At 39.0% G+C, this 128,781-nt stretch overlaps 6 protein-coding genes across 8 annotated transcripts; 4 read left to right on the top strand and 2 right to left on the bottom strand.

Annotated features, from left to right (window-relative positions):
* The first annotated feature begins 7,559 nt into the window (after positions 1-7,559).
* LOC127633116 (zinc finger protein 510-like) lies at positions 7,560-16,030 on the top strand. The gene is made up of 3 exons (XM_052111993.1): positions 7,560-7,758; positions 8,022-8,213; positions 14,280-16,030. The coding sequence occupies exons 2-3, from the start codon at positions 8,024-8,026 to the stop codon at positions 15,200-15,202; spliced, it is 1,113 nt and encodes a 370-aa protein (XP_051967953.1). The 5' UTR covers positions 7,560-7,758; positions 8,022-8,023; the 3' UTR covers positions 15,203-16,030.
* Positions 16,031-19,846: 3,816 nt separating this feature from the next.
* Positions 19,847-27,964, top strand: LOC127633117 (sesquipedalian-1-like). The gene is made up of 4 exons (XM_052111995.1): positions 19,847-20,046; positions 20,834-20,918; positions 24,168-24,471; positions 26,056-27,964. Exons 2-4 carry the CDS (start codon positions 20,838-20,840, stop codon positions 26,439-26,441), a joined length of 771 nt encoding a protein of 256 aa, XP_051967955.1. The 5' UTR covers positions 19,847-20,046; positions 20,834-20,837; the 3' UTR covers positions 26,442-27,964.
* A 1,868-nt stretch (positions 27,965-29,832) lies between these two features.
* LOC127633119 (myosin regulatory light chain 2, skeletal muscle) lies at positions 29,833-34,508 on the top strand. The gene is made up of 6 exons (XM_052111997.1): positions 29,833-29,903; positions 30,463-30,558; positions 32,518-32,698; positions 32,818-32,896; positions 33,633-33,681; positions 33,772-34,508. The coding sequence occupies exons 1-6, from the start codon at positions 29,901-29,903 to the stop codon at positions 33,874-33,876; spliced, it is 513 nt and encodes a 170-aa protein (XP_051967957.1). The 5' UTR covers positions 29,833-29,900; the 3' UTR covers positions 33,877-34,508.
* Positions 34,509-46,740: 12,232 nt separating this feature from the next.
* LOC127633114 (transforming growth factor beta-1-induced transcript 1 protein-like) lies at positions 46,741-74,519 on the bottom strand. Of its 2 annotated transcripts, XM_052111989.1 has the most exons (12): positions 74,246-74,519; positions 69,271-69,321; positions 65,503-65,657; positions 65,324-65,385; positions 63,381-63,517; positions 61,185-61,257; positions 60,893-60,977; positions 60,339-60,521; positions 54,611-54,784; positions 54,164-54,245; positions 52,941-53,089; positions 46,741-48,991 (listed from the first exon to the last, which is right to left on the bottom strand). In XM_052111989.1, the coding sequence occupies exons 1-12, from the start codon at positions 74,256-74,258 to the stop codon at positions 48,725-48,727; spliced, it is 1,431 nt and encodes a 476-aa protein (XP_051967949.1). In that variant the 5' UTR covers positions 74,259-74,519; the 3' UTR covers positions 46,741-48,724. The 2 variants fall into 2 exon arrangements, with proteins under 2 accessions (XP_051967949.1, XP_051967950.1); XM_052111990.1 differs by lacking the exon at positions 69,271-69,321 and having other exon boundaries at positions 46,742-48,991; positions 74,246-74,515.
* A 2,641-nt stretch (positions 74,520-77,160) lies between these two features.
* Positions 77,161-90,108, bottom strand: LOC127633120 (elongin-B-like). The gene is made up of 4 exons (XM_052111998.1): positions 90,033-90,108; positions 80,730-80,864; positions 80,454-80,562; positions 77,161-78,185 (listed from the first exon to the last, which is right to left on the bottom strand). Exons 1-4 carry the CDS (start codon positions 90,060-90,062, stop codon positions 78,073-78,075), a joined length of 387 nt encoding a protein of 128 aa, XP_051967958.1. The 5' UTR covers positions 90,063-90,108; the 3' UTR covers positions 77,161-78,072.
* Positions 85,324-124,781, top strand: LOC127633113 (membrane-associated tyrosine- and threonine-specific cdc2-inhibitory kinase-like). Of its 2 annotated transcripts, none has more exons than XM_052111987.1 (8): positions 85,324-85,550; positions 93,662-94,156; positions 95,570-95,807; positions 97,832-98,129; positions 98,218-98,324; positions 104,762-104,934; positions 123,697-123,905; positions 123,984-124,781. In XM_052111987.1, the coding sequence occupies exons 2-8, from the start codon at positions 93,785-93,787 to the stop codon at positions 124,234-124,236; spliced, it is 1,650 nt and encodes a 549-aa protein (XP_051967947.1). In that variant the 5' UTR covers positions 85,324-85,550; positions 93,662-93,784; the 3' UTR covers positions 124,237-124,781. The 2 variants fall into 2 exon arrangements, with proteins under 2 accessions (XP_051967947.1, XP_051967948.1); XM_052111988.1 differs by lacking the exon at positions 85,324-85,550 and adding an exon at positions 90,119-90,234.
* Positions 124,782-128,781: the final 4,000 nt, after the last annotated feature.

Raw genomic sequence — 128,781 nt, 5'->3', positions numbered from 1 at the left:
CCATCCACTATATAGTGCTCTATTTTGAGTTTTTGCTTTTTTGTAGGAGTGTCTGAATTCTGAGTGAGCCACTTGTTTACTACTTTTGTTCACTCTACTTGCTGGTACGCCTGAGTTAAGTCTAGTTTGGTAAAATATTTACCACCTGCCAACAGCGCAAACAGGTCCTGGGTTTTCGGCAAGGGATATTTGTCAACAGCTAACCACAAGTTGTTTGTGATCTGGTAATCGCCACAAATGCGCACGTCACCACTTGTTTTTGGTATACACACATGCTGCCCATTCACTGTACTCAACAGGCATAATTACACCCTGCTTTTCCAACAGTTGTAACTGTTTGTCAACTGCGTTTCTCATGGCATAAGGTACCGTTCTGCTCTTGCAAAGCTTTGGAATAGCATTTTCGACAACCTGCAATTTGGCACGTACCCCTAAAATTACTCCTTGGTCAGCGTTAAACCAACAAGATAAATAAAGATATTTGAAACATTGTAACTGCGAAAAACATTTACATTTACATAGAAACATTCTCAGGGACAGTCGAGGCTACAGGCGCTGGCTCAGGGACGGTCGAGGCTACAGGCGCTGGCTCAGGGACGGTCGAGGCTACAGGCGCTGGCTCTCTGACGTTTGAGGCTTCTGGCACTGGCTCACTGACGTGTGAGGCTTCTGGCACTGGCTCACTGATGTGTGAGGCTTCTGGCCGGTTAGCCGTGGTATGCATGAGCTTGGGTCCGCTGGACACTGAGGGCCGAGCCACGGGGGGTTCTGGGGACGGAGCTGCGGGAGGCGGAGGTCGGAGAGCAGAGGACTTTCCCCTTCTCCTCTTCCTCCGGGCGGGTGAGACTGGCGACGCTGGAACGCCGTGCGTGGTTGGCGTGGCGTCAGGCTCGCTGACCATGGCTGATGTGGGCTCAGGCTCGCTGACCATGGCTGACGTGGGCTCAGGCTCGCTGACCGTGGCTGACGTGGGCTCTGGCTCGCTGACCGTGGCTGGCGTGGGCTCTGGCTCACAGACCGGGGCAGGCGTGGGCTCTGGCTCGCAGACCGGGGCAGGCGTTGGCCGGGAGGCGGAAGCCCGTATTCTCTTTCTCCTCCGGGCCGACGAAGTTGGCCGCGCTGGCTCATGGAAAGCAACTGCCGTGGGAGTGAGCTTGCTGACAGGTGGAGCTGGCATGACAGGAAGCGCCATGGACGACTGGAGAGTCACCACCGAGGGAGGAGAGGGTCCTCCTCAGCAACGGCCACGGTTAACGGCGAGCCGCAGACCAGCAAAGTCACCTCCATGAAGCCACAGAGAGTCCATTCACGCGTTGCCGGTGGCATCCGCTCCCTCAGTGCGGCGTTCAGATTGCCCCGGAAGAAGGATACCAGGGCTGAGTCCGGGAAGTCAGAGACATTCACCAGCTCGAGGAAGTCGCTGATATGTTCCTCCACCGGTCGGTCCTCTTGTAGCAGGCAGAGCAGGCGATAGTTGGCTTGTTGCACCGCTGGATCCATTGTGGTTGTTCGTTCTGTTATGAATGGGAAGTCAGGAGAAGGCAGATGGGAGGTACGGATCCAAACATGGCTTTATTCACAAACAAATAATAATAATACAAACACAGGAACAAATGAAAGGTCCACGATGGGAAAAGAAACTAAAACACAGAAGAACATTGAGGGGCAACACATGTTGGGAAAACATCCACAAAGGGCAAGGAAACCTCGAACGAACACGAAGATGTCAGGAACATGAACAGCGAACATGAAACGATAACGAACGACAAAGGAAAGGGAAAACAACAGGGTTTAAATAGACAGACACGGTAATAACAAAATCACGAACAGGTGCGGACAATAACGCTATGTGTGGTGAGAAACAGAGAAACAGATCACTTTCACATTCTTCTTGTGTTTTTGGTGATTCACATTCTTCTCTGCATATCGCTCCCTGCTGTCTAGCAAAAAATGACAAATAATCATCTGTTTCTCACCCACACCTATCATATCACTTCTGAAGACATGGATTTAACCACTGGAGTCTTATAGATTACTTTTATACTGCCTTTATGTGCTTTTTGGAGCATCAAATATTTGGCCTACAGAGCTAAAATAATATTTTAAAAATCTGAATTTGAGTTCTGCAGATGAAAGGAAGTCACACACATCTGGGATGGCATGAGGGTGAGTAAATGTGAATTTTAATTTTTGGGTAAACTATCTCTTTAAAGTGATAGCTTAGCCATAATTTAATATTCTGTCATAATATCTCTACCCTCATGTTGTTCCAAACCAGTGTGAGGCTTTGTATTATATGGAACACAAAATATGTGACTCAGGCAAACATTCTGTCTAATATCTCTATTGTGTTGCATGGAAGAAAGAAAGTCATACGTGTTTGGAACAACATGATGAATGACGAATGATGACAGAATTTCCATTCATAATTCTGTAGCTCATGTTCAATGTGTATTATGTAATGGAATATGAGTTATTGTCTATTATGTCATTTGTGAAAGTAACGAGTTACTCACTACTTGAGTACTCTTTTAATTGGATACTTTCTTACTCTTACTCAAGTGATTATTTATGTTAGTACTTTTACTTCTACTTGAGTAATTATGTTTTTGAAGTAATTGTACTTTTTACTTGAGTACAGTTTTTGGCTACTCTACCCACCTCTGGTGTTGTGATATCATCAATACCGTTACTGATACGGTTAGTGCTTACAAGAATCAAAATAATCTTCTCTAAAATCATATATTATTTCATCTTTGGATGGGTGCTGAACATTAAACGTTTACCAGTGGGAAAGAACAATCGAGAAGACCACATTATTGACACCACTGTAATGAAGACTCAGGCTGGTTGGGATCCATATGCGGTTTATTAGGTAAGTGCAAACTCAGGTCGTACAGGCAGGGTCAGGATACAGTCAGAGAGAGAAGAGGACAGGCAGGCTCGTACTGTAACTAGAACAGGCAGTGGGTCAGGGCAGGCGGCAAACTATCATGGTCGAGGAAAACAGACTAGGTTGGTACACAGGATAACAAGACTTCGGAATAAACACGCTCAATAATGTGGCCGGTCTAACAAGACTTCGCAAGGGAGACATTCACGAGCACGGTTAAATAGACAGGGGTAATGAGTACCAGCTGGGGAACAATCAGACCTGGGTGTGCGAGCTAATGGGAAATGTAGTCAGGGCGGTTAGTACTCGGGCGAGTGCGATCTCCGAAGGCCGGGGGAGGTGCCCTCGCCGGTGTTCGTGACAACCACAAAGGTATGTTACCAACAAAACACTTTATAGCACACGCTAAATTAATTAGCTAAATATTTCTTCTTAAAGTTGTAGGTAAGCTTTATATGCAAATGCTACTCTGTTCAAATTAAGACATAAAAGATGTTACTGAGTCTCTGGCCTATGTGTTTGTTAAATTGAAGTCATTGAGCTCAAAGTAGGTTGAATATTAATATTGAAATATAATTTTTATCTGTTTCTCAGATTCATTACCTGTGGTGGGATACCCTCCATTTTAAATGTGCTGTAAATGGTTTTATTTTGTAAATATTTAACTCTGCTGTATGCTGTTAGTTCACTTTATTAACAATGTTCTGAGAATATGAGAAAAAAAAATATGTTTATTGTCATTTTTGTCATTTCACATTCATAAATGAAGAAAGGTCTCTTTAACCCTTCTGTCACAGTCTCATAGCCCTGTCTTCGCTGCTGTATTTCTGACTGAGAGTGTTTACTCCAGACTTTAGATACCAGACCCAGTCAAGTTTTGTATTACCTTGAATGTGATTGTCTACTTGAAAATAAATGTAATAAATGAGATACGGTCAAACACTAAATAATATTGGAGTATCCATTGAATAAGAGCCTACACACAAGATATGAATGCAAGCTTGCATGCTAGTGCTAACAATATTGAGTCCAGACTGCTTTATGTAAACAAAGTATAGAATGCTTGTGCAGTAAGTTCAAGATTAAAAAAAGAATGAAAAAAGTTCAAGATTCACTTTATTGTCATTCAGCATTTACACAGGAGTAAAGGGCCAAGACATCAACAGAAAGAACACTTACAAACTGGAGAAAAAGCCTGGTAAACATAAGTGTGCAGAGACTGTAAACTGTAAACATTAGACTGTACCGTAGCCTTGGCCATCACTTGTTTGTATTACTCCTGTAACACCAGAAGATATATCCTTACAGTTCCTAGATTTACCCTAAAAAGACTTAATCATGCACCCAGCTTAAGATTTTTTCTCTATTCATCCTGGTTAACTACGTATCCCTTCTTAGCTTTCTAAGCGCTATGGTGTCCACTCCTTTGTGTTTCTTTGCCCGTTGGCCAGATTATAGCACTATACAACTCGTTACCATTTCAAAATCAGTTTGAAGAGTATATCAATTTGATAGTTTATACCAAGCATTAAATAGGCACATTTAATTCCTCTGTTAATGTTACTGTGATAGGTGGCTCCCTTTTAGACTTTATAGAATCTTGGAAAAATGAGAAATAATGGAATATATATAGTAGTGGAAATATGGATAAGGGGCCAATAAGGGGCCACTAAGAGGATCTGCTCCTTGTCCTCCCTGACCTTGCACAACGTCTGCAAGTAGGCTCACTGGGGGGAACGTATACTTGCGCAGCCCCAGGGGCCAGCTGTGTGCCAGGGCACCTGTGCTGAGGGGAGCCTTGGTCAGAGAGTACCAAAGTGGGCAGTGGGAGGATTCTGGGGAAGCGAACAGGTCTACCTGTGCTTGCCGAATCGACTCCAGATCAGCTAGACCACCTGAGGGTGTAGTCTCCACTCTCTCCTAAGTGTAACCTGTTGCGACAGCGCGTCCGCTGTGCTGTTGAGGTGGCCCAGGATGTGGGTGGCTCGCAGAGACTTGAGCCACTGCGGACTCCAAAGGAGGAGATGACGGGCGAGTTGTGACATTCGACGAGTGTAGGTAGCCTTGGCAGCTGATGTACGCAATCATCGCTCTGTTGTCCATCCGGATCAACACATGCTTGCCCTAGATCAACGGCAATATCCTCCTCTGGGCAAGTAGTTCTCCCAGCAACTCGAGGCAGTTGACATGCTAACACAGTCACGGGCCGGTCCAAGGGCTGACGACTGAGTGCCTGTTGCACTTGGCGCCCCAGCCACGCTGCCTGGGGACCTGGCCTAGGGGAGCTCCTGCCTGTAGGAAAGCTAGGTCTGACCAGGGACTGAATAGACGGCGACAAGCCTGCGTGACGAGGACACGGTGTGTGCCGTGGCGCCATGCTCGTCTCTCGACTCGGGCCTGCAGCCAGTGCTGAAGTGGACCTTCTCTAAGGATGCCATATTCCCAGGAGCCTCTGAAGTGGGACCAACGTGTTTTGTCTGAACACATGCAGACAGTCCAGCACTGACTGCACATGCTTGTTAGTGAGGCGCACCGTCATTGAGACCGAGCCTACTCCACACCGAGAAAAGAGATCCTCTGAACCGGGGTGAGCTTGCTCTTTTCCCAGCTGACCCGAAGCCCCAAGCGGCTGAGGTGCCTGAGCACCAGGTCCCTGTGCGCACGCAACATGTCCCACGAGTGAGCTAGGATTAGCCAGTTGTCAAGATAGTTGAGTTGATACTTAGCGGGGCATGGACTGCCTCTGCGACTTCCGTAAAGGCGTGAGGGGAACTTTGTACTGATATGCCTGACCCTCGAAGGCAAACCAGAGAAAGGGTCTGTGTCGAAGTAACAGTACATGAGTATGACTTTTCAGTTCTCTTTCCACCCCTATATATATATATATATATATATATATATATATATATATATATATATATATATATATATATATATATATATATATATAAAATAAAGTGTTTATATTTATTTGCTATTTATTTTCTTCAAGAAGTGTTTATTTTCATTGCATTATTATTTCTTTCTTTTTTTATTATGTATTATTGTGCATTTTGTAGCTTCAAATTTCAGGTCACCATTCACTTGCATTGTATGACCAACAGAGCTGAAATATTCTTCTAAAAATCTTAATTTGTGTTCTGCAAAAGAAAGAAAGTCATACACATCTGAGATGGCATGAGGGTGAATAAATGATGAGAGAGTTAAATTTTTGTGTGAATTATTCCTTTAACCCATGTTAAAATCAATGTAATGCAAGACAACTAGTGGCTTTAATAAAACGGTAGCAACAGTAATATGATAAAAGACACTAATGTTCAAAACATAGTTACAGTTATTAATTATAATCACAAAAAGCAATTCCTTTTGCCATTTCTTAGTAGGCTGCATCGATTGCGAAGCAGCGGATTTGAACGTTACTTGACAGCCATAAACAGCCTATTGGGTTATTGTATATCAACCTAATCAACCTGATACATTTTTGAAGGAAGATATACAATCTAAATATACACAATATACCTATGACTGAGCTAAAGTAGAGATCAAAACAAAAATAATTGGCATTTATTTTTACACCGATAGGTAGGTTTATTACTAAATTTGGTTGACTTCATGACCCCTTGTTGCATTATATGCCAATGGTGTGTTCAAAAATTGGAAAGTTGAAGTGTCTGTAACTCAAGTATTAAAGATATATTAAAATTCTTTTAGATTCTGGTTCAGAACAAATTTTTTGTAAATTAATTTTTAAGGCTTATTTGTTTATATCCCAGAGATATTGGGCTCTCAGTGTGGGTTTATCCATAATTTGTTAAATGTTACACATTGTCAGTGGTCGAAAACCAATGTTGAAATTATTTCATGCCTGATTGTACTTAAACTTGTATATAATTTTTTTTCTCAATGTAAACATATTTTACCCCTAAGTAAAGAAATAGTAATACAATAGACAAATGTTTAAAGTAATTTCCCCAAAATTCACTCCCAAACAAAATGCACGCGCGCGCACACACACACACACACACACACACACACACACACATTTTGGTGCGGCTATCCTTATGAGGACTCTTCATAGACATAATTATTTTTATACTGTACGAACTTTAGATTATATCCCCTAAACCTCACAGAAAACTTTCTGCAGTTTTACATTTGCAAAAACCATCGTTTAGTATGTGATTTGAATTATAAAGACCCTTGTAATTACCAGTTTGTAACCTAAAACTATCCTCATAAACCTTCATTGTTAAATATGGCACCTGTGTTTTTTGTTGTTGTTTGTAATTGACCATAAATGTGTGTATTTATTTTGCAAGCTGTTAATAGATGGTCAGTAACCAACTATAAATAGTTAGCTTTATCTGTTGTTTAAATGCTTATAACTTTTTAAATAATTGTAACAGCGCTTGAAAATTATTATGCATTTGGTAATAACATTAAACAGTTTAAATTAAAATAAAACTTTTAAATTTTTATTTAACAAAAAAAAAAGGCATAGGCATTCTATGGAGATGTCATTAAAATGTGCTTTGTTTTATATATTTGTTAAATTGATTGTTGACCGACTGAGAAAGTAGATTGACAAGGATGCTGTGATAAGTATAAGGACTTTTATTTTGAAACCCGATGTAACCGGAAGTGAAGGTGTCCGCAACACATTGTTTTGTAGACTGAAGAGAAGAAATATCAGTACATAAACAAATATCACGTGAATACAGCAATGAAGGGATAATAGTGTTTACATTGTCAATGAATAAAATTAGTTTAATGTGTCATTACATAATTTTTCTGACGTTTGATCAGGCCGATCAGATATTAAACAGTGAGTTTGTGTTGTTAAGATCAAAGCTGATAAACTAACGGTAAGAGAAAATCTTCATGTCTGTATTCCGTTGTAGTACTATTCTGTTATATACGTTCTATTTTTCAGTGATTTAATTATGTATTCTATATGCTATAGTTCTATTCTACATATAATTTCGTTGTACTTTTCTGTTGGTGCCAATGCAGAAAAACAAACTATATGAAGCTGAAGAGCAAATCTGCCGTGTGTGTTTACTGCTTAAAACGGATGATTTTGTTAGACTGGTGGTGAATTTGTGTCTTTGATTGGTGTTCAAAACAGCCATGTCCAAACTCGAGCACCTGAACGCCAAGGTCGCCAAACTACTGACGGTTGCAGTTCACGAAGTTCTTGAGATTGTGAAAGAGACCTTCACACAACATCAGGAGAAAACCGCGAGAACGCAGCGAGAAAATGAGCGACTGCGCGAGAAACTACGAGAAGCGTTGGATAAGTTGGCAAAAGAGAGAGACGGTAAGAGTTCTGTCCTGACACATGCTCCTGTATACAAGAACTTGTAAATGTGTGTCTCCTGGATGCATGTACTGTATGTATATTATTGATTACTTTGGTAATCCCATCAGCAGTGTTCCCCCACCCCAGTCTGATTAAACTGATAATCACGCTGTAAATACTGTAATAACAGTGCTTATTTGCTTCCATTGTGTACTTGTTTTTCTGTGCCAAGATTACAAAAGTAGGGTACCACCTTGGTAAAGGGAATTTCATTTCCTGCCAAAATACTAAACACCTGTTTGTCACTAGTTTACGTCACAACATTTTCCTGATCCATGAAGTCGTTGCTGGTCTAAAACATTTTAGTCTAAAAACTAAATGTTTATAATTTTGGTTCGTTCTAAGCAAAAACTGTATTTTTTCGTTCCGGTTCAGAAGTTCCCCTTTTTTAAATATTAACCAGTTTGAACAAAATAAAAGAACGGTTCATAACGTTCTTTTTAAAATGACAGTCCTCTGCGCTAAGGGGTGAGTGAAATACCAATTGCGCTTTTGCGAGATCTCACAAGAGAAACAAGCAGCCTGGTCTGGTAAAACAAGCCCAAAACATGCCACATGCCTCACCAAAATAAACAAAATTAAGCCATTTTTATTTATTGTGTGGTGTTTTATCAGCATAGAAATCATAACAAGCATACAGTTAATTAATAGTTTTATAATTTAATATTATTTTAATTACAGGTCTGCTCCTCATTCAATCTCTGCAGCATCAAATCTGTATTAATGCATCATATCTAATAATAATTCAGTGAAGACTTTAAAACAGCGGATAAATGTACTTTTTAACTATAATGTTTTCCTTTTATCTGGATTAGCTGTTCATGTATATGTATAGTTGTTGAAAAGGTCTTCATTCACAGGGCCCTAGTTTAAGAGCGCTAGTGTTAAACGTAGTGCTATGCCATAAGTCATATGCGCAAAGTCAATGGGCATGGCCATGAAATTTTGGTATTTTCATGCAAGCATGCTCTAAACCTATGCACAAGTGGGTTTGGCGAAATCGCACGTGCAATGCGCAAATGGGCTGGATTAAGTGCAATTTAATTCTGAGGTTTTCTCCGGTTATTATTCCACAGTCTGCATCCAGTTATATAGTTAATTCCCTCAAGCACCAGCAATATAAACCAAGACAGCACATTCATAACAAGTTGGTAGTGTAAATGGACTGTATGCAATGAATTAGAAGAATCGAAAATTACATTCTTTTGTGCATTAAATGCATCCTTGATGATTGTCAGGCATATTTCTAAGACAGTGACATGCTGCTTTTATGTGCATGGAAAATGTGATTCTCGTCAGAATTTGGATGTGTGCTCCATTAAATTAAAGAGAATGAATTCAAGTATTCAACTTCGCTACAGTTATTTTTAACCACAATTAAAAAGTAAAAAAAATACAAGATTTTTGAATTTTTGGGAAGAAGAAATCAGCAATTTATAAGTGCTAAATACGTTTATAAATTAAATCACGTTGTGCGCGGCACGACAGAAGTCCGCAGGGCACAGCATCATGTGCACAGCAGCTTGCTTAAACTGCCGCTGGTGTCCTCTCTTCTCTAGCTTCTTCAAGACTTTCTGCCCTGTCACTATACAACTACAATACTGTGATTCTCTGTATATTTAATTTCATTCTTGAATGGAGCCGTTCATTCAGGTACGAGAGAACCGTCTGAACATGTTTAACCACTGATCAAATTTCACTTATTTTTAAGGTAGGCACTTTTTTAACCGTGTCAAACATGAACGCAATGTAGTTTGACTTATATGTGGGGATATCTTGTTTACTTGCTACTGTATGTCTAAAACAAACTTTTAAATACCTTAGAAAGATACAATGCTAATAGTGTCAGAAATTAAAGGGGACTCGGGGCAAAAATGCCAAAGAAATTGACAAAAATATCTCTGAAATTCAAAATATGGGTGCAAAAAATGTCCACATAACGAGTTCCCGTGTTTTATTAATAATATCTGATATAGTTACAATTACATACATTGCAATCTTTTTTTGACTTTTTTACTGAACATTATTTGTTTTTTCCGCCGTCCGGTTCCTCGCACCATCGCACAGACAGGCTCTACGCTTCTATCAATGCGCATCGGTTCGGTATTGCACTTACGTGTTACACTCCTTAACCATTCACCCCTCTTGTTTAAAATATACTGTCCTAGCAGGGAACACTATCGCTCACAGTTTACTTAATAATTATACCTCAATTTATTCTTAATATTAATATTAATTAAGAATGTATTATTACTACTGTAATACAACAATACAGTTGAAGTCAGAAGTTTAAATACACTTCAAGTTTAAGTCATTAAAACACATTTTTTAACCACTCCACATTAATGTTAGCAAACTATAGTTTTGGCAAGTCGTTAAGGACATATACTTTGTGCATGACAGGAGTACATTTTCCAACAATTGTTTACAGACAGATTGTTTCACTTTTAATTGATTTTATTACAGTTCCAGTGGGTTAGAAGTTTACATACACTAAGTGCCTTTAAGCACCTTGGAAAATTCCAGAAAATGATCAATTAGCTTCTGATAGGAGGTGTACTGAATTGGAGGTGTACCTGTGGATTTGTTTTAAGCCCTACCGTCAAACTCAGTTCCTCTTTTCTTGACATAATTGGAAAATCAAAAGAAATCGGCCAATACCTCAAAATTGTGCCTCTACAAGTCTGGTTCATCAAGAGGAGCAATTTACAAACACCTGAAGGTACCACATTCATCTGTACAAACAATAGTATGCAAGTATAAACACCATGGGACCACACAGCCATCCGCTCAGGAAGGAGACACATTCTGTCTCCTAGAGATGAATGTAGTTTGGTGCGAAAAGTGCAAATCAATCCCATATCAACAGCAAAGGACCATGTGAAAATGCTGGAGGAAACAGGTAGACAAGTATCTATATCCACAGTAAAAATTAGTCCTATATCAACATTACCTGAAAGGTTGCTCAGCAAGGAAGAAGCCACTGCTCCAAAACTGCCATAAAAAAGCCAGATTACAGTTTGCAAGTGCACATGGGGACAAAGATCTTACTTTTTGGAGAAATTTCCTCTGGTCTAATGAAACAAAAATTGAACTGTTTGGCCATAATGACCATCGTTGTGTTTGGAGGAAAAAGGGTGAGGCTTGCAAGCCAAAGAACACCGTCCCAACAGTGAATCATGGGGGTGGTAGCATCATGCTTTGGAGGTACTTTGCGCAGGAGGGACTGGTGCATTTACAAAATAAATGGCATTATGATGAAGGAAAAGTATGTGGATATACTGAAGCAACATCTCAAGGCATCTGCCAGAAATGTAAAGCTTGGTCGCAAATGGGCCTTCCAAATGGACACTGACCCCAAGCATACCTCTAAATTTGTGGCAAAGTGGCTTAAAGGATAGTATTTGGGCTAAAGGCCCCAATAGAACAAACTGTTTTCCTGAAGTGTGGGTAATAGATTTGTTATAAAGAATTTTAACCCTCTGGGGTCTGAGGGTGTTTTGGGCCCTGGAGAAGTTTTGACATGCCTTGACATTTGTGCTTTTTTCAGTTGCTTAAAAACATATTAATGGCTAAAGTCTGATAACACTGTATTCAGCACAAACTGGGCTAAATAATATGTGAGCAACATGTGTAGGTTTGTATTTTTGAGAAAATAACGTTTATGCGTGGTTTTTGAAAAAACTAATTTTTTATGTCATTGAAATAAGCTCATATAACACATACTAAACATTTGTCCACAAAACTTTTGAGAACTGGATCTTGTAGCCTAGAAGTTTTGCTACAAAATGATGTGATGACATCCTGATCACTCATTCATACAAAACAATATAGTAATTTAACTTTTGTAAGACAGTTTTAGTGTTAGAAAGGTCATATGCGAGGAGGCGTGAACTATCATGAATATTGATTGTAATTCACACATGAGGAGACAAAAGACCCCTCCCCTGGGCCTATCAATGAGGAATGTGACAGAAAGAGAATGAATGTGAGGAGACTTAATGATCAAAATCAAGTTTTAAGTTAAAATAAGTAATCTGACTATACATTTTCTTTAGATAAAGATTTACTTAATTTTAGACCTACAGTCCATTTAAAAGAAGTCTCTTCTGCTCACCAAGGCTGCATTTTTTTTATCCAAAATACAGTAAAAACAGTGATATTTTGAACTCATTTTAGAACTTAAAAGAACAGTTTTCTATTTAAATATATTGTAAAATGCAATTTATGATCAAAGCTGAATTTTCAGCAACATTACTGCAGTCTTCAGTGTCACATGATCCTTCAGAAATCATTATAAGATGCTGATTTTCTAATATGGGTATATTTAAAGTGCATTTTACTCATTTAACCTGAACAGATATTTGCAAGCACAAGCTTTGTCGATGATAATGAGGCAGCATAAATACTAGATAAAATATATTCTAAACATTCATATAATTTTATATCATATTACATATCATATTTATATAATACTGCATACAATTTAAATACCTGCTTTAGCCGAAACAGCATTTAAATGTAACTAAAACTTGCTTATTAGGACATATTTAAAATTTCTGGAAAATTTGTCCCACTAGTAAAATATGTACATGTTTATATAAAATAGCATGTCAACTAATAAAAACTAAATGACTTGTCCGAAATTGTATCTTCTGCTGTATCAAGTCTCTCTTCAAAATACAAACGTTCATCGGAGTCCCGCTCTTCTTCTGAGGAAAATGTTAACTCTTCCTTAATATCCTGGAGTTTTCTCACTTGTGTATCGTGCTGTCTTTCAAACGTGCAGGAAAATGAATGAGCATGTTGTTTTTAAGGCACAGTCAGGGGCGTTCGCCATTTGCATTGATCGTCTCAGCACATTAGCGTATGAATGGCGCACTCTGCTGGTGGGTGTGATCACATTACAGATAATGAGATGGACCGGTAAAAACTGTACATCTCTTTGTTTCATACAGATTACATTTCAGGAGAATATTTGTTTTAAATTTGAATTGTTTTATTTAAAAGTAGACATTTTAAGCTTTCTTTTGACATATGTTTCATGTTTGTGTGATAAGTATTCGCGGAGTTTCAGTTAATTTTTGTGACGTGTTTCAGAAATATGCTCGTAAACAAATACTGCTAACAGCTCACCCTTTTTATTTTCTTTATTTTACAAAAGCACAAGGTTTTGTTGTTATTGTGAGTGTACACAAATAAAAGTAGACCCTTTATTGTCTCTAATGATGTCTTGCACTTATCTGTATACCCAAAAATGACGGAGTATTTTAAGTTGTTTCAGCTGTAATGACGAAAATATCCAGCAGGATGCGCCGGCGTGTCCGTCGACCCCAGAGGGTTAAAAGTGGGTCATCACAATGGAGTTTATTTGTTTATAGAATACTTGAGATGTTATGAATTGCACAATGTTATTTAAATTAACTGGAGATGGTGCACCAAGTGTCGTGGTAAAATACCCATTTGCCACCTCTTATTAACAATTAATTTGAATCAATGCAACCTTATGTTATTTTTTTTTTCCTCACAAATTTGGATGCTTTATCAATATTCAATAAAAAGAAATGTAACCTATAAAAAGATCACATTTTCCTTAAGGGGGTCCTTTAGCCCCGTTGCACTTAATGGTTATTCACCTTTATGTCAGCACATTGAAATTATTTCATGCCTGGTTGAACTTAATGGTGCACTATAATTTTTCTCCAATGTAAAAATGTTTTACCCCTAAGGAAAGAAATAGTAATACAATAGATAAATCTGTTTAAAACTATACTTTTACATTAGATAAATACTACTGTCATATTAGCATTCTAGGAAAAGCTGTTTGACTCTACATAAGGATGCAACCCATGGCCACCATGTTGAGATCACATGACTGGTTTAATGTGACTCTTTTTATTTCTGAATCCCCATTATTATCAAAGACATTTGGTCTTTATCTGCCATAACATAAACATTATTTCAGCAATATACAATACCATAGATGCACCAATTTTTTATGTAATAATTTTCCTCTCTTTATAGTTTCCAGACATGCTGCTGTGTCCAGATCATTTAACTGCGCTGATCAGCATCAGATGAACAAGCTCTCACACTTGAGGTCAAACTCCACTCAGACTGAAACACAGAGCGACTGCAGTCACATGACTGATCCAGAGACAGTGTGTGACCTCAGTGTCGCTCTGACGTTAGCCGAATGTCAGAAGACGGTTTCTGAGAGCAGACCAGTTTCAAACGACTGCACACCTGCAAAAGTTAAATGCAACAAAGGCACTGATTCACTCAGCACTGTGAAAAGGAAACGACACGCTTCACATGGATCAAACACATCATGTGCAGTCAGCAAACCTGACGTTACCATTAAGCACATTAAGAGAGAATGTGATGCTACCGAGAACATTTCTACACAAACGCAGCTTCCTCAAAGTGACTATGACTTGGCGGAAGACCCGAGTGTCTCCACGGCTAAACAGGAGCCTGTCGCTTCAGGTCCAAAATCAACCAATGAATCAAGTGATTATGGACTGGTGTTCATCCACTCAGGCCACAATATGCAGGGAAGGCAGGAAGATGGTAGGGGTGTCCGCTCGACTCCTCAAGGGGAAGAGCATCACGTTTGCTTGGTTTGTGGCAAGACATTCAGCCGCGAGGGGAACCTGCGGATACATCTGAGGTGCCACACCGGAGAGAAACCGTACCGCTGCCTGACATGTGGCCGCTGCTTTAGTCAAGCCGGAGACCTGAAGAAACACAAGCGCATTCACACCGGAGAGAAACCGTACCGCTGCCTGACATGTGGCCGCTGCTTTAGTCAAGCCGGAGACCTGAAGAAACACAAGCGCGTTCACACGGGAGAGAAACCATACTGCTGTACTCAGTGTGGGAAAAGCTTTAGCAGAGGAGAGAACCTCAAACGCCATCAGAAGATTCACATCGGAGAAACATAACATCTCCAGCAATCAGGGAGAGATCTGCAGAAAAACTAGTGTTGACAGCAATATAAATTAAAGTCAGTTTTGTGTACGCTAGTGTGCTGCTGAACACTTTTAGCATGTGATTAAAAATGTGGATTATTTAATATAATGTATACACATTTTTGTCAAAATAAAATTATGTTGTAGATTGACCTTCAGCCTCTGGCTTGCAAAGTAGCAAGTCGTGATCTTGCTGAGCTGCGACCTAAAACTAAAAATATTAGCATTTACAAAAAAGGGACAAGCCCTGTGATATTTATCACCCCCAACTTCCTGTTTCATTAGGAAATATGACAATATTGGTAAGAAATGTATGTTTGTCAGATCTTTTTATGGGGTCTTTAAGTAAAGGCATTGGATAAATATGAATAAAACAGTACTGTATCATTGAAATAGACTGACTGCAGGATTTTTTAATGAAGTGCTTATCATGATTAATTTCTTCTTATTATTATTCGTATTAATTCCATAGCAATAAGGTCAATTGAATGTGATTGCTAATTTTACTTCGACTAATAATGCAGAAGTTAGAAGTTCCCTGTTCTGCTGGATGTTATTTCAGTAATGCATTTTATGTTTTACACCAGTAATTTACTTTTAGCTTGTAATACAGTAAATCATTATTTTTCTATTTCAAATGAATTGGTTTGGTTGTTTGTAATCGTGCATATCATGAAGTGATATACACACTTAGTTATGTCTACATGTACGGTATTTCACTTGGGTGAATGCAGAACCTTAATGTAACCTTTAACCGAAGTGGGCCTATTACTCATCCACTGTAATTCAAGAATAAATCATTCTGGGTCACACATTACAATGAAAGGGTTGTCTATCATTAGGCATAGAACGGTATAAAATGCGACAATACACTCAAAAATATATTTACTTAGCCTATTTTTATGATGTACACATTTTAATTTCATGACAAAATTCCATCGAGTTGAATTGTGTAGTTTAAATGAATACAAATTAACATATTTTGTTTTTAAATGTATTTAATTAAAGAATACTAAAGAATGAAATTGAGATGCGTAACTCTTAAAAAACAATTGAGTGTGATCAAAGACACCAATATTTAATGAATAAGTACATTTATTATCAAAAATAATCATATTTCTTCCACCAAGTTGAAAACTGAACTGGTGTGAAAAAAAGTGATGTGGTCACTGTGCAACTAACAAACACAGAACGTTTCCCTGCGTGAATCCTGTTTGGTGCAATTCCTTATGTTCCAAGAATGATATTTATTAGGTTTATTTTTATAATGTAACCATCAGGTTTCCCAACATTTTTGTCAATAAAAAAATCTGCACAGTTTTTCTATGTAAACATAGCGCTAGACTGATGTCTTTAACCGTTGCACCATGTTTTTTTATTTGCTGTCAAGTTAAAAAGATTGGCAACTTATAAAAATGCATCACTTTGTTGCGCTGCATCTAGAAATTTTGGAGCACTTTTTAAAATTATTATTATTATTATTATTTGGACTATTTTAAGCACGTGCACAGTGAACAGCCCCTTGAATCTAAGCGCAATATCTAAATTTGGCTAATTCTTATGATATCGTTTGAATTCCTACGACTTTCACTACAGCCAATGACGTCGCTGGACATCGTTTCCATCTACTACATGACAATTACTTGCTTCTGTCACACACAACAGCTTCTTATCACGTTACACACTCTACTGATTGGTTCAGTTTAGATAAGGGGTTTGGAAAAGGGCATAATATTAATAAATATATCCTTAACGCCTTGTGCGCTTCCGCATGACACGTGAATTTGATAAAATGATAAAGTCGTACGAGTTTATGCAAACAACATTGTGCGAGACTATACAAAATAACCAACTCATAAATGATGTATGAATTTACATTCACTAATGACATTTTCGTGACTTTTAAGATTTGACCAATTTCCATGACTTCCTTAAATTGGAAATCACAATTTAAAAATTCCCGGATGTTTCCAGGTTTTCCATCGTGCATGGGAATTCTGAACCATAAATTAACATTCCTGTTATATGATAACCAAAAACGTTCAAAGTGTTCATTGAAACCGAAAGTGTTGCTGGGTGGAATACGGATCATTCAGACATTCGAAAACGCTTTACGTGGCTGTACTAAAACAGTGATATTTGAAGGCCAAATTCAGTATGCACCTTATTGGTGATGAATGTATATAGTATGCGTCATCAATAAGGTTCATGTTTTGAATTTGGTCTTTGGTCAGTGTTTTAGTGCTACTTTTAAGCATTTTTTTACATTAAGCGTTTTGGAATGCCATGGATAATTTAATACGATTTTAGTGCAGGATTCTGTTTCATAAAATATGTACAGTTGAAGTCAGAAGTTTACATACACCTTAGCCAAATACATTTAAACAATTCCTGACATTTAATTGTAGAAAACATTCACTGTCTTAGGTCAGTTAGGATCACTATTTTATTTTAAGAATGTGAAATGTCAGAATAATAGAAGAGATAATTATTTATTTCAGCTTTTATTTCTTTCAACACATTCACAGTGGGTCAGAAGTTTACATACAATTTGTTAGTATTTTGTAGCATTGCCTTTAAAATTCTTTAACTTGAGACATATGTTTTGGGTATCCTTCCACAAGCTTCTCACAATAAGTTGATGGAATTTTGGCCATTTCCTCCAGACAGAACTGGAGTAATGTGTCAGGTTTGTAGGCCTCTTTGCTCGCTCATGCTTTTCCAGTTCTGACCAAAAATGTACTATCTGATTGATGTCAGGGCTTTGTGATGGCCACTCCAATACTGATAAGAATGTGAAATGTCAGAATAACTGTGGCAGGGCTCTCCTCCGCCCCTGGCAGCGGCTCCATCGCTCCAGGCAGTCGGGGAGTCCAGTCCCCACTCGCCTTGCGGACGGCGGTCGTTCACCGCATCCGGGCGGTCGGTCTACTTCCTCCCCCAGTGGATGGCAGCGGCGCTCCCCTGGGTGGACGGCAGTGTCGAGGACTCCGCGACGGGCATCTCTCCTCCTTCCCGGGCTTCGGCACTAGTGTAAAGGGATCAATGGAAAGGAGGAGGCGAGAACTGGCTTGACGATATAAATAATATTTTAATTATAAACTTAAACAGACACAAACACGCACATGATGGACATGTCTGTAAACTATCTCTCTCTCGTCGCACCACCGTCTGTCATCGGCCTTTATCCCTCTCGGAGGCTTGATTAGCCTGATACGGGACCGGGTGTGTATAATCACAACCCGGCCCCGCCCTCCGCCCTGCCACAATAACATTGTTAACACTGATAACACTGATGTCTTGAGATGTCCAATACATTGACTTTGCTGTCCTTAAGCCATTTTGCCACAACTTTGTAGTTATGCTTGGAGTCATTGTCCATATTAAGAACCATTTGCGACCAAGCTTTAAATTCCTGACTGATGTCTTGAGATGTTGCTTCAATATATCCACATAATTTTCCTTCCTCATGATGCCATCTATGTTGTGAAGTGCACCAGTCCCTCCTGCAGTACCCCCCTGATGCTACCACCCCATGCTTCATGGTTGGGGTGGTGTTCTTCGGCTTGCAAGTCTCACCCTTTTTCCTCTAAACATAGCGATGGTCATTATGGCCAAACAGTTAAATTTTTGTTTCATTAGACCAGAGGACATTTCTCCAAAAAGTAAGATTTTGTCCCCATGTGCACTTTTTTATGGTGGTTTTGGAGCATTGGCTTCTGTCTTGCTTAGCATCTTTTCAGGTTATGTTGATATAGAAATTGTTTACTGTGGATATAGATACTTGTCCACCTGTTTCCTCCAGCATTTTCACAAAGTCCTTTGCTGTTGTTCTGTGATTTGGACTTTTCACACCAATCTACGTTCATCTCTAGGAGACAGAATGTGCCTCCTTCCTGAGCGGTTTGATGGTTGAGTGGTCCCATGGTGTTTATACTTCTGTACTATTGTTTGTACAGATTAACATCGTACCTTCAGGCATTTGGAAATTGCTCCCAAGTAAGAACCAGATTTGTGGAGGTCCACAATTTGTTTCTGAGGTCTTGGCTGATTTCTTTTGATTTTCCCATAATGTCAAACAAAGAGGCACTGAGTTTGAAGGTAGGTCTTAAAATACATCCATGGGTACACCTCCAATTCAGTACACATCCTATCAGAAGCTAATTGTCTAAAGGCTTGACATAATTTTCTGGAATTTTCCAAGCTGCTTAAAGGCACAGTTAACTTAATGTATAAACTTCTGAGACAATGTAATTGTGATATAGTCAATTAAAAGTTAAACAATCTGTCTGTAAACAACTGTTGGAAAAATTACTCTTGTCACGCACAAAGTAGACGTCCTAAAAGACTTGCCAAAATTATAGTTTGCTAATATGAAATCTGTGGTGTGGTGTTTTAATGAACCTAAGTGTATGTAAACTTCTGACTTCAACTGCGTTTTCCGCCTGCAAAAGTAAGAATATGTTGCAAAATCATATACGTTTCCCCCCATGTTATCTTCGCAGTAATTCCATTTGAATACCCAACATACAGGCAGGTAATTTTGAGACGAGCTGGGAGGAGTTTTTGCAACTACAGAATAGATGAGAATGTTTCACCTTGAAACTGTATCAGGAAGTGTGTTCAGCAGGCAGCGACATCATAGCATCAAGTTTCCCTCGCTTTCAGCGTTTCGATTTGGGTTTGTTTAAAAGTTCATGCTGCAAATATCTAATATATCTGTCCTGGAAACCCGATGTGTTTTCGCTGCCGATGCCTGATGTGACATTAAACTTGTTGCGGAAGCAGTGTGGATGCTTTGCTTAAAAGCAGCACTGGTAAGTCCGTTTCAAAATGAAAACTACATTCGGCAGATCTATGTGCAATCTTACATGTCATTGTGTTTATACATGTTTGTTTTATACGGAATTTTGTATCATAGAGGGCAAATGTGCGCGTTCATAACCGGTTATTAATGATTAATGAACATATAAAGCATGACAAAGCGTGTTAAAGATTAACCAACCAATATGGTCAATCCTGACCAGTGTTATTGTGATATATGCTCTTTATGATGTTTGTCTACGGATCAATTATGGACCAAATAAATTATTTTAATATACAGTTTCCCCATACAAATATTTGCACACTTTAAAATGTCCAAATGCCATTACATTGCTATAACAAAAAAATCTAACTAGTGTGGCATTTATTGTAAAAATAAAGAAAAATATCACAAGCACACTTTTCAAGCAAAACGGTAAACAATAAGAAATTCGTTTGGTTTCAAATTGTACCAAAAAAAAAAAAAAAGGGATAGACTATTGCTCAAAATGTAAGCAAAACGTTCTTGGGACACTTTTGTTGCTGGTTACTGCTGGGACACTTGTGTGGATTTGAAGGAAACTGAATTCATTCAAAGTGAATTTAGTTCTGAGAACAGCTCTAGCATAATTTGTTTGAAGATGTCACTAATGTAATGAATAATATTCATATTTTTAAGTGGGACTTTTATGTCATCCTTTGCTCACCCTCATGCCTTTCCAAGCCTGCATGACTTTCTTTCATGGAATACAAAATAAATACAAATGGTGTATTCATTACTGTCATCATGTTGTCCTGTAGAGTGATGAAGGTCCATGGGAAAATTCTGCATCAGTATCTGTTGAGCAGTTCACCTGTGGATAAAGAGGGATTCATCTACAAGAAGGTCATACGTCATATTTTCTTGACTTTCATAAAATGTGTAAAGAAAGTTCACCCCTAAAACAACTCATAGAAATGAATTATATTTTCCATAAGGAAAATTAAGTCTATTTTTAGGAGCATTAAGGGTTTTTTGTTGTTGTTGTATGTTTGTTTTTTGCATTGTGGCATTATTTTCATGACAAATAAGCATAATTCTCATTATTTTAATGCAGAAAAATCACATTCTCATTATTGTAAAGCAGAAAAGGAATAATGATATGTTCATTCTTTTTTGAATGTAAACAGTATTATGTTTATAATGGTAGTTTTTGATGTACTTCCTTTAACCATTTAATGCATGGGTGTTTCGCCAAACATTACACACCTCGTTTCTTAAGCAGCCTGGCACATAAATCTATCACTAATGGATCTACAAAATGCCCAGATAGTGTCTTTTCAAGACAATTAGAAAATATTAGAACCGATTATAATCTGTTTTATTTTGATAATGCATAGATGTATTTCCTCAGGCACTTATTGAGTCTAAATACAAGTAAAACTTACAGAATTTCACACCACCTAAATGTCAATAGCCAGATCATCCTGTTCATGTGTTGTACTTGCTATAGTTTACTTCCACGTTGCTTCTTTGTTCAATACTGTAGCTATGTCAAATGCAAATTAAGTCAATGATTGAAACAACAGAGCCACCTTAAGTAACCCAATAGCATGTTCAGTTTACAGCTTGTGTACACGCATATGGGACACTGATATTTCACTATTGCTGCACAAACAATTCACATGATACAGTAGTAATTTGTATGAATATAGAACTCATTTGTCTTATATTAAACAAAGAAAAATATGTCCTGTGTTAGTAAACTTATATGGATATGAAATAGTCATAGAAACATGATTTTTGGAAGTGCAAAGATATACAGTCAGGGCCATAAATATTGGGACATCGACACAATTCTAATCTTTTTGGCTCTATACACCACCACAATGGATTTGAAATGAAACGAACAAGATGTGATTTAACTGCAGACTTTCAGCTTTAATTTGAGGGTATTTACATCCAAATCAGGTAAACGGTGTAGGAATTACAACAGTTTGTATATGTGCCTCCCACTTTTTAAGGGACCAAAGTAATGGGACAATTGGCTGCTCAGCTGTTCCATGGCCAGGTGTGTGTTATTCCCTCATTATCCCATTTACAAGGAGCAGATAAAAGGTCCAGAGTTCATTTCAAGTGTACTATTTGCATTTGGAATCTGTTGCTGTCAACTCTCAATATGAGATCCAAAGAGCTGTCACTATCAGTGAAGCAAGCCATAATTAGGCTGAAAAATCCAAACAAACCCATCAGAGAGATAGCAAAAAGATTAGGTGTGGCCAAATCAACTGTTTGGAACATTCTTAAAAAGAAAGAACGCACCGGTGAGCTCAGCAACACCAAAAGACCCGGAAGACCACGGAAAACAACTGTGGTGGATGACCAAAGAATTCTTTCCCTGGTGAAGAAAACACCCTTCACAACAGTTGGCCAGATCAAGAACACTCTCCAGGAGGTAGGTGTATGTGTGTCAAAGTCAACAATCAAGAGAAGACTTCACCAGAGTGAATACAGAGGGTTCACCACAAGATGTAAACCATTGGTGAGCCTCAAAAACAGGAAGGTCAGATTAGAGTTTGCCAAACAACATCTAAAAAAGCCTTCACAGTTCTGGAACAACATCCTATGGACAGATGAGACAAAGATCAACTTGTACCAGAGTGATGGGAAGAGAAGAGTATGGAGAAGGAAAGGAACTGCTCATGATCCAAAGCATACCACCTCATCAGTGAAGCATGGTGGTGGTAGTGTCTTGGCGTGGGCATGTATGGCTGCCAATGGAACTGGTTCTCTTGTATTTATTGATGATGTGACTGCTGACAAAAGCAGCAGGATGAATTCTGAAGTGTTTCGGGCAATATTATCTGCTCATGTTCAGCCAAATGCTTCAGAATTGGACGGCGCTTCACAATACAGATGGACAATGACCCGAAGCATACTGCGAAAGCAACCAAAGAGTTTTTTAAGGGAAAGAAGTGGAATGTTATGCAATGGCCAAGTCAATCACCTGACCTGAATCCGATTGAGCATGCATTTCACTTGCTGAAGACAAAACTGAAGGGAAAATGCCCCAAGAACAAGCAGGAACTGAAGACAGTTGCAGTAGAGGCCTGGCACAGCATCACCAGGGATGAAACCCAGCGTCTGGTGATCTCTATGCGTTCCAGACTTCAGGCTGTAATTGACTGCAAAGGATTTACAACCAAGTATTAAAAAATGAAAGTTTGATTTATGATTGTTAATCTGTCCCAGATTAAATTTTTGGTCCCTTAAAAAGTGGGAGGCACATATACAAACTGTTGTAATTCCTACACCGTTTACCTGATTTGGATGTAAATACCCTCAAATTAAAGCTGAAAGTCTGCAGTTAAAGCACATCTTGTTTGTTTCATTTCAAATCCATTGTGGTGGTGTATAGAGCCTAAAAGATTAGAATTGTGTCGATGTCCCAATATTTATGGACCTGACTGTATAATGACACTTACATATCTCTGGTCTAATGACCCTTTAGACTTTTACACTTTCTGTAATAAAGCAATTAGAATTGGGGTGTGATATTTTGTATTGGCATTTTATTTGTTTATTTATTTGTTTGTGTTTCACTATTCATAAGAGAAAGGCTTAGGAATACTAAAAAGGTTGCATGAGGGTGTGGAATGTGGTCCCGTGTCACAAAAGACCAGAGGTTTGCATTTAAAGGTTAATACAGTAAACGATTGTTTACAGTAAATAGAATCTAATGTGAATCTCCATTGAGAATAAGGAGAAGTACAATAAATAAATAAATAGTAAAACATCAGTAAATTACAGTAATGGGAATCATAGATGTAATTTTCTGATTTTAATACAAATAATGTCATAACTGAAACAATCTTTATGGTCCTAAAATTGGCTTTATTTTCTTTATGCAAAAATATAATAAATTTTTTTCTATAGATTTTGGGGTGAAATGTGACCTGTACAATAATTCTGCTTTCTCTGTTGCTATACTTAAACATGTGTACGACATCTTGTTTCAGTGTCAGTGTCACAGACTAATGTAATTGTAAATGTAAGAAAAGTCTGAAGTTTTGAAAGTCAAGTCGTTGTAAGGAAGTACCGTGCTGTCACAATGAACTTTCTGTTTCACAAGTTGTTGTGGTTTGACACACACAGGGCGAGCTGAACACGTCCTATCAGAAGCGCTGGTTCACTCTTAAAGGAAACCTGCTGTTCTACCGCGATCGGCCGGCAGACAGAGACGTGCTGGGTGTGATTGTTCTCGAGGGCTGCTCTGTGCAGCTGTGTGAATCAGATGAGCAGTTCGCCTTCTCCCTCGTGTTCAGTGAGCCTGGTCTTCGCACATATAAGTTCTCTGCAGGGGATGAGTTGAGTCAGGAGGGCTGGGTTAAAGCCCTTCTCTCGGCTCAACACGGTTTCCTCCGTGTCCTCCTCACTGATCTACGGCAGCAGTACCTGGGTAAGAGTCGCTTTGAAGATCAACAAACTGGAAATATGATCAGGTCTGGAATAAAGGAAAAGATGCTCATGCTGCTGTTTTCCATCCAACAAAAGTACACAGTCACACTTGCATTCTGTTCAGAACATTCAAACACATTCTGACTGGTCACAAGACCAATGAACCAACTGAGTTTGATGTCACTGACATCATGTATCTTTAAATATGCACAAGTGCAAATGAGATTTGAGAGCCTTGGCAGAATGGAAGATGTTCAGTGAATAACGATTTACATTTTGGTGTGTTCCTCACACAAAGCTATCATATGTCTTCAGAAGACCTGGAATTGTCTATGACAATTTGATTGTCCTTTATAGTCCTTTTATTTGTGTCATTTTTGGAACTTGATAGCCCCACGCAGTCCCCATTCACTTGGTTTGTTTGGAAAAGAGCAGCTAAGACATTCTACTAAATATCTACTTTTCTGTTCCACTGAAGAAAGTGTGTTAAAACAGGAGGGTATGTACACGAAGACAGAATTGTTTGTACAGTACAATACAGTAGAAAAAGTAATAATAATTTCTGTCCATCCTGTTTATTTCATAGACAACTGGCCTGGCTTGTGGGTATCTCCTTGACACTAAAGCACCTAAAATAAAACTCGTACACATTTCTGCATTTAATATCTTTGAAAGATTTGATGCCACTAACGGTGATTAGTTCTATCTCAAAAGCGTTTGTCGTAGCAACCTTCCAAAGGCACAGTACATTTTCGGGGTTACACCACTTCCTGTTGCTGCTGCATCACACATTTCTTTGGCTTAATGTTGTGAATGTAGCCATCCGTGACATGTATTTTCTGTGGGTTTATACACCAAGAATGATAAAAGATCATTATTTTGGCCTGCGCAAGTTGACGTTTAGTCCAAACGTGCCCATGCCGTGTGTGTGTGTGTGTGTGTGTGTGCAGAAGAGAGAGATTTAGGGCAGTTATTAATTGATTTTAGATGGCTAATTAATTATCAAGTCAACCTTTCTCTTGCTTTGTCCACTTTGATCAACTTTTCTCAACTTTTTGTCGTGAGCAGTCTTTGTTGCTCAAGGTTGCTGTGCTCTCATCAGTGCTGGGTAGATTACTTTGGAAGTTTAATCTGGTACTGATTACAAATTACATGTCTAAAATTGTAATTACTTACGTAATCTCTTAGGTATTTTATCAAATTTCTTAGGATTACTTCTGACCTAACATTTGTTTATTTGATGTCACATGCATTTGAGTAGGAGAATCTTGCACCATTTTCACATAATGTTACTTAAAATCATTTAAACAACTTAATTAATCATAATATGATAGTTTATATGACTCTGTTGGGGGGTTTGTCCGTTAATGAGTGAAACAAAGAGGTACTTAAAAGGTAATGAAATACAAAAACACATTATAACTGAAAGGAATGATTCACAACATCAACATACATATGTAGAAGAATATTAACATGCATTTTTAAAGAAGAATTATTGTTTTAATCTGATTAAAAATCAAAATTTTAAATTGCATTTAAGCGTTTGAAGGATTAAACTTGAATTGTCTTGCATATCGTTCTGTAGAGGCAGCCAAGGCGGCAGGCGTTGAAGCATTGGACTGCTTCTCTGTAACAGCAGAAAGCATGGCTCATTCACAGAAATCTGGATCAGTGTTCTACACACAGAGCGCATCAGGACAACCTGCAACATCCAGCAACAACCTCCTACAGGCCCCACCCACAACCAACAAAACAGCCAACAAGAAATCATCCAAGCTGTGGCCGATGAGACACACTAATGTGACGCCCGGCAATGCCACAGCCCCTCCTCTAGGGGAGCAGTCTGATCTCGCAAATGATTTCAGTAAACTGCATGAAGCTTATGGGAAGGAAGTGAGAGATCTGATAGCTGATTGGAAGAAGAAGAGGAGGGGAGAGACAATAGAGGGGAAATTTATCGATTTAGGATGAATGAATAAAGGAAAGGTGCCTCTGCGAGATTGAGTCATATGCCTAAAGAGGGATTGTCATGGAAAAAAACATGTTTATTTTCAGTGTTACTTTTTTAGTTGAAGTATTGTTGAAGCACTCAAGACCCATATTTTACTGTTTAAATCATATTAGGTTCTTAGAGTGCAATGAAAGCATGAGTTTTGGGAAATCTGTGCCAATAATTAATATTTTAACACTCATTATAAGCATAATCTCATGCTGTGTTTAATACTGTAGATACATAAACCTTTGTTAGGGTAGCCACTGTATTTGAGTTGATGCAATATATGACAATGAGGTTGTGAAGGATAGAAGTGCAGTCCATTAAAAGGAATAGTTCACCCAAAAATGAAAATTCTCCCATTTACTCACCCTCATGCCTTCCTGGATGTGTAAGACGTTCTTTCTTCTGATGAACACAAATGTAGATTTTAAGAATATTTCAGCTCTGTAGGTCCATACAATACAAGTCAATGTTGACCAAAATGTTGAAGCTCCAAAATCACATAAAGGCAGCTTAAAAGTTATCCATGTGACTCCAGTGGTTAAATCAATTTCTTCAGAAGTGATATGATAGGTGTGGGTGAGAAACTGATTCATATTTAAATCCTTTTTTACTATAAATCTCCACTTTCACTTTCACATTCTTTTCTTTTGAGCGATTCACATTCTTCGAGCATATCATCACCTACTGGGCAGGGAGAACAATTTATAATGCAAAAGTTTTGTTTCATAAAACGGCTACAACCGTGATTGTAATGGACATAATTTGATGTTCAACTGAACTTTCAAAGTTTTGACATTAACTTTATTGCCACCTGCTGGTGGAATCTCCAAACTGCAATTAAAACTGAATTTAGACTTTGCGCTGAAAATAGACATGGTCCTAAAACATTTTAGTGCAGTTAACTATTTCTTAGGAAATAGCAAATTGCCAACTTCATTAACACGTATACACCCACGGCCACTTGTGCTTTACACAACCACAGAAAGGCTTTGCACTGCACCCTATATATTATGCCGTTCTTCTTTTCAAGTATAATTTTTTTCTTGATTTAAGGATGTTTAGATATTTTCCTGAAAAAAAAGACAAACATACTCCATAAGACGAGTTTTTTTTTCAGTGACTTAAATGTATATAAGAAAAATGCACGACTCGAGTCTCATTAATAATTAAAGGCTCATGTAATTTTAAGCAACTGGCAAATGATGAGCATAGTGAAGTATTGAATGATGTAAAAGTACAACAATCTGTTCTTTGATCTTGGGGTATTTGACTTATAGGTGGTACATGAAGAAAGAGTCAGTGCTGGATGACCCAGTGATGGGGGTCACAGGTGATGGGGTGAAAAGGTCATGCGCTTACAGGGCAGAACATAGCAGACATTAGTGAAAGTGTATGTGTGTGTGTGTTGGAAAGTTATGCTGGAGAGGATCAGGAGGATCCCACACTTGGGATTGGTTCATTTGTTCAGATTGGTGTGTGTGTGTGTGTGTGTAAATTGGTGGATGTTGGGTTATTTTGGTCTGCAGCTGTCTCTCTTTATGTTCTTGCAGTGATCTTCAAACTCTGTCTCTTTCTCACCTCCTCAATAATTAAAAAAATCAAATTTCATAAAATTACAGCCATGTAATTGATTCTCTCTACCCAAAAATACTGCTTAAGAGCAGGTTTTTTTTTTGTCTTGAAAGAGTTTGGTGTTTGAGTTCAGATTGAGATTGATGGTTGTTGAGTACAAACTTGGGTAACTTGACAAATCTGAGTACAGTTTGAGAAATTGTTGAGATCTCTTCTGAAACTCAGACATGTGAGATAACTGGTGTCATTTTCCGCTGAAATTTCAGAGAAGCAGAAAAGCTGAAGTCAAAGAGATCTTGTTTGTGATAGATCTTTCTTATTGGTCCTCAGCAAGCAACTTGAGACAGGTAATCGCAGATAAATAAAGAGTGAGTTGAGCTGTCAAGCCGTCTGTAGAGATAAAGTTTCAACACCCCTGGATTTTAGCTTCAGTGTTGGTCTCGTGATGAACAAGCAGCTTTGAGTCTCATATATGGTGTTGAGCGGGTGGGCAGCAGAACACTGGTTTGGTCTTTACAGAGGGTCAATACGTTCTCCAATGTAGTGATTTACTCTTTGAAAAGTGTTTAATCATCAAATGTTCCTTCTAACTGATCTACATAAAATACACACCACATACATTGTTTGCTTTGCATTTACATGTTTAACATTTCTTCATTTAGCAGATGCTTTAATCCAAATATAATAATAATAATAATAATAATAATATAGCAAAAAAAAAAAGGTTGTTAATGTTACTTGTTTTTATAACAATATATTTCAAAGAAAATATATTGATATACTCTTCTTTACATTTTTATTTCATAACACATTTCTATTAAAGTGAATTGAGCATGAATATTTAAGGAAATTGAATAAAATGTAAATTGTATTAATTAAATTTGGTTAAAGATTACATAATTCAATTTTATGGAAATTTCTTGTTAATTTAAATGTGTAAATCTTAAAAATAAGCTTATAAATATGAATATAAATATTGGCTTTAGTATATAAATAGTGTTTTTCTGGTGCATTGTCACCACACTGTATCTACATTACTTTAATACAAAGTGATTTACCTACAGTGTATTATGATATTGGAAATGTATTATATTGCCCAAGATTTTTTTTTATACATTTTATAAAATTTGAAAGTTCAAATTTAATATATATATATATATATATATATATAGAAATTCGCTGGAAACATATATTTGCAAATATATAAATACCTTTGACAAAATACATTTACAGTATATTATGTTACAATGATCTCATATCATCCCCAAACGATGCCTTTAGTTATTTCTTTTGGTTATAATAATATATAATGAAGACACTTTATCTTCAGCAGATCAGTGTTCAACAGTTTATTGTTGTGTCTGTTGATACTGTGATATTGTTGAATGACGCTATTGTTTGTTTTGAAATGTTCTCTTCCGGAGTGCATACAGTGTCCATATATAAATACAAACTTTTGCATAAAGCTACAAATGGCCAACAAACGTAGAGTAGATGAATGTAACTTTGAGATGAGAAGAAACAGAGTCCTACAGTCAAGCAAGCAACACTCTCCTTGGCTTTGCCATATTTGTCCACAAGGTAAACAAAACTATGGCCAAAATTACTGGACGTAATTCACCTCATTCCAAAGCGTGCAAACCCTATTTTGGCTCAGGAGCGAATGGTGACACCCGAAGCTCTCCATACTCCTGTTTTCACTTTCACCAGCACTCTCTTTCCCTGCCAAACCTGAAGTTTGAGCTAAAGTTAGCACACACAGCCCGTATATAAGACCCCACAAGGGCACTACAAACATGTCAGTCACATCAGCGTGGTCTACACTTCTCCTCTTTGACCAACCCAAAAAACCTTGAGAGATGGTGAGTGTTTCTCAGGAGACTTTCCTAAAAAAATGTAAACTCCATTCTTGATAGATAGATAGATAGATAGAGATAGATAGATAGATAGATAGATAGATAGATAGATAGATAGATAGATAGATAGATAGATAGATAGATACATTTCATGATAAATCAGGGAGATAGAATCACTGTAAGATTCAGTTATTGCTACTGCGCTCACTAACACACCACTATGTTCATAGATATAAATTTGGCAAGGGAAGGAAATTGAGGTGTACTAGACATGCTTCCTTGAAAGCATTTGATATAGAGAGCTCAGCGTATCATTTCCTCAATGACCAACCCACAAACCAAACAAGACAAAAAACTTGTCTTTCTAAGTTCTCTGTAATCTGCAACAGGCACGATAGATTGTCATTGAAAAAATAGGCCAAAATAGTATTTGATGATGTTTATTGCTGTGGAATATTGAGCAGTGTTTTGTTTTAGGCAATCTGTTCATCAATGCAGCTCAGTACAAGTGTGCATATTCAGCTCATTTAAGGATGATGTTGATGCGTGTGTTTACTGTCTATAGGCACCCAAGAAAGCCAAGAGGAGGCAGCAGGCAGAGGGCGGCAGCTCCAATGTGTTCTCCATGTTTGAGCAGAGCCAAATCCAGGAATACAAGGAGGTTTGCTGCTTTCACAATGTTCTACATCACTGTGACACAAACGTATTACATTTCTGGAAAATGTTAGAAAATTAACACTTTTTTGCCTTTTGTAATATAAATTCAATGTATTTGCATGTATTCATTTATTTAATTAGCATATGTATTTCAAACCATTTTAGCTACACGAATAGGCAAAGTGAAGGAAATATTATTTAAAGGAATATTCTGGGTTTAATACAAGTGAAGCTAAATCAACAGCATTTGTGGCATAATGTTGAATACCACAAAAATAAATTTTGACTCGATATCTTTATAAAATCAAAAATGGAGGTTACAGTGAGGCACTTACAATGGAAGTCAATGGGGAGAATTTTTTTTATGGTTTAAAAGCAGAAATGTGAAACTTATAATTTTATAAAAGCCCTTACATTAATTCTTCTGTTAAAACTTGTGTATCATTTGAGCTGTACATTTGTTTATATCAGTGTTTTTGCGGCAGACTACTACATTAATAGGATTACACCATCATGTGTAAAATTTACAACAAAGTAGTCAAATTGGATATAACTTTAAACATAAAATGTTAGTAACACTCATATTGTTTACATCTTGTGGCTAAACTTTTGAAGCCGTGAGTATTTTAACGTTTATGGATTGGCCCCCATTCACTTCCATTTTAAGTGCCTCACTGGAACCCACATTTTTGCTGTTTTGAAGAAGAAATGGAGAATTGAGTCAAAATTATTTTATGTTGTAATCAACATCATGCCACAAATGCTGTTGATCTTAACTTGTATTCAGCCCGGAATATTCCTTTAAGCAATAATCAAATTTGGTACTGGAATATAAAATTAGCTTCCTATATACATTTTAAAATGCCAAATTAAAGCCATAAAAAGCCAGCAATAAAGAAAAACCTAATGGGATGGATGTTAGTTACCCTTTCATTTTAATTAGACTAGTCATTAAAGTTGAAGCAATGCATGTTAGACATCATATCATGGTCAGGAGTTTGTAAAAATGTTTGACATTTTTATTATTTGTATTATTATTTTACAATTTTCTGAGAATTTTTTAAAGGTAGTTTTTACAGTTCTATATAAAATTAGAATGAGCATGAAAAACATGAGAAAATTTCCGATTTCAGGTATGTTGTCAGATTACACAACTGGAATACTTTACAAAATTTCATTAAACCAGTGACAGCAGGTGAACTACACGTTTGACGACATACAAGTTCTTAAAACAACTTGCCATGTCGAGAAATCCTAAAATATTTTCTTTTAAATTCAAAGAAATTTAAAATTAAATGTGAAACACAGATTTTTATTGTTAATAATAATAATAAGCTTTAATAAGGGCTGTAAAAGTTTTGTTTATTGTTAGTTCATGTTAACTAATATAATTAACTATCGTTAACAAATATAACTTTATTGTCAAGTGTCACAGATAATTCTGGAATTATCAAACAGAAATAATTGTGCAACATGTTGTAATTTACACTGAATTTGGGGTAGTGGTATGAAGAGGGTCAGAAACATAAGTCGTTAGGGTTGTAATCGTAACCGATCCCCTCTTTAAATATCCCCCAAGTCTTGTAGTACATTCTGTGACCATTTTAACATCTCAGAAACACAAGTGGCCAGCAGCTGCCAAGACACTTCTGGCTCTCAGATGTCATCTCCAGTTTCAGGGGCGTTCTGCAGAAGAACTGTAAGACGTGATGCCCGAAACCAAAACACATTTCATTTGCGCAGAGATGTCTTGTGTGTCTTTGGGGACTTCCGATACAATTAACAGTCACTTAAATAAGTCACACCTTAATGTCTCTAGTCACTTATATCTCAATGATATTTTGAAGTTCATAGCTGCACTCCGCACCCCATTAAATTAAGATATAAACATGATTGATGTCTGCTCTGCTCATAATGCAACATGAATTGGCATTAATGGGTTTTCCCTTTCCAAAACAAACAGGCTTTCACAATCATTGACCAGAACAGGGACGGTATTATCAGCAAGGACGATCTGAGAGACGTGCTGGCCTCCATGGGTCAGTTGAACGTGAAGAATGAGGAGCTGGAAGCCATGGTCAAAGAGGCCAGCGGCCCCATCAACTTCACCGTCTTCCTCACCATGTTTGGCGAGAAGCTGAAGGGTAAGATTAACTTTATTTATTCTTGCAGTCACACACATTTTCATCTTTACGTAGCATTAACATCTTATCAAACATGAACAATATTAACATTGAAAGATCTCCCCAAACTCTTCTTTCAGGTGCTGATCCTGAGGACGTTATTGTGAGCGCTTTCAAAGTCCTGGATCCTGAGGCTACCGGCGCCATCAAGAAGGAATTGTAAGTGTCTTGTGCCCATTTGCAACAAACCCCTAAATTAATCATTTCAAGGATACTCTGAGTGAATAATGGGTTACATGAGTATTTCCCATTTGCTGCTCTAGTGTTCCCTTAAGCATTGTCCCTACAAAGTTCTTACCAAGGTTTTTCCTTAAAAAAATGTAGGGACCAATATAAATAATTAGTCAAAATAAAATGCTTGGGGTTTGTTGTAGAAGGAGCTCGGCTGAAAAGCCAATTTTGCTGCATTGTTATATAAATCAGAGCATGGCGCGAGGATGTAACATTGGCCATTTAGATTAAAGTATAAAAAGTGTATTTATTATGCATTAAATACATGTCATTAATAAACACAAAGCGAACTGAATCAAAATGACTTTTTAATCTCACTATAATAGCCTGATTTTGCTGCATTGTGACATAAATAATGAATTATGGTATATGTTTTTTTATACATGTAACTTAAAATGTTCACTATTTGGCAAGTATTGCATGTAAATTATTTGTGCTGTTATAATCACATATCAATGATTTATAATGCATATGTTATCAGCCATTAATGAACCCTTTAACAAAGGGAATACCAATGCAAAGTGTTACCCACTTAAATTATTTTTTATTGTTTTGAGCAATGTTGATTTACATTTCAGCCTCCACAGAAAATCCCCTAACAACTGCCCCTTGTGGTAATGGGCAATTTTGATTGAATTATGTATTTATTTAAAATCTTTTCTAGCCTAGAGGAGCTCCTGACCACCCAGTGCGACAGGTTTACCGCTGAGGAGGTTAGTTGTTGTTGAATGATTCTACCTTTGTTGTTTAATAAACCAATTTTTTGAGATCCTCTGAATTATTATTTTTATTTTTTTCTCTAGATGACCAACCTCTGGGCTGCCTTCCCTCCAGATGTGGCTGGCAACGTAGACTACAAGAACATCTGCTACGTCATCACACACGGAGAGGAGAAAGAGGAGGAATAAAATCACTCTGTCTACCATCATTCATCTCTACCTCATTACCACCTCACCAACTGTCATTACTGCCGCTTCACGGCGCACCCGCATTCTCGTTCTTCCCACAGTCCATCTGATCTTTTTAAGAAAGACTTAAATGCTAAACTGGAGGACCGTTGGAGTTTGGGTAGTCTAAATGTGAGCTGCATGGAGCACATGGGATTATATTGAAATAAACTAATCAAAAATAATCAAATCACAATAAATCCGTTCTCTCTGCCAGTACATTTCCGTTAAAAAAATCTAAATATAAAAAAAGAAGGGGAGATATTAAAAGAGAAGGTATGCCTCTATAATAGAGCATCGCTTTCTCTCTCCATACCTCCCACTTGTTTTCTTGGAGAGACAGAAGGAAGCAAGGAAGGAAGAAAGAAAGTAACGAAGAAAGAAACAAAGAAAGAAACAAAGGAAGGAAGGTTGTTGAGAATAGGGAAAAGACACAGAGGAAGACAAGTAGAGGATGAGAAAAAGAAACAAAAGAAAATTTTTTAGTTTTTACTTTTCCTAGCTTGTTACTCTTCCATTCTGAAGATTCTTGATTCGTGTCTCTGTTCCAAACCACCTGTAACTCAAAAGTCAAATAAAAACCTTTCATATTCCTTGTGTCTGTACTTGTCCATGGGTCATAAGCAAGGAGGTCTACGATACCTGGAGAGAGCTATCTGTTAGCCTTAAAATTCATCTTAATGGTATTTGCTCGGCTGGTGTAGGACCCCCCAGAAGTAAATGATTTGAGATTTGCCATTTTTGCTTAGCCACATAGCCACTCAGTTCTGCTGCCAATCACCTGAGCTGTAAATGCCATGTGACTAATCACTGTGGAGCCACATGTGCATGTCACTATAACAACTTTGATTGGCTGACGTCAACACAACAATTTAATAGAATAAAATATTTGCAACTTATATATTGCTCGCAAACCTTTTAATTTTGTCAGAATATATAGATAATTTTTAATCGTTGAATCAATGAAGAAAAATGCTTTTTGGCAACAGAATGGTGTCGTTACAGCAACTCCAACAGGTGCTAACTGCTCATGCTAAATCTTGATGCCTTGTTAGAAAGTCCTATAATCATCTCTTATCAGGACCAGCATAATGGGAGGCAATAGAGCTAAACTGAGTTTTTGCACCTCTTTGTTTGTAACAAAATCACTAACCATATCAAATTAAATAAAAGTCCTTGATTCACATTCATGATTTTATGATCCGTTATAAACAGTACACTGCATGCCCAATTATTAGGCAAATTGTATTCTTCAGGATTCACTTTATTGTTGAACAAATTCAATCCAAAATTTTATTGAACCTCAGACCTGAATGTTTAATAAAGTAAAAGTGAGTTTTGTCTTTCTCAAGGGGAATATATAAGTGTGCACAATTATTAGGTAACTAAATTACAAAAATAATTTCTCCCAACTCAATTGTTTATTCTCAATTTTTAGAGTAGGTGTAACACAAAATGACAATTAAATAACATTCCCCTTCTGTCACTCACTCGACGTTGTGTGGATTGTAGTGACACAAGGGGCTTCGTGAAGCTGAAGACCCACAGTGGTGGGCAGTCGTGTCAGTGCTCTGATTCCTACAGGGAAAGCTGAAGGGGTGGCTGTCCCCCTCCACCTTAGGGAAGCACGACCTGATCATCAGGTTTCTAAGAGGCGCCTAATACCGTTGCGAGATTCTACAATCTCTGGTTTGAGTCGGATGACTGACCGGGTATACCGCTAGCGATATAGGTTCCAGTTATCACGGTAACCCCCTGTGAAGTATTTTCCGCAGTACGGTCCCTGTGTCAGGCAGACCCGCATCTCCCTTGGGCAGTCCCCTCTGCCCCGGTCGTCGTGTTTGTAGAACTCCTCCCTGATTAGACAGGACCTACCACTGCGCCACTTCCATGTGTGGCGTAACAGGCCCACGTGACGTATCTGAAGCATTTTCACCTCCCCAGCCTGGGCAAGATGTGGTCTTCGCTGGGTCTATTTCCCCTGAAAGAATAGAACTGGAAAAGAATGCCTTCCCCGATACGTGTTATAGCTAGATGGCCCCAGCCGCATCTAAAACTCTATGAGGAGAAACATAGAGAGAGCTCCCATGCTTGTCACTTCGCTTGTTCCCACCCCTCAAGGGAAATCCTTGGTCAGATGCTGGGAACCTATTAAAAACAATATGATGTCTTAGTGGGGCATTGGGGAAGGTTACATGTAGTCTCAATGGCACACAAGGCAAGAGTGATAATGAAGTAGCTCCGAGATCATTACATTGAAATAAACTTATGCTTATCATTGTTTTTCAGTATACCATAGCAACATGTGAAAAACTTATCTACAAATACTGAAGCAGCAAACTTTGCAAAACAAAAAATGTATGTCACTGCCAATACTTTTGGCCCGGCTGTATTCAGGCCCTTTGCTAAAACACTTGAAATTTAGCTCAGGTGCAACCCATTTCTCTGGATCATCTTTGAGATGTTTCTACCCTTTGATTTGCGTCCACCTGTGGCAAAATTTAATTAATTGGAAATGATTTAAAAAGGCACACACCTGTCTATATAAGGTCTAATAGCTGAAAATGCATATCAGAGCAAAAACTGCCTGCAGAGCTCAGAGAAAGGATTGTCACAGATCTGGGGAATGCTACAAAACATTCTGCTGCATTGAAGCTTCCCAACAGCACAGTGGCCTCCATAATTCTTTTTCTATTTAATTTTTTTATTTTCTCCACTTTTTCTCCTCAATTTGGAATGCCACATGCGCTCTAAGTCCTCATGTTGGCAATGTGACTCGCCTCAATCCGGGTGGCAGAGGACGAATCTCAGTTGCCTCCCCGTCTGAGACCATCAATCCGAACATCTTATCACGTGGCTTGTGGAGATATCACATGGAGACATAGCATGTGTGAAGGCTTCACGCTATACTCCTCGGCATTCACGCACAACTCACCACACACCCCACTGAGAGCGAACCACATTATTACGACCACGAGGAGGTTACCCCATGTGACTCTACCCTCCCTAGCAACCGGGCCGATTTGGTTGCTTAGGAACCTGGATGGAGTCACTCCGCACACCCTGGCACACCTCGCGACTCCAGGGGGTGGTAGTCAGTGTCAATACTCGCTGAGGTACCCAGGCACCCCCCCCCCCCCCCTCCTTTTTTTATACATTTGCAAAGTTATCACAAATCTGTTTTTTGCTTTGTCATTATGGGGTATGGAGTCTGGTCATTCCCACAAAATTATCCAGGAAGTAGCTCTGCAATCCGATGGCCACTGTAATATGCATTATGGGTAAAAACCTTTAACTTGGACTCTTTTAAACTTCAAAATATGCACATTTGATAGCTGAATTTAAATATACTTGATAAAACACGACATAATGTGGCACCAATGGATGATAAAACTATCAGACATGTAGCCGTGTGAGTAAATTATGATCTGGACAAGTCATTGTCATATTCAGGTTATAAAAATAAATGTTGTTTTTTTTTTTGTTGTTGTTTGTTTAACTAATTTTTCCTTTAACTACACAGAAATATGTGCTATGGCTTGTACTTGTCTTGGAGAGATGTTATGTACACTACCGGTCAAAGGTTTTGAAACACTCATTCTTTTATAAAAAATTTAAAAAAATTCACAGTTTATAAGGTCTTTAGGTAGGTCTTTAGGTTACTTTATTGGTACCCGTAGGTAAACTAGTTTTACAGTCTGAGAGGCAGCACATCCTTACAACTTTGTTGACCACAACATAGCATGCAACATACAAAACATTAAAACATATAAAAACAGGTAGGAACAGAAAACAGTAGTACATGACCAGATTGCTTATGCGTTTTGTGCAAATAATTTTACCGTTTGTTTAACAGAGTGATTGCCGCTGGTACAAAACTGTTTTTAAATCATGTGGTTCTGCAACCAGGAACTTTTAGCCTCTGTCCAGAGGGGAGATACTGGAATTCCCTATTCAGAGGATGTAGGCTATCTTTTTTGATAGCCATAGCTAGCCGCTGTAACTGCAACATGCAGAGATGCGGGGTGCAGCTGGGGCTCCCCAGTCAGCTTACTTGACCATTTTACAATTTGGTTTAGGCGATTCTTTTGCTTGGCTGAGACACAACCAAACCATGCCACTAGGGAGAAAGATATGATGGTTTCAATAAAAGCATGATAAAATAAAGTCATCATAGTCATGTCTACATTAAAATGGTACAATTTTCTCAAACAGTATAGACATTGTTGTCCTTTTTTACAGACAGCCTCACAATTCTCCTGGAAATTGAATTTAGACTCAATAATTGTCACTAGGTATCTATAGGATTGTACTTGATCCACTAGTTGACCATTTATAGTTATAGCCTCAAATCCTGGAGTTTTTCCAAAATCAATGTACATATCCTTCGTTTTGGATATGTTCAATTGAAGGTGCGACTCCTCACACCATTGGACAAAGTCTTCAATTATTGGACCATGGCCTCTATCATTTTTATGGAGCAGACTTACTATGACGGAGTCGTCCGCATATTTAATAATGGTCCTATTTACATATTTGCTCTGACACATGTTTATATATAAAATGAACAGAAGGAGTGAAAGTACACACCCCTGTGGTTAACCTGTAGAAGAGCAAAGCTGACCAGACAGAGCTCAATTCACCTTTACTCTCTGTGTTCTGTTTGTTAAAAAATCCAAAATCCAACCAACAAGATTAGGACAAAAATCATATTGCTCAATAAGACGGTTGGCTAAAATATATGGTTGAATTGTATTAAAAGCAGATGAAAAATCGATAAAAAGAATTTGTGCATGGGACCCACTTCCCTCAAGATGTTTGAGGAGCAAATGAAGCAGAGTGAGAGTGGCATCTTCTACACCCCTGTGTGGCTTGTAGGCAAATTTCATGGGATCTAATGCATGTTCAGTTATCCTTCAAATATCTGGCCTTATCAATTTTTCAACATTTTTCATTAAAATTGAAGTGTGAGCAACAGGTCTAAATTCATTTCGAGTTTTAGAACTACTGCATTTTGGAACTGGGACCACTACCGCATCCTTCCAAATTTTTGGTACATGTTGCGTTGGCAGGGATTTATTAAAAATATATTGAAATATGTGACTCAGCTCTCTTGTACATGTTTTGATCACACGCCCACAAATGTTATCAGGTCCATGACTTTTATTAATCTTTGTCCTACTAAAGACATTTTCAACATCTTTATATGTGATGTTGAAATGTTGATTATCCTTGAGTTTGTGTTGGAGTCCTTGGACCTCCTGGCTGAAATCATACTTATCATAATAGTATAGAATAATAGTAAAGTCATCAAAAATATGTTATAACATAAATGGAACTATGGGAATTATGTTGTGACTAAACAAAATCCAAATCTGTGTTATATTTTAGTATCTTCAAAGTAGTCCCCCTTTGTCTAGAATTACAGACATGTACTCTTGACATTTTCTCAAGCAACTTCTTGAGGAATCACCCTGAGATGCTTTTTAAACAGTATTGAAGGAGTTCCCATCTGTGTTGGGCACTTATTGACTGCTTTTCTTAATTATTTAGTCATCCATTTCAAAAACGTATTATTTATTTAGTTTTATTAAATTTTTGTTTTATAATTAAATAAATTAATATGGTGGCACAATTATATTTTTGTCTACAAAACTAATTTCAAACATTTAAGCATACGCCTTCAGATCAAAAGATTTTTAAGATCATGAACACATTTCAGTCAAGTGTTTCAAAACTTTTCACAGGTACTGTATGTGTAGCTGCCTGTTTCTTTGAGCAATTTTTACATTCCCATTTCAAACACTGATAACTGCTAATGATAAGAAACTTGCTTACATTTTGTTAGATCAAGCATTGGAACAAGGTTTATGGGGGAGAACAGACACCCAACAGAGAGACAAGTCCATCACTAGTAAGTATCAACTGCAGTACTATATAAGATATTAGTCATCATCATCATCATCATCATCATCAATCCTTTATTTAATTTTCAGGAGAACATTAAGGGAAAGACCCTCATGACCCTCAGACATGTTATAACAGTGTAAACACAGCTGCAGTTCATATATTTATTTGATGGTTGGTTTGATTATGTTGTACCAATTGGCAATATTTTTTAGCTTTAACTGTGTTTACCTTGCTATGATACATATGTGAAAAGTGTAAATTGTTGCAAATCCACATCTTCCTTCTTTTGGTCGTTCACATTTTTCTGACAGGGGTGCTAGGTGCATGGTTAAATTGGTAAACATTTAATATCTAACACTCTCAAAGCTGACAGTACTCTGTATTCACATTACCAGATTGCCTCATAATGCCAAAGGTTGGTACCAACAATTTAAATAAAGTTTGTTTAAACTTGTTTAAAGGAATGGTAAATGAAATCCTAATTTTTAAGGACTTTTCAGTGAGTTTAAGGACTTTACCCCCTGATGCCCCAAGGATCCAGCTGATTACTGGCAATTTATAGAGGACTGTTCTTTATCTACGTTGATAACTGCGTTGCACTGTCACTTCTGTTACAGATGAATTGATTTATTCTGTGTTATGTTTTGATTTTAGTTATTAATACATTGTATAGTTAAGATTCTGAATTAAAAGACAGTGTAATGTTTGTTAGTTTGTAATATTAGAACTATACGGAGCCCCCAGGGGTCAGGAGAATTTTGTAAACACAAAGACTGCTAGTCAAGTTTGAGATGATTTGAATCTGTTATTTTGTCTTCCAATATAAAACTGGTATTTTACAATCTTTATTATGTGTTAACTCTTAATTGAAGGTGTTTGATCATAATAATTTTTACAGTGCAGGATTAGTGTACTTTGTCCACCACTGGAGTATTGGCAAGGTGTTTGACAGCACACTGAAGGACACTGCATTACTTCAGACAACCCAGCAAGGAGGTTGGAAGCTTGGTTGAGAGCAGTAGATAAATCAGGACTGCCTGGAAAATTCAATGCCTGGATATATCAGAATGGCATTTTACCATGACTCTTCTAGCCCCTAATAGTGTATGAGGTCCCACTGACCACTGTTGAAGGCTTTGAGAGAAGAATAAGCAGCTTCCAACGTAGGTGGCTAGGCCTACCTCGAAGCCTATCCAGCATTGCCTTGTACGAGAGGAAAAACAAACACCAGCTCCCCTTAAGCAGTCTGACGGAGGAATTCATGGTCACCCATGCAAGGGAGTACTGCTATACAGAGACTCTAGCAACACCAAGGTGTACAGAGCAGGCATTGAGGTGAGGATTGTGAGGAAGTGGAGGGCACAGCAGGCAGTCGACCAGGCTGAATCATGGTTGAGGCATGCAGACCTGGTTGGATCTGTGGCAGTGGGATGAGCCCGGCTGGGTGGCTTTACCAGACCTTTCTACGGTGAAGCCCGGCGGAAAGCGAGGCATCAGTTGGTGCAGAAGTAGGTGCGAGCAGGGGTGGAGGAAGATCACTTGGGTAGGATGGCGGAGATGTGGCAGCAGGACGCGTGAACAAGATGGGAGCAAACACTGGACTGGAAGATCTCTTGGTCAGAGCTCTGGAGGGCCGAACCATATCAGATAAATTTCCTGGTCCAGTTAGTCTACGATGATCTGCCCAGCGCATCAAACCGCTTCTGCTGGGGCTTGGCAGAAACACCATTATACCAACTGTGCCACAAAAAGGGATCCCAGTGGCACATATTGAGCTGCTGCCCAAAGGCCGCCAGGCGCTACTGCTGGTATCATGACCAGGTCCTAGGGGGATAAACTGATGCCATCTGCGTAGGGATATAAAGTAATAAGCAGAACCCCCCAGTGAAGAAGTGCATCACCTTCATCAGGGAGAAACCCCATACACAGCCAAGAACAGCAGGTGGACACCTTGCAACAGCAGGAGACTAGCAGCTTCTGGTCAACCTATGAAGACAGCTCAGATTCCCAAATACCAGACATGACAGACATGGTCCTGATGACTGAATGAGCACCCCAATAGGATGGATACACAGGTAATGACCCAAGCTATGAAATTATCGACTATGAGTGCAGTTTGTCTGCAAAGTCTGCAAAAACCCACATGGTCTGAAGATCTACCAGGCCAAAATGAAATTGCTTGACAGGGAAGCAAGTGGTGCAACGTACAGGTCTAGTATATGGTGAGATGCAGGAGGAGCCAGGCCTGGAGTCACCCCACAGTGCCTAGAACCTCAGAACACCATCTGTCTTTCCCCAAGTCAGGCACTCAGAACACTGTTGGGTCAAGTGGCCTTCTGCCAGCAAGGTAAAAGAGTGCAAAAGTTTGATGAGGACGTGGAGGCCATCCTTGATGCCACAACAAGAGGCAATGCAAATCAGAAACGTCTGGCCATGTGTACCATTATTAACATCATTGTATCTGAAAGGTTTGGCATAAAGGAGCAAGAGGTGAGCAGACGTTCAGTGGTGCCAATCGCCAGGAGTTGAAGATCTTCCAGCTAAAGCAGGAGCTGAAATCATTGAGTTGGCAGTATAAAGAGTCAAGTGAGGAAGACAAGGCTGCCTTGGCAGAGTTCCAGAACATCGTCAGGTGGAAGCTCATCACCCTCCATCGGGCTGAGTGGCACAGAAGGAAGGGCAGTGAGAGGAAACGGACTGCCTTAATTTCAAACCGCTTTACATTTACCAGGAAACTACTTGGCCAAAAATGAAGCAGTCATATTGCCTGTGACAAAGAGGAGGTTGATAAGCATCTTGGAAACATCTAAAGTAACAATGCAAAGGATCATGACCTGGGGCACTGTAGGGCCTTGATAACACCACCAAAACCCACCACACAATTTGATGGTAAGGAGCCCACATTTAGGGAGAGATCCAAGATGTTGTCAGAGCTGCTAGATCCTGCTCTGCACTGGGTCCCAGTGGAGTACAGTACCTGGTCTACAAGAGGTGTCCCAGCCTATTGTACCGACTGTGGTGCTTGCTCAAGCTCATCTGGAGGTTGGGTAAGGAGGCCCAGCAGTGAAGAAAGGCTGAAGGGGTCTGGATTCCAAAGGAGGAGAATGCAGGTACCATCAAGCAGTTTCGAATTATCTCACTCCTCAGCGTGGAGGGCAAAATATTTTTCAGATCTGTCGCCAACATTTTTCAGTGAGTTCCTCCTGAATAATTCTTATATAGACGATATAGAAGAGTCCCAAATGTGCTGGGATGCATTGTGCACAAGGGGGCAGTTACCCAGCTGATCCGTGAGGCAAAGGAAAAATGGCTAAAATCTTCTGGCTAGACCTCACCAATGCCTACAGGTCCATCCCACACAAGCTGGTGGAGACTTCACTAGTTCATGTTTCAGGAAAGATCAGGGACCTCATTCTGGACTATTACAACATTTTTAGTCTGAGAGTCAATTCTGGAACACAACAAACTCCAGGGCAGAGGTGTATGTCAGAACTAACATTCATATACAGCAGAGGAGGCTTTGGAACTGTTTAATGAGACATGTTGTTTTTATCCAAAGTAATTGACATTAAACCCATCACAGGGACGGTCCCCATGGAGCAATCTGAGGTTAGAATGCCTAGTTCACAGCAAGATCACAATGATGATACATTAACACTTCGTACCACTACAATTATGCCTCACAACTCTGAACAAAAAATATAGCTAAAAAAGAGTTATATAGAAATATAGTGGAATTTGGCAATATAACACACATATGGTTTTCATTTTACAAGTTTTATAACATTTATGTTTTTGCAAATAAACACATTTCATATTTTACCCCCAAACATGGAAATTGCCCACATTTCTGTTATACAGGCTTTTTTTACACTGTCACCCAAAAGTCCTGCTTCATTTTCAATGTTTTGTAACTCTTCAGAATTTAATAAAATATATGTCATTAAAATATGAGTAATTAAAAAAAAATTAATTACTAATTAAATTATCAATACAGTTAATGTTCCTAGAGAAAGAAGTAGTTAAATAAAGCATAAGCATCTAGATGTCACCTGGCTCTTTTTTGACCCACACATGCAGTTAAGAGGGGTAAAGTTGCCTATATATTCTAGAGATTTTTTTTTTTAATAAAGCTGTTTACTGGGGCCTGGGTAGCTCAGTGAGTAAAGACGCTGACTACCACCCCTGGAATTGCAAGTTAGAATCCAGGGCGTGCTGAGTGACTCCAGCCAGGTCTCCTAAGCAACCAAATTGGCCAGGTTGCTAGGGAGGGTAGTTCCATGGAGTAACCTCCTAGTGGTCACTATAATGTGGTTCTCGCTCTCAGTGGGGCGTGTGGTGAGTTGTTTGTGGATGCTGCAGAAAATAGCCTCCACAAGCGCTCCACAATAGCCTCCAAGATCGCTACGTCTCCATGGTAACGCGCTCAACAAGCCATGTGATAAGATGCACGGATTGACGCTCACACACGGAGGCAACTGTGATTCGTTCTCCGTCACTTGGACTGAGGCGAGTTGCTAAGCCACCACGAGGATTTAGAGCACATTGGGAATTAAGCATTCCAAACTGGGCAGAACAATAAATAAAGCTGTTTACTGGGGATATGAAGACATGAGCTTGTAAAGCTGCTTGACAAAATACAAACAAAAATGACGACTATTGTAGAGTGCCTACAAACAGAAATCGATTGAGTAATAATAAAAACCAATAAGCAAGAAAAAATATGAGGAAAAAGTTCAATGGAAAAAAGATGAAGAGGAAAAATAAGATTGACTTCATTTTCCACTGAGTGATCATGTTCAAGTATAAAGGGGCATCCACACTGACAGCGACCTGAAGTCATTCATTTTAAATGAGTTTTGATTTCAATCGACACGGGCAATACAGATTAGGACAAGGTGACTACAGTAATACAGAACTCATTGAGCATGTTGGGTGTAATTTTAGCCTTCAAAGCTAGTCAAAGTACTTCTGCTGTCATTAGGTAGTGATAGATTTAGAATATTTCAACGTAATATGAATAAAATGTTTCCGTGATTGCATAGACTTAGTTAAACTTGAAATATTTAGCAATTTTGACATTCCTAGTTAGAACTCTATAGAAATGTGCACTAGATCAGGGGTTTTCAAACTGGGCTCTGCGAAAAAGTTGTAGATAAAAAAAAAAAAACATCTTAAAACATTTGATAAAATTATTCCTGCTTTTGAGAACAGATTATACTTGTGTTTGATCTTTTGTTCACATTTAGCTTACTCCAGAGGCGGCGGCAGCTGATTTTGCCGGGGCTTCAGCCCAGAATGTTTTGAGTGTAGCCCCGAATGTATTTTGAAAAGTTGACTGACAAATATGAAACCGGACAAAAGCCTATGTAAACCTCCGAAATCATAAGTTGCCTTATTTCCTTGTGCTTTGGCTTTGCACATACTGCATACAGCCTGTAAAAATAGACATAGGCATAATCTAGCCTATAGAATAAGTTCCTTTGCTGTCGGTAGCCTATGGGCGACTCTGTTTCTTCCTCTCTGTTGCAGCAGGTAGGGGAGGAGCTTGCACAGTCGTTGACATCAACTAACGTTACTTAGTGGCGAGTTAACAGCAGTTAGCAGGAAAGACAGCAAAAATTAAGCAAATGAGGCTTTGGGGATTTCCCCGAAAGAAGTCAGTGGGTAAGAATTCACATTTGTTTTTGTCCTTAAAGTCTAAAGATCATCATTTAGCAGGCTTTCACCCACAGTAGTCTAAACCTCAAGAGGTCCACTACCTGTTGTAGCACCTAGCCTCCTCGTTTGGACTGACGCAACTTGATAGCTCCTTGTTAGCGCATTTGCCTGTCACGCCGGCCACCGTAGTTCGAGTCCCGTTTGGAGTGTACTTTCCTTGTTTATCAGGTGTTATTTTCTCTAAGGATAACCAATAAGCATTAGCATAAAATGTATGTGTGACTTGTTTTGTGATATTAGTTTGTAGTAAATATACACCTTGATTTGATTAATTGGTTTTGTAGAGTGTAGCAAAGATGAGCAACAGACTGAGGAGCAGCAGCAGCAGCTGTGCCAGAATCAGGCATGGAAACTGGGAACAATTAATCAGTCACTTTACTTTAGAGAAAGTTAAAAGTGAAACATTGTTTATCCCAATGCTCCTAATGAAAGGATTTTGATAGATGAATTATTCTCATAGAGATGATGAGAATTATATACAGTTCGATGCCATAGTGTGTCAATGAACTTAGACTAAAGTCATTCATGTATTGCTTAAACTTAGGATCTTATACATCATTTTGACTATTTATGTCAAAAAATATAAATTATTTATATTAAATATTTTTTTACCTCACTTTACTCACTATAATATAACTCATTTGTGAAGACTTTATGGTAATGTACATGAAAATTCAAGAATCATGATAGATCTTAGGGCAATCCCACTGATCTGCTCTTCCCAATACATTTTCTTCAATGGTATTGATCTACAATTTGACATATGTAGCACTTGATGAATTAGTTGTTTGAAGCTGATTTGCAATAAGTTATGTGCTGTATCTGTTCTTTTGCATCACAGATGATTCGAGGAGGAGAGAGAATGAGTTAGTCGAGGATAGTACTAGAGTGGAAGATTTAGGAACTGTAGAAACAGGCCCAGCCAGAGCAAAACTCAAAGAATACCCTCTCACCCGCTTTGGACTACAGAGAAGTGGTTGCTAGTGTGAAAATAAAATTGCCTGGGCTAAGCCCCGGATGTCCTTCAATGCTGGAAACGCCTCTGGCTTACTCACTGGAGGTTGTAAAGCAATATTCTCTTTAAAGCTGATTTGGAACAATATTAATATATAAAAATGCATCTGATTTCAATTGAAGGTGTTTCTTTTCAGGTTTTTATATGTAACTTTAATATTGTGTAAACGCTGTCAACTTAATACAAAGTTCAACTGTTCCAGATATTTTAATAAGAATATATTTGACTCATTTATTTTTTCTTTAGTACAATAACAATATAAATGGCAAATCATTTTGAAAAAAACATGTGTTTATAATATCACGTTTACTATCTTCTCACAAAGTATAAATGGGACTTTAGAAATGAAAATTAAAGCTGGCTTTTGATTTCAGGAAAGGGGTCTTTTGGGGGTCCTTGACACCATAATGTTTGAAAACCCCTGCACTATTGGAACTATTGGAATTTCTGTTTATAATTTGGAATCAATCCTAATGGAATCAAATGACATTCCTTTAACAATCAAATCAAATCACACTGGATAAATTGAAAAGAATACAGGATGTTTTGATATGTATTTGATTCCTAAAGTCCTACTGGAAATTGTGTAATCTTCATCAGAAATATTGCAGTGTATTGGAATAATGTCCTGCTGCCGGACATTTTTACATTCTGAAATACTCTCTTTAAATTGCTTGCGATGTCCAATTGGAGCATTTTTATCCTACTGGTAATTCCAAGTATAACTGGGCACCATGTTTTCTAAATGATCTAGTTTTGGTGTTGTGATTTGGTGAAATCCTATAAGAAAAATTCCTTAAGTGATTTTTAGGACTGTGGTCCTCAACTGGTGCATTGTGACCCAAAAAGGGACACAAGTCTGTTCTGTCATGAGCCACAGGTGGTAAAAACAATGCTAAATGCAACTATAAAATGTCACTTACCACATAATCGTGCATACATAGGATAGCAAAATATTAGGGTTTGTCAACATTTTTGAGGCACGAGAACACGTTTCCCCTGTCTTTTGCTCTTGACATCAAAGGCTCAGCTTGGGTATCATGTTACTATACCAACATTTTTGGCAAAATAAAAAATAAACAGTACAGGTGCTGCATCAACAATGATTTTTCTTCACCTTTACACAAATCACGAGTAAAATGGAAGATTATCAGTTCGTAACCTAAACGTTCCTCGCACAATGCTATCTTATGACATCTAAACACTTATGGCATCTACTATAGCGCATGACTTCAAAGGCAATACATTTTAATTTTTGCATTACATAAACATTTTAGCTCAACTGATAAGAGAGCCGAAAGTGTCATAGAAGCACCATGAAATGCACCACACGGAGGATAGTTCACCTCGAAACTGTCACAATATGTGTAATGAACCACGTGATGCCATCTAAAATCATGGCACAGTCATGTCATTTTCAGGAGCTCAGGCTGTAAATGCAGTGCGTCCAATCAACCTGTTATATCAGTATAATTTTCAAATCTGTCACTTGGGCGTAGGAAAAACAAATTGGCCACCAAGGACATGTTGTGTAATATCCCCTCATCCTCAAAACATGAACAAGCCACGTACAGTAAAAGAAAACGAGACCAAGACTGCATTAAATACGGGTTAATTTGTAACAAGGATGAACATGGTTTTTGCAGTGTGTTTTGTGCTGTGAATTATTGGCTGTGGAGAGCATTAAAATTGAAGAGACATTTTGAAACCATTTAATATGGTAAATTACGTCTATGCATTTTATGTTATAATATAAATCATTTGCAATTTTTTATTTTATAGACATGTTTGTTTACTTTTGTATAATGACCAATTTGGTTCTGTGTTTGGTCGCCACTTGATGTCCAATGTAAAATCAGGGTCCTGAAGCAAAACCAGTTGAGACCCACTGCTTTAAAAGATCTAGCTTTGTTTTGTGTAGTGTTGGAATCCTAAAATAAATTTCCCATTATGATCCTTCAGGATTGGTTGCAAATGATGATTCCAAACGAATTCCTTGAGGATATTTTAATGTTCCCTTCTCTGTCTATATATTTGTTGGCAATGAAATAACATTTGGCAACATAACTTCTGATCTCTCTGCACTTGCATCCTCATACAAACATTTTAATAAAGCCATTGAGCAATCCGCATCCTCCTCCTCATCATCTCATGTCAGTGTTCTCATCCGAAGAGTTTGATGAAGCAGGGGTGGCAGTATGGCTTGTTCTCCTGCTCTTTGAAGCATCCCTTGCTGAGGGGTTTCAGGCAAAAGTGGCACACCAGATGGTGTGGGTGAAACTTGCCACCCATGGCAGTGACACAGCGCCCCAGGATGGGCTGCTGGCACGCCTGGCATACGCTGCCTCTGGACTGGTGGTAGTGGGCTTCACACAAGGGCTGCCCCTCATACTCGAAGAAACTGCCATTCACAAATGGACTATAACATTCCTGCAATGAGAAAAACGAACAATAGAAGTTGGGTTAAGTTGCTAATATAGAGTCATAAATCTTTCTTTTAAATTCAGAAATGGTTTATCTGACATATTTGTTTGTTCCTGTTTGTCAAACAAGTTGTTAAAAAGCTTTCTCAAAAACACTTAAGAAACACAACTTCTACTTGGTGGGGGGGTGCAGTCTTCCTCATTGGTGCCTCCTACCTAGTTCGCCCATTCCCTGAACCGGCCATAGTTTTCAGCGCTTGTCAAGATAAACCAATCACAGTCAATCCCATCTATTTTATAGATATTTTATAAGCAGATTTGTCTCCAATAAAACAAAATTGGCAAAGACAAAGATTTGCAGCTCAGTGGAGAACTTGGAGCACATCAAGCGGCCCCTCTAGGCAAAGCAAACTTTTAAGTCGGACTGTACAGTGTAGACCTTATTCACAGTAGCTCCATGTAAAATTTTTGACATGAATGAGACTGTGAGGGATAGAATTACTGTATCTGTGAATAAGGTCCATCAGAGTCTGAGTGAACTAGATATTTTTTGTTGTTGCACTACAACAAATCAATTCAAATTTGCATGTGGGATACTCCCACTCATCTCTCTGAATTCTGAGCATGAAGCCTTTTCATTGCTCAATGCTCGGAAGATGACGTATGAAAAAGTAAATTGCAGATGCTACTGTAGCAAGTGTTTGATGATTCACAAAGAAGTCTAACAGAAACCAAACTGCAGAGGATAAACAATACGTAATGCTAGCATTTGTTTCTGCAGGTGTACGATTGTTAAAAGATGTTTCTCTGCAAATGTTGGCTAAACAGATTTTATTATCATGTAATGTAGGAACTTTAACTCTCTAGCTGGGTTTCTATCCACATTGGTTTATGCTAATTTGGGGATATCATATGAAAAATGATTAACAAAAAACTGAGATGCAAATAAAGTGTCGAAAATGAGGACAAAAAAATGTCAAAGAATATCGATACATCGATAATTAATCAGAAATTTTCTCTATGTTTATGAGGCATCGATATATTCACAATAGCTGACATTTATATTAGAAGCCTAATTTGTGTGCTTTCCAATTCACTGTCAGTTGGCCTTCTGTTTAATTTAGTCTGATGTAATATCTTTGGGAGACCACAAGGGGGTGATATAACATTTACTGTACTCATTACTGAAGGATGCATCCATGCAGTGCAGGTGCCAGTCCAAAGTTGAGAATCTAGTCACCATACACACAAAAGTTACAGAGATTTCTGACTACTTTGATGAGTTTGCAGGTTAAATGATACTGGTGTGACTGCACAAACGATTAGAAATGGGGATGTTTATTATGCAATTTCTCTCTATGTAGCCTTGAATAGGTTTAATTCAAGCTGTCTAAAAGGCATACTTGTAACTGAATATACATTGTGTAGTCTATATGAAAGATACATGTACACAACAAATCATCCAGTGATGGCTAGAGTAAATATTCAGAATCAGAACTTTATTGATGGGTATGCTTACCCATACAAGGAATTTGTCTTGGTGGCAGGTGCGTCCAGTGCACAACAATACAACAGCAATAAGACAGAGATAATAATAATAATAAAAAAAAATAATAGAATAAAATAAAATATTCTATGTATAAGGATTTGGGTCAAATTTTAGTGAGCGGCGGCAGTGTGCGTACCTTCGTAGAACATTATTCTTTCTAATTTAAAAATTTACCATGTCGTCTGCAGGACACGTCTGGTGTGCGACCCCCTATAATTTACCCTGCTGCTCACACGTAACCAAAGTTGTGTTGAGAAATATGTCTGAAGAGACAAAGACTATGAGCAGCCCTATTTACATCTGAAAACATGCCGAAAATCAATCCCAAGTCTAGTAAGAACACATCTACTACGATGAAAACAAATTTTTACTCCCAGACATGAGACATCTGCTGCTGAATGCCAGGAGTCATGAAGTTCACCAGAGCATTTTATCTGTGTGCTCTAAACCCTAAGTAATTCATTATTTCATAAAAGAGCTCAGTGGCTTCAGCCATTTTCATTTTCTTTTCTATATGCCACAGTTTCCCCTGAAGTGTAGAATTTTCTCTTTAATACATGGAATGGAAATGCTGCTTTGTTCAAATTGTTTTTGCAATATTCTGATTCGCTTAAATTCAATTTCCAACTTGGATAGAAACTTATCTATTCATACATTTGATTTGCTTAAAGGGTAACTAAACCCTAAACCAACTTTTTTTAGTTAATGATCTGTAAGAATGGGGCTTTATTAGTACTGGTCATTGATTCAAGTAATTTTTTTGACATTTGTGTATAAAGTGTTTTAATTCTACAATATATGGTGTAAAAACATCTGAGTGCTGCCCTCTTCAGGTTGAACGGTGGCTACTGCAGTTGAATTTTCCTATTGGCTGTTTGCGGTACTTCGTGACGTAAGCGGTGACAGCTGACGTAAGCAGGTTCCAGCTCACCACGCCTGTCGGTACGAGCTACCACGCCCATGGCAGTATAAAAACCATCTGGTTTCGTCAAAACCACTGTAGCGAGTCAGGAGTTGGAATTGCGAGTATTGAAAACGATCAGGATAGAGTATTTTAGCATCTATTTAGCATAGCATTTATATAGTTATTTAGACTATTTCGTGTAGCCTAGGTAGTTAATTAGCATATTTGTTAGTAGCATAGTATTGCGTCAGTTAGGATAGCTTCAAGTTAGCGTAGATTATCTGTATTTAGTACAGTGGTCAGGATGGTACGTAGGTGTAATGTTGCTGGTTGCAACAGCACTGCTGGACTGTATTGCTTTCCATATAGACTTGGAAATTAGGCGCCAGGGGTTGCACGTCCTTGTTCTGGAAGGCCGCGAGTTCTAGGAGTGCGCAAACTGCATTTTACGCGGGATTGCTTCTCCAATGCAATGGACGTGGAAATGGGCTTCTCCAAACAGCTCGCGCTGAAAAGCGACGCAGTGCAAAACGCTGCTCCTCCTGCATGGACTCCACCACCTCAGCGGCGTCTTGAGTTGAGTGATCATATATATTTGAATCACAATTTATGGTTAGGCTAAAGTTAATCCTCTGGGGCCGACAAACGCGCGTTCGCGATGCGGGAGTGTTAAACGTATTGCACCCTTATACATTGTATTACGGTATTGACTACCTGTATAGTTTTATTTGGAGGTATATGGTTTTGTACATGATGACGTTACGCCTTACGTCACATTCTTCTAAGTTGAGAGAACAGCTAACTGATGTTATGTTCAAGTGAAGCTTGCTAAATAAAAATCCTGCTAAAAGAATAAACATCACTGAACAGCGTTTCGTTTGTTTTTCCTGCACGCGAGTGAAGGTGAATGCGCACTCGGATGCTCAACAGGGAGTTAAAACCGCAGTTTGAGCCAGCGGCTCGAATTGATATGGCTCCGGCCCTGTGTCCACTGACAATTCACCCTCCTCCACTTAAGGTGAAGGTGGGGGAGAAAGGTCCTCGACTTCAAAAGACCGCTCCGTGGCAAAGCTACTTGCGTCACTCCAGTCACTCCATTTTAGAGTCTGACAGCAGCTGTCAATTAATCTGTCACTACGGGTCTCAGGTGCACGCCACCCCCCGCTCATCCCCGCCCTCGGTTCGTCCCCTCTATCCCCGCTGGGGTCTGCCCATTTTCGAGCATTTTTCAAATATTGCTAGTGGGTGGAGTCAGACTCTGAGCAGGGGTTTAGTTACCCTTTAACAGTGAATGTTTATCATAAACAATTTTCCTCTTTCCATGCCAGCATGCTTGTGTGACATCACCTGCTTCTCAGAAAACAAGGAAAAGCTTTCGATTTAGACAAATGTTTTCAAGCTGAAGTCCTGCTTCAAGTGTCGATCTGTTGCACTTTTCCGAGTTGTAAATGGGAAATTCCACATGATCACACAGACTGTACCTCAGAATACACTCTCACTCACCCTGCACACAAAGCATTGTGGATGCCATAGAGCACTCAGAGCTGAGATGTAGTTCTCCATGATGGGCTGAGAGCAGCCCTGACAACGAGAGGCAAAGTGAGACAGAAAACACTGCTGGCAGTACTGCTGCCCCTCACGATCATGAAAACCTGACAAGAAGAAGAATGTTGTTTAAGGGTCCTGACAGAAGAAATTGATTTAAGTGTGCTATCGTTGATACAGAATTATCATTGTAAACTTGCTATTGATTGGGGTCCATTTGTGCCACTAATCAATTGAGAAATTAATAATGAGAGAGAAATGCTGAATTGTATTGTTCTTACATCAGGGAAGAAGAAATGGCATCATCATCATCATCATCACCACAAAAAAATAAAAATAAATGACCCATCCAGTCAAAAATGGCAGCGAATACCAAACGGAGGTGCCATTTTTCAATACCATAGGAGAGTTAAATATATTGGATTCTAAAGCCATTATTTTGTATTCTCCAGTAAATGAATTGGAATTATCTGATTTATTATGTTTATTAAATATATTTATCATTTTAATATATTATTAACATAATTTTTATTATATTTAATCATCTTTATTTTGCAGCAAAATGTTCTCAGAAAATATTGAGATGTGATTAATTGTGATTAATAAATCAGAACATCATAATATTCAAATTGGCAAACGACAACATAGAAATTATGAGAACATTGAAAATAGTTGGCTCTGTGGAAAATCAATGATGGTATGACAAAAAAAACAATCAAATATCTTCAGAAGACTTGAAATACAGCACTTGAGTTGCATTAACTACTTTTCTGACATTATGATGGTGCTTTTTCTCTCATTTTGGATGCCCGACAGCCTCGGGTCAATGTACTTTCATTGTTTAGAAAAGGGCAGCTTGGATATTCTGCATAGTATCTCCTTTTGTGTTTTACAGAAAAAAATCCTTCAGGTTTGGAATGACATAAGAATTTAATTGTTGGGTGAACTATTCATTTGATTGATTTAGAGATTTCTCAGTTGATTTCTCAGTTGGTACACATGGGCCCTCAATGTTCTGACATGCTGAAAGGCTAAATTCATATTCATCCTATATTCAGTGTTCTTCACTTAAAGTATTAATGCTATAAAATTAATGAAATGATTTGGTGTCATGCTCACGATTTTTGACGTAATAGAAACTAATCAAAAGAATATGACTCTGACATCATCCCCTCTCATACCTTCATCTCCAAACGTCTGGCTACATTTCACACAGCCGAAGCATTCTGGATGCCAGTTCTTGTCCAGTGCAGTCACCATTTTCTGCACAGGAATACAACACAGACAGGAATTCTAACAGCAAATAATAAAGCCACGATGGTTTTGGGTTACAAACAAGAAAGAAAATGAATCGTATTGGGCAAGATATGGCAAATAAACATTCTTTCTCTTTAAATTTATAAGGAACAAGATGTTAAATTGCTGCCATAAACAGCTTAGGAGTTATGAGCAATGTATATGAATTTGATATAAACCAAGAAATCTAAAACGAACAGAGCGGGCATATCTTTTATTTTGGATTGCATTTTTATACAGATGTTTGAACTCATCATTAAGCAATACGTGTCACTGAGCACTGTGGGCCCCTCTCATCACAGTCATCAAATAAGACATAAATGTAGACTTACGTTGAGAATGGGCTTGATGCACTGCGCACAGTGAGGTGAGTACAGGGTGAAATAATCTGATTCACAGTACGGTCGGCCGTCTTTCTCAAAGAAATTCTGATTGCCGAGCACAGACTCACACTCGGAGCAAACAAAATGCTCTGGATGCCAAACTTGCCCAAGAGCCGTCACAACCTGAGAGAAATGAGAATCAGATAACTAAGACATTTGTATATTTACTGAAATCAGGATTCATTCTGAAAATACTTTCAATACAGTGCAAGAGAATGTCTTGAGACAGGAAGTATTTTCCCATTCATTTCTTCCATAATGATTTCATAAAATCCTTCATAAAAGAGTTGTAAGCCATGAACAAAACCAACCAAATCCAAGGTGAATCACAACATTACAAACTTTGATTTGAAGCAAAAAAGGTGTTTAAAAATAAGACAAAACGATTCATTAAGGAAAGAACAACAATCCCATGAAGCATTGCGAAATATGAAGTTGAACTAAAACCGATGGGAAAATATAAACCATGATTTAAAGTTGATTATAAGTATAGAAACAATATCTTTTAATTTTATTGCAAAATATTCCATTCCCTATCTGTCATTCACTTGATGTTGTGTTGATGAGTTGACACTAGGGGTCACCCTTGGGAGCCCAGACATCTCTAATCTTTGAGAATAGGCCAATGAGAATTGGTGTGTAGGATTTGCATGCCACTTCCCCGGATATATGGGTATAAAATGCCGTTTGCAAACACACACTCAGATTTTCTTCTTCGGAGCCGAGCGGACCTATTCACAGAGCTGAATTCTCCCCTCACACACAACGGTAGTGCTGAGTAAACACCTCTGGGCACTTCGACAGCTGAGCAGAGCTTCTTATATACGTATATATATGTGTGTGTGTTTTCCTGGTTGCAATCTTTACCTCAACCCTTGTTGCAATTTTTCCCACGACCACTATCGTTGCCTCTCGTATTGGGCACTCCCCACGGCGACAGCGCTTGTGGACGTGTCATGCTATCACTGCGAGGGCATGATTTTGGCAACGTTGTGGTCGCGGCTTTCTCTCGTAAAAGGGAAAGCCACTCCAGCGGCTCCCTGACTCGGTCCTCCTCCCCGCGGGTATGAGGTGGGGTCGGTTAGCACTGGGGGCAATTTGGGGACTTCCATTGGAGCTTCTCCACCGGGAAAATCCCCCACAGACCTCTCATTCCCCAGCATGTGTACCGCCGGCTCATCTCAGAGTGAGTTTGCGGTCATGTTCGCAGCTCGTGAAGCGGATGAGTTTTCGATTACAGCATCGCAGAGAGGGTTGGTTCAGTCTGTCGCCATGCGCAGCCCGGGTGGCTGCGAGCATTGGTATGGAGTGGAATCCCCCGCTCCCCCATGAACCCTTGCGGCCTGATGAACCAAGTTGGCCTATTCGGCAACACCATAGAGGATTTATCAGAAATCCCAGCGATCCTCAGTGGACCATACAACACATCCTACCCTGGCGCAACGCAATGTCTCGCACCCCCGTCTGTTTGTCGCCAAGGGCGTCCCCCTGCGGCAGCAACACCGCCCCAGTAGGCTGGCCCTGGAATCGTGCCACCTGCAGAAAGCAGACGCCACCCGTCTCACGAGCAATCACCAAGAACCCAAGAAGACTTCAAAGCGCTCCCCGAGACGGGCAGACCAGGAAGTAGGAGATCCGCTGTACAAGAGCTGGTAAGAGCACCACTCCTTCCCTCGTGGAGGGCCGGGTGGAAGTTCTTTATTTTCCTTTTTCACAGCATGCCCCAAGGGCCGCAGTACACACATTCTAAGAATGAGCGGTTTTCTAATTTCCTGAGCCTCACAGTCAGTGTCCCCAGTCGTCGTTATTATGACCACTGGGCACCGTTTCTCTCTCTCTCGCAGGTATTGTGCCTCGTGCCCCTGCGTGCCCAGCTGTAGTGAAATCCGCCCCTGATGTGATCGTCTCCATGGGCTACGAGGACGAAAATCTTCCTCCACCATTCCAGGCTGTTCCGGGAGTGGTCACAAGGAGCCAGGTAAGTGCTTTGACTCTAGACTCTAGACTCAGCACAGCCACAAGTGGCACCTCAGGCTCCACCACGTCACGAGGCCCCGCCCGTGTGAATGTCCGACACGATTATTCCCCCTCGTGTGGGGCTTGGGGGCGTGGCTCATGCTCCTTAACCCCCCGTGATGGCAGATCAGTGCTGTCCAACTCGACTACACGATTCAGTTTGCTAGGTCCAGCGGCATCTGCTTCACTACTCATCACGCAGGCTTGTTGCTGTCTGTTCAGCCCCTGGCCAGACCTAGCGTCCCTACAGGAGGAGTTCCCCTAGGCCAGGTCTTCAGGCACGTTGTGGTTATGACAGATGCCTTCCAGTGTGGCTAGGGCACCGCCCTTAGACAGGCCCGCGACTGAGTTGGCACATCAACTGCCTCGAGTTGTTGGCGGTACTACTTGCCCCGAGGAGGCTATTGCTGTTGATCCAGATGGACAAAACTCATCGATTGTCACAACTCGCCTGTTGTCTCCTCTTCTGGAGTCAGCTGCGGCTCAAGTTGCTGAGAGCCAATCACATCCCGGGCCACCTCAACAGCACAGCGGATGCGCTGTTGTGGCAGGTAATGCTCAGGGGAGAGTGGAGACTCCACCCTCAGGGGGCCCAGCTAATCTGGAGTCGATTTGGCCAAGCACAGGTAGACCTGTTCGCTCACCCAGAATCCTCCCATTGTCCGCTCTGGTACTCTCTGATCGAGGCTCCCCTTGGCACAGATGCCCTGGTGCACAGCTGGCCCATTCCCCCAATGAGCCTACATGTACAGATGTTGTGCAATGTCAGGGAGGACAAGGAGCAGATTCTTCTAGCGGCCCCTAAATGGACCCCCCGGACTTCGTTCTCGGACCTCATGCTCCTCGCGATAGCCCCGCCCAGGAAAATTCTCCTGAGGAAGGGCCTTCTTTCTCAGGGACGGGGCACCATCTGGCACCTGCGACCAGACCTCTGGAATCTCCATGTCTGGCCCTTGGATGGGATGTGGAAGACTTAAGTTGACCTGAAGTGGCGTCTGTTCGTTAAATGGTGTTCTTCCCGATGCGAAGACCCCCAGAGATGCGTAGACGGATCAGTGCTTTCCTTTCTGCAGGAGAGGTTGGAGGGACGGCTGTCCCCCTCCACCTTGAATGTGTGTAGCCGCTACATTGGCACATCACAATGCAGTAGAAGGTAAGTATTTGGGGAAGCATGACTTGATCCTCGGGTTCCTGAGAGGCAAGAGGGGGTTTTAACCCCCCCACCCCCAAGTTGCGCCTCATTCCCTCTTGGGACCTCTCCGTGGTCACTCTGTGCTTTCGGAGATCTCCTTTCGAGCCCCTTGAGTCAGCTGAGTTAAAGGCGCTCTCCTTAAAGACCGCCCTCCTGACGGCGCTCACCTTCATCAAGAGGGTAGGGGACCTGCAGGCATTCTCTGTCAGCGAACCGTGCCTGGATTTCAGTCCAGCTTACTCCATGTCATCCTGAGACCCCGACTGGTCTACGTGCCCAAGGTTTCCACAACCCCTTTCAGGGATCAGGAGGCAGACCCAGCCTTGGCGTTGCTGTGCCTGGTGCGTGCTCTTTGAGCCTACTTGGATCGCACGCAGAGCTTTAGAAGCTCCAAGCAGCTCTTGTCTGCTTGGGTGGACAGCGGAATGGAAGAGCTGTCTCCAAACAGAGGATTGCTCACTGGGTTATGGATGCCATTACTATGGAATACCATGCCCAGCATGTGCCACCCCCCAGCTCTACCAGGGGTGTAGCGGCTTCTTGGGCGTTATCCCAGAGCGCCTCTCTAGCAGACATCTGTAGAGCTGCGGGCTGGGCAACACCTAAAAACTTTATGAGGTTCTATAACCTCAGGGTTGAGCCAGTATCATACCGTGTATCAGGTGATACAAACAGGTAAGTTCAGGTCAGCTGGCCAGGTGTACCGCTTCCCTTGAGGTGAAGACGTGCCCTCTTTTCCCAATTGCATTAGCAAAAAAGTGTGAACCCTGGACGTTCTTCCTCCTTAGCCCAGCGGCTGACGAGTCTTTGGAGAGGCACGCTGCTGCCCGAGTACGTGTGTCACTTAGGCCCCCATACTGAGGTAAGTGCTCCACATGTGCTGGTTGTCTAATTAGGTAACCCCATGTGATGAATATTCCGCAAAATGGTTTCCCTGCTGGTAAACCACGTCTTCCTTTGGCAGAGGGCCCTCTGTTCTTGGCCACCGTGTTTGAAGAAACTCCTCCCCTCCTTGGGTAGGACCTACCCTGGTGCTGCTCCTCACGATGTGCGTCCACTCCGTCCCGGTAAAACCATGTGTTGTATTCCACTTAGAAGTCCCCCCCCCTCGGGCCGGGTGTGGTCTCCAAGGTGTCCTCCTCTTAGGAGGGACACCCCCCCAACGTGGACCTTATATGGCCCCCAGCTGAACGATTTGTTCCTTTTTGGGGGAGAACAATAGAGAGAAGGCTACGGCTGGGTAAGCCAGTCCTTAAACTTCTGAGAAGTTAGCCGCTCCCCAAGGTGTAGGGGACCGCTTGATGCCTACCAGTGTGTTGGGGGTAGTTACGTGACAGCTTGCAGCGCTGGCTATGAGGCACACAGAGTTCTGCCGGTCTCACACCGCCAGTCTGCATAACCCGGTTCAGCTCTTGTGGCGTTTTCCATTGGGACCCCTAGTGTCAAATCATCGACAAAATGATAATAATAATAATAATAATTCCTTGCATTTATATAGCGCTTTTCTAGGCACTCAAAGCGCTTTACATAGTATAGGGGGAATCTCCTCAACCACCACCAGTGTGCAGCATCCACCTGGATGATGCGACGGCAACCATAGTGCGCCAGAACGCCCACCACACACCAGCTACCAGCTAGCTAAATGTTGAGTGTGTGACAGATAGGAATGTCATGGTTACTGATGTAACCTCCATTCCCTGGTGGAGGGAACGAGACATTGTCTCCCTCTTGCCACAACACTGAACCAACCACTGAAATGGCCGGGTCTTTGGCTCGGCTCCTCAGTGTGAAACCTGAGTCTGTGTTTGCAAATGGCACTCCTTTTATACCCATACGCAAATCCCACATGCCAATTCAATTGGCCTTTTCTCAAAGATCAAAGATATCTGGGCTCCCAAGGGTGACCCCTAGCGTCAACTCATCGACACAACATCCCGTTCTCTCCATCAGGGAACGGAGGTTATATCAGTAACAATGACGTTTTTTGTTTTGTTTTGACAAATACATGCAAATTTATTCTGAAACGATTGCGTTGTTCACAGTGCATCATGTGAGTTTTCTGATTGGTGGATGTTTCTCTTCAGGATCATGGATAGTGTAGTTCTTCACCAGGAATTCCGATATTAAACACTATTTCTCAAAAAATTACATTGATGATTCCAACAGAAGCATGTACCATTGATTACCAACCTCAGTGCTCATTGTAGGTCTGTCTTAAAAAGGTTTATACGTAATCGTTAAAAATGAATTTGCCTTTGGTTAAAAATGTATTTTTTTACTTCCGGAACCAGACTATTGTGAGTAATGAGTTTAATGAACTACTCTTTCCATGAATCATAAAGAGATTTTTACTTCTGAAAATCTACTGTTGCGCTCTGTATAACTTCAAATCAAGAACACGTATAACATTAAAATATGTTTTTTTGATAGTAATCACTACCTCAAGTTCAACTTTTTAAAACATTTCACCTGTCCTACAACTGGTTTCTGACAGGCAGAACAGTTCCCCTTAGAGGAGGTGGGCACTCCTTGCCTGCTCAGATCTGATTGGAGGAGACCCAACATGCTGTCCAATGAGCCTCCAGAGGCGGCAGGGGGCAGAGCTCCAGCCTGCTGCGGTGAAGTGCTCACAGAGCTGACAAGTGCTGCTGGCTGGTACAAAAAATGGTGTCAATCAAAAACTACAGCCAGACTCAAAAAATATATAATATTAATACTGAATAACAAGTATATTTAATGCATTATGGTGAAGTGTGTAATATTTTGGATGTTAAAATGCAGTCAACTACAAGTAAGCCGTGAAGAGTGAAAACACAGTGGCGCTATCAAAACATTGTTCTTTTATCTGTCCGACATGTCAGCTTCTGACACAACTAATGGGATGAGTTTGGGGCGGGACTACCTGTTTATCTGACCAGTGGCAGATGGGGGGAGTGTTTGGGAAACCTGTTTGGAAACTGTTACTCTTTGTGCACATTATTTAGTACATGCTTTAACTGTGCCAACATGAGTATCAAACGTACTGTGCTTTGGACTCTGAAGTCTGACAGAGATGCCATTAATTTGTCCAGCTCTAGATTAGCAGATGTAGCTGAAGGTTTCACTGAACTAGAAGCACAGAGATACATTTCACACACATAAACACTTAATGATTAAATACACAGCAAAACACATATACATTTGAGCTTTCCCCATATAGCTGAAATATATTTAAACTAAGACGTATGTTTGTAATTAGAGGTACTGCGGTCCAATATTTATCTAAAGAGATATTTAAACAGCTATAAAGATAAATATACACAAAAATATACTAACCCAGGAGGGGATGGCCCAGACTTTGAAGATTTTTCATCTTTTTTGGTGGTGGGGAACTGGGCCAAAATCTCATCTAATGAAGACAAAGAGAGGACCTTAATACTGCACACTGTGCCATTTACACTGAATACTGTTCAGCAATTTTAGAATAAAAAAATAAATATTATGCATTATGCAATCATGAATGTTTAAAATAGGTGTATTCTACATTGTTGTCACATGACCTCACTACATTGCATGTTTAATTAAGTAAGTTTTGTCCAGTTATCATCTTCATAATAAATTACTAGGTTCAGGTATGAAACTCAAAATGATACAAGCTGATGGGTTCTTTTAACTTGTTATTTGTTGGTCAATCAGCTCGCTCACATGCGATTTGTCAAGCCAGTCGGCTCACAATAGGCTGCGTCCGAAACCTGGAAAATGCTGCCTCTGTATAAAGAAGTAGGAAGGGACCGAGGCACGTCTGAATCCAGTCTTCATGTCACATCCTGTCTACTGAGATACCTTCATCTGATCGATTTTTGAAGGCAGCATAGATGTATCCTTTGCTGCCTATGAAATCCCACAATCCTGTGCGTGCGGATCCATGACGGTTGAGCTGAAGAAAAAAATTGGCGGCTGAAGAGACGGTTGTTTTGTGCATAAATGTACGTTTCTATTCACTTTTACCAACTTTGATTCAATTTCTAGCAAGACAGTAGTATTGTATTTATTAAATATACACTTGGTTATCGCCAAAAATCTCTTGATTTTGTTCTAGATTATTAGACCATTCAGTCCAACCGAACCATAATGAAGCAGACACGTAAACTTTAGTGAACACCAGATGGCAATAATCAGTTGCTGGTATCCTAGCAATAATGTGACGTTACATTGCCTCAGTAGCCTGTCCGAAACCAGTTTCTGGAGGTACCTTTGTATGCAAATGCTGTCTGTCGAGTCATTGACTGATAGGGCAGTGAGGCAACAAGATAGCTACCTTTGGTTTAGCTTGCAGCCATGGTGTAAGCTGTCCTTTGACATGCTATTGGGTAGCTGATCAACCTACATCTAAATTTGCTCAGTTTGCAGGAAGCCAGTTTCACTGCAGCATACTGCGAAAGTTTTCTATGAACCCTCCTCCTCCCCAGCTCCACCAGTCTAGATCTGTTACATGAGGATTGTATTTATGTGTAATTGTGAAGCAGCATGTCATGCATGCTCATTGCACCCATAGGCGGAAATCGCGGGGTCGGGGGGGTCCCCCCCTAAAATATAATTAAAATATGTGTATTGTAAATAATATAATGATATATTCTTAAAATAATTGTTTAAGAAATAAAATAATACAAATGCAAACGGTGCAACAACAAAAAAAACCCTTGGTGTCCCCTTCAAAAATTGCTCTTGAGAATTGTTATGATTATTGTCCCCCCCAAAATTTTGATGAAATTTTCACCCTTGGTTGCACCATTTCTTGTGTTTTGTCTAACTGTGCAGCAACATGTCCATATGCTTAATTAAGCATGTCTGTGTATGTTCTAGCAGTAGCAAGTCTCCATACTTGCTCTGCAGCATAGCAGATCAAGTCCACCAAGACCAATGTCCGATCAACATGTCATACCCACATTAACATGCTCAATCTTTCCAAGAGTTGTCATGACTGAAATGCTGTCATGTTGCATTTAAATCCAACTATATTTAAAAATGTAAAAACGTAAAAGTATTTTAAGTAAAATTTTATCAAGTCAGTAAATCAGTTTATTTGTGGACTTCAAATGGACGGTCAAGTTTTTTGATTACATTACATTGTGAGATACTGTCTCTCACGCAATGTGCTATTTTACTGCACATTTTGGAAAATGTACTAATAGGTCATGTGACTATTTAATAGCTGTGTCCCAAAATCACATACTTCTGCTGTATTCAACACCATTTTGTAGTGTAAATATTGTGAAAATGTATACACTAGATGGCAAAGAGTGCACAGCGTTATAGTGTGTCAAAAGAGTATAGATTTATTAAACAAGGATGGTAGGTCGTATTTCATTCTGAAAAAAGTGAACAGATTTATTAAACAAGGATGGATTATATACAGAGCTAATAACTGCCAGGGGCAATAACCAGTCTTTGTGCATACACACACACATTACACAACCTTCTAAGCAAATATGAAGTCAGCACACACACACACACACACACACACACACAAACCTGTGATGTTGAACTGTGTGGCATTGAGCTCCTGCAGTAAATTATCAAGTTCACTCAGACCACCTCCCAGAACTGAAGAGGAAGTGAAGGCAGGAGGAGGCTCTGCGGTGCACGGTGAGTGCGGCTTACATACTGTACTGCGGAAAAGTTCCAGAACCATTGGTTAACACCACATTTGTGATCTAACAAAGGGTTAGTGCACCCAAATATGAAAATTCTTCTATTTTCACGCAAAGCTATCGTATGACTTCAGAAGACTTGGAAAATAGCATTGGCGATTTATGTACGCTACCGTCGCGTGCTGTCTAAATGGATCAAGACGTGCTTGCCCGAATCAGCGGGAGAAACCTCCGCGGGGCAAGGAACACTGGCAGCATCTCTAGGCAGTTGATGTGCCAATGCAGCCACAACCCTGTCCAGGCGGCCCGGGAAAGCATAGCGGACATCCGCGCGTCAGCCTCAGACTGGGCGAGCAGACCCGAAGGTGGCAGCCCAGATGAGTCATTAACGCCATACGCCGCTGTGACGCTCTCCGGTGCAGTGGCACAATCATCATCCAGCTCGCGGGGTCCGAATGAGACAACGGACTGGCCGCGAGGCGAGCCGGTCTTGCATCGGACACGGACGGAAGCAAACGAGTGTGCTGGGGGGTGGGGGTTTGTGGGGATTTACCCGGCGAAACCGAGCCCATTGCTCTCCCCAAATCGCCTTCATCACCCGCCGCGCCGGCCTTAATCCCGAAGGAAAAAGGCACAGCGCGGAGGGTGGCTGAAGTGGCTTTCCCTCAGACGGGAGAAAGCCGCGATTGCAACATTGCCATGGCTATGTTTTCGCAATGAGAACATAAACCATTCATAAATGCTGCCTCCATGTGATCGCAGCCCAGATACTCGAGGCAGCACTTAAGACCGCCAGGAGCGGAAAGAAAACAGCCGCATCCAGGAACTACACAGAGGCGGAAAGACATCTTTAAAAAGACGTGTCCTGAAAAGGACGTTCAACCCCTGCTGTGTATTGCTCTTTTGTGAATGAAAATGCTCTCTTTTAGAGGGGAAAGATACTTCTTTTTTAGAGGTATACACTCTTTTACAGAAACGCTGTCGAAGCGCCCAGGGGCATGGACTGCACAGCGTGCATGAGAGGGAGAAAGCCGCTGGGAACGCACCGTAGATCCAACAACAATGCTCTGATAGAGGTAAGTGGAACAGTAGTGAGACTCAGCTTACTGCTGCACAACCGCTCCTCTCCGAAGAAAAAATCTGACAGATGCAGGCCCGCTTCCCTTTATACCCATATGTCCGGGGGCGGGACATGCAAATTCTGTCTACGAATTTCTCATTGGCCTTTTCTCAAGTTCAGAGGTACGCAAGGCTCTCAAGAAAGACCCCTTGTGTCACTACATTCGACACAACGTCGAGTGAGTGACAGAAGTGGAACTAACGTTAAACAATATGCATCTTAACTGCTTAAATTATTGCTTCTCATTCAGTAGTACTAACATTTGGTATATTCAATATGCAAACAGCCGTTTGGGATTGAACAAGTTACTTACTGATTTCAAAATGAATGCAAAGACATATTTTTGAAATAGTGAATTATGTTTATTCACAAACAGCCAGTATGCGCTGCTTTTGGTCCGCTTCATCCTGCTAGATTTTTCATGATGGTATGACGTTATAGTAAGATCATATTTGTCCTCATATCTGCGGTTGCAATTTGGAAATTAAAAACAGCCGTTAGCAATCTGTGTTTGTGAGATTCACTGGTCATATGTGTTAGGAATGACATGAGGGTTAGTATAATGAAAGTATTTTCATTTTTGGGTGATTGATCCCTTTAAGTTACAGAAAATTTAGTATGAATATTACATGTGGAGATGAACATATTATACAGTTGGAGTTAATGCTTTACTATTGGCATTGTGTTCTCAAGAGCTCTAATACCTGTAAAGTTTGTCTGGGTTTGAGTTCTGAGAGTCGTTTGACTTCATTACGGCAGAAACAGTCTGTAAAAGAGATGAACAGAAAACACACAGTTTTTAAAAGTGTTAAATGATTTAATTGATTTAGCTGTGAAACATCACAGATGTGAGTTTGCGATTTATGTATGTCTCACGGCATACTTGTTGTGGCGTGTATGCAGGAGGAGGTGGTTGGGTCTGGGCAGGATCTTGAGCACTGGACGAGGGGTCAGAGGTCACTGGAGGGTCAGAGGTCAGCAGGACAGGACAGCGGGTCAGAGGGAATGCTGAATTCTCCAGATCAGCAAGAAGAGCATCTACAAACACAAAGTGAGTTATAGATTTTAATATCTATTTTCCTCTGCACTGTATTTATTTATTTTTATAGCATGTATTTTTTGCTGTGGTGCTTTTGTTTCAGTGCCTTCAGAAAGTATTCAATTTTGAGAAAAATGCCCTTAAGTTTTTGTCACTTTTAGTGCCATTTTTACCCCATGCCCCAATTCTGAACCTGCTTCATAGGTATGAATCTCAAGAGTATCTTTATCTTGCTTTCTGGCAAAAATATCAAAACATTCTTAAAACAAGAAGAAATTACTCAAGAAGCAGAATGACAGATGTTAAGCCCTTTTTAGATAAATTGAGCATAATTTGGTGGGATTATTCTTAAGAAAGTTTTTTTTTTATGGTTTATGAACTACTTTTAGGTAGTAACATTACTTATTTAAATGTACAAAACAGAGTGAATATTTAGCTTTTAGACAAAAGAGGTGTGAGAGAGAAGGATGATTATTTTGTTTTATTTTAAGAAATTGTTCAAACAGAATAACACATCAATTTTTGCCATGCCAAGACAATAACTGCACAAATGTTGTAAGTTAGTTTCACGCAAGCAGATCTTTGAGTAAACGGCAAAAGGTCTGTGCTCTACAGCAGTTCCAGTTATAGTGTAAAAACACAGAAGAGAATTAGCATTTCTGAGCCATGGGTTCTTTAAGGGTTTTCCTATGGGTTTTTATAATGCCGGTTTTGGATTTAGAAGTAAAATAAGGTGTTGCTAACAAGGTGCTAGATAAGAAATGTGTGTTGATAAAGTGTTATTTGCTCAGAAATTACAGAAGTTATTTTAAGTCATAATTTTAAATTCATTAAATATTGTACATTCAAAATGTTTACTGAATTAAAAATATATTTTAGGATAAAGAGTGCATGTTTTCCACAGTGTTTCCAATAATTGAATGCAATGAAGGGTGAAATTTTATTTATACTATAATACAAATATGACAAATATAACAAATCATTTATTTGCACCAATACAGTAATTAAAAAAAAGCAATATTTACCTAAATCTATTTATTTATTTATTTTTTGATGATTTTTTATAACCCAACAATCATTTATTGTTGTCCAGCCCAGTTTATTATTATAATATAATACTGAATTATTATTATAAATTTGTTTTATACAATAGTAATATATTTCTGTCGTACTTCACTGGAGCTTTTATTTGGACTGCTGATGCCGTGTAAATTGTTCATCATGTTCCTCATTACAAAATCTGGTGAATAACGCTGTCACCGCCTCACTTTAAGCGGCATCAAATGTTTGGCATTGCGCGAATGGGTGCGCCTGCAGCACTTTGTCTTCACAATGCACGTGAACCGCTCCGAGACAGCTGAAAACAGTGTATCCGCGCGTGAACACAGAACAATGCGTTTTGCGCAGCTTTCCTCCCGGGGCCCTCCGATGTCCGGGGCCCCCACACAATTGCGTGGTTTGCATGGTGGTTAACACCGCTACTGTAGGCACGTCCACACACATGCATTTGCTATTTTGGCAATTTTACAACTTTTACCATATGGGTCTATAGGATGCGATAGACTCCAATGCTGAAAATACAAAATAGTTTAAAAACCTGATACAATATGATCCTATGCTCTAATTCATTTTCGATGTGGCATGTAATGACACTGATGTTAATGGAACCATAGAGTATCTATGACAAGAAAGTATGTATACTTGTTTAAAGGAAGTTTGATGTAGCATCAGACTCAAACATTAAGCAGAATGAAAGCAAGAACAGGCATATGAAGGACAGACGGTGTAAAGATAATTAGAGCAACATTTACAACAGGATGTCATGAGGAATGACTTTTGCAGGCACACTTTCGCTCCGTTCAGAAAGGAATACTTGCATGCTGCACAGTATATCCTGTATTCTGCTTATTATTTATGTAAAAAAGTGTGCCATATGAAACAGCTAACTTTTCAAACAGTAGAAGTCACATTGGTGTCACATTATTTCATCATTTTCTTTATTTACATGTTTAATTCATTGGCTGTTGCCAGTTCTCATCTCAGAAAAAAAAAAAAAAACAAATCTGTTTTTCAACACAATTTCATGAAAAAATGTCTGAACTATTCACAGACCAGACAAATCCACAATGCTCTGTTATATACTGCACATTTTGGCAAATGTAGCAGACCATCAGGATACTACTACTGTGCACAGTATACATACTGCACAAATAGTATGAACAGTGGTATACTACTCCGAACTTAGCCATATAGCCTGCTTGCAAAATGTTGCATCATGCTTGCTTGCTTCAGTACACACTATATTGTCGCAATAAAGAATGTGCTATGCTCTGTATGTTGTACATTTATGGCATGGTTTAAAATGACATGAACTTTTTAAGCCAATCTTGAGACACTAATTTAATAAATAAAATAATGAAAGGTGAATGATGAATGCATCCAAGCCTCTAGGTATCAGTGTAAGTCCAAGAAGAAATCAACTGAAAAATTACTGATTGCCCCTTTAATATTCTAGGAATATTCCGAGTTCAATACAAGTTAAGCTCAATCAACAGCATTTGTGGCATAATCATGATTACCAATTATTTATTTATTTTACAAAAAAAGCAAAAATGGAAGTTACAGGCACTTACAATGGAAGTGAATGGGGGTCAATATGTAAATGTTAAAATACCCACTGTTTCAAAAGTATAGACACAAGACATAAAGGATATGTATATTAACATGATTTTACTGTGATAAAATCACTTACTAACTGCATCTGTGTAAAGTTTTTCCAATTTTACAACTTCACTGCCATGATGATGATGTAATGTCAACAAACCCTAAAATGACTGTAAATATGACAATTTTAACAACTTTACAGCTCAAATAATGCACAATTTTAAGTAAAAAAAAATTCAAGTGCTTTTATAAAATTATAAGCGTCACATTTCTGTTTTTAAACCCTCCACAAGTGACCCCCATTGACTTCCATTGTAAATGCCTCAGTGTAAACTCTATTTTTGCTTTTTTTAAAGAAAAGGAGGGACAAGTCAAAATACATTTTTGTGGTGATCAACATTATAACACAAATGCTGTCGATTGATCTTAACTTGTATTGAACCCGGAATATTCAATATTTGGCTATTGCCATTTGGTGGTACTACTGAAATTCTTTAAGTTAAAGGTCTAATTAGAAAATGTCTGAGAAAGTACCAGTGTGTAGCTTCTGTGTCGCTTATGTGCTATGTGTAGCTCAATATGGGTTTGACAGCGTATCATAAAATTTCAGCGTGGACGTAATCCTGTTCTATCATTTGTCGATCATCTCTATGATACATTTAAAAATATAAAACACCAAAATATGACAGAATGTATTTTATTCTATTATTTACTTATTGTCTTGGAAATGCTTTGAACATTTGACCTATCTGGCATACTGTAGATCCGTTTGTGATAGATACACGTGCCGAGTTGCTTGAAGACCCTAGGTATGTAATCATTTTTGGTGAAACACACATGCATTTCAGGGTTAACACAAGGTAGAGTGGATTCAGTGGATTGAATGTCAATTATAGAAAACACACAACAGGCACATTAACAAGAACACACAGACAGAAGATTACGTACCAAACATAACAATACGAGGACTGAGAGGGTAGTTAGATGGATCAGGACCTCCTGAATAGAGAAAGACAGAGACACCGAACACACACAGATAGACAGCGTCAGCCGCTAGGACATTACACAGATACAGAGCAAAGCTCAAAAGATGCCATATTAGTTTTAACTCCAACAATGTCTACACCACAAAAGGGACAGAACGATTGACACTTAGGAGGAAGAGTGTTGGTCTGTTGATAGCTTGTCACCGCTGGTGTACTCATTATCTCTCTGTTTTTCTAATTATAAGCAGCAATGTAACTGAGCTATCACAATACATCATAAACTGTAGATCTTAAAGGAACATTCCACCCAAAAATACAAATTCTGTCATCATTAACTCTAATGTCAGTCTAAACCCATATGATTTTCTTCTGTGGATCACAAAATGAATGGTGACCAAACATTCAAACGCATTGTAAATTGCTGACAAGACACACAAACCAATGGTGTTTAACGTTAAATCTAGAGTAACATGTCTTGATGCACTAAGTTTGAATGTGTGCATGTGCGCACGACTTGAACGGGGGCTACAGGGGTGCAGGGCTGCCCCTTTTGTTCACAAATCTAAAGGTGCCTGTAAGAGCGCAGATATTTAAGCAGAGGTGTCTCTACTACAGCACAACACCCCCGCTCAACAACTGTTGCCGCAATATTTTTTCAAATCTAGCAATAAGTCATAATTTTCTATATTTTTGAAAACAAGTATATATATACTTGTTTATATAATATATATATATATATATATTTTGACATAAGAACATGTATCAGCCGTACCAAGAGACTAAACATTTGGTCTAAATTAAATGGTGGTGTAGGTTCCACGTACTTCAAACTTTTAGACGTTGAATCAACTTCATAAATAAAGAAACTTCATCAAAGAAAAAACTTTTTACAGCAAAACAATTAAAAACACATAAAGAGCAAAATTGAAGTCAAAAGTCGGCACACTTTGACCAAACACAAATATATTCAAGAGCAGGGGATTGTGGGTAGTGTCTTCTGCCACAATGCTTCTCCAGTAGTCAGTAGTCATGAATTTTCAAGACCTTTCCATGACTTTAACAAATGGATAACATCATTAAAGATATGAGTCTAAATCCCACATATTTCCTGATTTTCTGTGGTAGAGCCTGTCTTTATAGACTTACAACATTGGAATTTAAACTTCCATTTCACAGAGGTGCACAAAGTTTCAAATTGGGGTGTGTTTGAGGGTCAGTGATCAAACTGAGCATGCTCAAAAGCCTGTATGTTCTACCTTCACCACCAGACTTGATATTGTATGTGCTCACTGAGTTAAAGTCTGGTCTGTTACAGTTTGATACATGCTTTTGTCATTTTGTACATAATCATAAACTACAGTTATTTTAGTCAGAGTAAAATGTACTATAACGAACGAATATGACATGATGAAATATTAATTACATTTAATGAACATTTTCATAAAAATACAAAAATAACCACTAAAACTAGAGTGACAATTAACACTGGTGGAGGGTCAACATTTTCTGTAAAAAAATGACTTCAATTTAGTCTGTTGTGTGCTTTCATAAGACTTGGAATATAGCACATACAGACCAATGTACCACTTTTAGAATATTTCTATGTGCTTTTTGTCATATTTGGAGTTTGACAGCCATGGTTACCATTAACTTTCATTATATTGCATAGAACAGCATGACAATTCTGCAAAATATCTCCTTTTGTGTTCATCTAAAGAAAGCCATACTGGTTCAGAATGACATGAAGGTGAGTAAATGATGACAGATGACACAGTATGTGTATCATCTAATAAAGTAGATTTTGGATTTAACAAATGAATGCAAACAAATAAAGTACTATTTCTAAGCACTGAGAATTCTGAAAGAATACTGCATGAGCCTGATGTTGGCAGACACACCAACCCTGCTGATGTGTGTGAATATCTGTGCGAATCAATCCAGACAAATTGTAATTCCTTCCTTTAGTTTAGGATGTGATGACTTCTACACATTTCAAAGAGATGACTCAATAAATAGTTAATGTGTTTGTGTGTCATTAAAGCATGTTTGAAAGAACAATGCCTGTTAGCAGATCATCCTGGAAGAAGTTTGTTTTAGTCCATTTTTAGAAGTTATTTTATCATCCAGTTTAAAAGCGATTCATGCTGTATAATCTAAACAGACTCTCAGAGACACACTCTCTCTCTCTCTCTCTCTCACACACACACACACACACACACACATGCATGCTCATATAAGGAGATTAAGTTGTCTTCGCTGAGAATGCTAACCATATTTAGAGCTGTATGTCTGTTTGGCTTGACAATTCTGCCATAAAGCAACCCACTCTACATTCAGCTGACAAATCACCTCCAAAAACACGACAAACATGAGAGCAGAAGAGGAATTGAATTAAGCCATAAATCAATCTGTAATGTTGATTTAATAATTCATGATTGATGAGCATTTTTCAAATCACTAAAATGAATGCCATTTAACTGTAGCATCATCACACAACATATATCATGGTGCAGTGATGGGATCAGATGATAATACTTTGGTACTGAGTGTTTACATCATAATACTACTCCAGTGTACTACCAAGAATTTGGAAAAATAATACAACTTGAAATATGTTATCATACACACAATAGTTGATACTATGACACCTATTTTACATTGCATTTATTTCACTATACAGTATTTCATATGTTAGTTTTGATTCATGGACTATGGTGGAAGACAGGGGTGTAGCAGTCATTTTAAAATTGGGGGGACACAGCTGACAGTAGGTGGCTCGCACAGACCCAACATTTACAGTGCAGTATTAATATATTACAGAATATATTAATATATACATTTGAGTATTATATATATTATTTAGTTTTAATATTTGTAGTACTGTACTTTAAAGATTAAAGTATTGCAAAGTAATTGCAAAATTCATGTTGTGGAGCTCTTGCTTCTGTTTCACACATGACAATAAAAGACTGAGCACAAGCTGGTCCTGAATAAATGATTTAATCAATTACAATAATGACAACTGTGCATGTGCGTTTTTACTCTGTGCCTACAGACCTACAAAGAGACTTTAGTAGAGGTATTAAGCATTACAAGAACAAATCAAATCTATCATTTCCCTACAGTTTGTGAGCTGGTGAGCATGACTTTTATAAAAAGACAACAATAACAGTCTTATTTTAAATAACGGCCGTACATTTTCATGTATAAAAAGCGTATCTACATATATATTCACAATTTAGAAAGCATCTAAATTGACTAAAGGCGACACAGATCACCCTAACACGTTACACAAAACAACTATTTGCAGCACAACTAATATGACGAAAGCGCTAAAACCTCTATGAATTCTTAATAACAACTATTTAAATACCCCCATATTTTCCCTTTGATCAAGGAAACAATTAAATAATTGAGCGCAAAGCACTGTGGGTTTCCCCATAGCCTCCATTTTTTATTCAATCATTTGAGTCCATGGATTTTTCAAAGTTCAATAAACTTAGATATTTGAGTTTTGAGCCCAAAACTTGACATTTCAAGTAATGTATAATTTAGACAACTTGATTTTCTTGCAACATTAGAGTTTACAGTGCACTTTAAAATCATTATAAATGAATGTGACTGGTATTTACTTCAAACAGTGTATAAGAGGGCTTGCAGAATCTTTTTAATAGTTTTTCACCAACTGTTATAGGCCTAACTATTTGCTAACTTGGCAGAAACTACTCTGAAAAAGAGTACCATATAAATACCATGGTATCTGATACTATCACTGTTACCATGGCATTGTCCAGAACACATGGTACTATGGTACAAGCCCAAAAAACATGGTCTTGCTACTGTGTAAGGTAACCATGTTTGTTTGTTTTTTGTTAATGCATAGTTATATAAAAATGTTCAATTTGGTTCGTTACTAAAGAAGAAATGAATAGGCTAAAAATGAAAAAGAAAATGTATAATCCTCTTCGACAGAATTATCCTAATAAAATGACCGTGGAGGCCATTTTACACTCTTTTTACCCCTCAAACGTTCCCAGATGTGAGCAGATGTACTCTGAGACAAGGATACTGTAGATCGTCCACTCTGAAGACAATGTTCACTACTTTATTAATCTTTACAAACATAAGTGACAATCGTGTTAAATCTGTAAAGCTATTTGTAATATTAGAAGACATCATGAATCATCATGGGCATTCAGTTTACAGAATTCAGATTGGACAGATGTGTGTATTTATAGACTGCAGCCTACAATCTTAAGAACTATGGTTCTGAATAGCACGAAATATAGAACAGATATAGTTGAGAACCTCAAACCTCTCTGTATTAAAGGCTTCTTCGGGTAGATACTGTCTGTATGTCTCTAAATGGTTATTCAAAATGTTTACGTTGAACCTTTAAGAAACCTTTCCTTTTTAGAAAGTATAACATATAAAGATGCTTCAATGGTTCTTAGCTTCTGCTGAGAACCCACTTCTTACCAAGAACCATTTTTCCCATTACTCTTGATCTGAATATGTGGTTCTTTGGAGATTAGGACAAATCTTGATGTTGTAGGAAAGGTTCTTCAGATCAGTGTATTCACATAGAGCACAAGTGCACACATGCTTTTCTAAAGAACAACTATAAAATGAAAAGTTCTTAATGATGACATCAGACTGTAAAACCCCTCATGGTTCTGACAGAAATCTTTAATTTTATGAGTGCAGAACAGAATGGTTCCGTTTCCTTCAAACGTGTTTTTGTCCATTACCATGATGCTTTTCATGTACATTTTTTATAATTAGGCTATATTGTTTGTGATGAATACAGTTTTTTAAAGAAATTCAACCGGGACGCAGCTCTCCATCCATTCCTTATTCCTCTTTCAATTGCGCCTGATGAAGTAATGAAAGAAACATCTTTAGAAACGCGTCATAAAGAATTAGATAATACATACCCAAGTCGTCCATCTGTAAAAAATCGAAATAGTATTCGCGATGAAAGTACAAAACAGGTTATATTGTTGAAATTGATTTGTAAATTCTTCTTCTTGGTCGCAAACTACTTCTGAAGGCGGAAATTATCCTCGTTCGTGCCAAATACGCTTCCAGGCTGAGAGTTTTCCTCAGACTGTCCAGTTTCCCTTTATTCCCGTGGATGTAACGGGCCCGAAGAGGCGGGTCGATTGAAGGGGCGTTCACACAGGCGTACTTTTCGAGTTCAACTGTGGATTGTTCACCCAAAAAATGACAATTCTTTCGTCTTTAACTAGCAATCCAAGAATTAAAAAATCAGACGGGTTTGGAGTGACATGAGGGGGAGTAAATGATGATTGGACTTTAATTTTGGGTGAAATATTTATTTGACACGACGCCCCAAAACGCAACACTCATGGCGCAAGTCCATTTTCTATGTGTATGACGCGACGCAACGTCTGTTTGACGCATGAGCAAAGAGACGAATAAACAGTGCAGACGGAACGCAAGGACACGTCCTGTGTGAACGCCCCCTCACTTCCCCGGCCCATATTTGGGATTAAAAATTGCGAAATCGTGGCGCCCGCGTTTGGTCATGATTAAATATCGAGTCATAGGCCTACTTGTAATAACGAGGGGTTCGTTGACAGAAATCACATTAATAAAGCACAAATATTGTGTCGGTGTTAAATTAAGGGTCGGAAACAACAGCTGCATCCTCTAAAAAAGATAAGAAATAAGGTAACGCTTTATTTTACAGTGTCCGTGTAACACATAATAAATGTTACTATTTTTTACGGTTGAATTCAGAAGTCATTTTTTAACCACTCCACATATTTCATATTAGCAAACAATAGTTTTCGCAAGTCATTTAGGACATCTACTTTGTGTATGACACACGTTATTTTTCCAACAATTGTTTCACTTTTAATCGACTACATCACAATTCCAGTGGGTCAGAATTTTACATTAAGTTAACTGTGCCTTAAAGCAGCTTGGAAAATTGTAGAAAATTATGTCAAGCCTTTAGACAATTAGCTTATGATAGGTGTACTGAATTGGAGGTTGATTAAAGTGGCTAGTCTTTCCCATATTTGATTATTTTCGCTTATTGATATTATGCTTGAAATCAACTATAATCAGAAGCTATGCAATCAAATTCATTTATTCACATCTATGTACTCAGTTTATATAATCATATATTCACACGTATGTACTCAGTTTTATATTAATTTATATCATCACTGTATTACTATCATTATATCCATGATTGATGCCTTTTGTTTCCAATGTTCCCGTGAGAAATAAATGCAAGCGTGAGACCATCTCGACTCATCTATACGTTAACCTTTTTCCATTTACTTAGTTAATTAGACAAAGACAAGACTTTGTGTTATTAGGTTTATTCCAGGACTTAGTCCTTGGATATATCCTTAAGATATATCGACTTAACATTTACAATCAAACATTTATTTTCTGTATTCATCATTGAATTTTTTTATTTATTTATTAACCTTTACAAATTAAAGTTGATATTCCTTCTACAAATCACCTTATTGAAGTAATTTCCATCTGCTGGATCTCACTGCATCAGAAGTGTAGCTGTGGATGTATTTTAAGGCCTACCTTCAAACTCAGTGCCTTTTTGCTTGACATCATGCTAAAATCAAATAAAATCAGCCAAGACCTCAGAAAATAAAATTGTGGACCTCCACAAGTCTGGTTCATCCTTGGGAGCAATTTCCAAATTCCTGTAGGTACCACTTCAACTGTACAAACAATAGTATGCAAACAGAAACACCATGGGACCACGCAGCCATCATACTGCTCAGGATGCATTCTGTCCCAGAGATTAATGTAGTTTGGTGCGAAAAATGCAAATCAATCCCAGAACAACAGCAAAGGATCTTGTGAAGCAATGACCCCAAGCATACGTCCAATGTTGTGTCAAAATACTGGAGTGACCAACACAGAGCCCTGACCTCAATCTGATGAACCTTGATGATCTGAAAAAGCCTGTGTGAGCAAGGAGGCCAACAAACCTGACTCAACAACAAACCATTACACCAGTTCTGTTTGGAAGAATGGACCAAAATTCCAGCAAATTATTGTGAGAATATTGTGGAGGCTTCCCAAAAAGCTTGACCCAAGTTAAACAATTTAAAGGCAATGCTACCAAATACTAACAAAGTATATGTAAACTTCTGACCCACTGAATGTGATGAAAGAAATAAAAGCTGAAATACATTATTACCTCTACTAATATTCTGACATTTCACATTCTTAAAATAAAGTAGTGATCCTAACTGATGTTAGACAGGGAATATTGTCTACAATTAAATGTCAGGACAGAAAAACTGAGTTTAAATGTATTTGGCTAAGTTGTGTGTAAACTTTTGACTGTATATAGCAATATTAGTAACATAACGTATTACTATACTATTATTATAACAATATGCATGTACAAGCAGCTTTATAAAATAATGACATGTAGTTAATATGTATTACTCAGTAATCACCTGTGTCACACAGTAATTTGAACGCTGTAAAATACCAATACTACTACTAATAATAATAATGTTATATGTAGGCTACATGAAATCTGAGAGCTGAGAACAGTTTACTTTCAAGCAATGGATTATACTGGTAATATTATATATAATGTAATACATAATAAATAATAGTAATATAATACATTATTGTCAGTGCAATTTAACTTCTAATAGTTGTCTTTTTTTTTTTGTTTCTTATAAGCCACACATAAAAATAAAAAAAATACTGCCATGTGTTTGGACTATTTTTGGAGGGAGGTGGGGGGTAGTGCCACTTTACTGTTTGGAGAGGAAAGGTTAGAACTACTACTACTACTACAAAAAAAAAAAAGAAAATACTATTTATTTCACAGTTGGTTTGTATGTTAATTTGACAAGTACATGTTTCTGCAATAAACATGGTTTTACGAAATGGGGCCGAATAGAGACACCAAGATTTACAAACCGTTTAAGTGTCCAAACCCTCAATGACCTCTCTTGTTGGTCTCAGTATAGCATTTCCATTTTGAGTAGTCATTCATACAAACTAATGAAAAGCACATACAGTGATTACTGGTTACAATGAACTGCAACGCTACTGGCAAAGCCTTTGGTTTGAGGGCTAATGTGATAGCTTACAGAAGAAACACCATCAGAAATCAAGAGAAAAATGTAATGCAAACACAGATTATGCAAAATTGTGATTTAATAATCTCTGAGTAAGGGGCAGCTTGTTATCTAAAGGTTTTAATCATAATAAAAAACAAATTACACTAGAGATCATCTGCAGGGCATTCAGAGGTGAACAGAGAACAAACTGAAAAGTTTCTCTCATCAATAGATAACACAGGTTTCCTGCATGAGTCCAATTTTATCTTATTAAAACTGATACATGCACATCTGCATTTAAAGAGATTCCTCATGTGCCATGTGTGCTGCTAATCCTCAGTTTGTTTTTCTAATAAATGATGTAAACAGCATCTCTCCAATGCATCAAATATCACTCAGGCAAAGAAAACAAGTTTGACATTCAAAATGAGGTCAGTCACTTGAGACGGAATAACGTGTCAGTCCAGATAATAAAGTAAACATACATATCAACAACAACAGTAATCTTATTTCTTGGTGCTTCTCTGGACATTTTGAAATTGGATTTAGTTCAGCGGTGGGTGACGGCTGGTGTGAACTTTTTGGTTTCTTATATCCCCGAAATCTTTACTCATCCTGACGTGTTATTTCAGTACGCTCATGCTACTCTAATCATTCTGTGGTCACGCTCACTGTACTAACTGCTCATTGGCTGTGCTGCCAGAGTCCTGAGGCTTCATGACATCAGGAAGTTCAGGAGGGCTGGAGAACGGCTCCACTTGCAAGGGCTCAAACGCATCATCTGTGGAGACAAAAGATTTGGGGATTTTGTTTAGCATCTATACCTTTTGATACCCATAATAAAGAATTTTACATAAACACACAAGCTCTGTTGGCAAAAAACCAAAACAACTGTTCAAACGTTAATTTGCATTAAATGCCCTTCAATAACTTTACTCTTATTGCGCTGAACATATTACAGGTTGTACTTAAAGGAATATTCCGGGTTCAATACAAGTTAAGCTCAATCGACAGCATTTGTGGCATGATGTTGATTACCACAACAATAAATAATTTTTTTGCCAATGTGTGAATGGCTTATCACACAAAAAACAAGAGCCCTTCCCGGACTTCCTAGGTTGCCTATTAAAGCCTGTAGAAGGGAGCGGGTCGCTTTTGCGGTAGTATGTAGTTGTATGTGTGTATCAGCTATGTTACTGATAAGTAGTTTTAGTTTAGTCTCAAAGTTTGTAGTAAAACAATCATAACTGTAATTATAATTATGCTACCTCATCTGTCAGCATGATGCCGGAGGATCACGTTCAGACTCTTTGTACGTTACATCACTGTTATGGATGCTCGCGTCCCTATGAATTGTGTGTACAAGCACGAGCAACATGTAACTAGCATAGATAACAAAGGTTTCTGAATCTAACATACTGCACCTTTAAAAAAAGCAAACACTTTGGTTACAATGAGGCACTTACAATGGAAGTCAATGGGGCCAATTTTTGGAGTTTAAATTAAGAAATTAAGATTATAATTGTATAAAAAGCACTTACTTTTTACACTTACAAATTAACACTTCGGTTAAAACTTGTGTATTATTTCAGCTGTAAAGTTGTTTAAATAGTCATTTTTACAGTCCTTTTAGGATTTGTTTACATTACATCGTCATGGCAATGAAGTTTGAAAATTGGCTATAATTTTACACAAAAAAAGTAAGCGATTACAGTAAAATCATGTTTACATCTTGTGGCTGTGCTTTTGAAACAGTGAGTATTTTTAGTGTAACATTTTTGCCCCACTGACTTCAATAGTGAATAATGAATTCCGACAGATGAAGAGCGGCAGTGTGCATACCTTCATTGAAAACAGTGGTTTCTAATTTTACAATGCAACATGTCGTCTGCCAGACACATCTAGTGTGCAACCCACTTAATCCAGATTTTTGCTTTTTTTTATATATATATAAAGAAAATGAAAGATGAGGGGAAATACATTTTTGTGGCAATAAACATTCTGTAAAAATGCACTGGCTTAGATTAACTGGTACTGATCAAAGAATATTCCTTAACCATGAAGTAAAATTAATAAATGCTGTGAAACTATTTTTTTTTTATTAATCCTCTTTTCTCCCAATTTGCCACTACTTAGTAGGTCCTTGTGGTGTACTCACCCTCATGATATACCAGGTGTGTACGACTTTCTTTTTTTTCACACCAGAAGTGATCATATCACTTTAGAAGACATTAATTTAACGGCTGCAGTCGTATGAATGACGTTTATGACTTTCTATGATTTTTGGAGCTTCAAAAGAGAAATCTCCATTCACTTGCATTTTAAGGACCTACTGAGATATTTTTCTTCAAATGTGTTCTGCTGAAGAAAGAAAGTCATACACACCTGGGATATCTTGAGGGTGAGTAAATAATGAGAGAATCTTCATTTTGGATGAACTAACCCTTTAAGAAAAGGGATTTGAATTATCCCCATTTCATATTAAACTAAATATTTATGGAAAACATTCATGCAGGAGTCCAATAAGAGCAAACCTGATAACCTGTTTTAAACAGAATTCACAAAGCAAAACTTACCCAACATATTTAACAGTTAGGTAGCTTTCTAATAACTGAAGGGCATTTTACATGGTACATGATCATCTGCAAGCTTGGCTTGCAATCTTGCCACCTCTCTTGTGTACTGGCATATTCCATACACATGCCATACACGTACTGTGTGCAGTATATTGGGAATAGGGTGCTATTTCAGTGTGTTCTGAATATAAATGTGCTGATACAGCAGCTAATATATTGATATACTGCAATACATTTAGATCCCTGTATCAATATTTGTATTAATCTATTTGTGTATTCACATCATGTCTGACATTTCAATAATGAAGTGATGGGACAATTAAATGGGCGATTCTCATGAAATCAGCCAAGAAAATGTCCCCTCGCAAGACAAGCAAAGCTGTCTGTGGAAATATATTAAATGTTTTCAACAGCGTGCTAACTGAAGATCAGGATGAGTTTTGTCTGGCAGTTCTGTAGTTCATGACATGTACCGGTGATCCGGAAGGCCAGTCCTACAGTCGCAGGGGCCTGTGGTCTAGCTGTCTGATTCGTGAAGCCACAGTCTCCTAGTGTCTTACTCTCTTCTAGCGGCTGGTCATCCTGAAACACATCGTGACTTAATAATTGAAACAACTTTCACTTCACTCACACATCCCGCAGAACACTTGCAGTGCAAAATGTAGTATAGACAACCTAATGGAAAGGAAATCAAATGATCATCTGGACAAAAACTGGAGAGCAAAGTTTTGAATCATATCAGCTCAAACCTTGTAGAGTCTCTGTTCCTCCGGTGATCTCTTCAGTATGCCTTCCACAATGCGTTTCAACTCATAAACGGTTGTGGATTCTTTGGCGTCAGTGAAGATTGTGGTCTTTTGATGCCTGATCATTAAGAAGACATCCTGGAAAACAGAAGAGGTTTTAGTTAGTTGTGTTTTCAACCTGTAAAGCAGGGACATCCTGTGCCCAATCAATGTTTTAGCATACTGATTCCCAGGATACGAATGTGTTAAATGGATAGTTCACACAAAAACAATTCTCCCATCATTTACTCACAATGATGTTGTCTCAAACTCGTATGCCTTTCTTTCTTCTGTGGAACACAAACAAAGATGTTTTGATGTAGATATGATGGTGTGGAGCGGAGGGGGGGGGCGCGGCCGATCAGAATATCGCGCGCCCGGTCCCCAATCGGCCTGATGAGGCGCGCGAGGGATAAAGGCCGCCGGTGACGATGGTTCGAGAGAGAGAGAATTATGGGCATGTCCGTCGTGTGTGTTTGTTTATGTGTTTTGGTTTAAGTTTTCATTAAATTATCATTTATGTCGTCAAGCCGGTTCTCGCCTCCTCCTTTCCCATCCTTTAACTGTTTTACATGGTGCAGAAACCAATTCTAGTTCTTCAGTTCTTCGAGGTCATGCGGGCTCAGGCAGAGGACCGACTCGCTATCCGGAGCCTCCTCAGCCAGGAGGCTGCGTCAGCCCCAGCCGCGACCCCGGACACCCACGCTACGCTGCCCCCGCCCATGTTACAGAAGATGGGGGTGGCAGATGATCCTGAGGCCTTCCTCGACCTGTTTGAGAGGACGGCTGAAATCTGGGGCTGGCCGCCCGAACAGTGGGCAGCCCGTCTAATTCCTCTCCTGTCCGGGGAAGCACAGCTCGCGGCACAACAACTGCCAGCGACGAACCTCCTGGCTTACTCTGACCTGAAGAGGGCCATTCTGCAGCGGGTTGGTCGGAGCCCGGAAGAGAATCGCCAGCTCTTCCGGAGCATGAAGCTGGAGAAGTCCGACCGCCCGTTTGCGTTTGTTCAACAGCTCCGGGACGCTTGTCGGCGGTGGCTGCTCGCGGGGGACCGCGACGTTGAGGGAGTCATCGATCAGGTGGTACTGGAGCAATTTACGCAAAGACTGCCCAGGAGAACGGCGGAATGGGTCCAGTGCCACCGCCCGGCGTCGCTGGAGGCAGCTGTTCAGCTCGCGGAGGACCACCTGGCGGCGATGCCGAGGACAGATGAGCCCTCCCCCTCTCTCTCTCTCTCCCCTTCCCCTGTGTCTTCCCCTGCTTCCCCCCCCCCCCCCGTTCCCTCTCGCTCTGCTCTCTCCCCAGGGCACGTTCCTGCCCCCCGCAGGCGTGGAGGATACATCAGGCCAACTTCCCGGCCGTGGGAGAACCCGCCTAACCCTTCCCCGTCCTTCAGCCGCTCTCCTCCTCAGGTGGTGGCGCCCGCCAGCACGGGTGCGGCCGTGGCGCCTGGGCCGGTCTGTTGGAGGTGCGGAGACCCGGACCACTTCCGGGATCAGTGTCCGCTGATGGAGGTGGGGACGGTGGTGCGGGTCTCCGATGTCCCGCAGGCTGCCCCCGGTCGGGCTGGAGCGTGCCGGGTCCCGGTAAGGATCCAGGGGGTACATACCAAGCATTGATGGATACCGGCTGTAATCAGACCACCATCCACCAACGCTTGGTTCAACCCGGGCTTTGGGCACAGCTAAACGGGTGAGGGTGAGGTGTGTGCATGGGGATATTCACAAGTACCCCATGGTGAATTTAGCAATCAAATTCGGGGAGAAAAACATAGTGTGGAGGCAGCGGTTAGTTCCGCCTCACCCATCCGCTAATCTTGGGTACTGATTGGCCGAATTTTAGAAATGTATTAGAGGGAGTTTGTGCGGATGGGTCCTGCATGAAAGTGAAGAGGTGTGTGATGTGCGATGCTTTGGCAGGGAGGCGGAGCCGGGGCCGTCCTCGGCTGCTCCGAGTGACGAGGGAAGGGGCGAGGGGTCACCCCTCCTCTCAGGGAGTTCCCTGAGGGGACGTCCCCTTGGAGCAGTCGCGGGATGAAACCCTTAAGCACGCCTTTGACCAAGTGAGAGTAATCGATGGTCAACAACTCCGGCCGGGTGTCGCCATTTCATATCCGTATTTTTCACTTATTAAAGATCGGTTATATAGAGTGACGCAGGACGCTCAAACAAAGGAGGAGGTGACACAATTGTTGATTCCACGGAGCCGCCGGGAAATGGTTTTCCAGGCGGCTCACTATAATCCTATGGCCGGTCACCTAGGGGAACGGAAAACACTTTTCCGTCTAATAGCCCGTTTCTATTGGCCGGGCATTGGCGGCGACGTCCGCAGGTGGTGTGCGGCGTGCCGCGAATGTCAGCTGGTAAACCCTCCGCTCCACAGATGGGAGTAGGAGTAAGTCAATGGGGTCATACACACCTGGGATATCATGAGGGTGAGTAAATGTTGAGGGAATTTTCATTTTGGGTGAACTATCCCTTTAATTGGCATTTAGTATTGGATTTGGCTGCTGGAATAATAGATTTTATTTCAAATGGATCGCATATACCCACAGTTTTTTCTTTCTTTCTGAGGGCTAGTCAAAAATTCTGTTTAAAATATCAGTTTGCTGCCGATATGAAGATTTACAGTAAAAAGGAGTTATATTTTGGTCTGCTTCTCACCCTAAATCGACTGGGTAGCTCAGTGAGTAAAGATGCTGACTACCACCCCTGGAGTTCGCAAGTTTGAATCAAGGGCATGCTGAGTGACTCCAGCCAGGTCTCCTAAGCAAACAATTTGGCCCGGTTGCTAGGGAAGGCAAAGTCACATGGGGTAACCTCCTCGTGGTCTCTATAAAGTGGTTCGCTCTCAGTGAGGCGTGAGGTGAGCTGTGTGTGGATGTGCATGAAACCTCCACACACACCACGTCTACGCGGTAACACGCTCAACAAGCCACGTGATAAGATGCGCGGATTGACGGTCTCAGAAACAGAGGCAACTGCAATTCATCCTTCGTCCCCGGATAGAGGGGAGTCACTACACCACCATGAGGACATAATGTATTGGCAATTGGGCATTCCAAATTGGGGAGAAAAAAGGGGGGAACATTTTTTATATTGTGTTTGTTTTCCACAGAAGAAAGTTTGAGATGACATAAGTGTGAGAGTTATAATTTTTGGGAGAACTATTCCTTTAAAAGGACCCATGACGCTCATATTTTTGTCCAGATCTATTAAATTATTTAAACACATTAAAAAATAATAATAAATTCACACAACATATTTAATTGAATACACTGCTTCTATGATGAACACAATTTCTGAGTTCAGTCATTTTTATATTTTTCTGTAAAAAAAAATGTCATGTGGTGTAACCATCCAGAGAAGGTTTTAAAAAATAATTCATTCAAGAAAGCTGAATTAAAAAAACATAATATTAATAACTGGTATGAGTAGGGCAGAATTGTCATTATTTCTTTTTTTTAAAAAAAGCAGTTATTAATATGACAAAATAAAATAAATAAAAATAATAAAGTACAGTAATCAATTATTTTACAAATAAATTATAAAAATTCAACAAAATGTTAAGTAAGCTGCAATTGGACAGACTGACTTACTACAGGTGAAAATATTAATGGTCGACCGATATGGGTTATTTAATGGCCTATATCGAGAGAGCAGGGTGGCCAAAACAATGCCGAAATATCACACAAAATAATATAGTAAATAACAAACATATAACTGCTAAAAAATTAATAAACTCTTATTTAGCACTATATTTACTCAATTTCACACAAAACTAAAAAATTGTACTGTATTTTAAAATGGTAGATAGTCGTTTCTTCAGATTTCGGTTCAGTTATCAAATTTTTTAAATGTATTTGCACATGAAGAAATAGTTAATATATATGGAAGAAGGAAATAACAGTACAAACAGTAGTCCAGCAAGCACATAATAGCAATCCCATTTACAAAAAAAACAATACAGAATACAACCAATTGTACACACAGTATATAGTGAATAATACATTTACTTATAGCCAGGGTTGTAAGAGTTACTTTTGAAATGTATTCCACTACAGATTGCAGAATACATGCTGTAATATGTTAAGTATTCTATTAAATTACTCAATGCCGGTAAAGTATTATAAATAATTTGGATTACTTCTTCAGCACTGGTAGATTTTTTCACGTGTTTTGACTATAAAAACTCTGCCAGTTCTGTAAGACAAAATACATATACATGTGGTAAAAACATTCTCTGAAAACCCAAATATCTTATGCAGTGTTGCTTCAAACACAAGATAATCAAATTGAGCTTGTTTTAATGATTTTTAGATATTTTTACAGGAAAACAATAAAATAATTATCATCAAGAATATGATTTTGCCCTTATATCAAAGGTCTTACTAGAAAAAAAATTATGATTTAACGAGAATTTTCTTGATACACATATATGATCAAGTCTGGTAACAAGTGCTGGGACGATTCATCGACGTAATCGGCGTCATCGATTACATAAATACATCGATTTGCATAACGTGCAACGGTGAGTCGTTATGGAATAATTAAAATGGCAGCACCAGATTTAAGAATGGATTCCCTGAAGAACAATCGGCAGATAAAAAAACTCACCCACGGTCATCTAAAGCATGGGAGTATTTAAGCCAGAGACCCAACGATGTGGTGCTGTGTAAACTATGCAAATTGGAAATGGCTCATCACGACACAGCAGTACAACCGGCATGAAGGAACACTTGAAGCGAAAGCATCCCGGAGCGCTTGTTAAGATGGCAGCACAGTAAGTCCCGTTTACTTTTTGTCCCCAACCAATGACATATATTAGTATTACAACACGTGTTTCTGTTAGTAGTAGTCACTTAAAATAGATTTTCTAAATGTTTCCTCATCGCCCTCATGTCAAGTCATTTTTGCACCACTGCTGACGTAACTTAACACCATGCGTCATTTAATTTTGTTATTTGGCCTTTTTAAATTTTCTGTTTACTTTAACGGTCATATGAATGAGAAAATGGCATAAACTGTGTGACTGTTACGGTCTATAAATCGTTTAAATTATATTCCTTGACCCACTGAGATTTAATTCAGATTGCAATAGTTTTATTTATTCCTGTTAGAAAAAGTTAACGGTTCCTCGAATTGTACTAATTTTACTGTAAGATGAGGGGGTGAGAGAGAGGAGGAGAGGTGGAATGTGGAGGGAGGGAAAGAAGGAGGGGGAGAGAGATTGTGTGCATGTGGTAAGTTGGGTGTGTGTATTACTGAGAGTTGATTAAGAATTCACAAGTTTTAGTTATTCCTGTTCGAAAAACATTTGTGTTACTCAAATTGCACTAATTGTACTGTAAAATTATTTTATGTTGGACTGCTAAACTCGATGCACAATGTTTTGATATTCCTCCTGAAAGGGACTTGAATTTTACATTTGTTTCATTTATTTTGTTGTTGGATTGCTAAATGTAGAGTGCATTTTCCTTTTACTCAAATTGAACAAGTTCATAATTAAAATCTCTCCAAAATAAAATGCTGGACTGTAAAACGGAGATTACCAGTTAAAACGGGGCTATTTTTCCCCCAGAATAATGCCCTGCAGTGCACACTTTGTTTCTTGAACATTTGTTTGTGTTTAAGAGAAGAACATTTAATAAAATATTAATGAGACAAGTTTTTTTTATATTTATTTTGGGTTAATTAATTGATATATTAATCAAGTAATAATAATAAAAAATCTTTTGAAAAAGCTGCAAATTGCTCTTTAGATTAATTTGACTAATCGGAAAAAGAATCGTCAGATCGATAAAAATAATAATCGTTAGGTGCAGCCCTACTGGTAACATGTGCATGTAAAATGGCTAGAAATAGCATTTTAGCTTAGCAAGGTTTATTTCAATTTTTTCTGCTCCAAACTTACTTCTCTGTCTGCTCGTATGAATGTAACGCATCATAAGAAAGTGTTTCACCGCTGTTCAAATGCACTTTAGATCACATCATGTATATGTATAAATGTTTCCATCTGAAAGGACTAAATATTAAATGAAACAAATGACAATAAAATGCGAAGTAATTTCTTCAGTAATCAAAATAAGTTTTGGTAATAAGAATAGTTACATTCAATGATTTCAATTGTAAATCTAGTGGAATACAGTTACTAATATTTTGTATTTTAAATATATGTAATCCCATTACATGTATTCCGTTACTCCCCAACCCTGCTTATAGCACACGTGAAGCGCTTTTACCTCGGGCTGTCATAGGCACGTAGGCAGCTGACTTGTTACCTAATCAGTTAATGGCTTAACTGACATCTCTGTTTTGAATGAATTAAACTCTTAAGGAAACTGATCTCCGAACAGTTTGAAAAGCACCTTATTTTCATCCTACCTCCATAGCTCGTAGCAACATTTCCTTGATTTTGGGTGCAGCCTTGAAGTTGCAGTCACAAGATCGTGCCGATTCAGCACGAGCCTCGAGTAGAGATGGACCGATTGCAATTTTCAATTCAATTCAATTTTCTTTCTAAGAACTATCATTGACCACATATACAAACAAAATCTACCTTTCTTCAATGCTAAATTTTATTTTCAGAATAAAATTACTAAACATTAAAATTTCCCCCAAACTGCACTAAGTTACAGGATCTTCTCTCACTTAAACAACTCTCAAAATAAAGTGCTCTGTGACTGGAAAGAGATAGAAATAACAATTAACTGCAAATGAGTTGCTTTATATAACAGATGTCATTTTCCACTATTTTTATAAATGGACCTTTTTCTCTTTATTACTCATCTAACAAAACAATTCCAAAGATCTGAAAAACTGAAGTGTACAATACGCTCAACTTACGTTAGATGTCCAAATATCAGTTGTAAAACTGAGCACTGCTTCGGGAACGGCTTGTAACCATACCTGTCAACACCCCCGTTTTTCCCGGGAGTCTCCCGTTTTGTTATTTCTCCCAAAAAAGCTCCCGTAATTTGTATGGCCCAAACCACGTTATATGAATAATCACATCAATATATTATTCCAAGGTGGTCCAGTTGCCAGATCTTGAATGAAACGCATCCTACTCACACAATCGACACATCATACACATTACAAATCATTTATGACCACAATCTGGCAACCTATATCCCAGTTGCGCTGTTGATATCTGCGCAGGCAGTAGACGCGGGATGTTAAATCAAGCATCACTGGTAGATGGGAGGAGAAAACTCAGCTGGTGCTCCGGTGAAAAAAACTAAATATACATGTACATTTAACAACAGCTGGATGGAAGAACTGAATTTCATATCCCGAAGCCATATCGACAATGCCCACACCTTTTGCAATGTGTGTCGCACTGATTTTAATATCGGACACAGTGTGAAAAATTACGTTACTCAGCACATTAAATTACAACGGCACAATTTGTATAGTATTTAGCCTGCCTCTGCCATCCAGTACCCCACTTCCCCTCTCCCGGATTTGTGTACCCAAATGTTGACAGATAACAGGCTGCGTGTGTGACATGACACGAGATTAAACAACTCGGGCAACGCGACGTCGGAAAGTATCTCCTACTCTGTATCGGGGACATTTATCCGATTTCTGAACCCTCTGTCCTCAACTATGGAGCTGGTCATCCAGGGCCATGAATTCCATAATTTTCCTCGTAATTGCTTTGGTCTTTTCATTGCTCATTCCAAGGAATGATAGGAGAGGCTGCTGACTTGTGGCTGGCTCTGAGCTCTGGCTAGCTTTAGACGCTTTCACTTTTTAGCTTCTTTTTTAAAATGGGCATTTTCAGCTGGGTGATGGTGTTTTAAATGTCTAATTAGGTTTGTTGCTCCGAAAGTTAATGTGGTGGTTCCCCCACGGTTTACTTTGGCCTTACAATTATTACACATTTCGAAGTTTATGTATTCTTCACTCACACAGTGAAGATCTCCCACGCCAATGACATGTTTACATGCAGCTCTGACGTTATTGCCTGCGCCGCTGGCAACAAAACGGACAGGCTTGGAATCGGAAAGACATGAGGCTGACCGGCCGGTTACCGGTCCGGGCATGTGGAAAATCGGCTAATTCTGTGTCCGGTCCCTGGCCGGTTGATCGATGCATCTCTAGCCTCGAAACAGTTTAAACAGCTGGATCGCCTCCTTGGATTGTCACAGACTGACCGTCATGATTTGTGAATGAGAGGAACTTTTGATCCTTAAGTTTTTGATTCTGGCTGATAGGATAAGCACTTCAGAGGAAGATATTAGATTAGCGCTGGACGGGAAGGAAACGCTGGGTTTTCGTGATCTTTGTGAATTACAGCCGTTTAAACGAGATATCTGCATATTTGCAGACAGCACATGATCTTATTTTATTGATATTTGCCCTTTTCTCATTAGATAAGTCAGTTAAAAGTTACAGGGAATTGTTGAGGAGAGAGAGGGAGAATGAAACAGGTGAGCACTTCTAAAGGTTGTAGTAAGCTGCTACTGGACAGACTGACTTACTACAGGTAAAATTATTACAGTACGCCCGATCAATGAGAACAGCGATCAATTATTTATTATATATTTTGTTTCTAAAATAATTTATTATTGTACTCACATGATAGGACATACTGTAATAATTTCACCTGTCAGTAAGCCCCAATAGCAGTGTTTTTCAAGCTAGAACTATTAGTCAATTGAATGAACTCTCAGACGCCGTGACGTTTTAGAGCAGTGGATGGAGTTTTCAGACGGTCTCTTAAATACCATCAGCGAATATTCAACGAATATCGAACTTCCAACTAACTATACCTCGCTATATAATGTGCAGTGACAAAACAATATTTGATAACTAATGTCTTCGACAGTTGTGTTAAGTCTGCCACCTCTTACAGCTACAAGTACTATGTCAACACTAGTAAGTACATTGATGGTATAGTTATTTAATATCTACCATTGCACTGCACGATTACGATAATACCATAGTACTTGCAAAGAACTTCAAATGTTACTTTTATAGGAACTTTCTATTGTTGGCAAGTAGTGTTCATGGAGTTATACTGTATATATGTAGAAGTGATCAATAGTGATGCGGAACACTCGTCATTCAAACACAGACTAAAGATCGACGCGACACTGAATCAGACGCAACGACACTCATGAACTCCTGAAATAAGCGTAAATTACACTTATTTCAGAAGCACATACATAACGATAAATGATAAACGCATTTTAAATGAAGTAGACCCGTTACTCACATAGACGGCTTACTGAAAGTAAGGAATCGCTTTTCTCACCATTTCAGCGGTTGTGTGGTCATCCACCATTCACCGCTCCACTGTCCCACAATCCAACGCGCGGCGCTCAACGTCATCATGTGTTTCTGGCGCGAGTGGGAAACATCTGAAAGTATGTGGCGCGGTACGTCGTGAATAAACAACATAAAATAATGAATGATGAATATACAGCGATATCTTTTGACCAGGAGCGGGATATAATGTAGGTATAAAACTATATAACTGACCGCAGTGTGAGTTATTTGAATGTTTGTGGCGGAAGAGCTTGTTGAAGAAGTGTCAGATTTGTCCATGTTTTCGCGTGCTAAATGAACAAGATTTCCTAATTTTTCCTCATAACATCTTGACAAATTAATATGTATTATCTGAGAGCACATATAGGGCTGTTGTCATGTGAGTTATTATCTGTCATTGAAGAAATACATATTTTCCACAATGTAGAAATCTTCAGATTTTGAAAATGTGAAATATTCTCCCCCAAAAGCCTGCCATGGTAGGTCCTTTTTTTTACATTTTACCTCATGCTAATACCATGGTATTTATGGTACATGTTGCAACAGAGGGCATCAGTTTTGCTCGGGGTAATTTGACAGCTGACTGATTTACAAGTACAATGGTAGGATGTGTGTGTGTGTGTGTGTGTGTGTGTGTGTGTGTGTGTGTGTGTGTGAGTGAGTGAGTGTGTGTATAATGTGAGTGTGTTTGTTTGTGTGTCCATGAGTGTGCGCGTGTGTTTATGAGTGTTCATGAGTGTACAGGTTTTGCTATACTTGTGAGTGGCACATTTTTGAAAATGTCTTCACAAGTATAGTAAAAGTGCTAGAGAACCCATTTGTGAGGACATTTTAGCTGGTCTTCACTAGTAAAAAAAAAAAAGGCTCATAAATCACCTAAATCGTTTATCTTTATATCTAATGTTGTGCACAAGTTTCTAGTAGGGTTAGGGATAGGGGATAGAATATATCTTTAGCCTGCTATAAAATCAATGAAAGTCTATGAGATGTCCTCACAAGTATAGCAAAACAAACATGTGTGTGAGTGTGTTTATGAAGTGTGTATGTGAGTGGTGTGTGTGTGTGTGTGTGTGTGTGTGTGTGTGTGTGTAATGGTCAGTTACAATATTTAGAGAAGTTAACACAGTAATACCATATTTCTGAGCATGTACCCAAATTATGTTTCGATACCATTGAGTATCATATTATATATCGGAGTGTAATCACTGATGGCATGTACAATGGTACTGCCACACTTTGTATATGGATATATACACTCACCTAAAGGATTATTAGGAACACCATACTAATATTGTGTTTGACCCCCTTTGCCTTCAGAACTGCCTTAATTCTACGTGGCATTGATTCAACAAGGTGCTGAAAGCATTCTTTAGAAATGTTGGCCCATATTGATAGGATAGCATCTTGCAGTTGATGGAGATTTGTGGGATGCACATCCAGGGCACGAAGCTCCTGTTCCACCACATCCCAAAGATGCTCTATTGGGTTGAGATCTGGTGACTGTGGGGGCCATTTTAGTACATTGAACTCATTGTCATGTTCAAGAAACCAATTTGAAATGATTCGAGCTTTGTGACATGGTGCATTATCCTGCTGGAAGTAGCCATCAGAGGATGGGTACATGGTGGCCATAAAGGGATGGACATGGTCAGAAACAATGCTCAGGTAGGCCGTGGCATTTAAACGATGCCCAATTGGCACTAAGGGGCCTAAAGTGTGCCAAGAAAACATCCCCCACACCATTACATCACCACCACCAGCCTGCACAGTGGTAACAAGGCATGATGGATCCATGCTCTCATTCTGTTTATGCCAAATTCTGACTCTACCATCTGAATGTCTCAAAAGAAATCGAGACTCATCAGACCAGGCAACATTTTTCCAGTCTTCAACTGTCCAATTTTGGTGAGCTCTTGCAAATTGTAGCCTCTTTTTCCTATTTGTAGTGGAGATGAGCGGTACCCGGTGGGGTCTTCTGCTGTTGTAGCCCATCCGCCTCAAGGTTGTGCGTGTTGTGGCTTCACAAATGCTTTGCTGCATACCTCGGTTGTAACGAGTGGTTATTTCAGGCAAAGTTGCTCTTCTATCAGCTTGAATCAGTCGGCCCATTCTCCTCTGACCTCTAGCATCAACAAGGCATTTTCAGCCCACAGGACTGCCACATACTGGATGTTTTTCCTTTTCACACCATTCTTTGTAAACCCTAGAAATGGTTGTGCGTGAAAATCCCAGTAACTGAGCAGATTGTGAAATACTCAGACCGGCCCGTCTGGCACCAACAACCATGCCACGCTCAAAATTGCTTAAATCACCTTTCTTTCCCATTCTGACATTCAGTTTGGAGTTCAGGAGATTGTCTTGACCAGGACCACACCCCTAAATGCATTGAAGCAACTGCCATGTGATTGGTTGATTAGATAATTGCATTAATGAGAAATTGAACAGGTGTTCCTAATAATCCTTTAGGTGAGTGTATGTATAGTCAAAATGCACACAGTAATTGCTTTGTCTTAAAGGGATAGTTCACCCAAAAATGAAAATGCTCTCATCATTTACTCTCCCTCATGAAATCCCAGATGTGCATGATTTTCTTCTGGAGAACACAGATTGATTATTTTTAGAAGAATATTTTGCTGTTGGTCCATACAATGCAAGTGAATGTTGACTAAAACTTTGAAGTTCAAAAAGCACATAAATGCAGTATAAAAGTAATCCATACGACTCCTCCTGTATCTTAAAAATCGGTATCTTCAGAAGCGATATGATAGATGTGGGTGAGAAACAGATCAAGATTGAAGTCCTTTTTTTTACCTTCAATCTCCACTTTCACATTCGTCATGCATATTGCCACCTAATGTGCAGGTAGGAGAATGTATAGTAAAATAGGGCTTAAATATTGATCTGTTTCTCACCCACACTTATAATATTACTTCTGAAGGCATGGATTTATCCACTGGATTCATATGCATTGCTTTTATGCTGCCTTTATGTGCTTCTTTGTAGATTCAAAGGTCTGCTCACCATTCACTTGCATTGTATGGTCCTACAGAGCTGAGATGTTCTTCAAAAATATTTTTGTTTGTGTTCTGCTGAAGAAAAAAAGCCATTTGTATCTGGGATAGCATAAGTAAATGATGAGAGAATTTTCATTTTTGGGTGAACTATTCCTTTAAGGTTGTTATATCTGTGTTTTATATATTTTATATTTTCCACCTTTTTCCTGAACCTAGAAGTGTTCCACGATGTATATTCTAGCGGGTAATGTGATGTTTAAAGTATTACATTTGTAAGAATTTTCAAAAACGTGTCTATATTGCCGATACTACAGATACTTCACTTTTTTGACAGTTCCTCACCTGAGTGAGTAGATAACATGAAGCGATGGTCTGAGGTTGGTTACATTGATATCATTAACTACTTTTGAGTTGTTTTTACAGCTATCAAGTTGAGCTTGAAATACATTGTTATTCCAAATAACACTTAAATTGTAGTTATTCTCTGTCTGGATCACTCTTTTCAGTGATTTTACATTGCATCACGAGTCATCGTGGTGCCGCCCAGTGGTTGCTCAAGAAAACTGTGGATAAGTGTAACATATCTCATGTTATTTTTTAGGATTGTGGATATTGATGTGGAGCCTCTGGATGTTCAGCCAACACGCACAACTGATTAATCTATAATATCGCCTGGAAGTGTGTGGACTAAGCATATCCTTTAGAAGAACCAACTGTCTTTCCTATGTCGGTTTCTCATCAAACGTCAGTGGTCAGCACCCCCCTTCCCCTGCCCACCCACTTCTATGACGCCCAGCAGTCTTTCTCCCTGAAGAAACGCAGACTGCCCTTCTCTTCCACTACATCATCATCCTCCCTGTCCCCGCCGCGGCTGCTCTCTTGCTCTTTACCACCGCGGCCCCCGTCTAAAGGATGCCCCCCAGTCAGTCGGGTGTTTTCCCACCGCCCCACCCCCTGGATGCCCCTGTCATGCTCTCTTATAGAGTCACCCCCTACTCGCTCTGTGTACGACCCATGTCGGCCGCAGTCATTTTTTAGCCAGTGCTTCACCAACCTGGGCCTGATTGGACGAGGCTCCTTTGGTGAAGTGTTCAAGGTGAGACACAGCAGATGCCAGAAGGTTGGGTTTGACAGCATGCTAACATAATGTGTGTGTGTGTGTGTGTGTGTGTGTGTGTGTGTGTGTGTGTGTGTGTGTGTGTGTGTATACAGTATATATATATATATACTGTATATACCCAAATTACCTACTACATAAATTGCCAAAATGGCAGTGTACAACCAGAGCACACTGCTTGGAATTTGCATCCCATAGTGTAATGCACTGAACTTGACCTTTGGTTTCAATTGACAAAACTTATTTTTTGTTTACTTATTATATTTGACTGAAATTAAATAAAGAATACTGTACAGTACTGCGCTGGTGTTCCATTGTAACGCAAACTGATACACAATATATTAAACAGTTTAAAAAAAGAAAAGAAAAATATTTGTAAAAACGATTCAAATAATTTTTATTATTTGAATAAAAACTTAAACAGGTAAAACAATAGTTCACCCAAAAATTGCGTGAACATTCTTTCATTTACTCACCCTAATGTCAGAATGGCTTCCTTCTGTGGAACACTTAAGGAAAAACAACTTTTTGAATCACTTATTTTTGGGTGAACTATTCCCTTATACTTCTAGAATTAAGCTGCATTTTATGTTCATGAATGAATCCACTAAGTGTACTGTTCATACTGTAAATGTCTATCTACACTGTCTAGTGTTTTACATTGTAAACATGCCCTATACAGACGTCTTTGACCATTGAGCCATATATTTAAGCCATGTTTTAAAGACGTGTGTCAAGTGAACCCCTTCGTGGACCCCTGGGTCAATTTGACCCGTTTTAGACTTTAACACAGATTTATATCAACTTGACTTCAATGTTTCGGCCTGAAGCGGTTTGTCATCCTCCACAGTGGTGATTTGAACCTGATAATGTAAAAATGAGTAATTTCATGTACTTAAAAAAACAAAGTCCCAAACACGTATTGCTGTCAAATTGACCCGATTCAAATAAAGAATTACACGAAAGCTGTAATATGTCAGAAAACTTTAAAGTTGTATCTTCTAATTGTAATGCAGAGTCAAAATATTACCAAAATGACACCAGTACCCAGAACGGTTTGAAAATGATAGAAACCAATATTAGTAGTAGCACAATAGGAATTCAGAGGAATTCCTCCATCATGAAAGGAACAAATGTGTTTGTGATATTAGTGATTATAGATCAATTGTTGGGGGGGAAATGTGCAAATTGTGACTGTTGCAATGTGATTTAACGGTCCGGGTCAATTTGACCCATCAAGTGGACTTGATCGCCAAGACCATAGGAGGTTGTAAAACTTCTTGAGACACCTGCATTATGTTCCATTTGTTCAAGCAATTTTCTGAACAGCCCTTATAATTCTGTCAAATTAAGATGAAAATAATTCTGTATCATTTTTTAAATGTCTGTCAGGTGGAGAGTCTTGTGGATGGCTGTCAGTACGCTGTCAAGCGTTCAGTGCAGCGTTTCCGTGGTGAAGGTGAGCGAGTTAGGAGCATTAAAGAAGCTCGTAATCATGAAGGATTGTGTCCTCACCCTCACGTGCTGGGCTTCATCGCTGCCTGGGAGGAGGACGGTCACCTGTACATCCAGACTGAACTTTGCTGCACCAGTCTGCTGCTACATGCCGAGGAACAGCCTTCACACACCGGTAGAAAGTACACTACACCTGGAGCAACCCTCTCGTCAGTCACAGTAACACATACACAGGATTCTATAATTGGAACATTTCTGTTTTTGATAATGCATTCTCAAAATAGTAGCTATTAATCGATATTAGTGACCTGGCATGCAGAAAACTCAAGCCTGGTAAAGTTGCAACTTGTTGTTTATATTCATCATAGGCTGTGTCTACAGATGATACACCAAATAACAAGCTCTTGTGATGTCAATTTCAACTAAACTGACACTTCACACATTCTCCAAAAGTTCACCACTGACCAATCACTGTTTCACATTTGAGTGCGCACTGATATGCGGAGCCACAGAAGTTTTTGAGTATCGGATGTCTTGTGTATGCACCGCTCTGATCTGCAGTGTATTTCATATACTGGAAACACGCATGAGGCTAATGGTATGGTGTTTCAGTTCTCTCGGAGGTGTTCTGTTCTCAATACACAAATTCCATCTCGTGTTCTGATTATGTGTGTTATACAAAGAACAGGTGTGCTCTGAGTATGGTAGGGTTCAGTCATTTCTGTTCTATGACTGTTTTTAAACTACATCGGCAAAATAGATTAATCGGCCTCTATTTGGCCATTTTAAGATTCAGCACAACCTTATAACCACATGGTCAGTTGACCCTTCGCTAAGCCCCACCTTAATGGTGCTTCTATCCTATTCTGTCTTAGCAATTGTTGCCCTGCCGCCATTATTCTGACACGCGTTTGCTACTTTCTATGGACAGCCTTAGGGAGTAATGTGTGTTTGAGTAATTTTATGCAGGACTTTATCAAAATAATAAAAAAAATTCAAATGCGTTGTTGGGTTATTTGCAATAGTGACACGAATTACCCAGAGAGGATACCCACAGTGTTTTTCTTTCATTTTTTAATAATCTTTAAATAGATCTAGAAAAGATCATGTTATGGATTAAACTGTATCAGCCCTCATTCCCAAAGGAACATATAACATCTGCAATGACACTGTAAATTAAAGCTGATAGTTATAGTTGGGAATGATTATTCATTAATGTATTGATTCAAGTCATAGTAAAAGCGATAGTAAATAGTTCACAGCATGATAGTGAGTGTGTTGTGAGACGTTATAAACAGCTCTGTTCACTTATGCTAATGTTATTAGATGTGTAATCGCTATTAAATGAAGTTTTTCAAGTGACTGTAATAATTGTTTGCCTTGATTCTGATTTACAGTCTCCTCAGTTTTTAATCAAATTACTGTGTGATTTAACAAATTATTTTACAAAAAACCATCAGATAAATATGTATTACGATGTCACTCTTCAAACCTGCCCATGTAAAAAATATGATCCATTCCGTTTATGAGAATATTTTGCCAAAAACGGCCATTCATTCCAATGAGGAGTTCTGCAGAGCTTGTCAGAGTGAGCAACTATAACCGAGGGGGGCGAAGCTTAGCGAAGGGTCAGTTGACAAAAGTTGTGATGTTGAAAATATACTGACAGATTTTGATTTTATTTCCATTAATTGTGCAGCTCTAAATAGAACCCATGTGCTTGAATGTTGGTCCCAATGATGTTGTGTATATTGAGAAGAGAAGTGATCCAAGCACTGAGCCCTGAGGTACCCCAGTATAGAGCTGATCTGACTTGGACACCTCATCACTCCATGCTACCTTGATAGACCTACCTGAGAGATAGGACTTGAACTAGCCAAGCACAGTTCCTGTTATGCCCAGAGTAGAGAGTGTGTACAGGAGGATCTGATGACTGACTGTGTCAAAGGCTGCAGATATGTCCAGTAGAACCTATTGGGCCTTAATCGTGTCAGAATGCACTCAATATGTATAGTGAAAAGCTCTATACGAATTTAACTGACTTAATATTGTGTAAAATAACAGTATATTATATTCTCATCATATCATTTACAATTGGTCACTGTTCAAGAAGTGGGCCTTTTTAATCTGCTCAAGAAATGCCATCCCAGATTTCAGGTGTACATTACTTGAAGGTGAGCGTGTTTTGTGTTGTGTCAGGTGAGGCGTGTGCCTGGACATACCTGTGTGACATGCTCGCAGCGCTCAAGCACCTGCACATTCAAGGGTTTGCCCACCTGGACATCAAACCAGCAAATGTTTTCCTCACCAAGTCTGGACGCCTCAAACTTGGAGACTTTGGCTTGTTGCTCAAGCTCTCCACAGATGCCCAAACACGAGGGACAGAGTTAAAGAGAGGAACGGACAGAGAGCAGGAGGATTTACAGGAGGGAGACCCCAGATATATGGCCCCGGAGCTGCTCAGAGGACAGTACGGGACCGCCGCTGACATCTTCAGGTTAGTCAATTCTAGACTTTAGTCATGTCAAATGTACGTTATTTTACTGAATCGGACGAATAGATGTCTTTGTGCTGTTGTCTGTTAGTTTGGGAGTGTCTATTTTGGAGATGGCCTGTAACATTGAGGTTCCTAAAGGAGGAGACGGATGGCAGCAGCTCAGACAGGGACACTTACCAGCTGAATTCACCAATGGTACAGTACAACCACATCTGTGTATGATATTTAATAAAAAAAAAAAAAAGGCTCAAAAGAGGACAGAGGAACCAGCATTTCAACCAAACAACCACTGCTCCCAAGTATATTCAAAATGTATAAAGCAAGTAAATTACACTTAAAATCTTGCTTTTATTTTTTTAATCCATTATAACATTACACAGTAAGACGTAAGAGATAATATACAGTCATTATTATATACAAACATTATGGCAAAATAAACCCAGACAAGCTGATCAGGACCCGACATTATCCTTATTACACAGCTGCCTAATAAACATAAAATATCGGTCTGAGTTGAAATAGTTTTATTATGCAAGAAGAGAGCTTGTGGAATTATACGAGAGGTGAAACTAGCACTGCTATGTAAGAAACCAGTTTTACAGATTAAAATCATTATACAATAATATATGACTGCAGAATGCCTTAATTGAGCATACCAGAGAGCTATGTAATTGGTAGTAATAAACCATAATTAATTCTTATACACTGTATATTTTTAGGAAAACATTTAAAGCATATTAAATGCCTTCCTTGACCATTTTTGAGTAATGACACAGAAATCATTCAATGAACCAATATAAAATAATATCTGCTGTGATTCGGAAGCGCAGATTTTGTGTCATGTAGCACGATCGCGAGTGTGATATTGCTTATATAAAACAGTTCAATGAACAAGTAAATTATTTAAAAATTAGGAAAATTTTTGTTCAGTCATAAAAAAACGCATTTGTGCATGGAACTACTGTCTTACGCGACGGATCAGAATCTGCCATTGCTGGTTCAAACCAAATGATGCGTCCAAGCCTCCGTTAGTGATTAAAATATGTCACTTCAGAAATAGTATCACGGCTTGTGCTGTTTTGAACAAGTTACTGGATAAACAAAAGCACTTTTGTTTATCCAGTAACTAAAAAAAAAGTCACTATCCAGTCACTGAAAAAAAATAAAAAAAATTATTTACATTTCTTGTTGCACTTAAATCTGTTTTGTATACTATTATGATGATAGTGGAACTTTGTAATATGGCACTTTTTGTACCACTGTCTCCCTAAGATGTTTCGCTGATGTTCCTCCTCTTTTGTAAGTCGCTTTGGATAAAAGCGTCTGCCAAATGAATAAATGTAAATGTAAATGTGTGCTTGCGTGCTTATGAGTGAAAGAGAGAGAGAGAGACGTAGCGTGTGCGATTACCTGTTGCCACACCTAAGCAAAGATGCTGTCAGCTTTCTGAAGGTCAGCTTTCTCAGTGGAAAAATAGCATCCAAGCGGGGTTTTTCGCCTCAGCCGGTGCGCAAGAGTCAATCACTATTTAAACAGCACCCATTGTGTAATTAATCAGTCTGTTGTTTCTCTCAGCCGTGATTAGCCGTAATGCTGAAGTTGTTTGTTTAAAGCCGTTTAAAGCTATTTCCTAGCTTGTGTAGTGTAGTAAGCGATCACGAAGAACTGTTGTATGTAAAGTCTGACGCTTCACATTGTAGGGAATTTGGTTTTATAAATGTAGACGTACACTTTACAGATTAAAGTGCCGTAATTCTACACCATTATATGTAAGGAAACAGTATGTGTGTGCTAGGTGGGGCTGGGCAATAAAACAATATAGATATATATCACGATAAAGAAAATCCATGATTAGCATTTGAGGAATTTTCTATATTTACTGTGAGTCGCTAAAACACAAGCAGTTTGGCTTTCTGAGGCTGCGTTTCCACTGGGGTGAACGAAATCCACTCAAAGGCATTCACTGCGCTAGGAGAGAGCTTGCTCTGCACCGCTGCCAATCCTACGAACCACATTGCGTGCATGAAACTCGGCTTTCATAGGAATGAATTGAAAACGCTCTCAGCTTCGCTCACAATGTGCCAGTGGTAACGTAGGGTCAGACTGGATGAACTTGCTAATGCTAGCTGCCTTGCTAACAATTAGGTTACGTTGGACACCGGATTGATTCCATCCGCAAGACTTCATGACAACGGTTGCGCCCTCTCATCGTCTCTAGAGAAGAGTTATGTGGACAACAGCTCTGATCTTTCTGCGCTGTAATCTTGAATATTGTTCTCTGGCAACAATCATGCATTATTTCTACCCTGTCCCGCTCCGCACGCGTTGCCTCTTTTTTCCTGCATGTGTGTAGACATGAAGCGCCACATGAGTTAACATTGTTTCAAAGCACCTTTTAGACCTTAATGTTTTTCCCTTCTAAATGTATCTTTATTAATCGGCATGTTACGAGCCTTTAATAATAAACAAATCGAATAAACAAATCGATTTCTGTTCTAATTTTGTGAAAATGAATTAGATGTCGGGACTGCTTTCACTATGCTTCAGAACAAACAGATGATCTTTTAACATAATTTTCAATTGATAAACGGTAAAAGACGGTAAAATTGGTAAAAGATCCTGCAGACCCCATTGCTTTGGCCGTCTCTGGACCCCCTGTGAAGTTTTGTAGAGTCCATTTTGACTGAGGTAGATGGGATCACTTTAAATTAATTTTTTCTTCTTTTCTTCCATCAACTTTGAAATAAAAAAAAAAGAAAGTGCAATGTGTAAATGTATATTGTGATAAATATATTGGCCATATCACCCAGCCCTAGAGCTAGGAATTTTATAAAATTTTCCTTACTCTACATTATTATTTAAGGAAATTTATAATGGAATTAGTCACGTTCGACAATCATTATAAATTAGATAAATGACAAATAACTAGATTTGTCTGCATAAAATTCTCCACCATTAAAATCGTAATACAACATCTCGTTGTATCTGCTCACAATTTCTACTGTAAGGAATTAGCTTTAATAAGGGAATTATGATTAATTATATATTATATAATAATAATATTATATTATTCTCATGGCTTGTTGAAAATAAGATTACACTGTAAAGGGATTAATGGAAAGGAGGAGATGAGAACCGGCTTGACCAATATAAATAATAGTTTAATATCAAACTGAAAAAAAAAACGACAAACACACAAAATCCCCTCTTTCCCTGGGGAGGGGCATGCCTTCTGCCCCGTCTGGCGGCAGGTCATCCCTGTCTACCTGGATGAGGGAGGGAACAAGGGGAGGGAAACAAATACAATTTGGCACCAGTTCTCCGATACGTCGTAGCTTGGCCCCTCCTCCACCCTCTGGGCGATATGGCAAAAAATATTATCACAATATTTTTTTTCATATTATTCGATATCAGTATTTATCACGATTTTCAATCACATTTGCACATTGCACATTTTTTTTTAATTTCCAAAACAGAATGCTAAACAGTCTAAATAGTCTTTACAAAACTACGTTGGGGTCCCAGACACAGCCAATGCAGTGGTGTCTGAGGGATCTTCTATGAAAATATTACAATATTTTATAGAGTTTATCAATTGAGTGCAGTTGGATTTGAATGTTATAAGATGATCTGTTCATTTTTAATCATAATGAAAGTATATATATATATATATATATATATACAGTGAGGAAAATAAGTATTTGAACACCCTGCTATTTTGCAAGTTCTCCCACTTGGAAATCATGGAGGGGTCTGAAATTGTCATCGTAGGTGCATGTCCACTGTGAGAGACATAATCTAAAAAAAAAAATCCAGAAATCACAATGTATGATTTTTTAACTATTTATTTGTATGATACAGCTGCAAATAAGTATTTGAACACCTGTCTATCAGCTAGAATTCTGACCCTCAAAGACCTGTTAGTCTGCCTTTAAAATGTCCACCTCCACTCCATTTATTATCCTAAATTAGATGCACCTGTTTGAGGTTGTTAGCTGCATAAAGACACCTGTCCACCCCATACAATCGGTAAGAATCCAACTACTAACATGGCCAAGACCAAAGAGCTGTCCAAAGACACTAGAGACAAAATTGTACACCTCCACAAGGCTGGAAAGGGCTACGGGAAATTGCCAAGCAGCTTGGTGAAAAAAGGTCCACTGTTGGAGCAATCATTAGAAAATGGAAGAAGCTAAACATGACTGTCAGTCTCCCTCGGACTGGGGCTCCATGCAAGATCTCACCTCGTGGGGTCTCAATGATCCTAAGAAAGGTGAGAAATCAGCCCAGAACTACACAGGAGGAGCTGGTCAATGACCTGAAAAGAGCTGGGACCACCGTTTTCAAGGTTACTGTTGGTAATACACTAAGACGTCATGGTTTGAAATCATGCATGGCATGGAAGGTTCCCCAGCTTAAACCAGCACATGTCAAGGCCCGTCTTAAGTTTGCCAATGACCATTTGGATGATCCAGAGGAGTCATGGGAGAAAGTCATGTGGTCAGATGAGACCAAAATATAACTTTTTGGTCATAATTCCACTAACCGTGTTTGGAGGAAGAAGAATGATGAGTACCATCCCTACTGTGAAGCATGGGGGTGGTAGCATCATGCTTTGGGGGTGTTTTTCTGCACATGGGACAGGACGACTGCACTGTATTAAGGAGAGGATGACCGGGGCCATGTATTGCGAGATTTTGGGGAACAACCTCCTTCCCTCAGTTAGAGCATTGAAGATGGGTCGAGGCTGGGTCTTCCAACATGACAATGACCCGAAGCACACAGCCAGGATAACCAAGGAGTGGCTCTGTAAGAAGCATATCAAGGTTCTGGCATGGCCTAGCCAGTCTCCAGACCTAAACCCAATAGGGAATCTTTGGAGGGAGCTCAAACTCCGTGTTTCTCAGTGACAGCCCAGAAACCTGACTGATCTAGAGAAGATCTGTGTGGAGGAGTGGGCCAAAATCGCTCCTGCAGTGTGTGCAAACCTGGTGAAAAACTACAGGAAACATTTGACCTCTGTAATTGCAAACAAAGGCTACTGTACCAAATATTAACATTGATTTTCTCAGGTGTTCAAATACTTATTTTCCTCACTGTATATATATATATATATATATATATATATATATATATATATATATATATATATATATTATTATTATTTTTATTTATTTTTTTACATTAAAATTATTTTCATATTTCTTTACAAACAGATATCCAAGTATGGGGGCATAGAAGCCCTTGTGACTGCGGACTGAGACTGTATGGGGGTTCAGGGGTATCTCCAGAGAGAAACTTTTGAAAATGTAGAAGTCTAAATGGACCATTTTTCTATTTTCATTAAAGTGAGAAAGTCTAGGCTACAAACTAGTAATTGTTTTGTCTTTCATCCTTGACAGAGATGATGAAATCTGAATAATTTACATTTACATTTATGCATTTGGCAGACACTTTTATCCAAAGCGACTTACAGAGCCCTTATTACAGGGACAATCCCCCTGGAGCAACCTGGAGTTAAGTGCCTTGCTCAAGGACACAATGGTGGTGGCTGTGGGGCTCAAACCAGCATCCTTCTGATTACCATAATACCAGTTATCCAGTTAATTTCACAAAACAGAAATCTATTTGTTTATTATTAAAGGCTTGAAACATGCTGATTAATAAAACTGAATTTAGAAAGAAAAACTAAAGGTGCTCTGGAAACACGCACCTCATGTTTACTCACATGTGGGCATAAAAGAGGAAGAGAGTGCAGACCAGGACAGGGCATCAGTGAAGCGTGTTTCAGTGCTAGAGAAAAATATTCAAGAATACAGCGCAGAAAGAAACCGGCACTGTTGTTTTGTCGTGCTGCTAACTAGAGACGATGAGAGGGCGTAACCGTCGTCATGATGTCTTGCAGTCAAGATGGAATCAATCTGGGGTCTGGACCTGGAGCGTGGTGACCTGCGTAGCGGGGGCAATAGCAACTTCATACAGTCTGAGGCTGTGTTTCCACTGATGTGGAAGAAATCCGCACAAAGCCACTCCCAACGATAGGAACCGCTTGCCCCGCGCTGCAGTCAATTTTACAATCCATCTCGCGAGCTTGACGCTCGGCTTCCATAGGAAGGAATTGAACCTGCTCGCTCACATTCGTACACTATGCGCAAGTGGATACGTACGATAAGAAAGACAAACTATCTTTCTTATTGAAAGCTAGCGTTTTTAGCAACACGCATGTCTAGATGTAGAACACAGGCTAAATATTGAAAATTACTCAAAAGCTGATTGCGATTATATATATATATTTATTTATTTTATTTTTTTCTATTTTTTTTTTCACAATTCATAAGAGAAAGGTTGAGGAATACTAAAGAGGTGTGGGCACAACTTCAAAGATGGATGAGGTAGATGGGGTGGAATGAGGTCAGGGGTCACTAAAGACCCATGGTATTCATTTAAGGGTTAAACTAAATTGTTAAAAGATTTCTACTTTTTAATCAATTCTAATTTATTGTTGACACAAACTTTTTGGTCACCTTTAAAGTTGGCTGGTTTATGTGAAAGTCAAGCACTGTGTGCGTGTGCGTGTGCGTGTGCGTGTGTGTGTGTGTGTGTGTGTGTGTGTGTGTGTGTGTGTGTTTCAGCACTTTCAGCAGAGTTGCAGTATGTACTATGGCTCATGCTGTCCCCAGATCCGTGCAACAGAGTCACGGCACAGCAGCTGCTCTTGCTGCCCTCAGTGTGCAAACACAAGTGGAGACGACAGCTGTCTCTCTGCATCATCGAGACCTTCCTGTCGCTATTCAGCTTCTGTCAAGTAAGCATGACATTATATCTGTGTTTAAAGGCCTGTTCACTCCAAGAGAGAACTCATCTGTTACACACTGTCACTTACCACTGAAAATAATTTAGATGTGTCCCTCTTTAGCCAGACGAATTGACAGCACAATCATGTGCAGGATATTAATTATTTGCAGTATAACAGTAATTCAGTTTTCACTTTTTAAAATACTAATTCTTGATATCTGTTGGAATTACTAAAATGCCCCCTCTAATGGAGCAATTCTGTGTACTAGAGGGTGTAGCTCCGGGACTTAAATTTTCCATCTGTTGAAAATGACAAATACATGCATGCTCCGAGAGCACTGTTTTGTGTGACACAGCTAGCCATGCCAAGAATATTCAAGCGATTTAACACCATTCAAGCCCAAGAAAACACGAAATGATTAAATTCAGTGCTCGCAAGTTTTTTTGTGTGACAAAGAGAGCCCAGATGCGTCGTGTCTCTGAAGATGACTTTCGCTTGTGTCTTCACAAAGGTTTGTCAATTGTATGTATTTAAGGCTTACCAATTTGAACATTCAAGCGATTTTACAACATTCAAGCACAACAAAAGTCAAAACAACCAAAATCAATACTTGCGAGCTGTTTTGTGTGACACAGAGAGCCGCGACGCATCTCGGACAGCGCACATACACGGGAGATCATTTTCGCTTCTTGCGTTTGAACGGACAAATACGTACAAAAAAATGTAAAAATACATGATATATTTGCACGTCTGTTATGTCTCAAGTGAACATAAACCATTGAGAAAGAAATCGGGTATCATTATAATTAATTATGTCATTATGTCAGGGCTCGACGGACGCGCCGGCGTGTCCTGCTGGATTTTTCCCTCATAACAGCGGAAACAACTTAAAATACTTCTTCATTTTTAGCCATACATATAAATGTCAGACATCGTTAGAAATAATAAAGGGTCTACTTTTATTTGTGTACACGCACAATAACAACAAAACCTTGTGCTTTTGTCAAATTTTATTTTACTTTTTTAGAGTTTTTTAGATCTTATGCTACAGAACTGGCTTCACTTTTGTTAGAAGTTTACACAGAATCATTAAAGAATGGAAAGCTTCCGCCAACCCTGACAAAAGACTGGATCAGTCTGATTCTTTAAAAGAACAAAGATCCAAGCGAGTGTAAAAGTTACCATCTAATCACCCTGATCCAACTAGACGTTAAAATATCTAACTGATTAAGTAAAGTTCTGACATCTCTTATACATATAGATCAGGTGGGGTTTATTCAGGGCCGTAGCTCCTCTGATAATATTAGATGTTTCATCAATATCTTTGGGTCAGTGGCGAGTGAGCCGTCTCCGGTCGCTGCCATCTCACTTGATGCCAAAAAGACGTTTGATATGGAAGAATGGGATTATCATTCTAAGAATTTGGAAATGTATGGGTTCGGGAGTTCTTTTATTGGTTTGATTTAAGTTACTTTATAGACACCCTGTAGCAGCAGGACAAACAAATTTATTAATTTCAGATTATTTTAATCTGGATAGGGGCAGAGTTTTATGTGTGATGTATTTTCATTTGGGCAATGGGGGAGTCATCGATGTGGAGAATAGGCACATAAAGAGTTTGGTCCTAACCAGCGTCATTAGTGGGGGGTTAAGTATTGATTCTGTTTGTATATGTTTTGCAGTTCTTTGTTTAATATATCAATCAATAAAAATAAAAAAATGTTAATCACAAAAAATATCTAACAAATCTTAAAAAAAAAAAAAAAAAGATGCATTCACCTGAGAAGCAGCATATAAGATATTTAGACATGCTTTTAGAGAATAGATCATGAAAATAAGTATATTTTGTCTTTACTGCACTCGCAGAAGTTTAACCAAGAGCAAAAATACACTTATATTTAAGATACATTCTCTGAAAGAAATTATTAATATTTTATATGCTGCTTCTCAAGTAAATGGATCTTGTTTTAAGGATTATTTTGACAATTTTAAAATGGAAAAAAAGACAAAAACACTTGATTAAAATAGGATTTTTTTGCAGTGATATTTTTAATTAATTAAACTTTATAAAAGTATTATTTTCCTTTAATTCAGTAAATGTCATTTAGAGGTATTTTTAAAAGATGATTTTGTCCTCTTTATTGTTAGTATGCACGTTTAATACAACCTATTAACTCTGGGCACAAGCTGAATAGTCGGGTAAGAGCTAATGATTAATCGTTGCAATAATCGGTCAAATAATCATTCTAATAATCGTTAGATTAGTAGATTATCAAAATAATTGTTAGTTGCAGTCCTAGTCTAAAAGGAAAAAAGTGTCTGTACTAGGGTTGCAGCGGTATACCGGTTTCACGGTATACCACGGTTCGAAAATTGATGGTTATCATACCATGTACATTTGCTTATCTACGGTATTGAGAAAAAAATTCAACCGGACGGAGAATCTCACATGCGCGTGCGCATCTCCTTTCCTCCTTGTCTGCCTGACTCGTCAACTTGCGTCATACACACTCGCACACAAATCCAGCGGAGAAAATGTCAGAGAACAGCAAGGTGGTCTGACGTGTTTGAGTTAAAGCAGTGTTTCTCAACTGGTCTATTCGGACTGGGTCGCGGACAGCAGGGAAACAACAATGCCATGGTTCTCCCATTGAAGATATTTCAGCGGCCGCCCAAGTGATCGACTATTTAGGACTGCCGAGACTAGTCTCCACAAGCGTTTTATATGCTCAGGGTTGCCAGATATGAGACGCAACACCCCCAGTTTGAGATTTATACTTACGCAAATTGGAAATATTCCACCTAATGTTATACTTATTTTATGCAATCTGGCAACCATGTACGCGAGTGTGCTATTTCTATCTGGCTTTCCCCTTTGAACAAACTTAGCGATCTGTAGTGCAATATTCTGCTCAAGGAAAAGTGTTATACGTCTACTGTGTCCATTCCTGAGGCTGCTCGTGATGTTTGGTGCTACTAATTTTGCGGGTAAACATTCAGTGAATAAATTAAATATAAAAGTAGATCTCTGCATCATTGACATGCGAGCAAAAGCAAGCCAGAGACGAATATGTAAATGTATTTATAATTTGTGCAATTTAGAAATGTTGAAGTCCCTTCACGCCTGTATGTTAATCTAACTCTTGTAGTAATCATTTGTCATAGTCATGCAGCCTGTGTTATTCAGTTGTGTGCTGAAACCATCTAGGAGACCCGCATCATGACCCTTTTAGCATGTAAACGGGTAAAGTTCTAGAAAAAGAAAGTAAACTTGCCCGCTTTACCCAAACATGAAAAGTTCTATACATTTCTTTCTTTTTTTATTAAAACAGACTCCTGATGTAGAGATTGTTAAATTGAATAATAAATTAACATGGAAGTAGAGATGGCAAAATACATTTATAATCTCCGCCTTTATTCAGTTTTTTTAATGCCTGATAGAAAAGTATCTACCTTTGTAGAGCAATACAATACTTTAGGCAATTGCAGAATAGTCCCATTAGTCACAGATACACTTCAGAAAATTGAGTACACAACTATTTCTGGGCTTAAAAGATACAAAAACCAAAACAATGCAGATCATTGTATCTCAAAAGGAAAACAATGTGCCCCCCCATGCACTACTTTCAGCCCGTTGTGACCCCTTTACCAAAATAGTTAAAAATATTAATCATTACACACATCACCTTTTCAAATTTGTTTGAGGATTTTATATGAGTGAATGTAACTGTTATATTTTGACAAAATGTTATAGTTTCATATGAAATAATCTAAAGGTAGAATCTATTAGACCTCATTTTATATCAACAGTGGCAGTTGTAGTTAAAGTTTCAAGATGTGTTTCAGCTAGTATTTATTTTTCAGAAATACATTAATTTATTATTATTATTACTATTATTTAAGACTAGCACACTGACCTGATCTAACATAAAAAGTCACAAATTTGTTTACTCGCCCTTATGCCATCCCAGATGTGTATGACTTTCCTTATTCGGCAGAACACAAACAAAGATTTTTGCAGGAATATGAGGAGCCTTTCCTTCTGTGTAATATGTGTATAAAAATTTAATATTAGGTAACAAACGGGATAATAATGGGCTCATATATGTAAATATGCTCTTCAATTTTTAAAAGGGGGAGAGACAACTTCCTTTAGATTTTGTTATTGACATCATCAACAAAAATAATGTCACTTGATGCATGTCCTTGTACTGGAAATCCATGAACAAAACTATGCAACATAAAGAAAATGCAACCCAGGATACATTTAATAGAGGTTATGTTTAATCTATGGCAGGTCACCACTTGATGTCCAATGTAAAATCTGTCCTGAAGCAAAACTAGTTGAGAATCACTGAGTTAAAGGTACAGACAGGAGCAGTCTGGTCTCACTGTCATGCACATACAGTATATATTAATTTTTAATAATCGTAGGACATAACTTTAAAAGCTCACACAGCTGATGTTATTTCTCATTTAGTAGTTAATGTAACATATAAACTAACATGCTTTAGTTATATAACATGTTATATTTACATGCTATTTTTTATCATGTTTATAATTCTGTTTATTATAATTCTGTTAGCTTTCTTATTTTTTCTATTTATTTATTTTCAAAAGGGAGACTTTTTTTTTTACACATACTTCAATAAAATAAATGGTTTCAAGTTTCAATTATAATAAAGTGTTTTCCCAAAAATAATGGTGTAATACTGTATACCGTGATACTGTGAAACCGTGATATTTTCTGAGCTTACAGACATGACGTAATCACGCAAGGACGAATTACATATGCCTGCGATTACACGCCAAATCCGTCCCGACAGCTCTAAATAAAAAAATCTCTTTTGTAGACTTATCGTAGTGAATCGTGGTAAGGCAAAAAAAAGGTTTGAAAGACGGATTGTTGGTGTACTCGCTCATTATTGAAATTATCTTGCATAGTGTAGCTTTAAGGAAAAATGCTTTAATATTGGCACAAAACTATTATTGGTCAAACCATGAATTCTTCATATAAAATGTTTGTATTGCAGAAATACACTTTGTTGATATAAAAAATGTCATTTCAACTAGTAAAAAAACAATTCTTGACATCAGACATATTGTCTGTATTGTAATTACAGAAATCTGTAATTCATTTCTTATGATTCCAAAATACACCGTTTTTGTTTTTATATAAAAAAGTTATTTTAATGAATTTGATCAAGACTTGTATGAATTTAAATTAATTTAGTCACATCTACTAGAGAAAAATGGTCAAAGTCATCATTTTAATTATGTTGAGGAAACCTTTAGGAAAGTTATACTACTTTTGTGTTTGTTTTTTTGTTTTTTATTTATTTATTTATTTATTGTTGTTGATTGTTTTTTCAAACATTGGTTGTAAGTGTAACAAGATATGAACTTGTAGTCTCAGCAATAGAGTACGACATCTTGCCAAAGAGTTTTATATCTTTACATGACATAAAACCCAAAGGGCCAACAAAACACAACACCACCAGTGCAAATACTGCAATAAAAAGCAAATATTAAGACATTAATTTGCAGTTTTAACACGTGCTGCGGTAATACTGAGAACCTGACATCACATGGACATCTGTGTTAGGTGTACCTTGTCTTGTCTCACTGTTGCCCTTTGTTTGTCATTTTTGTCACTTTTGTAGTTCCTTAGTTTGCACTTGTGTCACCCGTGTAGCTCCATAGTTCCCTTGTTAACCTTTGTGTTCTCTGTTCATTGTTTTCACCTGCCCTCGTTAGTTTGCCATTGGTTTCTGTTTATTGCCCTGTCATCTTGTTTGAGTTCTGTTTGTTCATTGGCCCCCGTTTTCCCATGTCCGTGTATTTTAACCCGGTTGTTTTCACTCCCCTCTGTCAATCGTTGAATGTTGTTAAGCCTGGTATGTGTTTCCCTGCCCGAGTTCTCAGTGTTGTTTCATCGTGTTTAAGTTTCCTGTTCAGTTTTGTTTCATCGTGTTTAAGTTTCCTGTTTTCCCATTGTGGGTTTTTTCCTTTGTGTTTATTTGTTTGTTTGTGGAATAAAGATAAGCTGCATTTAGATCCACTCTTCTCGTCTGCCTTCACTGCCACCATTCATAACAATCTGGTAATGGGCAATGAAAATTATTTAAATTGTAAAATGATCTTCCATTTTACAAATTAAGTTGTGACAAAACAAATTCAAGAATTGTATTAAATTAGCTCAAATATCCTGCATATGATTAAAAGTCAATTCGGCTTGCTACAGTCCCTCAGTTTATTAAAACCAGCTCAGGTCATCTTTATTTATATAGCACTTTCTAAATGTTTAAGTTATCCAAAGTGCTTTACAATTTTTGTGGAACAAACAATAAAAAGGAAGAAAACAACAGAACATCAGAGACATACCTTTACAACACACTTGAAAATGTCTTCACTCACTTAAAAATGTATTCATTACTCAGACTTAAACGCTAATAAAAAAATAAAACTTCAACTTTGATTTAAACATCTCAGTTGAAGGGGATGACCGGATGTGAATAAGGTCTTGGAGGAAACCAGAGAAAAGGCTTGATCATCTTTAGGTTTCTGTCTAGATCTTCATGTCTACATGTCTAGACTGGCCATGTAGTGCTTTCAAAACAAACAATACAATTTTAAAGTTGACTCTGACTTAAATGGAAACCAGTGAAGGGAAGACAAGATGGGAGTAATATGTTCCCTTTTCCTGGTGCCATTCAGTAACCTTGCTGCCGCATTATGCACAAGTTGTAAACGGGATAGCTAGGGATGCATCGATCTGATACCTGGATCGGTATCGGCTCCGATACTGAAGCTTTTAAATGGAACTGGTATCGGATCCAAATCCGATACTGTGTGTTAATCATGTTTGTTACTGTCAAGCTCAAAAAATTACATAAAAGAACCATAAAAACACAAATAAAGCAGTTCATATGACTCGTGCATTTTATTCAAAGCCACTTGAAGATGTGCGATAGCTCTATGAATCGCAAAAGGCTGTGTTTAATAAGTAAATATATAAAATGCATTGAATGGCGCTGCTCTGTTTACACACATACACACACACACACACACACACACACACACACACACACTCGTGGCTATTTTTAGTCTTCTCCCGGTGCCCAATATTTGAGCGCTACTAATGAACCACATCTCAGATGTAGATGCTCAATAGTTCGGTTCACTTATAATATGCATTTAGAATGGCACCGGAGGAGCGTTTTACCAGAATTTGAATACGAAGCGAATTAAACTACTGTGAACTTGCCTACAAACAGGCACACTTATAGGACTTCCTGGAGAGTTCAGAATGTCAAAATAAAAGCATAAGGGTTTAAAAGTTAAAGGTGCAAGATTGAGATATATTACTATTATAATATATTATTATTTGTTTACAAATGATAATAATATACAAGTTGAATGGGTTCCAAAAAAGAACTGTGTGAATGAAAAGTGAGCTGATAACTTACAACCAAATTAAACAAAAAAAGAGATCTGAATCCTTTAAAGTCCAGATTCAAGTTGAAAAAATTTAGGGGGAAAACCCTTCTTCTCTACTGATGACTTATACTGGAATACTGTTAATTTCGCTGCTACTTTATCCAGTATACTAGTTAATAAGAAAGTGTTTCTTAATAAACTATACATTTAAATTGAAATAATGTGTAGTTGGAGGTTTGTGTTTCTTTACATATTAAAGAGCACACTCAATTAGTTCCACACAATCATGTAAATATATTCTAAACTGATTATTTAAAAAAAACAACAACACTGGAATCAGATCGGTATCGGCCAATACAAAGATTTCTGAAATCTGAATCGGATCGGAAGAGAAAATGTGGTATCGGTGCATCCCTAGGGATATCTGCGTATGACAAATTCCCGAGTTGAGGGAATTACAGTAGTTGAGGGGGATAAAATAAAAGCATGAATTATCACCTCCAGATCTTTAAATCCAAGAAAAGGCTTTATTTTAGAAATAAATCTTAAGATGATAATTAACTATGCTTTTAACTATAGATTTATCTGCTTATTTTTTGGTTATTAAAATTTTGTATTAATTCCACAAAACATATATACAAGAGTAAAACAAGAAAAAAATACATATATAAATGGAATCATTCAAACATTTAAACCCCATAACTCCCCTCCCAATACCCAACAAACACCCCTGTGGTCACATAAAATTATATACAGATGATTATAGATACACACAAAAATAAAAGGCTAAAAAAATAAAAATAAAGCTACAAACAAATCTGATTTACCCAGCCTTCTAAAAAAAAAACCTTTTTGGGGTTGGAGGTCGGCGCTCCAGCCGACCTCCAACCCCTTAAAAGAACCTGTCTGGCTATCATGACGCTAGTTAGGACCCAACTTTTTATATGCCTATTCTTGACGTCGATGACCGCCCCATCGCCCAAAATACAGATTCTGGGACAAAATGAGAGCCGATTGCCCAATACATCTCACATAAGATTCTGAACTTTTGACCAAAACTCCTGTATCCTAAAACACCCCCAAAAGATATATGTCTACATCCTCTTATCGGCATCGCCAGCACGTGGGTGTGTCTTAAAGACCAAGCTTATACAATTTAGAGGGGGTCCAATAGAACCAATGTAAAATCTTAAATTGTATAAGGTGTACCCTTGCGTCTCTAGATGCAGTTTTTATGGTGTGTTTTTTTTTTTATCTTACCCAATCTCCCTCCTCCAATTCCAAATTGAAATATTTCTCCCATAATCTCTTGATAGTGGTTGAGACTCCGCCCCCCAGACCCTGAATTAACAAGGAGTAATACACTGATGCCTCATGACCTTTTACAAAAGCAGTGATCACCTCTCCCAAAGTATCTGCTGCTTTAGGGGGGTGTATGCTATTCCCAAAAATATTAAATAAAAGATCAAGTGGCGCAGCTGTAAATACCTAAAAACTGAGATCTGGGGATCCCAAAATATTGACCCAAATTTTCAAAGGATCTCAGAACACCACTCTCATATAGGTCACCAAGTGTATTAACCCCCCTCCCAATCCACTGACCAACAAAAAGGGGACTTATTAATGCATAGTTTGGGGTTTAGCCATAAGCTTGAGGCAACATTTAGATAAATATCTGAATTAAACACTCTTGACACCTTTGTCCATACGGAGTGCAAATCCTCCTTTCTTATCGTGGGTGCTAATGGTCCCAGGGCAAGACAGAACAATAGTGGAGAAAGTGGACAACCCTGCCGAGTGCCCCTATCCAAAGTAAAATAGTCTGAAATTAGTCAATTTGTTAGTACCACCGCTACCGGGTGTCTATAAAGTAACTTAATCCAACCAATAAAAGTACTCCCGAACCCATTGTTACGACCCCCGAATTAGTCTAGGGGTTCGGGAGTCCAACATTTAGATGCGACAATAAAGAGGTATATATATAAGCCATGGTTTGTACAAAAAAAACCCAAGAATCCAACTCACTGTGCAAAAAGCCAACACCTTTATTCAGTATAATAAGGTCAATGGCAAAAGTGAAGTGAAGTGAACCAATCTATGACAAGCATAGATTAATAGATAAATATATATATATATAAGATACAGAATTTCTGTAAGGATAAGTTGGACACCCCAAAGAGAAAAAGATAGACGTGAACGGCGCCAAAGAAAAGAAAGTAACAAAACCAAACGAAGTCTAGCTGTTAAATAACCTCTAATCCTCACTAAGAAAAATAAAGAAGAAAACAAATAATCTTCAGCGTCCAAGACGCCCTACCTAATCTCCACTAATTATCAGAAAACAAAAATACAGGGAGTGGCACTCGCCCCTAACCTAGTGTATGTAGACAAAACGAAAACCCCTGCGTGTTGCAGTGTATGTCACGTGACATGCTTACCTGTCTATCTCTCTCTCCGCATTAGTAACATTCAGCGGTCCGCTGTATAACAAGTTACATAAAAAACCCAGAGAATTGAACACAGGAAGAATTCACTCATACATTAATTCAACATCACACAGATCGAACGGGAACCACAGTCTTAACAGGGTATACAAAAACGCAAACAGAAAGCTGCGTGGTCTGAGTCTCAGCTGAACTGAGCTGCCATTGAAACATCAGCGTGCCCTCTTATTACCCCGGTCCTGTTCCCATTGGCGACAGCGAGAAGGGATGACGTCAGCACTAACGATGATTGACAGGTCACTTGGCCAATCGCGGGTACCTGCAAAGCTTAAAGTAACCGAGAGCGGGGAGAGAAACACAAAGGAACACACACACAATACAGGAACGTAACACCCCTCTCCATAAGAACAAACCTATAATGATTATGGTTTGTTAAATCAGGACAATTTAAAAACAACAAGTACATGTATTATACATACCTAAACCTAATCCAAGTCAAGAACTAACCACACCTAGAAAGGGCATCAGCCACAACATTTTCCGTTCCTTTCTTGTGACGGATTTCCAAATTATAATTTTGCACAATCAGAGACCAGCGCATGAGCCGCTGATTTTGGTTGTACATACGTGAAAGGAAAACTAACGGATTATGATCCGTATAAACGATAACAGGGAGAGGACTGGAGCCTATGTAAACCTCAAAGTATTGCAGTGCCAACAGTAATGCCAAAGCCTCCTTCTCAATGGTCGAATAATTAAACTGATGTTTATTAAACTTTCGAGAGAAATAACACACAGGATGTTCAATGCGGTTTTTATCCTCTTGAAGGAGTACTGCCCCAGCACCTACGGCACTTGCATCAACCTCCAGTTTAAAAGGCAAAGCAAAATCCGGAGCTGCTAAGACTGGAGTACTACACAACAAAGCTTTTACACTATCAAACGAGTGTTGGCACTCAGCTGACCAAACAAATGATTTAGATAGACTCAGTAAACTCGTGAGTGGATGCACCACACTAGAAAAGTTCCGACAGAAACTACGATAGTATCCTGCCATTCCCAAAACCGGCGTAACTTCGGCGTCTGGTCGTGGGAATGGAGAATTCATTGATAGCAGAAACCTTAGCAGCTACAGGTCGAACCTGCCCCTGACCAACCTCCTTACCAAGATAAGTCACCGTTGCTTGGGCAAATTCAGCATTTGGCTAGATTCAGTGTTAACGTAGCTTTTGCCAAACGTTCAAAGACAGTGTGCAACAAAGATAGATGTTCTGACCATTCTGAAGAGTATACCACCAAGTCATCCAAGTACGCATTACAATTTGGCACACCCGCCAACACCAGGTTAACCAACCTTTGAAAGGTAGCGGGTGCATTACGTAAACCGAACGCCATAACTTTGTATTGCATAAGGTGATCAGGTGTCACAAATGCAGAGATACGCGATGCACGACTAGTTAAAGGCACCTGCCAATAGCCTTTTAGTAAATCTAATTTTGTAACGAAACGTGCAGAACCAAGGTTATCAATGCAGTCCTCCATCCGAGGAAGAGGATAGCAATCTGGCATCGTAATCGCATTAACTTTCCGATAATCCGTGCAAAAGCGGAAAGTTCCATCCGATTTAGAACGCAGTACACACGCGAACTCCACGGACTGTAACTAGGAATAGCTAAACCATTTTCTGTTAAATAGTTAACTTCTTCTCTCATAATAGCTCGCTTGCATGCATTTACACGGTAAGCATGTTGTTTGATAGGGGGAGAATCTTTAACATCTATGTCATGTTGTAACACCGAAGTCGTAGTAGGTGTATCATTGAAAAGAGTAGGAAATTTTCCAATCAACTGGATGACATCCTGTCTCTGAGCTTCGGATAGATGAACTAAATAAGAAGGCAACTTCTTCAACAATTCTGAATTCCTCAGTTTAATACACTGCTGTGGTGCATTACGCAGCACGAGACCATCTTCATCCGCACCTGTTCCTACTTGAGCGGATGAAACCTCGCCGACTACTGCAACAGACGAAGCCACAAGTACAGATTTTTCCTCAGTTTTCTCCGAAAATCTATCCCTACCATAATATGCTTTCAACATATTAATATGACAGACCCGTGATTTGCGTTTCCTATCAGGAGTAGAAACTACATAGTCTGTCTCACTCAATTTCTTTTGCAATACATAGGGACCTGAAAAACGGGCAGACAAAGCTGATCCTAAAGTGGGCAGTAATACGAGCACTTGGTCACCGACATTAAAAGAACGAGAACGGCTTTAGTGTCATATCGACGCTTCATAACTTCCTGTGCGGCTGTAAGTGACTCCTTCGCCTGTGCCCACACATTATGCAAACGCTCTCTGAAACGACTGACATAATTCAGCACATTAGTCTTAGGACTTACATCAATTCCTAATAGATTCTCTTTTAGGAGCTTAAGTGGACCCCTAACATTATGCCCAAAGACGAGCTCCACGAGGACTGAATCCAAGCGACTCCTGGACAGTCTCACGAACCGCAAACAACATCAACGGAACTCCCTCATCCCAATCTTTCCCAGTGTCCTTGCAGTATTTCCCCAACATTGACTTAAGCGTCTGATGGAACCGCTCAAGTGAACCCTGACTCTCCGGATGGTATGCACTTGCCACCCGATGAGTAATGGAAAGTGATTGCAAGACCTGATTAAAAATCTTAGACATAAAGTTTGTCCCCTGATCTGTTTGTATGATTTTCGGTAAACCAAACGTAGCGAAGAACTTAATCAGTGCTTTGATGATAACGGAAGCAGTAATCTTTCGAAGTGGTATTGCCTCTGGAAATCGAGTAGCTGTACACATTATCGTTAACAGGAATAAATTACCTGACTTTGATTTAGGTAGTGGTCCAACACAATCGATAATCACATGTTCAAAAGGTTCTCCAATAATCGGAATAGGACAGAGCGGAGCAAGGGGAATTACTTGATTGGGTTTCCCCATGCACTGGCAAGTGTCACAAGTGCGACAGAATTGCACAACATCCCGCTTTAACCCAGGCCAAAAGAAATGTTTCAGAATCCTATTATACGTTTTCGTGATACCCAGATGACCGGACAACACATGATCATGCGCCAAACACAAAGCGTGCTGACGATAACGGGATGGAATAACAATCTGGCACACTACATTCCATTCACCATCCTTTTCAGTATCTGGACACCATTTACGCATCAACAAATTATCTTCCACAAAATAGATTACCTTCTCCTGACTGATCTGGTCTGGAGAGACAACTGAGGCAAAACATTTAGCCAAAGATTTATCCTCCTTTTGCGCAACAATAATCCGTTCACGAGACATAGGCAAATTCAAAGTATTACTGTCTAACCTCAAAATGTCCGAGTTAATATGTCCATTAGAAAAGCTGGTATCTTCCGACGGTAACACCTTTTCAGCAGATACGGGAGCCATAAACGATTCTGATAAGTCAACGACATCATCCACTCTCTTTAACTGAGCTGCGTCAAAACGCACGCAGGAAAGGTATCAGGATAACTCACTGATAACTCATCACAAGAAACAAAGTTCGGCTGATCCATAACTTCCAACACAGGCATCACTTTACCCCGGCCAAATCATTGCCAAGAATAAAGGAAACACCTTTAATGGGAAGAGAAGGACGTACTCCAACTGACACGAACCCAGTTACAAGGTCACTTTTTAAATGTACGCGATGTAACGGTGCTTTTACTGAAACCCATTTCGATTCCCTGAACTAAAATACTCGAGCCACAAAATGACTGTTCAGACAAAGGCAAAGTATCTTCTACTAAAAATGAGTGCGCTACGCCGGTATTGCGCAACATCTGAATCTCATGTTGATCTTCAGGTTTACCAGTCAATGAAATTAATCCCTTAAGCACGAACGGACTATAACCAGAATCAACACAGCCCATACCAGAAATATCATCAGTATTCTCAATAACAGAATTAACAAACCCCACACTTTTAGACGGTTGTTGCTGCTGCTTGCGCTTCAGCGTGAAACAATCTGCAATTACATGCCCCTGCTTGTGACAGTAAAAACATTCCCTTACCTCCTTAGAACGTGGGGAAGGAGATTTCGCACGAGACGCCTGAGGATGAGTAGCCTGAACCGAAGAATTTTTCTCAGGATCGAGCTGAACTGAACACAGTTTTGTGCGTAAGCACAAATTCATCTGCAAGCACCGCTGCTTGCGACAAAGAAATTACTTTTTGTTCGTTCAAGTATACAACAACACGTTCTGGCAAACAATTTTTAAATTCTTCTAACAAAAGCAACTCTCGTAATCGAATTAAAATCTGTCAATTTACTCGCGTTACACCATTTATCAAAAAGATTTCCCTTTTCACGTGCAAATTCCACAAAAGTCTGACTGGCAAGTTTCTGATGATTTCTAAATCGCTGCCTATAAGCTTCAGGAACCAGCTCATATGCACGGAGAATAGCAGACTTCACTGTGTCGTATTGTAAGCTTTCCTCTAACGATAATGTTGAGCAGACCTCCTGAGCCTTACCAATTAATTTGCATTGAAGCAAAAGGGACCACACATCTTTAGGCCAATGGAGGGAAGACGCGATACGCTCAAATGCGCTAAAGTACGTATCCACCTCCGTTTCTCTAAATGGAGGCACTAGAACAATATGTTTGCTAACATCGAAGGTTGGAGAATGATCTCCCAGAGATACCGCCACAGAAGCCTCAGCACGGGGTGACCGCCCATCCGGCCCAGAGGCCACCCTCCGTGCCTCTAGCTCCAGCTGTCGCAGCTTCACCTCCTTCTCAGCTTCTACCTCGAGCCTGTGCATTTCGAGCTTCAAGTCAAACTCAGCCTGACGCGCCTGGGCCCTTTCTTGTGCCTCATACTGTAAACGAGCCAGACGGACTCTCAAGCGCCCGTTCCCAGACCCAACAGAAGCAGGGGATGACGGATCAAAAGGCGGCAAGACGGCCTTAGTATCTGCCCCGACATCAACCTCGGCAACTGTCTCGCTCTGCTCTTCGTCCGATACCTCCTCACTAGAAACCCGCGCACCAGCACCAAGTGGCCCGGTCTCTCGAATATTTACGCCATGTCTCGAAAAAATGTTGATCTCCACCAACCTCTCGAATATAGCACTCTTAATATTTTTCTTGAGAGCTTGCCTCCCCACAGGAATTTTGTAGTGGTCCGCAATCTTCAGTAAGTCATCTTTTCGACAATGATCAAACTGCTCTAAGGAAGGATGCTCAACAAACGACTGTAGATTAAACAAAACCATCACTACTAACGTTATGAACCAAACCACAGTTAACAAAATACTACGCATCCGGCTACCCTGGAAAATACAGAGTCTTAGCAAAAATCACTTTGCTACCAATACAAACACAGTCCATACATATTCCTCTCAATGTCGTGTGATGGGTGTTAAATATCCCGGACGAGCCCCCAATTGTTACGACCCCCGAATTAGTCTAGGGGTTCGGGAGTCCAACATTTAGATGCGACAATAAAGAGGTATATATATAAGCCATGGTTTGTACAAAAAAACCCAAGAATCCAACTCACTGTGCAAAAAGCCAACACCTTTATTCAGTATAATAAGGTCAATGGCAAAAGTGAAGTGAAGTGAACCAATCTATGACAAGCATAGATTAATAGATAAATATATATATATAAGATACAGAATTTCTGTAAGGATAAGTTGGACACCCCAAAGAGAAAAAGATAGACGTGAACGCAGCCAAAGAAAAGAAAGTAACAAAACCAAACGAAGTCTAGCTGTTAAATAACCTCTAATCCTCACTAAGAAAAATAAAGAAGAAAACAAATAATCTTCAGCGTCCAAGACGCCCTACCTAATCTCCACTAATTATCAGAAAACAAAAATACAGGGAGTGGCACTCGCTCCTAACCTAGTGTATGTAGACAAAGCGAAAACCCCTGCGTGTTGCAGTGTATGTCACGTGACATGCTTACCTGTCTATCTCTCTCTCCGCACTAGTAACATTCAGCGGTCCGCTGTATAACAAGTTACATAAAAAACCCAGAGAATTGAACACAGGAAGAATTCACTCATACATTAATTCAACATCACACAGATCGAACGGGAACCACAGTCTTAACAGGGTATACAAAAACGCAAACAGAAAGCTGCGTGGTCTGAGTCTCAGCGAACTGAGCTGCCATTGAAACATCAGCGTGCCCTCTTATTACCCCGGTCCTGTTCCCATTGGCGACAGCGAGAAGGGATGACGTCAGCACTAACGATGATTGACAGGTCACTTGGCCAATCGCGGGTACCTGCAAAGCGAAAGTAACCGAGAGAGCGGGGAGAGAAACACAAAGGAACACACACACAATACAGGAACGTAACACCCATACATTTCCAAAATCTAAAAATGATAATCCCTTTCTACCATATCAAACACATTTTCGGCATCAAGTGAGATGGCAGCGATCGGAGATTGATCATTCGCTACTGACCACATGATATTGATGAGATGCCTAATGTTATCAGAAGACTGTGGCCACGAATAAACCCCACCTGATCTATATGTATAAAAGGTTAGCCAGATCGGTTAGCCAGTTTAGTTTTTGACAACATTTTTACATATAACTAGAACGGGGAAATTGGATGGTAACTTTTACAATCGCTTGGATCTTTGTCCTTTTATGAATAAGACTGATCCGGGCTTGTATCATGGTTGGCGGAAGCTTTCCATTCTTTAATGATTCAGTATAAATTTCTAACAAAAGTGGAGCCAGTCCTGTTGAATAAGATCTAAAAATTCAGTGGCAAAGCCATCTGGCCCTGGGTTTAGTCTGTGTACTATAATAAACAAGGCCTTAATTACCTCGTCAAGCTCCTCCAAGTTTATCTCAAAATCAAGAGATTTTTTTTTTGCTCAGTGATCAGTTTAGGGAGTTCTAATGGTTCCACAAAGTTGCTAATATCTTCATCAGGAAATGAAGATGTGGACTATAGAGATCTAAGTAGAATTCTTATTATAATTAATTAATAATAATTATGCATTTGGCAGACGCTTTTATCCAAAGCGACTTACAGAGCCCTTATTACAGGGACTTATTACAGGGACAATCCCCCTGGAGCAACCTGGAGTTAAGTGCCTTGCTCAAGGACACAATGGTGGTGGCTGTGGGGCTCATACCAGCGTCCTTCTGATTACCAGATTACCAGTTATGTGCTTAGACCACTACACCACCACCACTCCCCTTATTAAACCTTTATTATTACCAATTTCTGAGGTAAAAATTTCACCGCCAGCAGATTTCACTGAGGGAATGACAGAAAAAGACTCTCTGCTTTATATATCTAGCCAAAAGATTTCCTCCTTTGTCCCCCGACTCAAAGTTTGACTGTCTTGCCCTGAATAACCAAAACTCCACTTTCCGCAATTTTTTTTTTATTTCATTCGGGTCAATTCTCTGAGCCCATCAGACAACATGCGGCATTTCAGCTCTGCCTGTACACTTTTAATATTTCCTTCCAACTCCACAAGTTCTCGCACTTTGGATTTTTTGATGAATGAGGCATACTGTATGATCCGACCCCTAAGAACCACCTTGAGTGCCTCCCATGCCACACCCACAGAGGATACTGAGGACCAGTTGGTCTCCATATAAACCTTGATTTCAGTCTTTAACATTTGTTGGAAATCAGGATTTTGCAAAAGGGACCCAATAAGGTACCAACTATATGATTTATTTTTCTCTGTATGTGGCAACACCTGTAAACTCACCAGGGTGTGATCTGAGACGAAGATATTTCCAATTGAGCAATCAACAACAGATGAAATGAGGGATTTGGATATTAAAAAAAAATCTGTTCTAGAATAAATTAATAATAGTTCCTACCAGATGGGTTCAAAAGTCTCCACATTTCTGTAAGACCAAGCTTTTTACACATCCTGTGAAGTGTCAATTTTGCTCTATGGGGCTTATACACATTTGCTTCACTATAATCAAGGACTGAGTCCATCAAAAATATATTATTATAATATATTTTTGATGGACTCAGTCCTTGATTATATCACCCCTCATTGATTATAGTTATATCATGAGGGGTGCCAGCAGCTTGCAACATCCCTTCAAGATCATCAATATTTACAGCATTAGGTGCGTAAATATTAGCCAATATCAACTTTTGCCCCTGAATTTCAGCTAAAACAATAATTACTCTCCCTAATTTATCTTTAAATGGTTTGAGACATTTGAATTGTAGATGTTTATTTACCAATATAATGACTCCCTTACTTTTACTTGAGCCAGCACTAAAGAAAACATGTCCACCTCGTATTTTCCCAAATTTTTCAGCTTCCTGCAGGGAAAGATGCGTTTCTTGAAGAAACACTATATCATATATCTTACATTTACTAAAAGTAATAACCTTCCTTCTTTTTATGGGGTGCCCCAACCCATTCATATTCCATGACAATCCACTCATACTAACATTTGAAATTTTTATATAGTAGAAAAAATTTATTGTGTGTCAAAAACAAGATTATACAGACCACATTCCCCATTAGTGAAGCAATCAAACCCTGAAACCCCGAACAAAACAAACAGAAAAAAGAAAAACTTGCGCACGACAGGCCAACTCGAAAGGTCCATAAATTCCTACGAGCCCCCGCAACAACTTTACCTTTGGAATGCTCAATTTTGCCTCACAAATTTGTGAGGCGAAATTACTTTGTAAAATAAACCCCAGACAATGGGCAGAATTAACACAAAGAACTGATGTCATTCATATGGGTGGTGGCGTTTGCTACATGTAAACAGTGCTTTGAGGATTGTGCTGTTCCTTTCTGCTATCTTCGAACAGTCTGCTATTGTTTTCCATTCTGTTTCTCCTCACACAGTCCCTCCTGACGGCCGGTTGGAGATTTCTGTCCTCCCTCAATGTGCCGTTTACTCCTCTCTGCTCCTCCTCTCCTCCCTGCACTCCTCCCAGAGAGATATGGGAGAGAGACGTTGACATGAGCAACATTCACTCTGACTCGGACAGTCCCATTCATCAGTGTGCGTTCACAACAGAAGACCACCAACACTCTCCCACCTTCTCACACAGGTACACATTTTCTTCAGAGATTGTACAAATCTAGATGTTTTTGATGTTTTTGAGTTATGTTTTTCTCAATATGTCCAGAGTCCAAGCGAGGTTATCTGTGAGCAGCACCTCTACTCCACTGCCACACACACCCACACGCACTCCCTCCAGCATCCACTCGAGCAACAGCCTGAGCCCCATAAACCACAGCTCTCATCACAGTCTCATCACTGATTCGCCACACAGCCGAAGCTCCGGCAGGATCCACACCGAAGCAGCCAATAGAAGCACATTTGAGCCAAAGAACTTGCTTAGTCTTTTTGATGAGACCACACTTGACGGCGGGCCCTAGTGCATGCCATTAGCTGTATATAGAGTAAATATCTGCTTTGGTTTGGTGCCTGTTTTGTGGATATTTACCATTTATGTGGGGAAATATTTAAAGGCATTAAATGTATTTAGACCTGATTTTGGGTTTCTTTTTTTAATGTATCGCTAGAGTGATGCAGTTTTTGCCTCTGGAAAGTCACAGCCCGCTTTTACTAAATTACTCTGAAGACTTGAGAGTGATGTATATTATTAAGGGAAGACTATATCCTGATACTCTGTAAATTGTTCAAGTATTTAGTGGCATTTTGGGACTTTTATCTGTAATGAACCATGTGCTTCAATCACTTGATCTTCAATTAAAAGGATATGTGGAAAACGAGATTTTCCAGACTTTGTTCAAAATGAATTATTACATAGCAAGCATGCATGTTCTAGATATATTTTGAACAATGCACTGCATTAAGGGGAAGCACTGCAATGATATTCAAAGGATTAAGCAACTTGTGACAAAATTGTGCATCTACCAAATTTTCTAAAACCAAAAAATAAACAGAATTTATAAACATCATTTTTTTCATATCATCCTTGCCCATTTTGAGTTTCAATAGTTATTTTATTAAAATAATTTTTTGCTCAAAGTAAATGTAATGTTTCATAATAGAGTGATGTCTAATGTTTGATAATACTTAACTGATTGTGCTGGTATTTGCTAATCTTTTCTTGCCATTTTAACTTAACAAAAAAGGTAAGGCAAAGGTAGGGTAGGGTATGTGTTTTAGATATTTTGATAAACAACCTTTTGATCAACCACTGGGTTGTGGTTGATCAAAGATAGGTCTCAGAAGATACCTACTTATATAATATAGAAATACTGTATGTAATTAATAAGATGATACCAAATTTTCTGTTTTAACGGCACAGTTTCAGTACAGGTTTTAAGCATGAATAAATGATGAGACAACAATTATTACACGTGTAATTTGTAATTCTGAATTATACAATACCAAATACTGATTCATAATCATTGAGATTAGACATACATTTTTACACTCCAAAAAACACTAAAGGCAGCATAAAAGTTAATGGCTTAATCCATATCTTCTGAAGCAAAATGTTAGGTGTGGGTGAGAAATGGATCAATATTTAATATTTAAATTATAATTTTTTTTACTAAAATTTTTTTTTTACTCCCTGCTCAGTCAATCTCTACTTTAACTTTTGTTTTCACATTCTTCATGCATACACCCCCTACCAGGAAGAGAGAATAATTTCTAGCAAAAAAAGGCTTAAATATCTATGTTTCTCACCCACACCTATCATATCACTTCAGAAGACATGGATTTAACCACTTATGGACCAAGTTTAACCACTTGCATTGTATGGACCAAAAGAGCTGAGAAATTCTTCCAAAAGTCTTGGTGTTCTGCAGAAGAAAGTCATACACATCTGGAATGGCATGAGGTTGAGTAAATGATGAGAGAATGTTCATTTTTGGGTGAACTATCCCTTTAATGTGTTGTCAACATCTTTAATCTTTACATTCAACATACACCTTTGTTTTAGTGAGAGAAGAATTATGCCCAAACCTTTACTGGGTTTAGTCTGTGTACTATAATAAACAAGGCCATTAATGCATAACATGCTCTATAAATCCTCTAATTGCAAATCTTTTTGGAATTATTTTTTTTTGTTGTTGAAAATTTTCACTGAAATGGTAACTATCTGAACAATATTGCATTTTCAACAAGATATACTGTAAGAAGTACTGTACATTTTAAGATTTTGCATAATATCTGTCCAATAAATTGTCTAAAGCCATCTTTACACTGCAAAGGTGGCACAGAAGCCGCATCTGAAGTGGCATTTAGGTGTATTTTTTACACAGCAATTACAATTGCACAAATATTGTTATGAGTTATATGGTTTAAAAATGAAATTGAAATATGAAACTAATAGGAATCTGAAGTTATACTTTTAAATATGTAACTAAATTATGAAATACATGCGCTATCATGACAACAAAATAGTTTAATGCTGCACTGATGCTGCATTTCCTTTATACTGAACAGCATCTGAACTGTCGTTTATACAAAGGGCTGATGAGGTGGGTCAGAGCAGGCAGAATTTAGTCTAGCATTTGCGTCTTTATACTGATTTCTGACCAGGCATAGAGCAGGCTTAACCAGGGTGCAAATCTTGATCAGCTCTGGTAAATCTGATTCTGATCAGGTAAATCACATAATGTTTAATGAAACCCCCCTAGAATGCGCAAATGAGCTTTTCAGGGGATCTGAGACCCACCGTAATTCACACCATAGGCTTTACTCTGCAGTGTAAAGAACGTTCCATACAGAAGGTTCAATTCAAGTGAAGCTCAATCAACAGCATTTGAGGCATAATGTCGATTACCACAAAAAATCATTTTGACTTGCCCCTCCTTTTCTTAAATAAAAAGTAAAAATCTGGGTTACAGTGAGGCACATAATGGAAGTGAATGGGCCAATTTTTGAATGTTAAAAGCTTATGCAATATGCACATTAACATGATTTTAGTGTGATAAAATCACTTACTAACCTTTTCTGGGTAAAATTATAGCCAATTTTACAACTTTGTTACCATGACGATGTAATGTTTACAAACACTAAAACGACAGTAAAAATGACAATTTAAACAACTTTATATCTCAAATAATACACAAGTTTTAACAGAAGAATTCATGTCAAGTCCTTCATTCAAGTCATTCATTCATAAAATTATAAGCTTCACATTTCTGTTTAAACCCTCCAAATATTGTCCACATTCACTTCCATTGTAAGTGCCTCATTGTAATCTCCATTTATGCTTTTTTTTTTTTTTTTTTAAGAAAAGGAGGAATGAGTCTAAATTAATTTTATGGTAATCAACATTATGCCACAAATGCTGTTAATTGAGCTTAATGTGTATTGAACCCAGAATATTCCTTTAATTGGTTATTTTGTTGATATATCCAACAAGAAAGCCCCTGTTGGATATATCTATCTGGACTGTCATTGTTGAATGGATTTGATCCATGTTTGTGATGCCTGTTGTGAATTATTTATATTGTGGACTTATTAGAACAATTCTCCATCTGGAGACGTTGCTCATTTGTGAATAGTGCACAACGTGCTGCAACGTTAATGCCTTATTCACAATGCAAGTTATACAACAGAACTTGCGTATGAGTAACGCAGTTAATTTGTTCATGTGAGTTCACAGATTCACACTGTATTCTGATACAGAGATTAATCAAATTCTGTGTCTGAGAGGGAGAGAGGGGAAACTGCTGAAATGGTCGAACTCCATAGCAAATTAAATCAGTTTGAGAAACACAAGCGTCGCCATCAGGAGCTCATAGACCATATTAAATCATTTCTGAGGCAAGAAGAGGGAGAAGAGGACAATGAGAGTATACAGAGTGCTGCACCACCTATAACTCCACCGCACTCTGCCCATACACCTACTAACTCTCCAAGCAGTTCTCCCCTTTTGCAACAGTAAAATTACACAGAGCAACATGGTGAAAGACAGGTTCTGAATGCACATTAGTGAGACATGTCAACAAGCCAGATATCAGAGACACCGTCTGTAACACAGAGGTATGCTTTTGCAACCCTGGCTTCACTCCGATCCATCCAAGCCATTCAAAGTCTACATGCTAACTGTATTCTTCCACCTCCTCTAGCATAGCAACTCCAGTCCCACAACCACAGCAAAAAACCACTAAGACTGTCTCATCCCAGTCTGCCAGACTAATTCAAATTTATGAACAAACAATTATCAGTGATGCTTGTGACGTGCCTCTAGGCCCGTCCTACTGAGGGATTAATGTGAAACACCTGCAGAGGATTATAAAAGATAATGGTTCTCTGACTTCAGGGTGGTTCGGTTACCTTCTGGTTTTCTGTTAGTTTGGGGGTTGCTGTTTTCATTGTTATTTGTTTGCTTTGCTTTGCTTTACTTTGCTTTGCTTTGCGTATTAGTTTAGTTTGGAAAGTTACGTTTGCAGGCCTGTGGTTTTGGAGTATGTTTCTTGAGTTGATTATGTAGTTTATTCTTTATTGTTAATAAAGATTCTTTGACTGACTTTGTTCTCGTTGCCTCCCTGATTTGTCGCGGCTCAGAGCCGGCCGTGACAAATATGGGGGCTCGTCCAGCCGTTCATTGTAATTAAATCACCGGTTGGTTATTATCTCCGACTCCGTGAGCGAGTGTTCAGCGTGCGCCTGTTTAGTTTGTTTGGGAGGCTTCGAGTAACAATTGTTTGGGACGTAAGTATATGTTTTGTTTGTAATTTGAATTTGGGAAACACTGTGGAAATAACTAATATAATTGCCGCTGCGTGCTGATTGGAATGAGCTATCAGGAGACGAATGCGGTAAGTTATATATTATTTGAATGGTCTGATTGAAGGTGTAGCCTATACATTTATCAGTGCTCGTTCGTAATCTTAGATATTATTTTTTTCCTTCCTCTTCGTTCGTTTGTTAATTTGTTAGGGGTAGCAGGAAAATATGACTTCCAATATTGATGAGTTTGTTCGTAATCC

This window comes from Xyrauchen texanus, chromosome 40 (genome assembly GCF_025860055.1).
Source record: "Xyrauchen texanus isolate HMW12.3.18 chromosome 40, RBS_HiC_50CHRs, whole genome shotgun sequence".
Classification (NCBI taxonomy): Eukaryota; Metazoa; Chordata; class Actinopteri; order Cypriniformes; family Catostomidae; genus Xyrauchen; species Xyrauchen texanus.
Note: the sequence above shows the minus strand (reverse complement) of the source record. Positions and strands in the feature narration are given on the sequence as shown.

What these genes read in the sequence shown, in the direction of transcription:
- LOC127633116 (XM_052111993.1), top strand. Translation starts at nt 8,024, where the DNA reads ATGTCCAAACTCGAGCACCTGAACGCCAAGGTCGCCAAACTACTGACG. An exon ending in GTTGGCAAAAGAGAGAGACG is followed by an intron (nt 8,214 to 14,279) that starts GTAAGAGTTCTG and finishes CTCTCTTTATAG; the next exon opens with TTTCCAGACATGCTGCTGTG.
- LOC127633117 (XM_052111995.1), top strand. Translation starts at nt 20,838, where the DNA reads ATGAAGGTCCATGGGAAAATTCTGCATCAGTATCTGTTGAGCAGTTCA. An exon ending in AGGGATTCATCTACAAGAAG is followed by an intron (nt 20,919 to 24,167) that starts GTCATACGTCAT and finishes TGACACACACAG; the next exon opens with GGCGAGCTGAACACGTCCTA. An exon ending in TCTACGGCAGCAGTACCTGG is followed by an intron (nt 24,472 to 26,055) that starts GTAAGAGTCGCT and finishes ATCGTTCTGTAG; the next exon opens with AGGCAGCCAAGGCGGCAGGC.
- LOC127633119 (XM_052111997.1), top strand. An exon ending in AAATCCAGGAATACAAGGAG is followed by an intron (nt 30,559 to 32,517) that starts GTTTGCTGCTTT and finishes CAAAACAAACAG; the next exon opens with GCTTTCACAATCATTGACCA. An exon ending in GGCGCCATCAAGAAGGAATT is followed by an intron (nt 32,897 to 33,632) that starts GTAAGTGTCTTG and finishes AATCTTTTCTAG; the next exon opens with CCTAGAGGAGCTCCTGACCA.
- LOC127633114 (XM_052111989.1), bottom strand. An exon ending in TCTGGGCCATCCCCTCCTGG is followed by an intron (nt 60,978 to 61,184) that starts GTTAGTATATTT and finishes CTGTGCTTCTAG; the next exon opens with TTCAGTGAAACCTTCAGCTA. An exon ending in GCATCAAGCCCATTCTCAAC is followed by an intron (nt 54,246 to 54,610) that starts GTAAGTCTACAT and finishes ATTCCTGTGCAG; the next exon opens with AAAATGGTGACTGCACTGGA.
- LOC127633120 (XM_052111998.1), bottom strand. Translation starts at nt 90,062, where the DNA reads ATGGTGGATGACCACACAACCGCTGAAATG. An exon ending in ACCACACAACCGCTGAAATG is followed by an intron (nt 80,865 to 90,032) that starts GTGAGAAAAGCG and finishes TCTGTTTTCCAG; the next exon opens with GATGTCTTCTTAATGATCAG. An exon ending in AGGAACAGAGACTCTACAAG is followed by an intron (nt 80,563 to 80,729) that starts GTTTGAGCTGAT and finishes GATGTGTTTCAG; the next exon opens with GATGACCAGCCGCTAGAAGA.
- LOC127633113 (XM_052111987.1), top strand. Translation starts at nt 93,785, where the DNA reads ATGTCGGTTTCTCATCAAACGTCAGTGGTCAGCACCCCCCTTCCCCTG. An exon ending in GGAACAGCCTTCACACACCG is followed by an intron (nt 95,808 to 97,831) that starts GTAGAAAGTACA and finishes GTGTTGTGTCAG; the next exon opens with GTGAGGCGTGTGCCTGGACA. An exon ending in ACCAGCTGAATTCACCAATG is followed by an intron (nt 98,325 to 104,761) that starts GTACAGTACAAC and finishes TGTGTGTTTCAG; the next exon opens with CACTTTCAGCAGAGTTGCAG.